At 48.1% G+C, this 141,135-nt stretch overlaps 4 protein-coding genes, 1 long non-coding RNA gene and 1 other non-coding gene across 9 annotated transcripts; 2 read left to right on the top strand and 4 right to left on the bottom strand.

Moving 5' to 3' along the window:
- Nucleotides 1-35,843: 35,843 nt before the first annotated feature.
- LOC128402831 (relaxin receptor 1-like) lies at nt 35,844-59,100 on the bottom strand. Its single transcript, XM_053367228.1, has 18 exons — nt 58,532-59,100; nt 50,922-51,068; nt 50,033-50,131; nt 49,671-49,776; nt 48,549-48,620; nt 48,005-48,076; nt 46,515-46,586; nt 46,249-46,320; nt 45,222-45,296; nt 44,437-44,508; nt 41,383-41,454; nt 40,189-40,260; nt 39,614-39,685; nt 39,448-39,519; nt 38,432-38,661; nt 37,871-38,281; nt 37,042-37,257; nt 35,844-36,397 (listed from the first exon to the last, which is right to left on the bottom strand). Exons 1-18 carry the CDS (start codon nt 58,584-58,586, stop codon nt 36,210-36,212), a joined length of 2,175 nt encoding a protein of 724 aa, XP_053223203.1. The 5' UTR covers nt 58,587-59,100; the 3' UTR covers nt 35,844-36,209.
- Nucleotides 59,101-67,698: 8,598 nt separating this feature from the next.
- Nucleotides 67,699-70,348, top strand: LOC128402812 (uncharacterized). The gene is made up of 5 exons (XR_008327778.1): nt 67,699-67,822; nt 68,488-68,579; nt 68,798-68,860; nt 69,451-69,562; nt 70,095-70,348. It is a non-coding gene; the product is annotated as an uncharacterized LOC128402812 (long non-coding RNA).
- On the top strand, nt 67,911-67,981 carry LOC128403269 (small nucleolar RNA SNORD49). The gene has a single exon (XR_008327915.1). It is a non-coding gene; the product is annotated as a small nucleolar RNA SNORD49 (small nucleolar RNA).
- Nucleotides 70,349-73,037: 2,689 nt separating the features above from the next.
- LRRC75A (leucine rich repeat containing 75A) lies at nt 73,038-100,483 on the bottom strand. Its single transcript, XM_053366706.1, has 4 exons — nt 100,185-100,483; nt 89,081-89,209; nt 81,919-82,031; nt 73,038-74,342 (listed from the first exon to the last, which is right to left on the bottom strand). Exons 1-4 carry the CDS (start codon nt 100,470-100,472, stop codon nt 73,730-73,732), a joined length of 1,143 nt encoding a protein of 380 aa, XP_053222681.1. The 5' UTR covers nt 100,473-100,483; the 3' UTR covers nt 73,038-73,729.
- Nucleotides 100,484-103,687: 3,204 nt separating this feature from the next.
- On the bottom strand, nt 103,688-113,756 carry TMEM248 (transmembrane protein 248). 4 transcript variants are annotated; one of them, XM_053366716.1, is made up of 8 exons: nt 113,581-113,752; nt 110,413-110,522; nt 109,481-109,657; nt 108,533-108,818; nt 107,929-108,079; nt 107,172-107,355; nt 106,820-106,963; nt 103,688-105,868 (listed from the first exon to the last, which is right to left on the bottom strand). In XM_053366716.1, the coding sequence occupies exons 3-8, from the start codon at nt 109,637-109,639 to the stop codon at nt 105,848-105,850; spliced, it is 945 nt and encodes a 314-aa protein (XP_053222691.1). In that variant the 5' UTR covers nt 109,640-109,657; nt 110,413-110,522; nt 113,581-113,752; the 3' UTR covers nt 103,688-105,847. The 4 variants fall into 4 exon arrangements, with proteins under 4 accessions (XP_053222691.1, XP_053222692.1, XP_053222690.1 ...); XM_053366717.1 differs by lacking the exon at nt 110,413-110,522 and having other exon boundaries at nt 109,481-109,653; XM_053366715.1 differs by lacking the exon at nt 110,413-110,522 and having other exon boundaries at nt 113,581-113,751.
- Nucleotides 113,757-117,792: 4,036 nt separating this feature from the next.
- On the bottom strand, nt 117,793-130,411 carry NCBP3 (nuclear cap binding subunit 3). The gene is made up of 13 exons (XM_053366733.1): nt 130,110-130,411; nt 129,454-129,519; nt 127,697-127,802; nt 126,794-126,919; nt 126,412-126,543; nt 125,077-125,150; nt 124,077-124,185; nt 123,640-123,739; nt 123,403-123,509; nt 121,444-121,735; nt 120,794-120,951; nt 119,947-120,114; nt 117,793-118,373 (listed from the first exon to the last, which is right to left on the bottom strand). The coding sequence occupies exons 1-13, from the start codon at nt 130,362-130,364 to the stop codon at nt 118,138-118,140; spliced, it is 1,929 nt and encodes a 642-aa protein (XP_053222708.1). The 5' UTR covers nt 130,365-130,411; the 3' UTR covers nt 117,793-118,137.
- Nucleotides 130,412-141,135: the final 10,724 nt, after the last annotated feature.

Genomic DNA, 141,135 nt, shown 5'->3' with positions numbered 1-141,135 from the left:
GGGTCTTGCCAATCCTGAAGGAACCCACCCTGCCTTGACCCCAGCCTACAAGCCCTCGATAGTTCCCAGATAGAAGCTATGCTTGTCTCCCAGTTCTGACACACACACAAGTCCCTCTGAAGGGAGGAAATTATATCATTTCTCAAGAATTGCTTGGCTAATGAATGAAATGAAGGTATGTGGCTGTCGGAATTGTCTTTGGCACCGATCCAGCGTCGCCGGGCATTTTATCAATTGTACTTCTGTCATCGTTTCTGCCTCTCGGTCTTATCGCTGCTCCAGAGGGCAGGACGTTATTCAGACCCCAAAGAGCGAGGCCCAGAAATATTGGCTCGATTGAGCTAGCCGCTCCGCGTGAGATGGGCTTTCCCAGCCAACACTATCATCATGCGCAGACATTGAAACGCTCTTGTCTTATGCAGATGGCCAAAAATAGCTGGTGGATGAGACATTATTCAGAGTCTATTTGTTACATCATAAGCATACAAGAGTCAGATGAAGAAACCGTGCAGTGTAGGAAGTATTACCAATATGGGGATCTCTCTCTCTTTCTGTGTGTGTGTGTGTGTGTGTGTGTGTGTGTGTGAATGAGAGAGAGAGAGAGAGAGAGAGAGAGAGAGAGAGAGAGAGAGAGAGAAGGTCAGTTGGCAGAGCTTGAGACGCTTAATCTCAGGGTTGTGGGTTCGAACCCCGCATTGGGCAAAAGATTCCTGCATTTCAGGTGGTTGGGCTTAATGAGAGCCAATGTGCTGTAGTGGTTAAGAGCAGTGGACTCGTAATCTGGTGAACCGGGTTCGATTCCCCGCTCCTCCACATGCAGCTGCTGGGTGACCTTGGGCCAGTCACACTTCTCTGGAGTCTCTCAGCCCCACTCACCTCACAGAGTGTTTGTGGTGAGGGAGGAAGGGAAAGGAGAATGTTAGCCGCTTTGAGACTCCTTAAGGGGAGTGAAGGCGGGATATCAAATCCAAACTCTTCTCTTCTTCTCTTCTTCTTCTCCTTGTTGTACCATCCAACTCTGCAATTCTACGATTCTATGATTCTATGAATGATCTGGATTTCATAGTGCGAATTTCAGAAATTGCCAGTGTTTAAAATACTTCACTGAGATGGCGAAATTGACGTTTAACCAGAGAAAAGTCATTGCTAACATTTGTTAAAGGCTGGAAACCTCTCGTAGACTTTTTGCGTGAAAAAGAAAATGAAACCATGACATCTGGATTTGAGGACTAAAGATAATGTTTGTGTATAGAATGTGGTTTTGTGGGGTGTTATACTGAATTGGACAAAGTGAATATGAAGAATCAGATGAAGAATCAGAAGTTCTTTACTTTCTGAATCTTATCTTTCTATTTTAACCTCTTTCCTATTTTAAAAAAAATATTTTTCCTCTATTTCTCCCGTCCCCACTTTCTGTGTTTTTATTGTATCTATTGAAAAGTCTTGGTTTGGTTTGAAAATGGGGAAATATATCAAGTTTTGTATTTTTCTCTATAAACCTGTCGGGGAACTGCCATCAGCTCAGAGGCGAGAGATGGAAGGGCAGTTGTGTTAAAGGGAGCCTCCAAAAATCTTGTGAAGCAGTTCCTCCTCTGGCAAGGAGGGAAGCCCCACCTCCAGTGAAGAAGAGGTGCAGGGAGCAGGGGATGCTAGGGAGAGCCTCGACACCGACCCTGCGCAAACCGGAGAGGCGGGAAATGCGCCCTTGCCAGCACCCATTCTGCGCAGTAGGCTTCGGTGCAGGGAGGGGCGGAAAAGGCTGGGGGGTCACGCAACTTTTATGCTGGGGAAGGTACAAAAAGAGCCAGTGTGGTGTAGTGGTTAAGAGCGGTGGACTCGTAATCTGGTGAACCGGGTTCGCATCCCTGCTCCTCCACATGCAGCTGCTGGTTGACCTTGGGCCAGTCACACTTCTCTGAAGTCTCTCAGCCTTACTCAACTCACAGAGTGCTTGTTGTGGGGGAGGAAGGGAAAGGAGAATGTTAGCCGCTTTGAGGCTCCTTAGGGTAGTGATAAAGCGGGATATCAAATCCAAATCTAAACAAAGACCGACCACTCCCAGATTCTGCTAGCGATTGAGCCAGACATGAAGTTATGACACTCTTCACTGTAAATATGTTGCACCAGGAATAAAGCCTGGAAAAGACAGTCTTGCCTGTTTACTCACGAGCAACCATACCACCTTCTGACAAACCTTAATAAAATTTATTTTTTTAAAAATATATCATTTAACACAGTCAACCAATAATTTAAAACAACAACAGCAACAGCAACACAGACACCATGCGGTGTGGTAGCAGTTAAAATGTTGAACTGATGCCAGGATCAGATACCTTATCAGCCACACAGCTTACTGGTGTCACATCCAAACTATACATTTAAAGCACTCCAGAGCTGGCCCACCCATGAGGCTGGGTGAAACGACTGCCTCAGGCGGCTCTCCTCCAGGGGTGGGGTGCCCATTCCATCGTCCATCTCTACCGCCAGTTTCCTCGGCCTCTAGGGGCAGAGAGGGATTCGTGACAAGGATCTGTGGATCACCTCTCCTCCTGGTGAGTCAGCACGAAGGGAGGAGCTCGGACAAAGCCCCTGCTGGGCCAAGCAGGAGGGGATCTGGAAAGGATCTCTTCCCTCCTGCCTGGCCCAGCAGGGGAAACACCTTGCAGAATTTGCACCCCCATCGTGGGGGCAGAAGCAAGGCGTTTTGCCTCTGGTGACAAAAAACTTTGGGTCACCCTAAAGCAATCTGACAGCCCTTTTTGTTGACTGTTTTGTGTTGTTGTTTTTAAAATCAATAAAGCATTAAAAGAAAAGAAAATGCTGACATTGAATATTCCTCAGATAAACTCAGGATGCTTGCCAGATTTTTGCTGAATGTTTGGCATCTTCATCATAGCCTGATAATATTTGCAAACTGGATTCCATACATTGAAGCCCAGCACTATTGTTCCCTGCCCCACCCTGTCTCTGAGTAAGCCAGGGGATCGAACACACAATCATTTCTTGCCCCTTCAGCAGTTGAGAAGGGAGATCCAGTAAAGGAAGCTGGCTTCGAGTGTTGCTTTCACCCATGAAAAGAGCTTCTCTTTCACTGCTTCATTTGCAGGGAAATTCCAGATTTACTTAGGATTTCAGGGCATGCAGGATTGAGCACATCTTAACAGAGAAGCGTGGCTGAGGGTTGCGTCTTTTTCTGGCAGTGTTGTGCAGTCTCCCTCGCTGCCCACATTTCTGGATCTGAAAAAGTTCCGCATGAGGAATTGCTAAATGACATCTTCTCCTTGGCTTAAATTGAAGTGTGGGGAGCCAGGGAGGCTGGAGATTGAGTGTCTGAGAACATTATGCTCAGGAGGGAGGGATCTGTCAATTTTTGGTTCTCTTGGTTTACCATTTTTCCAGTCTTAAATTCATTTCACCACATTTCAGCAGCAATTTGCAATTCTTAGAACAAAAACCCTCATGGACATTCATCAGCATCTCAGTGCAAATTTTTCTTATCACATTTTTGGATGCAGTTTTGGCTAATGTACTGTACATATTTGTGCAAGCAATTTCCCCTGTTCTAATGCATTTTTGTACATTCAGTTCACTAAAATATTCATTTTTAGGCGCATTTCCCTCTAAAATAGGCACTTTTACAAGCATTTTTTAGTTGGACAACTGCATTGCAGAATTCAGAGAAGTGCAAATTCTGGAGGGTGGTAGTGCTTTGGTTTGCAGAGTGTTTCAGAAAGTGCGAGTTAAATGCAAATGGAATCTAAATTCTCCCCCATCCCTCATGCACCCTGATTTTGTTTTTAAGGAGCATCCGTCCTCTTATCTTAAAATAAATATTTCTGCACTGATGGAGAGACTCCATCAGGCAAGGCCGCCTTCCACTTGCCTTGCTCTACCCTCTGGTTCTCAATGTGTATTGTATTGTTTTATGTACTGTGGCTTGCCGTTGTTTATTGATTATAGTTTAGATATTATTGTAACTGTTGAGTGGATTTCTGTTTAACTTTTCTATGTTGATATTATGATTTTATACTATTCTAATGATTGTTGAATGTTACTTTTTTGGTGGAGGTTGCCTATTTTAAAGTTATGTTTTATTATCACATTTTAGTATTGCCTTAGATTGTTATAAGATGTACATTTTTTGTTTCTTCAGCTTGTAAACCGCCTTGAGTATTGTAAGATAGAAAGGCGGTATAAAAATTAAATACGATGATGATGATAAAAAAGTAAAAGCACTTTAAAAAATATACAGTTGGCTGCCTGGACCATGTGGGGCAGTCTCTCACACTCTCAATGTATTAAGTCTATCGGGTGGTTGCTCGAGAGCAATCAGGCAAGATGCCTCACTAGTCTGTTCTAGAGCTTTATTATTGGTGCTAAAAACCTTTACAATGCAGAGCGCCTCTATTCCACGTCTTGCTTATTCACTAGCAGAATCTGAGAGTGGGTGGTCCTTAAATCTTCCCCAGCAGAGTAGTCTCTTGACCCCCAGCCTACGCCTCCCCTCTCTGCACAAAAGCCTTCTGCGCAAGGAAGGCCTGGGTAAAGGGGGCCCTCCCTCCTCCCCGCTTTGCTCAGGCAAGGTGTCCTGGCACCGCCTCACATCCTCCGAGCCCTGCACCTCCTCCCCACTAGAGGCATGGCTTCCTTCCTCCGTTGAGGAAGTGCTGCTTCCCACGATCTTTGGGGGCTCTCTGTAATCCGTCCGCCTTCCCCCCCCCCTCGCCCTTGAGCCAATGGCAGTTCCCTGACACCATGCTTGCAGGAAAGCCCAGACAAGGACATGTGAAGTCTTAGGAACCACAGGTACTCAAGAAAGTGGCAGAATGCTGTGTGCCAGAGGGATGGTTCATAGAATGGAAGGAAGGGCTCACGAAAGCCCTTGAGCACCTCAACAGGAAAATAAGTGCAACTAAGATCTCACCTCCTTCCTGCCCATGAGAATTTTGCCAAAGCTTTCCGTCCTCTTTGAAAATTTTGGAACACAATTTCTTTTCTCATTAACTGGTGGAGTCTGGCCGGAAGGGGGGAAATGCAGAAGAAATTATCGGCACGGCACTCATTGATTTCATAACTTCACGTGAATTCCATTAGACAGCTGGACTCCGCAAAGTCTGAGAAACTCCACTTTGTCCCCAGCCACTGCTTCCCTTTTCCGATTTTTTTCTTTCTTTCTAAGAGTAAATGTCTGCCGTTCTGGCTCATTTCCTGAGCCCAGTCTGCTCCAGCCAAAATAACATGAAGGTAAAACAATGCATTTAAAAATAATAATAATGCATGCACACGCACATACGCACACAGAACAGGCAAAATGCAACCCCAGCCTCCAAAATCACACACTATTGATTCTCCGGCTTAGCACAGACATTACAGCAGCTTTAGCAGGGGGAAAAAAATAAGTGCTGCGTTGATTTAACATAATTGAGTTAAGACAGCTCAGCACATGGCAGAGAGAATTTGAAGTCATGTGCCATGCACCGCCACATGTTACAAGAAGGGGCTGGTTTCCTGTCTCTTTGGGGAATCGGTTGTCTGTGCCAGAAGAAAAGAAAACTTGAGGGGATTATCGCATATGAGGATTCAAAGCCAGTTTTGAGTGCACAGAGATAAGGGCTGGAGATATCCCAGGCTGCAATGCATGTGCTTCTTCCTTTCTGTCCTGTAGAAGCGCACATTCTTGCCATCCCCATGTGCCAGCAACACTGTGTGGTTTCCTTCCCACAGTCCTGCAGTCAAAGAGCACCATCTCTTGGTCCTTATCATGAGCTACAGCCAGCCTCCTCCGAAGCTGCTCTGATGAGTCTCTGAGACACCCTCCTCCCCGTTTTATATGAGCCAGCTTCCTTGGTTATTCCTTGACATAATTTCCCCGTAGAGGTCATGTTTGGGGTATGATAATATACCTTCAGTCTGCAAAGCATTAAGGGGAGGATATTGTCAGATATATGATCCAGCCAGGAATACAGCCCAGATGCATCTGTCGCTGGCAGAAGAACCTCTTCTTGCCCTGGAACATTTTTAACCTGCTTGGTCTTTATTGGTATCTATCAGCACCTTCAGAATGGCTTGGTTAATTTGGCTCCTTCTGACCTCCTTGACTTCCTGCAGCAACACCAACCTCTAGGTGGTCATGTCTTCTGAGTCAAGAGGAAAGCTGGTGGGGTGGGTTTTTTACTTTATTATTTTTTTAAAATCCCCTTTCTGTTCATGTCTGTCTCCCACCCCCATCCCGCCACAGCAACCTGGTGAGTGATTCTGCCTATGAATAAAAAGTCTTCTCCATTTCCTGCCCTTTCACTATTTGAGAAAAGTATCTCCTGCTGATTAGATAAAAGCAAGTATAGCCCACCAGAGATGCAAGAAGATTCGTCAGGAATGCAACAGCGGGACTGCATTTAATAACTGTGGCATATAGTCCGAAAAGGCAAAGAGTAGCAAAAGTGCTATACCCTCCAACAATTCTCTGATCAACAGAGGGACGTCCTATTATTATTATTATTATTATTATTATTATTATTATTATACCCCACCCATCTGCCTAGGCTGCCCTAGCCACTCTGGGGAGCTTCCAACATACAATATATAAAAACATAATAAAACATTAAACATTAAGAAAACTTCCCTATGCAGGGCTGCCTTCATATGTCTGCTAAAGGTTGTACAGTAACTTATCTCCTTGGCTTGGGGGGGTCACATAACTCCATACCCTCCAACATTTCACTGATGAAAATAGGGACATCCTAAGGAAAAGCAGGACATCCTTGAATCTAATCAGACACTGGGATGGCTTCTGTAAATCCATGAATGTCCCTGGAAAATAGGGACACTTGGAAGGTCTGGAGTGGTGCATTTCTACATTACAAGCATCAATGAGTTGGGCATCATGGTCCAGCGCAGAGGTGGGGATGGTGGTCCTCTGCTCAAGGGATGAATCCGACCCCCAGGTCTCTTTCTGGCCCTTGAGACTCTCCCCAGGCCCATAGCTGTCAACTTTTCCCTTTTCTTGCAAGGAATCCTATTCGGAATAAGGGAATTTCCCTTTAAAAAAGGGAAATGACAGCTATGCCCAGGCCACACCTCTCATTGGTTCTGCTGGATACCCCAGGTAGCTTTTCCTGGCTGAGACGTGCCTTTGGACTTGAACATGGCCTCTTTCTTGAGTGTGGATGGAGGGTCGAGAGGGGTGGGTGTGTCAAAACAGCACCTGTCCACATTTCACCAGCCTTAGGCCGCTGCTTTGCATGCCACTACAATGCAACAAACTGGTTCTGAGAATCATAGAGGTGGAAGGGACCCCAAGGGTCATTTAGTCAAACACCCTGCAATCCAATAACCTTACCTCCTTATTTGCTGGGATATCACTGTATGCGTTTGGGCTGAAAACACTTTTGATGAGCCTTCTGAAGGCATGGTTTTTTTCCATTGCAAAAATGCAGTTTTATACGCCTTCTAACTTCAAAGAACCCTGGAACTTGTCGCTGGTTGAGAGCACTGCTTGTTTTCCCTAGGAAATAAGAACTACATTTATGAGAAGTCCCAGAGGGGGAAGGAATTGCCGTTAAAAGTGTTGGGGGAAATTTCTCAGCCTTTGCTTTCCTTCGACAATTTTTCTCTGTTTTCTTTCCACTCCCGACACCTCAGATTTCAAGCCTGAATCCTGGCAGCAGAATCAAAATTTAGATTATTGTTCAGAGCCCTCTTGGGATTTCTTTAAAAATGTTTTCCCCACCCCTTTCTTCTTTGCCTGTAACAAGATATGTGAGATGTCCTGGAATGCTCAAAAGAGCCAATCTGATCCAAATGCTTATGACACTTTTTCCTTCTCTCCAGAGCAGCAGTGAACAGCTATTTGCTCAATGGAAGTATGAGAGGAAGGAAGCAGCAGCAAGGCCTTCTGGGTAATGTAGTTGCTTACTGTGGCCAACTCCACTCTACCAGCCTGCAGTGCCACAGAGCATCCTTGATGTGTTGTGTTGCGGGGTGAGGGTGAATCTGCCAATTTTTGTCTCTCTCCGTTTCCAGTCTTAAACTTAGTTCGCTACATATCTGCACCAGTTTGTGATTTGTTTTTAAAGTCCTCATCAGCATTTTACTATGCGTCTTTCCTAATGTACATATTTTTGCAAGGAATGCCCCCTAATATAATATATTTTTGCACATTCTTTCCGCTATTCTATCCATTTGTATGCATACTTTCCTAAAAATATGCACTTTTTAATATATTTTGGTTGGAGCACGGCATTGCAAAATTCAGAGATGTGTTTATTAATTTTTGAGAATGTAATTGTAAAAAATCAATAAGATGTACAAATTAATCAAAGGGGGAGGGACATAGCCATAACTGTGACAGTGACTGAGTGAAGTGCATAGGTTGCTTACATCATCTTCATTTGCCATATTAAGAAATAAATAGGGAGTAGTAGGTCATAATGCACATTAGAATGAAATCAGATCAAACACCATCGTGGGGAAACCAATTGTTTGGGGAAGGGGGCAGTCCAGGCCAGGCAATAGGAGAATCTTGTGCTTTTCAAAAGGTCGCTAGTTCACATATTGTTTCAGGCAGCGCCAACACCTTTTTTTCTAGAAGAAAAGCACTGATTGTAGGAAGTGTGAATTACGTAGGTTTGCATTAAAATCGGACTCCAACTGAATATCTTTCCACTAGTGGTGTTACACAGTTGTAGTGTTTTCCATGTAAATTTGACACAGTCCTGCACAGTCTGGGACTCGCCAAGCCAATGCCAACTCTCAACTCCGTAGGGGACCCAACAGGGGCTCAATAAACCAAGGGTGTTGGTTAATATTTCTCTCCTTAAGATCACAAAGGCAGAGACTAAAAGGAATGGACACACCATAGCCCAATTGTGAAGGCCCAGTTTAATGCCTTCGTTGCGCAGAGCTTCATACGTAAACTGGGACCCAACTAGCTACAGTTCCCAGAATTCTGTGGTAGAAGCCATGACTGCTTACAGGGGTATCAGAGTGCTTTAAATGCAGGGTGTGAATGTGGCCATTGCCAAAGCAATTCAGTTTGATGAAACAGGCAGCTGTCCTAGTCAGGGCTGCCCTCTGAGGGAATCCACAAAATGGCCGCTGCTTCCCACACCAGGGGAAAAGGAATAAGTGAAGATCTGCATTAGGAACAAGAGTGGAATAAAGATCTACATCAGAAATAAGTTTAGGAAGAGACCAGCAGTGATTTATATTTGCCCAGAGGCTGCACTGGGGGGGTGGGCTGCCAAGGCAGTGAAGGATCCGGCCTCCAAGGAACACACCACAGCTGTTGCTGTCATCGTGGGAGCAGCAATGGGCAATGCATTCCTTGGAGGCCAGATCTGCTGCCCCTGTGAATCCTGCCGCCAGAGGCAGTCGCCTCACCTTGCCTCATGGGTGAGCCAGCCCTGGTCCTAGTTGCTGCCCCCTAGTGGTGAGACACGTGGGCTAGCAATTGGAGTGATTACCCTCTGAACCAGAAAGACAACAGTGGTACCTCGGGTTAAGAACTTAATTCGTTCCGGAGGTCCGTTCTTAACCTGAAACTGTTCTTAACCTGAAGCACCCCACCCCCATCCATCTTCCCTCCCTCCACCCCCTTTCTTTCCCCCTTTTTTTTTTTCTTCTCCCCCTAATGCCTCAACAAATGAAACGGATTTGTAAAAATGTTACATGGGGGGGGGGGAATACGAGGCATTACACTTCTGTAAAACAAGAAAATCCTAAATAAAATATTAAAAAAAACAAAAACCTGAAGCACCACTTTAGCTAATGGGGCCTCCTGCTGCTGCCGCGCCACTGGAGCACAATTTCTGTTCTCATCCTGAAGCAAAGTTCTTAACCCGAGGTACTATTTCTGGATTAGTGGAGTCTGTAACCTGAAGCGAATGTAACCTGAAGTGTATGTAACATGAGGTACCACTGTACAATGAATGAATTCCTAGGTGGAATCTAGGCACATATTTTTAAAAAACGCTGCAAAAATTCTTTTTTTTTTTATTTAAAGAAATATTTATTAAAGTTTTACAAAAGCATGAATACAAAAATACATGAAAGAAAAAATAGAAATAAAAAAATACAACATACAAAAGACAAAAAAAGTAAGAAAAATTTAAAAACAAATCCGTTTTTCATGACTTTAAACTCCTTTGCTTGTTTCTTTGACCTCCTCACACCTCCCCTTTTTGTATTCCCATTTACATAATCGAGTCAGCAAATCCTTACCCTCTTTCATTTATCTTAACTCTATATCTTAACATTTTTTAACTCTATATTTTCATCCATTATCAATTCATTTTTGCATATTCTTATAAACTTTGTTGCTAATACCACTTATTTTCAATCCAACATCATTTTAACATTCATTGATTTTACAATATTTCTGCAGATAGTCTTTAAATTTCTTCCAATCTTCTTCCACCAACTCTTCTCCCAGGTCTCGGATTCTGCCAGTCATTTCCACCAATTCCATATAGTCCATTACCTTCATCTGCCACTCTTCCAGGGTGGGTAAATCTTGTGTCTTCCAATACTTTGTAATAAGTATTCTTGCTGCTGTTGTTGCATACATGAAGAAAGTGCTATCCTTCTTTGGCACCAATTGGCCGACTATGCCCAGGAGAAAGGCCTCTGGTTTCTTCAGAAAGGTATATTTAAATACCTTTTTCATTTCATTATAGATCATCTCCCAGAAAGCCTTAATCTTTGGGCACGTCCACCAAAGGTGAAAGAATGTACCCTCATTTTCTTTACATTTCCAACATTTATTATCGGGCAGATGATAGATTTTTGCAAGCTTGACTGGTGTCATGTACCACCTGTATATCATTTTCATAATATTCTCTCTTAAGGCATTACATGCCGTAAATTTCATACCGGTGGTCCACAACTGTTCCCAGTCAGCAAACATAATGTTATGTCCAACATCTTGTGCCCATTTAATCATAGCAGATTTAACCGTTTCATCCTGCGTATTCCATTTTAACAGCAAGTTATACATTCTTGAAAGTATCTTAGTTTTGGGATCTAACAGTTCTGTTTCCAATTTTGATTTTTCCACCTGGAAGCCAATTTTTTAATCCAAATTATAGGCCTCTCTTATTTGATAATAATGTAGCCAGTCTCGCACCTTATCTTTTAATTTCTCAAAACTCTGCAATTTCAATTTGTCTCCATCTTGTTCCAATATTTCCCAATATTTCGGCCAATTGGCCTCCATATTGAGCTTTTTCTGAGCCTTTGCTTCCATTGGTGACAACCACCTTGGGGTTTTAATTTCCAGTAAGTCTTTGTATCTTATCCAGACATTAAACAATGCTTTCCTGACAATATGGTTTTTAAACGCTTTATGTGCTTTAACCTTGTCGTACCACAAATATGCATGCCACCCAAAAACATTATTGAAACCTTCTAAGTCCAAAATGTCTGTGTTCTTAAGAAGCAGCCAATCTTTCAACCAGCAGAATGCTGCTGATTCATAGTAAAGTTTAAGGTCCGGCAGGGCAAATCCACCTCTTTCCTTTGCGTCAGTTAGTATTTTAAATTTTATTCTGGGCTTCTTGCCCTGCCAGACAAATCTAGAAATATCTTTCTGCCACTTCTTGAAACAGTCCATCTTGTCCAAAATTTGCAATGACTGAAACAAAAATAACATTTTTGGCAATACGTTCATCTTTATAGCTGCAATTCGACCCAACAAGGAAAGCTTCAAATTTGACCATATTTCCAAATCTTTTTTCACTTCTATCCAACATTTCTCATAGTTTAAATAAATTTAAATTCTTAGCAGTCATATTAACCCCCAAATATTTTACTTTCTTAACTAATGTTAAACCTGTCTCCTTCTGAAACCTCTCTTTCTCAATTGGTGTAAAATTTTTCTCAAGCACTTTAGTTTTTGACTTGTTCAGCTTAAATCCTGCCACATGACCAAATTCTTGAATCAGTTCTAATACTCTTTTCATACTAGATTCTGGCTCCTGTAACGTTAAAACTAGGTCATCTGCAAAAGCTTTCAATTTGTATTGTTTGGCTCCGACCTGAATACCTTTAATCAGACGGTCCCTTCTAATCATATTCAGCAAAACCTCCAGAACCGAAATGAAAAGCAGTGGGGAAATTGGGCAGCCTTGTCGTGTCCCTTTCTCTATCTTAAATTCCTCTGTCATCACATTATTGACTATTAACTTAGCCTTTTGTTCTGAGTAAATTGCACTTATACCATTTTCAAACCCTTGGCCCACCTCCATTCCCTGAAGATTTTTCTTCATAAAATTCCAAGAAATATTATCAAAGGCTTTTTCCGCATCTATAAAAATTAAAACTGCTTTGGTATTGATGTTCACTTGCAGCTTCTCCAAAATGTTAATTATATTCCTCGTATTGTCAGACAGATGTCTACCTGGGAGAAAGCCAGCTTGGTTTTTATGTATCTCTTCGACTAATACCTTTTTTAATCTGTTAGCCAAGATATCAGCAAAAATTTTGTAATCCACATTAAGCAGGGATATGGGGCGGTAGTTCTTGAGTTGTGTCTTTTCAGACTCAGTTTTCGGTATAAGTGTAATGTAAGCTTCCTTCCACGACTCTGGCGCCTTTTTCCCCTCCAAAATTTCATTACAGACCTCCTTTAGTGGCTGAATTAACCAGTCTTTCAAAGATCTATAGTATTTGGAGGTTAGACCATCCGGCCCTGGAGATTTACCCAACTGCATGTTCTGAATGGCACCTTCTACCTCCTGTTCTGTAATTTTGTGGTTCAACATTATCTTATTTTCTTGAGAGATTTTTTGTAATCCATTTGTTCTTAAAAATTGGTCTAAATCAGTCTCTTTCTGTGGCCCTTGTGTATATAGTTGTTTAAAGTATCTCTGGAAGCACTTTCTAATGTCCAATGGATTCTGTATGTTCTTTCCTTCCACATCCAGATTTGTGATAGTGTTTAATTTTTGTCTTTTTTTCATCTGCCAAGCTAGCAGTTTCCCGCATTTATTAGCCGATTCAAATGTCTTTTGTCTCATCTGCTTAATTTTCCATTCTACTTCCTGATTTATCATTTTCATATATTGTACTTGATATAGCTTTATTTCTCTCAGAATCTCTTGCGACTTTGGTTTCGCTCTTAATTTCTTCTCTCCTTTTATTTTTTCCAAGATTTTATCTTTTTTCTCATTTTGAATTCTCTTCTTTATTGCGTTCTGTTGAATCAGAAACCCTCTCATGACCGCTTTGCTTGTGTCCCCGATTACTCTTTTTTCAACCGTGGTATTCAAATTTATCTCAAAATAGTCTCTCAAGATTTTTTGGGCCTTCTTGGTAACCTCTTGATCTCTAAATAAGGTGTCATTCATCCTCCATCTGAAGGAACCGATTGGTGTTAGTTTCATCTCCATCTTCACCACATTATGGTCGGAGCAAGTTTTTGGGCAAATTTCCACTTTTCGAGTCTTAGGTGCCAGTCCTCTAGTTATCCATATTTGGTCAATTCTTGTCCGTGTCATTTTGGCTTCAGAGAAGAATGTTCCCTCTCTTCCAAGGGGGTTCTTAGTTCTCCAGATGTCAATCAAGTCCATATTGTCAGTCAATTCAAAAAAGGTTTTTGGTAGTCTGCCATCTTTAGTTACAACCTGTCTCTGCGACTTGTCCATATTTGTAGATACCACTCCATTCATATCTCCCATCATAATAATGTTGTAGTCCATATAGTCTAGCAATGTCTCATGCAATTGCTTGAAAAATTCAGATTTCCCCTCATTTGGTGCATAAACTCCTACAATCAGAAATTTTTCTCCTTGTGATTGAATCTCAATTGCCACAAATCTTCCTTGTTCATCTTTAAAAACAAATTTCGGTGATAGGCTCTCTTTGGCATAGATAACAACTCCTCTCTTTTTAACCTTGTCCGATGAGATAAACTCTTGGCCCAATCTTTTATTAATCAGTATTTTCCTATGTAGCCTTATCACATGTGTTTCTTGTAAACAAATCAAGTCCAATTGTTCCTTTTTTAATAAATGAAAGACTTTCTTCCTCTTCTCCGAGGAGTTAAATCCATGAATGTTCCAACTTAATAATTGCAGAGACATGGTGTGGTTATTCTATTCTCCTCCAACTGCTCCCAAAAGTTCTTCTTGTTCTGACGTTGGTATCACTTTTTTTAGTTTGTCCAGTCCCAAAGGTGGTGGTACTATGTCTAGTACTCCTGATCTTAAAGCTCTTAGCTCTTCTAGAACTTCTTTTTGCAGGTCTTTTTCGTGGTCTCTCAAAAATTTTCCCTTGTCTTCCACTGATCTTATTTTGAACTTTTTCCCTTTAAAGGTAAAAGATAGTCCCTGGGGGAATTCCCACCTAAAAACAATTCTGTTTCTTCTCAGTAGGGCCACCAGATCTCCGTAGTTGGTTCTAAGATCCAATAGATGTTTCGGAATATCCTTAAAAATCTCCACTCTCGAATCGTTGATCTCCAAAGTCTTCTGGAAGTGCGCACTCAATATTTTGTCTCTCTCTTCTTTCATTCGGAGGGTAACCAAACAGTCTCTCACTGTTTTTTAAATAAAAAAATTCTTTTTTATTTAAAGTGTTTTGAAAAATGCATTGAATTTGCCATAAGCTCACCATCGCCATCTAGTGTCACATTTGTATAATGCACTTAAAGCACACTTAAAATGTCATATTTGCAGTTGTATAGCTGAGTCCCTACTTCCTGGCGCTGCAACTTACAGTGGCCTTGAGCATATCCCAGAATCCTTTGCAATACGCACAAGATTCATGACAGACAGAGCTACTTTGACAGATACACTGGTGTGGAAAGAGGTTTCTAGGGGTTGGAAATCTGAAACCACTGTTCCCTATGTCACCAAACGTTGCCACAACTAGCAGGATGTCTATGGGGCAGACTTGTTCCCCTTCAGTCCCCTCTCAGCCCCTGTGAAATGCAAGGGGCAGCCTTCCTCTTGGCTCCGAGCTAGAGCAGCATCGCCAACTATAAAACTCTCCCACACGCACACAAACACTCTTTGAAAACTAACTAGATGTGATCAGGGGCAAATGAGGAACATATTTTAATAATTCGAGACTGGGAGCGGGGGGGGCGCAGATTCTCCCACTCCCCATCTTTCCCTTCAGCAGAGAGCAGGAAATTTTCCTAGCAGCCGGCCTGAGGCACTTGGAATCAATTAGAGGCGAGGAAGCTTTGCCAAGTTCCAGGCACGGTTTGCGGTGGGAAAAGCCTCTGTGTGAGTGCCTGTGTGCGTGGAGGTCACTTCCTTCCACTTTCTATTTTGGACTCTTGGAAGCACGTCTGGAAGGCCTTGAGGTTTGCGCATTGGGAAGGGAAACAAATGCACAGGTTACAGCCAGGCATCTCGGGCACAGCAGCTGGAGCTGGAGGGGCGGGCAGGCGAGGAATTAGCTTTCCGTGGTGCTTACAATTTCTTGACTTGCTCATGAGTACAGTGGTTTCTGTTGGGAGCCCAGAAAGGGCTCCTTATTGGCTGGAGTCAGACCTGTGTTGACTCAGGAAGTTTCTCCTCCTTCTGCATCTCTCTCTCTCTTTCTCGTTCTCTTTCCCTCTCTCTCTCTGTGTGTGTGCAGCTGGCTTTTGCTTCCCATCTTGTGGCTTCCTGCATGTGAAAAATGAAGCTGGCAAGTAGATTTCCCCCCTCAGAGATCTCATTTCTGCTTCTCGTCACTGGAGGGTTTCAGAATAAAGCCAGAAAAGGCCAAAAGGCCTGCTACACGGACTCCTTGCCATGAGTTTTTTCATGTATGCTACAACAGCAGCAAGAATACTCATCGCAAAGTATTGGAAGACGCAAGATCTACCCACTCTGGAAGAATGGCAGATGAAACTGATTGACTGTATGGGATTGGCAGAAATGACGAGCAGAATCCGTGACCAGGGAGAAGAGTCGGCAGAAGAAGACTGAAAAAAAATTAAGGACTATTTACAGAAATATTGTAAAATTAAGGAATGCTGAATGATGTTGGATTGAAATTGAGTGGTTTCTAGCTGTAATGATATAAAGGAACATGGATGAAAAAAAGGGTTTGGATAGGAAATAAGGTGATATTATAAGCTGTAATGCTTTAAGTTAAGGATTTGCTGAACAAATAATCTGAAATGGAACACAAGAAGGGGAGGTATGAGGAGGTCAGAGAAATTTGTTATTGAAAAGTATGTTTTATGAACTATATGTTTTTTGTTTTTTTTAATCTCTTTGTTTGTTTTTTGTTTGTATAAAAAATTGGAAACTTTAATAAATATCTTTTTTAAAAGAAAAAAGAAAAATGAAGCTGGCAAGTAGATTTCCCCCCTCAGAGATCTCATTTCTGCTTCTCGTCACTGGAGGGTTTCAGAATAAAGCCAGAAAAGGCCAAAAGGCCTGCTACACGGACTCCTTGCCATGAGTGCGGGGGAACAGCCTCTGCTAGATGAAACTAGGTAACACAAACCCACCAGGATCTACCACCAGGGCACAGGTGCAATGAGCTAGGGCAGGGCGGATAAATCCGACCATTTCAACTTCTGTCTCTGTGTCATTTTTTCCAGTCTTTCAAGTTCCATTTGCCCATTTCTTCAAACATTTGCAGAGTCCTCACGAAATTTCATAAGCAAATTTCTTTGAATATACACTATTGCACTGTGCACACTCTTTTCAAGCCATTTCCCTCTAACATAATGCATTTTTGTATGCTGTTTCATTAATATATGCATTTTTATACATATTAATAGGTGCATATTCATAGATGCATTTTCGCTAATGCACACTTTTTTTTTTGTCCACATGTTTTGGTTAGAGAACTTCGTCGCAGTATTTGAAGAACTGCACATTCCTGAGGGTGACCGGGTCTCAGGTCACATATAGTTTCTGGAAGTGCGAGCTGGGTAGGTTTTCTCCCCCAGCTTTTCTACTGAAAAGCCATGTGCTGCAATGGCAATGGCTTTTGAGAACTATCTAATTTGTGGTCAAGCTGAAAGAATTTGGTCTGGAGGATACAGTTCTGCTGGTCCTAAGGGGTACCATGAGAATTTGGGGAAAGGGAGTGATCACCTATGTATGCATTTTGATTTCTGGTGAGTAGAACGGAGATGGCCACATCAAACCAGCCATCTGTTTTGCAACAAGTTCCCCACTGTGTAACTGTTGCATTGAGTCCCTCTGTTGCTCAACATTAAAATACCACCATCTGCTGACATCAGAGCCCTTGCACCAGCAGACCAAGAACTCTGGATACAATAAAGTGAAGATGATTTTGATAGGAATGGGGTGGATCTTCCACCACAAAATGGCTAATCAGAATTAACTTTGAGTAATTTGTTTAAACTGTTGCATGCCACCCTAACCTCTGAGCGGTGCAGGATTCCAGGGGATTCGGGAGTGCTTACTCAAGGTCTGTGTTTCCTTTTAGGAATGAGGCACAGCGGAGACTGCGGTGTCTTTATGATATATGGTTTATTTACACATATATCCAACCTGAATCTAGATCAGAGTTTCCCAACCTGGGTCTCCAGCTGCTTTTGGACTACAGTTCCCATCATCCCTGCTAGCCAGGGATGATGGGAGTTGAGGTCCAGCAACAGCTGGGGACCTATGTTTGGGAAACCCAGGTCTAGATGGAAGGGGTGCCCAGCATTATACTCCAAGAGGGTATATTGTTTCTCTCATAGGCAGAGCAACAGCTCTCTTGTCGTTCTCATGGCTGCCATGTTGGATCCAAAACAGGCACGCTGGGAGGGGGCTGAGGGCTCTTTAGTCCCCCCAAATTTTTCAAGGAGGGGGCTGGGCTCTCCCAAAATCCTGTGGCCCCACTCCACCTCCTCCTGCCCACCCGATGTCACGAAGGGAAGAGGAGGCTGAGCCCCATTCCCCACCCAACATGTGAGTGCCAGCATCGCGACGGCGGGACACCTGCAAGTACCAGCCCGACACACAATCACTCACACGCTAGGCGAGGATGGGACATGTGATGTGTAACATGATGTGTCATGTGATGCACCCCCGCAATGTGGGGGGCAAGTCGGCGCCCTTGATCCAAAAACTTCCAGCAATCTTTCTGCTCTGCCCTCCCCCAACCCTTCCCTGCTTGCAAAAAAATGCAACTATTTTTCCTTCCGCCTACCTTATCGGCCACTGCAATTCTGCCTCTCCCTTCTGAAACTCTGGCCTTTTCTCTCTGCTATAACTCGCCTCAGGGAGAAACTTTCCCCCTTTGCTGTCCAACCCAGAGAGTCTCTGTCAAGGGCCTTTTTCCTGGGTTGTCCCCCATTTGTTGGTGCCCTTTTAATGGTTCATCTCTCCAGGCAATTACTTTATCAAGATGCCAGCCCAGCTTGTTTCTTTTAAACATGGCTTATATTTTAACATGCTAAATTCAATATCTGGCACACTGGAATTAGAAAGGGGGGATCCAGAATTAGAAAGGGGAGCCCAGACACCTCACAAACTGGTAACAAGACATATATATTCTTTCTCCCAGTTCAAGGGGGCTAAAGGTTCCTTCTAAGGGCAGAGAATCCAAAACCTCATGTAGCAGCTGCATTTACTAGCCTGACAGTTAATACTTTTGACAGGAGAAAGGCCATCTGGGTTTAAAAAGCACAGAGAAGGGTTTTGAGGCAGATTGGAAGAAAATGATTTCGTATAGTGGCCTAGGTTTGTGTAAGAATCAAACTGAAAAATACTCAAAAGGTCAGGGCTTCAGTCCACCAGGGAATGCTTTTATGAATGAGCCCTGCTCTTAAAGCAACACAGCCAGAGCAATTTAGAATAACCCAAAGCATTCTGTGAGGAGAACTCAGTTGACCCAACAGGCAGAATTGCTATTAATAACGCGCCAGATGATAAACAGTGTCCAGGAGAACTGGAGCAGACACTCCCCAAGGAAAACATGAGAGATGTTATTACTACGCTGACAAAAGGAGAACACGTTTAAAAAGGAGAAATGGAAGGCACTGCTGTGAAAAACTATAGTGATGTATGGGATCTTCTCAAAGCACAGGCTGCTCTTGAAAAAGGAGGGTGGACCAGGAACAAGAGTTCCCTGGAAAGAGGGATTGATTCTTGAACCACTCTGGCAACTGTAACTCTGGGAGGGGAACCCTCAGCACCCTTCACAAACTACAGTTCCCAGGATTCTTTGGGGGGGGGAATCCATTATTGTTTGAAGTGGTATGATGCTAGTGAACCAGTGTGGTGTAGGGTATCATACTAGGATCTGGGAGACCAGGGTTTAAATCCCCACTTGGCCAGGAAGCGCAACCTACCTCGCAAGATTGTTGTAGGGATTGCATAAGGATTGGAAAAACCTTGTATGCCACCTTTGAGCTCCTTGGAGGAAAAAGTGGGATATTAATGCAGTAAATAAATAAATGTATAGCGCATGTACCGTATATATTGCACATTTTAAAGTGCTACGTCTTTCTTTATGTGTGAGCAATGCCAGGAACACATACATGGAAACATAAGCAGACCCAGTTGAACTGCCTGTCTAGTTCTGTTCATTTTGCAAAGGGGATTCACACACATACCAGAAATGTAGGTTTGGGCAACTGAAGCAGACTGTAGCATTATTTCACCCTGGCACAATAAATCCACTTTTTTGAGATTAGGAAAGGGAAAGGGAAACGCACGGAGGAGTGTTGGGTGAAGGGATGATTAATGGGAAGATGCTGAATCACAGCACAAGGGAATCAGGGCGAAAGCTTGTTGTCACGTCAGCTTCCCTGCAAACAAATCAGAACCAATGCTCAAGAAAGTCCAAGCATCGTCTAACTTCTGGAAGCTTTATGCAGGAGCAAGTCAGGGTGAATGTTCCATAAACAAGCCATCTAGAGACATCTTGTGCTCATGTGCAAAGCACTCAGGTTGGCAGCTGAGCACACTCCTGGCCCCTGCTTGGAGAATAGAGCAACTTCTGAGAATACAGAGACTTTGGTGGGTGCCTGTTATGTCTATTTTTGGAAGGCCTCTGCTTTGTGATTTCCATATGTAAAACAATTTTATTTAGATTGTGTCTTTATCTTATGCTTTCCCTCTGGGCTCACAGGCAATGGGGTTATGACCATGTAAAAAGAAAAGGGAGGGGAGGGAGGGACTCCACCTTTAATGCGAGATATTATATAATCCTTGCTCGAAGTCCACATCCTGTTGTCCTTTTAAAAGAAAAAATCATTCCACCCCCCCCCCACTTCTCAAGCTTTCTGTCTCTCTCTCCCCATCCCAGTTACTTGTAAAACTGTTCCAACCAATAACCCGCATCAGCAGGAATACACGGAGCAACATCTTGGATTAGTTAGGCACTTTTCGGATGAGCTCAAAGTCATATTTCACTTGCTTCTCCAAGTCATAAGGTTTTGAGCTTGTCACATTTCCTGCCATGAAAAGCAGCAACCACGTTTTATTCATTATCTGTCCTCCTCTACGAAAAGGAGCACCTGCAAAGCATCTCAGAGCCAGGCTGCCTCAGCCAGGCTTCATTCGCTTTGACACTTTCTCCCTTGCTTATATCAGGAAGTGGAACTCAGAACCTCAGACATGGCTGCTCTGAATTGCGGTGGGATCATCACCTTGTAAGCATTCGGCCTCCTAAGTCCTAACATGAGCTGGGAAGACAAACACACACACACACACACACACACACACAGCCTGCTGCCTCTCATTCTCTCTTCTCTACTAACCTTCAGCCTTCATCCTTGAAACCGCTCAGATTCTTCCCAGCTCTAGTCTTGGTGGTGATCAATTATTTCTCAGAATGAGTCAGCACAACTCAGCTCAAACTGTGCTCTGGGGAGTCCTCAAAGAGACCAGTAAACCCAGCAGCAGATGGCATGGTAAGGCAACTGTGCCAACCTGACCTCCCAACAGGTAAGTCACTGCTACCTACCTGAAGGAAGAGAGGCAGGGTGAGGCAACAGGGGGGCTTCTGCTAGTGTGTTTGCGCCATGCCAACCTCCCCACCGCCTTGCACCTCCCTCCCTCCCTCCTGGTAAGAAGCAGCAACTCAGCTTCTGGGAGGTCAGGTAAATGCTGCTTCTCCACCATGCCATGGGTAAACCATAAATGATTCAAACCAAAACTACCGGTAACTGAAGAATCACATTCTCCCATATATACCTGCCTGGACTTGAGGTCTTCTTTGGAGGTCCTTCTCTGAGTTGCCTCACCAATGAAGTGTGTTTGGTGGCTACCAGGGGATCTTTAAGGTGATGGTGACCCACTTACCTCAAGAGGCTCACCCAACCCCTAAATGGTGGTATTTTCACTCTAGGTGAAGAAATTATTGTTTGCCAAGCCCTATCATTGTGGCAAAAACTTTGCTCCAGCTGATCATGTTTTTTGCTTAAGAACACTCCAAAGGTTGTGTAGGGCAAAAGTGGCAAAATTCTGTGCACTAGCTTGCATTGCTAGGAACTGGGGACGTCCTTGACAACTGTACTCAGCAATCCAGTCTAAACAGGACAGTGAAAGTGTAGCAATGCACACACCTATAACCCTAGTCCTTTGCTGTTAATTCCTAAAAGTCTGCTGCTGCCTTGCTAATTGCAAACTCTGTTTGTTTGACTGTAATTTAGTGACTTAGTGATCATAATGAAGATTCCTTTTTAACCAAAATCTATTGGTTGCTTTAGATTTTGATTAAAAAGCAACCTTTACACGATTGCAGATGAGTCACTAAAGATTGCTTTTTAATCAAAATCTAAAGCAACAAATGTGAGCTTCATGGTCAAGTGTGGGGAGATATGAACGCTAGTCTCCCAGGTCCTAGTCCAACACTCTAACCGCTATACCACACTGACTCCTAAAGCTGAAAAGACAGGGTTTTAGAGACATGCTATATTCAACAGCAGAGGCAGAGAATAACTGTGATGAATAGCAGTTGATGACAATGTTTTTGCTAAAACTTGGAAAATTAATAAAAAACAATTTGGCCAAAAGAAGTAGTCAATGGCAGTGTTATCCTTCCTGAATTTGCCTAAACCTGTTTTATTGCCATCCAAGTTGCCCTTGTGGGAGCAAATACCAAGAAGAAGATGACTTCGTAAGAGTTGCAAGTTAGGCCAATCTCCTTCATTTAGCAAAGGCTAGCAGGCCAAGCGACCTTCAGCTTTTGGCTCCTCCCCTTGTTGCTCCTAACCTGCCCATCCGCCATGGGCTTCCTTTCCCCCTCCATCTTCAAAGAGAACTTCCAAACCAGAATGCTATGTGCCAACTCAGCAGCCGGCCTCTGATTAAAGATGTCTCTCAGGGACCATTACAAGCCTTCGCTCTTAACCCTTCTCCACCCTCAGATTCCAGGCCTCCCTGCCTTTTCCTGTTATTGTGAGGCCAGCACCAGATAAGATTACATCTGTCCCCCTTCAAAACTATGTATGTGTGTGCATTATAGATATATATTGGACTTTATTGTTCTTCAAAGGGATTTGCAAGACAAGAGCGTGATCTCAGCTCTTGCTGAGGAAAAGCTACAAATTACAGGAACAAATAAATAACCAAGGGCCTCCACACAGTGCCTGGAACTGGAAGGCCCATAACTGTGCCCCATAACTGAAAGGCACGGGGAGATAAACTTTGGGTCTTTCTGCAGCTTGGTCCACTCTCACACACCACCACATTGGACCAGAGATCTGCAGGCAGCCTGGTCCTTATTTGATCTACAACATCTTTTGATTCCAGTGAGGCCAAAAGTTTATGGCAACTCCTGGGGTTCCATTTTGTTGCATTTCCCTGTAAGGGGAAAGTATGTCTGAGTTTAGAAAACACTCACCTCCAAGAGGATGGAGGTGCTTTGGGTTTTCAATACAATATTGTTAATTTTCAGTGAGATGTTTCTAGAAAAGGAGGTGCCAGGACTCACCACGAACACCTCCCTCATTCTCTTAGGATGGCAATGGTGCTCACCTGAGAGGTGCCAGAACTGAGTTCCAGCAAGTTCCAGCTGAGGAAAAAATTCCCTATTTATTCCTTTGCTCTCCTGCCATTGCCCCCACCCAGAGGAGCCCAGGGTGGCAAACACATCACCATTAAAATGTGTTTAAAATAAACAAGCAAGCACATAAATAAATAAATATAAAAACAGTTGGAAACATTCTCTCGTCCCGTGATCTCAGGGTTGCTGGGAACAGTACTGCGGTTTAGCCACCAAATGCATGAGTAAATAGGAATGTTTTCACATTCTTCCTGAAAGTCAATAATGATGGAGACAGACACCTCTCACCAAGGAAGGGCATTCCACAAGCAGAGAACCACCACCACTGAAAAGGCCCTGTCATGGGTCAACATCAACCTGGCAGCCTCCAGGGATGGCATAACCTTACCTGCTGGTAGTGGAGTCTGAGATGGTTGATACTGGGGGATGTGTTCTTTTATATCCCTGGGTTCCAAGCTGTTTAGGACTTTATACACTGGTACTAAGACTTTGAATTGTCCCAATAGCTCACTGGCAGCCCATGCAGTGCTTTTAGGATCAATGACCCATGGTCCCACTGGACTGCCCCCTTACCACTCAAGCAGCTGCCTTCCGCACTAACTCCAACCCCCAAACTGTCTTCAAGGGTAGGCTTACTGACAGCACATTGCAGTAGTCCAGATAGGAGCTCACCAGCCCATGAAATCTGCCAGTCAGTGAGCACCTGGTACAGATACAAGAATGTACCCAACAATCTCACTGCGCAAGTGGGATTACTTTCGTTCATGTAACTGAACTTCCCCTCCAACTACTCATCCTGCAGGTCCTCAAATCTGAGCAGAAAGCATATTCCACTGGTGCAATGACTTTGTCGTATTCAACGCATAGCTTTTGAACTCCACAGACACATCCATGAACCACTTGACATGTCAACTGTTGTGTGCAAGGTCATTTTGGTTTAGAAATACTAATTCTTCCCTCTCAGGAAAAACTCCCCTTTAGTTCATTTCTACCCTGTCACTTCCTGGTCCCTTCCAACTCTTATTGTCCTAAGTGGATAGCATCAGTTGCCAAGTTGGGCACTTGCAATGTGGAATGGTAGCTTCAGTTGCACAATTGCATCAGTTGCGTAGACTCCATGTGTCAACAGACAACTCCGGGGCTTAGGCTTGCCCACGCCACTCTGCCATGGATGGTGGTGAAGCTGCAACTAACAGCACACTATACCTTATCCATCTGTTAAAGGATTGGCTCTCAGCAGCTGCAATTTTCTAGCATTTTGGAGCTTAAGTGAATATGGAAAGCCCTGGACACAACGAGGAAAGCCCTTGTTTTTATATATGTTTTTTATTGTTAATTCACTTCTGGGGGCCTCTGGGAAGCAATTCATACACAAAGTAAATCAGTCTCAAACTGAAAGGTACATCCTCTCCAGCAATTCTGATTCCAATTATATTTTCCATTATTTCCATGGACCTGATTTTAGTGGCCACTTCTTCCAAATTGCAGACTATTGGCAATCCTTCGTTTTCCCACCTGTATGCCTAAGGCCAAAGTAGAGCAGAGCTCGCCCAAGATTCTGAACCCCCCCCCTCAAAAAAAAGCCCACCTCCAAAGCCACAGTCCAGTTTGTCCCCCATTACCCACAATCCTAATTACTACACTGACTGAGAGGCTTCTTGGATGCTTCTGCCCATCTTCTCGGCTCAGCCAATCACAATAATCACAACCAACAGGTCCCGCCCCTGTCTCCAGCATCTCTCTCCCACAGAAATGGCTTGGGGGGGATTCTTTTGCTCATTCACACACCCACACACACCCCTTTTAACTCTGTAAGAAGCCATGGAGAGGGTGTGTTTACAAAGATTTATAATGAGGGGTGAGATACTCGTAACCTTCTGTGTCAATCAACCCATCCAAAGCCAATCAGAACCATGTGCTCTCCTGTGTGTGTTCCATTCTCATACTGTTTCAGAAAGTGTGAATTGGATAAATTCCACTATAGAAGAAAACTGAATTGAATCTCTGGACTTCTTTACCCTCCCTCCTCTCCAGCGATGGTGGAGCAAAAGGATGGAGGGGCAGAACCCCACTGAGCATTGTTGAACATGTAAGCACCCAAACAAATGGGAGAGTCCAAGCCAAATTAAGGTTTTTCAACTACCACTGGTGTATTTTAGTTGGATGAGGAAGGGTGGAGGGGTGTGTGCATTTCCCTTCTTATCATGTTGGTGGAGAAACACTTTTGTACAGTAGTACCTCGGGTTACATACGCTTCAGGTTACATACGCTTCAGGTTACAGACTCCCCTAACCCAGAAATATTACCTCAGGTTAAGAACTTTGCTTCAGGATGAGAACAGAAATCGCGCGACGGCGGCGCAGCAGCAGCGGGAGGCCCCATTAGCTAAAGTGGTGCATCAGGTTAAGAACGGACCTCCGGAACGAATTAAGTACATAACCAGAGGTACCACTGTAATCTTAGCCACAGCATTTAGCATTTACTTCTGCTGCGGGAGCTGGGACAAATCTCCCAGGGGCGAATGATGAACGAGAAAGGCTGAGCTGGGGAATTCAAGGATCCAGCACACAAAGCGACCGATGGGATATATATTTTGGTATTTCACTTGCCGTTTTGAAACGCAAGGAAGTCAGAGACCTGTGAGGAGCGAAACTCCCTTCCTAACAACCACCCAAAGCCAAATTTCCACCTCTGCTTGCCGTCCCTTTGGAGTGAGACGGCTGCTCAGCCAACATCTAATATCCCCCAGAGCCAGCTTCAAGCCCGATAGCCTTCAGTGGGCTAATTTTTCAAAGCGGTAAGCTGATATTTCTGTATAAAAAGCACATCTGCAGGGTAACTGCCATTAAGTGTTGGTGAATTATGGTCCCAGCTTATGGATCACTTGAGCTTTAATGCTACAAGCACCTTAATGCTTTCCCCCGCTTTTCTTTCTTAACAAAGTTCTGACTAATTGCTTCCATATGATTGGCTTTAAAAAAAAAAAAAATCCAAATGCTAGTGCTCCAGCCCACACAAGCCTGTGAATAATGAGCTATGAAATTGTAGCTTTTTGATTGGCCTTGACTTAGTGAACAAATGTTGGGTGCTCTTCGCGTTTCCTTTGCAACTAGGCAGCCTTTGGGTCACAACTCTGAAAGCACCACTTCCTCGTGAGAATGTGCTCCATGCTGCAGCAATCTGGCACAGGGCTATGGGGAAGGGGCTTGGCTAGCATTTAGCCCAAAGGAGCAGGATGCTTGCATTTACAAGATCTGGGCTTTTAAAAGGTAGAGGTAAAGGGACCCCTGACCATTAGGTCCAGTCGCGGCCGACTGTGGGGTTGCGGCGCTCATCTCGCTTTATTGGCCGAGGGAGCCTGCGTACAGCTTCCGGGTCATGTGGCCAGCATGACTAAGCCACTTCTGGCGAACCAGAGCAGTGCATGGAAACACCATTTACCTTCCTGCCGGAGCGGTACCTATTTATCTCCTTGCACTTTGTGCTTTCGAACTGCAGGGACCGAGGGACTTTGGTTGGCAGAAGCAGGGACCGAGCAACAGGAGCTCACCCTGTCACGGGGATTCAAACCGCTGACCTTCTGATCGGCAAGTCCTAGGCTCTGTGCTTTAACCCACAGCACCACCCGCGTCCCTTTCTGGGCTTTTTAGCTTACAGGAAAGGCAAGTAAGAGGGGATGTGATAGAAGTGCATAAAAGGATGCTGAGCATGGAGAAAGAAGGCAGAGGGTTGTTGTTGTTTTTCTCCCTTTCACATAACATTAGAACTCATGGGCATCCAAGAAAGCTGAATGTTGGAAGATTCAGGACAGACAAAATAATTCCTTCACGCAGCACATAGTTAAACTATGGAACTCTCTCCCACAGGGGGCAGTGGTGACTACCAACTTGGATGGCTTTAAAGGAGGATTGGGCAAATTCAAGGAGGAGGAGAGGGCTATTGATGGCTACTAGCCAAGATGGCTATGCTCTGCCTCTAGTCGGAGGCAGCAGTCCTGCTGAACGCCAGTTGTTGAAAAACTGCAGGAAGGGAAAGCGCTGTTGCACTCAGGTCCTGCTCGTGGGTTTCGCATTGGGGGCATCTGTTTGGCCCCTGTGAGAACAGGATGCTGGACTAGATGGGCCACTTGCCTGATCCAGCAGGCTCTGCTTGTGTTCTTACATATGTTGAGATCCACCCTCAGGTGGCATGAAAGGCAAGTACACCCTAGAAAGTGCAAATCACTTGACCACAGATGTATACCGCAGGGGAGGAACTGTAGGAATGAGGCGGTCTTTCCTTAATTCCTGATCTTCTCATTGAGGAATGCTTAATAATTGTGGAAGGAACTGCACGATATCCTGGAGCACATTTTCAAAAGCACTGCTTAGTCTTTGCTAATTCCTCCCCCTCGTTCCTGGCCCTGCAAAGTTGTAAAAATTCTTGTTCTTCTTAGCAGGCTTCCTTGACTGTATCCTGTTTTGGTTTCTTAGGCCAAGTGAGCCTAGTCAATCATTTTCACCTTCTTTGTACAGCAAAGGACGCCGTCATGAGGTATTAACTTTGGCCCTTAGGTGCACATATAATATTTTTATCAGATAGGTGTGCCACGGGAACCGAGAAAGTTAGGTAACAATATCCACCGATTCATATGGCTTCTGAGTGCAGGAATATCAGACCTCACAAGTGGAATGTGGTCTGAACGCAAAACAGGATCTGGGCTTTCCCCTAGCAGATAGTCTTACACTTCCACTGAATGTATGGCTGCCTGCATAATCTCCAGAGAAAATTCCAGGGTCTTAACAGCATATCTTGCTACTTATTTGTGTTGGCTCAACTTAGGGGTTCAACTCACAATGCAACTTAACAAGATAAGGGACATTTCACACATCCACTTGGGGGGGGGAGGTTCCTACCTTTCTAGTGACCTTTTCTCGTTTCTCACAGACATAAAATAGGTCACCATATACGTAGCTGAATCCTTCAACATGTGCCCCAAGGATCACACCACCTTAAAGCTATTTTTGTGAAGCACTGCTCAATGCACCCAACATGGATGCCAATGTAAATAAAATATGGAGGGAGAGGTAAGCCCCACACCGCATAATCCATCACAATACATGGCACACACACACACCATTTGAATGGCAATGCCTGTCAACTTTGGGGGCCCAGCCCCCTCTAAGATTTTATCGGGGAGCCGAAGGGACCTTGGCCCCTAGGAGTTGGCTCCTAAAGCACCCTAATACACCAGCTTCCATTGCCCTGGAGGATCCCACCCCAGAAATCTGGTGCCGTTGAGAGTAGATGTTAACAGGCCAGAGGTGGACAAAGAGTCTTGCCTGCTTTAAGTTAGCTTCTCATGTCCCTAAGCGACACATATCATGCATATGTGAGGTAGCCTTCCTGTCCCACTCTTCTTCATTTTGCTTATATATTCCATCAGAGTCCCATCTTTAAAAGAAGAAGTTCTGGGCCTGGTTCAAATTAAGCCCTACGTACAGAGAAATGCAAGTTCTTCGTCGCAGAGCTGAGGCATTGATCTTGAAGGACCTTAGCTGCTGACAGGCCACGGATGCAGAAGAATATGAGGTCGGGCGGCTGCAGACCTTGTTTTCTCAAACTCCCGAAGGACAGCGATGCATCAACATGCCGCTCGCATTACATCACGCTTTTCTCATGGCCGTGGAACTATAAGTTTCCTTCTTGAACATTTCTCCTCTGCCACCGTGAAACCCGATTCTCGTTTTGCAGCCCGATGTGGCCAGTTTGCCTCTTGTGCAAACACACTGAAACATTTAACAAGGACCTGGCTTGTGACCCGCTTTGACCCTCTGGGCTTTGACATGCGCCCTCCTGCCTGCTATAGCATACTCTGCCCCTGCTCCAAACCTCAGCACTAATGAGGGAGATATTTATGATAGAGAAAACAGCACAATAAATATTGCAGCTTATAATATGCCTGCAGCCAGTCGTATTCATTTTGGAGATATGAATGTGGCTGTACAGAAATAAATAAACAGTTGTTTCTTGTTTGATTTGTTAAGGAATATTGACAAGCTATAAGTTAAAAAGGGGGGGGGGGTACCAGCCTTCACATATACAGTGGTACCTTGGCTCCCAAACAAATCGGCTCCCGAATGCGACAACCCGGAAGTGCTCTGGTTTGCAAACTTTTTTGGAAGCCGGATGTCTGTTTCGGCTGTCGGCACTGTTTGCAGGGCCAATCAGAAGCCGTGCCTTGGTTTGTGAACGTTTTGGATGTCGGACTTCCAGATCAGATTGAGTTCGAGAACCAAGGTACCACTGTATTACAACAGATACAGTTTGTCAACAGTGTACATTGCTGAAATCTTCAGAGTAAGCAGTTTGATTTGTTGTGTGAAAATCCCAGGGCAGGAGGGTTGGCAGTGGGTGGCAGGCAGGTGGCAAGTGGTGGCAGGCAGGTTGTTGTTTTTAGTTTTGCGTTGTGCATACAAACTGTAGCAAGGCAACAAGTGCAACTGCAGATGTAACATTTCATTAGCAACAATGGTGCATCTTTGAACCATCTCATTCCCCCTAATTGTGAGTTCAGGACTGGGACAATCGAGAAAACAAAAGCGAGGTGTGTGAATGCTCAGATCAATCTTGAGGTATGCAGAAGCAAAAGGGGGGGAGTTCCAGCTCCCCCAAAAAAACACATAAGCAGAGTCCAGTAATAACTCAGCCTGTTCAGTTATTTCCAGAAGCTGTAATGTGCTGAGCGTCTGCTGCAAAATAAACAGAAAATGCAGGGTGGGGAGAAAGAGTAGATTAGTTTGTTTGAACCCCAACAACTCATGGTATCTTCACTCCTATTGGGGCAAGGAGAGGGAGATAATGCAACATGTTTTAACTGATAAAACTTTTTTAAGGCCCAGACCATAACCAGAGCTGAGCCAAAGGTGGAGCGTCTGCTTTGCACACAAAAAGTTCCAGTTTCAATCTCCAGTAGGACTGGGAATTATCACTTGCTTGAAACTCTGGAGAGCTGCTGCCAGTCAGTGTAGACAATATGGAACGAGAGGGACAAAGGGTGTGACTGGGTCAGCCTCCTATGCTCTTAAACTGGCCCCCAGTTTGCTGCCGCTCTTTCCGCACCTCTGCTCCTTCACCTTGAGCCCCGTCCTACGTTCCCCTTTCCTGAGAGCCAAACCCAAGCGCTGGCGTTATGTTTCAGAGCTGCTAATAGCCAGACTATGAAATCATCCAGAAAATAATCCCCGGGCCATTTGAACAGATCGTGACAAATTTCCTCCATATTTCTAACCCTGGAGTTGGGGTGAGACGGCCTGGGACTAATACCTGCCCAGGTCCCTTTCCCCTGAGCCTCCAGGCGACTGAAATCGAAGGGGCCCAGAACAGGTCAGGTTCGGGGCCTGAGCAAGGCCTACCTGGAAGGACAGGCCTCATGCGGGATTGATTAGGGGGCAGGAAGTAAAACTTGACATCGCTGACACTTAACACCCTCTCCACATCCTGTCTCCTAGACGATGAGAATAAAGATATTGTATTTTCAGTGGCACTGACATTTTTATACCTTTTAATGAAAGGAGGAAGCTGGCTGCACCCCCCCCTTCTCCTTTTCTTGGGAAACAGACCTGTGAGGTGGAGAGAATGTGAAGCATGCTTGCAGTGTTTCAGGAAGAAAGGGGTATTTGAGTCGGAAGTTGTATGAGGAAGGGGACTTATTTGTTTTAATAAAGTCAAGCAAATTCCCCCTTTCCCAATGCAGAAGAGGAGAGAGAGAAGAGAGAGAGAGAGAGAGAGAGAGAGAGAGAGAGAGAGAGAGAGAGAGAAATAACATGGCTGGGAAATGACATTCACAGAAAGGGAGCCCGATGTTTGCAGTTAATAATATTTTCAGGTGGAGAATGGTATCTCTGGAGGGTGGGGCAGGGAGAGATTTATAGTGGCTGTGGCTTGTAACACGGCGTTAAGAAATGACACGGTGTGTCTTCTGATGTGGTCGCACAAAACAGAAGAAATACAGCACAAAGAGTTCTCTGGGTTAGGTAGAATAGAAGCTAATGGAATAGTTTTGCTCTAAGTTAAGCCCCATTCCAAGATGGTCCCCTGCCTTCCTTTAAAACTGTGGTCTACTGACTAGTTAGATCTGGAAACAGGTCCTAATCTGGCCCAGGAGGCCATTTTCCACGGATCTCATCCAACTGCGCTGCACCTGGTGACACTGCTGCCACTGACCTGTTTTCTCGTTTTACCATTCTAATGAAATTCTCTGCGCTCCACCAAAGTGCACTGCAGAATTTGGGATAACTTTCATTGGGCCCTTATTGGAAGTGCACAAATCTCAGCCTTCCAGAGAGAGCAGGGTACTTAAAGTCAGTGCCTGTGATGGTGATAATAATAATTTTATTATTTGTACCACATCCATCTGACTGGGTTGTCCCAGCTACTCTGGGCAGCTTCCAGCATATACAACAACATAATAAAACATTAAACATTAAAAACTTTCCTATACAGGGCTGCCTTCAGTAATGGAGCTGGAATGCAGTAGGTATAAGCTGCAGTTCCACTGTGGAGGCAACAGGCAGGGATGATGGGAGTTGCAGATCAACAACTGGAAGGCTGAAGGCACCCATTGCTGGCACAGAGCAAGGGTGGGCAACCGGGGACAGGGTGTGTTAGAGGGGTCATTTGCTATCTGTGAGGGAGCTAGGCAGATCTGTCAATTTTGGTGCTCAAATTTTCTCATTTTTCCAATCTTAAATTGTTTCCCACATTTCTGGAGATATTTGCATTTTTAAAAAAAGAAATCATTAAAATTCATGAATTGATTTCTCCTCATAAACACATTTTTCTATTATATTTAATTTTATTGTATTATATTAATTTTGATTGATATACATTTTTGCAAACAATTTCCCCTAATATAGTGCATTTTTGTATGTTCTTTTTACTAATACACACATTTTTATGCATATTTCCCCCTAACAGATGGATTTTTGTATATATTGTTTGCTTAGAGACCTGCATCTTAAAACTTGTACAAGTGCAACTTTTAAAGATGTTTTTCTTTTGGTGTTGGTATATTGGCTTGAGAAATGCAAATTCAGAAGAGGTTTTTTTCATTACAATGCAAAGCAAAGCAAATTTGTCCTCCGTCTCCACTCATTGCCCAACAGCCTGTTGAAAAAAGGACAGAATGTAATTAGGCCAAACCCAGCTAACATGCAACTAATCTGCTGCCTGTGGCCCACAAATGATAGGGCTGGCTAGGAGTGCAAGATGTTGCTGCTTCAGTTGTGTTTTAAGATTCCGGTGACCCTTCGCCAGCTACATTTGGACAGTTGGATGCAGCTCTTCGTCAACTCACATTGGAGACAATCTGTTGGCCATTTAAGTGGCCTCTGGAATGGCTGGCTTGGAAGCAAACAACTCCCACCTGCTTGTGAGTGCAGGGGCAATGTGCTGAAATGTCACCCAGGTTCCCATCTGCTTTTCCACATTGTAATCTGCCCATGATTGATGCGTCGGGAAAGAAAAGAGAAGGTGCAAATGAGACCCAGAAGAACAAAAGCAGAGAAATGGTGAGGGGGAGAAAGAGAAGCAAGCTGGAGAGGGGAGAACACAGGTGTGGCAATAAATTCTGTGTCATAAGCACACATGTGGACATTGCATATGTGCAATGGTTTTCTTTCTGCCCCACTGGCATAATATTTTACAGAAGGGGACAATCTGGCTTATTGGGGGTCAATTGCTCTGCCTGCAATCCAAACGTCTCTCCTGTTGACTTTGACCTTGTGTGATGAGACTCTGCAATACTTAGGCCACCAACAGCCTGATCACCTTACAAATTTCCATTGGTGCAATCTGCCTGAAGGGTAACGTATCTGCAACTTGGGGTTTTGTGCTAGAACAGTCATTGGTACGACCAACCCTCAGGGAGCTATAATTTCTAAAGGAGGGAAAACAGGCCTTGAAATCTTACAAGATATAGGACATAGTCAATGCCTTAATATCCACAGGCATAAATTGTCTAGCCAGTAGAAAATGAAGGTTTTTCCTCCACCCTCAAAACTTGGAACCTTTTTACTTTTCCTGGGGATATTCTTTAGAAAAGCTTAGCTGCCATCTAGTGGAATATCTATGCAATGCAACAGTGTTCAACGCATACATTTTTTAAATGGAGTCTTAATGGCGCTGTGGTAAACCTCCTCGTTTGGTGTCATCTGGAAACGTGATGAGCATGCCCTCAATACCTTCATCCAAGTCATTTATAAAGACATTGAACAACTATGGACCCAGGACAAAACCCTGTGGCACCCCACTTGCCACTTTTTTCCCCCAGGATGATGAGGAACCCTTCGGGTTTGGTCAGTCAACTATATACAAATCCACCTAATAATAACATTGTGTAGCCCACATTTTACCAGCTTCTCTGCAAGAATATAATGGGGGGCATTTTCGACATCCTTACTGAAATCAAGAAACAGTACGCCCACAGCATTCCCCAGATCCACCAACCTTGTAACTTTTTTTAAAAAAGAAAAAAATAAATTGGTCTAGTTTGACTTGTTTTTGGGAAACCCATGCTGGCTCTTAGTACAGTGGTACCTCGGGTTAAGAACTGAATTCGTTCTGGAGGTCCGTTCTTAACCTGAAACTGTTCTTAACCTGAAGCACCACTTTAGCTAATGGGGCTTCCCGCTGCCGCCGTGTTGCTGCTGCACGATTTCTGTTCTCATCTCATTTCTTAACCCGAGGTACTATTTCTGGGTTACCGGAGTCTGTAACCTGAAGCGTCCGTAACCTGAAGCGTCTGTAACCCGAGGTACCACTGTAATCACAGCATCCTTTTCTAAGTGCTCATAAGATCACTGTTTAATGATCTGTTTTAGGACCTTCCCAGGCATCAACATCAAGCTGAATGGTAGGTCCTCCTTTTTCCCCTTTCTGAATATGGGGACATCGGCCTGCCTCCAGTGCAAGGACCTCAGCCCCAGGGGGGCAGGTTTTAGACCACTTAGAGGTCACCTCCCCCCGTCCTGAAGCGTGGGAGATTGTCAAGGAAGAAGGCCCCAAACAAGATGGCGGACGTGGGCAGTCGGCCAACCCTCATTTAGGATGTCGGCGCCGACTTCAGCATCAAGATAGCGGTACTTCCGCCCTTTCGGCTCCCCGCTTCCGGTCCCAGAGCCTCTCCAAAGATGACGCCCACGCCTTCAGCGTCAAGATGGCGCCGCTCCCACCCACTCCGAAGAAGCCCCTCGCGACTGGCACCTCATCCAGATGGCGCTGCTTCCGCCCTTCCTCCTAGTCCGGCCTCCTCTTCGCCCGCACAGCCTCTCTCAAGATGGTACTGCTTCCGCCCTTACATCTCCCCTATCTGCCTTTCGCCCCGCAGAGCCTCTCCCCAAGTGGCAGCTGCGGACGAGGGTACCGTAGAGCATGTGCAGAAGGCGCCACACACACACCGGGGAGCTCACAAGGACCTCAGAGAGGAAGGAAGAGTCCAGCTATGCCTTGTCTTCACGCACCCCCACCCCCACTTTCCCAGGCTGCTCAGATCGTGACACTTTACAGAACTGCTTTTGCAGCTTTTGGAATAAATGCACTTGTATCCAGTTCCTGACTGCTCTCTTCCCTGCCCTCCGTGTTTTAAGAACATAAAAATAGCTCTAGTATATGAAGCCCAAAGGAGCCCATGTAGTTCTGTATCCTGTTCTCATAGTGGCCAACCAGATTCCCCAATGGGAAGCACACAAGCAAGACCTGAGCACAAGAGCAACACTCTCACCTCCTGAGGCTTCCTGGAACTGGTATAAAGAAGCATTGCTGCCTCCAAAATAGTGGCTATTAGCCATCAATAGCCCTCTCCTCCATAAATTTGTCTAATCTTTTAAAGCCATCTAGGCTACCATTGCTTCCTGGTGGAGTGAGTGCCATGGTTTTAACTATGCTGCGTGAAGAACTTTGAGGTTCTGGGAAGATAACGGTGGTATATAATCTTTACATATTTATGTAAAGATGCATATTTACGTAAATATAAATGTTATAAATAATAATCATCAGCAAAACCAAATAAAAGTATTATGTTGCCTTAAAGTCTTAAGAAACATATTTTACAATAAGCGTTTGCGGATTATAGTTCACTTCATAGAATTAGAGTGTTGGAATAAGTTCAAAAAGTCATCTAATCCAACCCCCTGCAGTGCAGGAATCACTTTGTTGAGTGTGTGAAGCGCAGTTATGAGTCATGGTGGGATGGAATTGTCAAGTGAGGTCAAGTGGAAATGAAATGCAAAAAATAATAATACAAACTGAGAATTACCTTATTAACACCACCATTTTAGAAGTATGTTGACAAGATGGAATGTGTGCAGAGGAGGGACACCAAGATGATCAGGGGTCTGGAAACCAAGGCTTATGAGGAACGGTTGAGAGAATTGGGTATGTCTGCCCTGGCAAAGAGGAGACTGAGAAGAGAGATGATAGCCATATTCAAATATCCAAAGGGTTGTCACATGGAAGATGGGATTTCAGTGAGCTGACAAAGGATGGACAATTGCCTTTTTTGCAGTGATGGTGCTTTCTAAGCAGCAGGAAGGGTGCTTGCAGGAGATAAGAGGAAGGCTATAGTACCAGCCAAAGGTCTTTCACAGTCAAATACTCCTGAAACCTGCACACACAAAGTCCAAAGTAATTTGAATTTCCCCCCTCCATATGTGGAATTAAATCCAGAGGTGCTCCATCAATTCGCCCTGTCCTGACACTGAATGGTGAACAGGAAGATACTGACCTAAAGCGGATTCCTAATTTTTCTTTTTCCTTAAGGGCAAATACCTCCCCTTTCACAGAATCGTAAAGTTGGAAGGGACCCAAGGGTCATCTAGTCCAACCCCCTGCAATGCAGGGATCACTGCTAAAGAATCCCTGACAGATTATCATTCAACCTCCAACGGAGGAGAGTCCACCCACCACCATTTTGTCATATGACGAATGTGCTTTCCACTCTGGAGGGCAAAGGAATCCGCACAGAATCTGATCTCTTCAAGAAACTGGGCAGATGCTGTCCCATTCATCTGACTCCTGGAGCACTTTCTTCTGCATATCACCACTGGCAATCTTGACTGCAAACCCCCTGGCAAAATCAAGGAAAGCCTCCAAATTGTTCTAGGGCAAAAAAGAAGGGGGTGCAAGAGAGCATGAATGTGGACCCTTTTGCTTGCAGTCAAAGTTTCTAGTCGCTGCCACTTTGGACAAACGGGGAGCCTGCTCAAGTGTCCTTGTACATCTTTTAAGCACCCCCCAAGGCCTAAATGTCAGGTGCTGCTGTGGACGGTTAACAAGACAAAGCTCTTCCCTTGCGTGTCCTGCAGAGATGGCTTGTTCTTCTGAAGACACTGCTTGAGCTTCTCCTGGAAGGAGGTGGTGGTGATGGTGTAGAGGATCGGGTTCAGAGCGCTGTTGATGGGGAGGATGAAGATGACCACCCAAGAGGTCACAGTGCCTGTCCAGAAAGAGGAGTTTGTATTAATATAATCACCCCCTTGCACCCTGTGGTCCCAGGGAGTCTCACAACATTACAACCCAACATTAAAAACAGCTTACAAACAGAAGGTGGGTCTTAAAATGTGCGCCTCAACTGTCAAAGTCCAGGGTAAAGAGGTGTGTTTTCAGCATCCTCCAAAAGCTGTACAATGAGGGTGCCAGGTGCACCTCTGGGAGGAGGGAATTGCACAGCTTAGGGGCTGCCACAAAGAAGACTCTCTCCTGGACTGTCACCTCCTGAGCCTTTAAGGGTGGAGGAGCTAGCAAGAGAGCCTCCTCTACTGATCTCAGCACCAGAGAGGATCTGTAGGGAAGGATGTGGCCTTTCAGGTATTTGGGGCTTGAGTCGTTTAGGGCTTTGAACACTTAACTGTCCTCCGACTAAACATTAGGAAGACCTTCCAGACAGAGATGTGGAACAGACTCCCTTGGAAGGTGATGGACTCTTTCATTGGAAGTTTTTAAGCAGAGGCTGGGTGGCCATCTTTCGGAGATTCTATAGCTGCAGTTCTTGCATGGCAGAGGGCTGGACTAGATGACCCATGGGGTCCCTTCCTACTTATAACTCTATGCTTCTAAGATGAGTAAGGTCAAGGCATCTACCTGGAATGTCCAGGTCCAACAACGAAAGCAGCTTGAGGAGGAAGATGGGGATCCAGCAAAGAGCATTGGTGAAAACGATGAAGAAGAATCTCTTGGCTAGGGCCACCTCCACAGAGACAGCGCTGCGCTCGCCTGTCCTGGCTGCTGTGGTGTGGATGGAGTAGAACATGCTCGCGTAGGCCAGCACAATGATGGCAAAGGCAACCAGGTTCAGACCTGTTGGGCGGAAGGGATAAGAGAAGTCTTAATAGGCTCTGAATTCTGCAGACGCCACTCAGGGCTACTAAAGTTGAAACATGTTTTAAATCTGGAAGCACGTTGACTGACACCTGACTTGTAAAAAAAACAACCCTTTGCTTTCATAAACAAGTAACTGTGAAGAATATATTTACAATATTCTCATTCGTATTCACTTTGTTCCTTATAGAGAGCTCCTGCCAGGTTTTTCCCTGTTAACGTTTAGGGATCTTCCTCTGTCTGTTTCACATCAGACAACTCACACTTAAACACACATTGTCCTCAGCAGTATCCAGAGAAACTTCTCTCAGCAACCATTCTCCCTCACATACATAGAGAGAGAGAAGACAGTTAAATACGAGAGTTACTTGAATAACAGTCACAACAGAATGGAATGGCTCTCTCACATGACTCACAGCCAGCCAATCACATGAGAACTACTGCCAAAGGAAATTTAACATAAGTAAACATCCCCATTTCAGGAAATTCAACCATTATCCTTAACAAAACTGGCATCCAACACAGCAGCATAGGCACCCCCCACCCCCCCTCCAAATCCGTAAAGTTCTCCAGCTGAGTGAGGGGTGCTTACCCAGGAATATCCCTGTGGAATAAACCCGAGCCCCGTGGTGCTCTTTCCCGTCGGACTGGAGCGGAAAGCACACGCCGTTCCTCCCGTAATACGTCCCGAAGGACTCCGTGCACAAAAAGGGCACCAGAGTCAGGGAGAAGCCCAGGAGCCAGATGACCGCCAGGGTGGAGAGAGTCCACTTCTTGCTGGCCCTGTGGTGGCTGAAGGGGAAGACGACGGAGAAGGATTTCTCCAGGGTCATGTAGGTCAGCTGGAACACCGAGACTTCGGAGGAGAGCATGGCCAGGCTGCCCACCAGCTGGCACGCTGTGCTCGCCATCCAGGCTTGGGCGTGCTGGTTGTACTCTCCGGAGAACCTGAGGTCAAAAGCTCCGAGGAAGAAGAGGTAGATGCCCATCAGGCAGTCGGCACCTGCGGGAGAGGCAAGGAGGAGACGGTCGGGTCCCTGTCAAACTACCCCTGCCCTGCTCTTCTTCAGCCTGATCTTAGCTCACAGAGTTGCAGCCAGCTGGACTAGATGACACTTCCTGACTTGACTTCCCTTCTCCCTCCCAAGCTTACAGCAGAGAGATTTGATGGCCAAGGTGTGGTTGCTGTTTTCCGTGGTGATGAAGGACCTGGTGAGGATGACGAAGAGGTTCCCCAAGCAGGTGATGAAGGCGACGACCCAGACGAAGACTCGGAGGACGCCGCTGGCCAGGAGGTTCTCAAAGGAGGAGATGCCGTCCGTGTTGGGCTTGCAGCTGCGGACGTGGGGTGCAAAACTGCAATACTGGAACTTCTTGAAGTAGCTGCCGCAGAGGAGAAGATTTAGAGTCGAGGGGGTGGGAGGTAGTCTTCTCACACAATGCAAATATTATTATTGTTGTTGGTGTTGCTAATTGCATTTATTCTATGAGAAAACTTCCTGGTTTCTGATGAAGTTTGGGGTAACTAACCCCTGCCTCATTCCTCCCTATACACATTTCTTTCCTTCTCCTAATGATACGAGGGGTGGAGCAAAGTATTGCATGACTCAAGTTTCTTATATCTCTTGGTGCACAATGGAAGAAGACACACACACACACACTCCCTAAACCCTAGGATTAAGTTTGCGTGAAAAATAAGTGGCAACCCCCCCCTTGCCTAAGCTCCACCCACTAGGAATGCTTGCTGCTCCCTATGCTACAGGTGGCATGGCCACCGTGAACTGAAGCTCTTGATGACACCTTGTGTTTCTATGCATATAGGAAGATTGTCATGGAACTTCACAGGGAATTGCCATGGAGTCACTGTATGTTTTATTTTTTAGTTTACTTGTACGTCCAGGTCATTGGGCCCCAATGTTTACATTTTCACCCCTATAAATATTAGGGAGGGTGCCAGCAATAAATAACGAACAAAATGGGGGTGATGTGGAGGGCTCCCCTACTCTGAAGTGAAGTGAAATTGGGTAAGCCCTGCAGTTCTGCAGTCTGCCCTGCCCATGCCCCACTCAGAAAATTGCAGCTACTACTAGCTTGTTTTGTAGGGAGCGCCTGCCCTGTGTCAGGGGGCTGCCCCACACTGTGTTTTGAAGCTCTGAAAGGGTGACTTACATGTGATGCAGATTGGTGAGCTTCTCAAACATGCGGCTGTGAATGTTGGGGATCTCCAGTCCTTCCAAGCTCCTACAGAATGAACAGCAACAACGAGACTGAGCTGGCTCTTGCAAGGATTTAAGGAAAACCAACCAATCAGGGTTTTGCTGCTTGGGGCACTTACAGAGAGCGCAGGAGAGGGACATCGTCAAATTCATCTGGATAGATCTGGTGCAGAGGGTTATTTGAAATATTCCTGCAAGGAGGGGAAAGGCATAGGTTGGTGGGTGATGCCTTTGAAAGGAATCTCAGTTATCATCTGCTTAATAAACATAATTTCTAAAAACACAAATTTCAGAAGTTGCAATTGATATTTTGAAAACTTTGACGTTTCGTTTCTGTGCACCTTTAAGTTACTCTTGCTAATAAATTTGAAGGCAGTAACATTAAGCATCTGATGCCTTACAGACAGATGGTTTTGCAAACTGCTTTGAGGTTTTATTACAGTCAATTGAGCCCTACATTCCAAGGAGTTCAGCTAGATGACCCTTCCAGCTCTACTGTTCTATGATGCTACTGCCCTGTCTGTCATCAAAACCTTTGTTTTTTTACATTGTTTTCATATAGAAGCATTGCGCTGCAGAGCTGGAAGGGACCTCAAGGGTCATCTAGTCCAACCCGTTGCAATGCAGGAATCGCAGCTAAAGGATCCCTGGAGCAGCTCCCCAACCTCCACTTAAAAATCTTCAAGATACATACAGCTGCTGCAATTCATGCAAACCCTTGAAAGACGATGGCAGGAGATCCTTCAGCCTGTTGCAGGACAAGTCACTGTTGGAAGAGAAGAAAGGAAAGTTTGAGAAGAGCTGATTCAGGGAAAGCCGGTCAGCGTACCACATTTTTTACTGCTGCACTTGATACTAATATATAGGTCAGTATGGTGTAGTGGTTAGAGAGCAGGGCTACAGCTAGGGAGACCCAAGTTCCAATCCCCACTCAGACATGAAGCTCACTAGGTGACCTGGGGCCAGTCACACCGGGGCCTGTTGGTGGTGGCTCCAGGGAAACCAATAATTTTATCTCCATGGTAACCAGCATGCATCTTGGAGGTAAGGTCTGTTGCATTCAGTACTTTATTTCCTGAGAAGTGGAGCGGCCTGGAGGTTCCGGATTTGAAAGGATGGAAACTTTGGTTGCCGTCATTTCGGTTTTGGAAAAAGCAGCTCAGCAGAGGCTGACCGTTGCAGGAAGGGCAGATTCCCCACTCAGACATAAATGGTCATTGAGGGCAGCAGGGCTGGAGACAAAGGCCATGTTTACACCATCCATTTAAAGCGCTGCGATACCACTTTAAACAGTTATGGCTTCCCCCCAAAGAATTCTGGGAGCTGTAGTTTGTTAAGGGTGCTGGGAGTTGTAAAGAGTCCCACCCCATTCCCCTTCTAGAGAGGTTTAGCAAACTGATGGATGGATTGCATTTCTATCCCAGCTTTTTCTCTCCAAGGAGCTCAGGGTGGTGGCCTTGGTTGTCCTGCACATCATTTAATCTCCACAAAAACCTTGCGTAGGTCAGGTGAATATCAGCAAAAACCAGTCCACAAAGTCACACCCCATGAGCTTCATGGCCAAGCAGGCATTTGAACCCTGATCTCCCAGGACACTCTAAGCACTACACTGCCCTGCCTCTCTTCCCAGGGAACTCTGGGAACTGTAATTCTGTGATGGGACTAGGGAATCTCCTAACAACTCTCAGCCAGAAGATGTAAGTGGGCAGCAGAGAGAGGGCAATGTAGAAATGTCAAAATAAATGAATCCAGATCAACCTTTTCAGGTTAGGTAATGTGGAGCAGGTGCCAGTGGGAGGCACCAGTTGGATTTTCTCCCTCCAGCGACAAACCATCCTGGCCAGGCAGGCCTGGCCAGTTATCGTGAAGGCTTGCCAGATACACTTACAGTTCCACCAGGCTGTTGAGGTCGAAAAAAGTCCCTGCCTGGATCCACTCAATCTTATTCCTGTTCAGCACTCTGGAAGACAAAGGCAAGCAAAGATGAGCATAGGTTCATCATGTGTTATTCTCCCCCCACTTTCTTTTAAAAAAAACAAACACAACAACTTATATTATCCATTCTTTCTCATTTATATACCACCTTTCCTTCAAGTCGCTCCAAGTGTTGTTCTCTCCTTCTCCTCAGTTAACCCTCACAACAACCCTGTGAGGTAGGCTAGGCTGAGATGCAGTGGCCAAGTGGAGTTGTCCTGCCCAACACTCTAACCACTACACCACACTGCCTGCCTCAATCTCGCCACCCTCACAAGGACAACTGGCACACATGGTTCTTCCCCTCCTCATTTAATCCCCACAACAGCCACGTGAGGCAATGAGTGATCTTGTGCCCAGGTCTTGCTTGTGGGGTATCCCTGTTGGGTCATTTGGCTGGCCTCTGTGAGAGAAAAGGATGCTGGGCTAGATGGACCATTGACCTGATCCATCAGGGCTCTTCTGGTGCCTGCATGGAACCTCCAGACCCAGAGGCAGTCTATCTGGATTCCTAGAATGTTGGCTACCTTGAGAACAGGATGCTGGGTAAGTTGGGCCACTTGCCTGACCCAGCAGAGCTCTTCCTATGTGTGGCTCAGAGGAGCCTCTCACAGGGAGGAAAGCCTCTCTCTTGCATCCTGGCTCCTTTGGGATTTAGCCTTCAGCAGTGAAGACAATGAGGAGAATGGAGGGGGAAAGAGCCCCATCATTCCCTTGTTCACACAGAAGGTCTTCGTCTGCTTCATCTCCCCTATAAAACTGTCACTGGGGCAGGGTCAATGGCAGGGGGTGTTTATGCCTCCCATCTTCCCTGTGTTTATCTTTCCGTGATGTTGACATGAGAAGGTCTTGGGGATCACATTCCTGGGCAAAGCCACAGATGATGGAGACGTCACGCTGATGGGAAGGCTGATGGCGCAGACACTCTGGGTTCCATGAGCCCAGTTATACCTTGGGGAGCTCTTGCTGAAACCCTCACCTGAGGCAATGGGGGGGGGGAGGAATGGTGCTTTGTAAGAGATCTGGAGCAGGGTTGTTTTCTGCTGCTCCAGAGAGGAGGCGCCGAGCCAATGGATTCAAATGACAAGAAAGGAGAGTCCGACTAAGCCTTAGGAAGGACTCTCTGACAGTAAGAGCTGTTTGACAGTGGGACAGATTCCCTCTGAAGGTGGTGGACTCTCCTTCCTTGGAGGGTTTTAAACAGAGGTTGAATGGCCACCCATCAGAGATTCTTTAGCCACGATTCCCGCATAGCAGGAGATTGGACTAGATGACCCAAACTCTACAGTTCTATGATTCTGTTAATCCAGTGGTTCTCAAAGGATGTGGTGTACCATACTGGTGTGGCAGGAGAGGATGGTAAGTGTGGCAGGAAGATTCAAGGACAATCAATATTATATTTTGGGAATGATTCATGTTCTTATGTAGCTGCATTGTTTTATACTTCCTGGATGTCCCACGATCATATTATATGTGTTCTATTTTTGTTTTCCAATGTATTTCTTGTCAATAAAAAAAATAATTGGTGGGGCATGAGCAATTTTTTATTCTGAAAGTGTGGCCCGTGAAACAAAAACTTTGGGAACCACTGTATTAATCTGTCAGTTTGGGTCCTACACTCTGCAGCTGCAGAAAACAGGCTTGCTCCATCTTCCATGAGATATTTGAAGGTGGCTCTTATGTCACCTCTCCATCAACTCTTCTCCAAGCTAAACATATACAATTCCATCAACCATTCCTCATAAGGCTTGGTTCCCAGACCCTTGATCCCCTCAATCGCCCTCCTCATCTTGCTGATATCCCACACAAAAGTGGACAGAGCTCAGATTCAGAGCCAGAAGGCCTAATCCTGTCCCTGCCTACATGGATTTCACGTTCTCTGCACGGAACAAAAAGAGACTGGTTCAAGTGTGGCCAACGACTTGCTAAGGCTGGCTGACCCTCCTTGAATATCCATAGAAGCAAGTCAAGAGCTGCGTCCCTTTTGACTCTTGAGAGCTGGACATGTGGAACTGGACATTCCAAGGCTGCCTTTCGTTCCCCCGTCTTGCGGGGAATTTGACATGTGTACAGGGATGATATACACAATGCAGGGCAAGTGGATTGAATCCTCTCCAAGGGAGGCAACAAAACTGTCACACTTCAGAAAAGTGGAATGTGGGTCAGCCCTGCACGTTGTGCAGAAGAAACTCATGGCTTTGTCATGGATGAGGAAAAACGAGCTGAGCTTGAATCCTGGCAAGATGGAGATCCTGTGGTTGAGCTGTTCCCGTGTCTGAGAGACTGCTAAGTTGCCTGTCCGGCCTGAATTCAGTGGCACTCCCCCTGAAAGAGCAGGCTCGCAGTTTGGGGGTGCTTCTGTATCCAACTCTGTCACGGGAGGCTCAGGTAGCAAACCCTCCAAGTGTCCATATTTTCCAGGGACAGTCCCAGATTTACAGAAGCGGTCCCGATGTTATGTACTGAGTTGAATAGGATCCAAATTGCAGCAGTCTGATTGGTCCTAGAATAATAGGATTCAGAATGCAGCAGTCTGATTGGTCCGCAGGAGCCACCCAATCCAACTCCAGGTGGAAGTGAATCTGCAACCTGATTGGCCTACAGGAGAATCCCAGAATGAGCCAATCATGTGGGGCCCATTGTGTAAATAATGTATATAAAGCAGACATTTCGGGGGAACTTCCATTCCTCACTACTATGAGCTGAATAAAGAGCATGAAATTCACACTTGACTCCAAGTATATTTCATCCCAGAATGTCCTGCTTTTCTTTAGGATGCCTCTATTCTCATCAAAGAAATACTGGAGGGTATGACTGAATTACGTGACCCCTTCCAGCTCTACCATTCCTTGATTCTATTATTCTAATCGTTTGGGATCCCAACAGATTGCGATTTGTGCGGCTTAGGCTGTGTGCATGAAAAGCAAAGAGAAATACGATGGGAAGGAGGGAAGACAGTTACACTCACAGAACAGTGACCTCATTGCATCCTCGGAAGCTGGAACTTTGCAGAGTGTGAAGTTGGTTCCCCTCAAGATCCCTGGATGGTGAAGAAAGCAAGCAGTGAATATTTTTTAATCCTGGGAACTGTAGTTTGTTAAGGGCACTAGGAGACCCCTCAGAGAGCTGCAGGTGGTTTATCCATCGTGGAATCGTAGAACTGATCTAGTCCAACCCCCTGCATTGCAGGAAACACATCGATCCCTCTCACCTGGGAATTGTAGCTCCACAAGGGGAAGAGGGGTCTCTTAGTGACTCTCAGCAACATTAACAAACTACACTTCCCAGGATTCTTTGAGGGAATCCATGACCGAAGCAGTATCAGAGTGCTTTAAATATATAATGTAGATGGGGCCACCACCAGAAAGCCAGCCTTGCCTTTGTAAAAGGACTTGAACAATCCCAAGGCTTTCTATTTGATGTTGCCTATCCCAGCCCTTCTCTGCACCCAGCCGGGGTGCCAAGGCCTGACCCCTCCATACACAACAAGCCAAACCCTCCACAGTCTTCAAAAAGGAGGCTGAGACAGGTGACCCTCCTCTACGTGGGTGCAGGTAGACAACAGCAGCACGTCCCTCCGCCTGCCGTCTCTCCTTAAACAGAGCCCTGCTGCCCCCTTCTCCAATCCCACCCTCTAGCCAAAGCAGCTCTCCAGAGCAGAGCTGAACGCAGAGGATGGCTGAACCTTGCCCAAGTCAGATGGGCCCCTCCTGCTCTCTCTGTTCCCCAAATTCAAAGGCAGGAGGAACTCACAGCCAGTTCAGCTTCGGCATTTCTGAACAGATTGACGTGTTGGGGAGGCCTCTCAGGAGGTTGTTGTGCAGGTCCCTGGAATGGAAGGACAAAGGGATCAATGGTGATGGACAATGTGCACCCATGAAAATGGAAAGAAGTCCATGCCAGGGATCATAAGGAGAGGAACTGAAAACAGAATTGCCAAGGCCGTAATGCAGTTAGGGTTAGGGTTGGTGATGGGGTGTTCAGCAGCGAAACAGACTCTTTCAGGAGGTGGTGAGCTCTCCTTCATTGGAGGCTTTTAAACCAAGGCAAAATTATTATTATTATTATTAATAATAATAATAATAATAATAATAATACCCCGCCCATCTGGCGGGGTTTCCCCAGCCACTCTGGGCGGCTTCCAACGGAATATTAAAATACAGTAATCCATCAAACATTAAAAGCTTCCCTAAACAAGGCTGCCTTCAGATGTCTTCTAAAAGTCTGGTAGTTGTTCTCTTTGACATCTGGTGGGAGGGCATTCCACAGGGCGGGTGTCACCTCTGAGAAGGCCCTCTGCCTGGTTCCCTGTAACTTGGCTTCTCGCAGTGAGGGAACCGCCAGAAGGCCCTTGGCACTGGACCTCAGTGTCCGGGCAGAACGATGGGGGTGGAGACGCTCCTTCAGGTATACTGGACCGAAGCCATTTAGGGCTTTAAAGGTCAGCACCAACACTTTGAATTGTGCTCGGAAACATACTGGGAGCCAGTGTAGGTCCAGATGGCCACCTGTCAGGGATTCATTGTAGGGGGGTTGGAGGAGGAAGCCCAGCCAAAGCCAAGCTTTCAGCACCACAGTTCTATGGCTCTATAGTCCGAGTGTAACTTAATATTCCTCCTGTATTTGCTTGCTGTGAATTAAAGACTGTGAGTGCCCCTGACTGAAAACACATGCAGATTTCATTTAAGCATGACATCATTCCCAGGACAGAATCTGGAGCAGAGGATGTGGAAGCAAGACTCCAGTGCCCCCTTTCCCACCCCATAAACTCCATACTTACAGAAATAGAAGCGATTTCAGCCCCTCAAAAGCAGTTGCGAGGATTTCAGTTATGTTGTTGTTCTCCAGGATTCTAGGGTGGGGCGAAATGGAGATCATGGTATGGTGAGCTTACTGATATAGCTCCATCCAGTATGAGACATTTAATCTCAGGGTCGAGGGTTTGAGCCCCACATGGGGCAAAAGATTCCTGCATGGCGGGGGGTTGGACTAGATGACTCTTGTGGTCCCTTCCAACTCCACAGTTCTATGATTCTATGTACTTACAGCCATTTGAGACGAAGCAAGTTGTGGAAGATGCGAGGCTTCAGATGAGTGATGTTGTTGGAATTGAGATACCTGGAATGGCAAGAGAAGGGTTGGGTTTGTTCTGGATAATACAGTCAAGGTTCAGGCTTCCTAATTCCTATGGGGAATAGACAATGGAGGTCTCTTTCCGGCATTCTGGTTTTACAGGTCTATGCCTGATCTGGGGGGGGGTGTCATTATTTCTACCTAGAAAGCTGGAAAACAACAGCACCTGGTACCTGGAAGGAGCCTGGTGAGAGGAGCAGGTGGGGAAAGGGGCAGGGTCCGCTGAGGTGTGGGGCTGGGCTCCCAGTGGGGTGAGGGGTAAAGAAGCAGAGCTCTGAGAACGTTTTTTATGTATGCTACAACAGCAGCAAGAATACTCATCGCAAAGTATTGGAAGACGCAAGATTTACCCACTCTGGAAGAATGGCAGATGAAACTGATTGACTGTATGGGATTGGCAGAAATGACTGGCAGAATCCGTGACCAGGGAGAAGAGTCGACAGAAGAAGATTGGAAAAAATTTAAGGACTATTTACAGAAATATTGTAAAATTAAGGAATGTTGAATGATGCTGGATTGAAATTGAGTGGTTTCTAGCTGTAATGATATAAAGGAATATGAAAAAAAGGATTGGATAGAAAACAAGGTGTTATTATAAGCTGTAATGCTTTAAGTTAAGGATTTGCTGAACAAATAATTTGAATTGGAATACAAGAAGTGGAGGTATGAGGAGGTCAGAGAAATATGTTATTGAAAAGTATGTATTATGAACTATATGTTTTTTAAAAAAAATTTGTTTGTTTTTTGTTTGCATAAAAAATTGAAAACTTTAATAAATATCTTTTTTTAAAAAAAGAAGCAGAGCTCTGCATCCAACAAGGAAGGGGCTACACGAAGGCAAAGTTCTCTTTGCCCCAGACAAAGCATGTGTAGAGCCTGCTACCCATAGCTGTCAACTTTCAGATTTGAAAATAAGGGATCAGCAGCCTCACCTGTCCCGGGGACAGTCTACGGGATATCTAACAATCTGGGATAGCAGCAGGAAGCAGTGGGAAATGGCGCTGGGATAAGGGAATTTCCCGCAAAAAAGGGAAGGTTGACAGCTATGCTCCTACCTCCAAGCCATCCATAGACAACACAAAGTCATAGAATCATAGAGAATCATCTCTCTGTGTGTGTCCTCCTGCACCTGCTCTTCCCTCCAATCCTGCCTCTGCCTCTTGTCTCCTGGCTGTTACTGGATCCCCCAGATCACTGATTCTGCCTTCCACATCAGTCCCCAATGCCACTTTTCCCAGCCACCACTCCTCAGTATCCAGCCAGTCCCTGACACCCTGTTAACCTATTGGAATGTGTAAAGCTGGGGTAGGCAAGGTGGTTCCCCCCCCCCCCACAGAAGTCTTTCTTTCCTTTTTGCATGACCTGCCTGATCCCATGCAGCAAAACCAAAGCTCATCACTCACAGCTTCTTGAGCTTCACAAGTCCAGCAAATGCAGAGGCGGATATTGACTGGATCCTGTTATCTTGTAGGAAGCTGTTTGGGGAAAAAATTATACAAAAGTGAGATATCCTCAGGATTAATATTGTATCCATGGTATTCCTGCCCCCTCCCACCAGAACCTAGGAAATCAATCATGGATTCGTAGAATTGTGGCATTGGAAGGCACCCCAAGAATCTTGTAGTCCAACCCCCTGTGATGCAATGATCGCAAAGGCCAGCGCTCATTCTCGGATTAGTTGCATTTTACACCTGAGGGTTCCACATTGGCTCAGGAACATTTAATTCCAGGCTGGAGACATTTCATTGTTGTTGTTGTTTTAAAAAAGAACACTATGAAAACAGAGGGTTCTAAAATGCAGATTTTTAAAGGCTGGTATCAAATTTCCTGCATAGGCTGTGCAGCTCACACAATCGTCAGACTGCAGAGTTGTAAGGGTCCCGAGGGTCATCTAGTCCAACCCCCCCTGCAAGTTGCAGAAATGTAGGGATTGGGTATCATACTTACAGTAACTCCAGTTGCTCATAGGCAATGAACTGAAAGTCCAGCAGGGAAACGATCTCATTATTCTTCAGATCTCTAAGAAAAGTAGAACAAAAAGTGACTCCAGCAGCTGCGAAGGCGGTTTCACACATTACACAGCAACAAACCCAGGTTTGCAAATGAATGTATGTGCACCACAGAGGCATGGTCAATCCTGGCCCTCTGTATAAAACAGGTGTCTATAAACACCTGTTGGATTCATTCACACTTTAGGTGCAGACCTAGAGACAGAATAATCGGGAGATTTTGCTGAATGCCCAGAGTCGTCCCTAACAACTGAATGACCCAGAATGGTGGGGGGAAGGAATGAATCTTTGGACAAAAATCAGATGTGACTGCAAAAAAAAAAATCAAATTTATATATTTTTTAATTACCTTTTAATAACACTCCCAGTTAAATATACTGTTGAGATTAGCAAAATGACAGACAGAAACCTCAGGGCAAAATCCTGAGTGCAATGGTTAAATGGCTGCTGGTCAGATTCTTAACTGCTCTTTTGAAAAGATAGGAAGTTGGCCATGATTCCTGCATTATTGCAAGGGGTTGGACTAGATGACTCTTGTGTCCCCTTCCAACTCTACAACTCTGTAATTCTCCTACATCGCAGTATCAACCTTTCTCCCTGCAATTTAACCCCATTGCTCTCTGCCTGAATTTAAAATCACCACCCCACTTGTGAGCCCACCTGGCAGGAGGCTCTGGCAGGTGCCAGCATCACACCTGTGTACAGAATCATAGAATCTTGGAAGGGACCCCAAGGCTGGTCTAGTGCAACCGTTTGCAATGCAGGAGTGCCATTTCCTCTGCCCCACATATATTTTTTTTTCCAAGTGAATTTTCAGAGTCAAAGGGAATGTATGGTGCTATTACAATTTGTTGGAAAAGAATATGTAAGGAAAACAATAAAAATGCCCCACATATTTCCACCTGCCTTGGGGTGCGGAGAGTGGCTTTGGTCTGCATAGCCTTAGCTCCTTGCTGTTGAATGAAGCCACCTCCACACACCCCATGGCGTTCCTCCTCCACCCCTGTGCCAGCTGCCCAAAGACTAGGTTGGCAGGGACATCTCACCCGCCATTACTCACAGCTCTGTCACGCTGGGTGAGACCTGGGGTACGGCACGCAGGCCCTGATCCTGACAGTTCACGGCGGTCCCCGAACACCCGCATCCGACTGGGTACTGATTTAGGGCTGGAGGGAACAGAGCGGAGGCCAGCTAAGAGTCCAGAAATGGAATAATGATGATTTTGCACAAGGAACAGGGTGGTGGGGGCGAGGGCAGATTAGGCAGGAAAAGGGATGGCAGGAAAAGGGATGGCAGGGTGAAGATGGCTATGGATGGAAACAATCGCAGAATCAAAGAATTGCAGGGACTCCCCCAAGGGTCATCTAGCCCAACCCATGCTGTGGGTGGTATGAATGTGGCCGCACACAAAAATATACTCACTGCAGTTGGCCACTCTCGATCCATCACTTGTCCTGCTGCTGCTGCTGCCGTTGTTGCTGAGAAGTTCATTGAAAATCTTGGGCCACCCAACATCATTCACTGCAAGGAAGGATTCAGATTCTGTTATGGATGGAAGTTCAGGCACCTGAGCCTCATCCTCTCCCTCAGTACTTAGCATAGTTAGTTAGTTAGTTAGTTAGTTAGTTAGTTAGTTAGTTAGTGAGTTAGTTAGTTATAGAGCCCAATTTTCCTCCAGGGAGCTCAAGGTGACCTATGTACTTTCCCTCCCCAATTTAGTCTTACAACAACATCCCTGTGAGGTAGATTAAGCTGAGAGTCAGTGACTGGCCTCCAGGGTCATCCAGTGAGCTGCATGGCCAAGCAGGGATTTGAACCCTGGTCTCTCCCAGGTCTTCGTCTGGTGCTCTAACCACTACACCACACTGGCTCTCTTTGTCAGGGAGCCTTGGCCCATGTACCAAGACCACCAAGCTCCCTTCTTCCCATACATACACCTGCATTCCCAACTTGAGAAGTGGAAACCAAAGGTTACCCTAAAGTTTCTCCTTAACAGTTGCCACCAACTTTGGACTTCAGGAGACCTGAACTCTGGGGCCACCGAAAACCTGAATCTCACAGCTGAGCTTTATCTTCGTAATGCTACAATTCTGTGATTGGGGGTTTATAAGCAGAATCTGTCAGAGATTCTGGACCTGTGATTCCTGCACTACAGGGGGTTGAATTCGATGACTCGTGAGGATCCCTTCCAACTCTACGATCCTGTGATTCTAGGAATCTCTGAAGGCTCCCAGGGCCACCAAAGGTTAGAATGCTTTCTTTGGCCACCTCTTGAGGGGGGAAAGCCTCACAGAGTCTAAGAAGAAATTACCACAGTTCTCTTCGTCGGCTCCGTCGTCGCAGTTGATCACCCCATTGCAATGGAGAAGTTGAGGTAAGCAAACGGTCATGTTTTCGCATGGGAACATTCCGGAAGAACAGCCGCCATGATCTGGATGAGAGTCAGCCGGAAAAGCCTCTGTCAAAGGGGAATTTGAGACAAAACACCAGAAATATTATATCCCGCTTCTTCATGTTTAGACAGTAATAGTGACATGCTTTCCCTGAGCATATAAAGAGTGCCAGTCTTGCAAGTATAGGGAATGTCCCTAGGGAGGGAGTACCAGGAGTAAGGAAGACTAACTTCTGGGGGAGCAGGCTGGCCCTATTCAAAATGTTGATGTCCACTAGCCATGGGGGCTTCACAGTCATTTTGCTTGTTTGTTTACGTTTATTTATGCCTTGATAACCCACTTTTCCTCCAAGGAGCTCCAGGTGCCATACATGGCTCTCCCTCCTCTCATGTTGTATTCACAACAACCCTGACTCCCAACGTTACACTCAGTGAGCTTCATGGCTGAGTGGGGTATTTGAACCCGGATCTTCCACATCCTGGTCCTATACCTTAACCACTACACCACTCTCAAGGGGCTTGTGTTCTGCCCTTCAGAAATGTCAGTTTTGATCAAGGAGGTGTCTTCACAGGCAATTAAAACCGAAGTCTATTCTGTCACAAGGGCTGTGTTGTGTAGTGGTTAGAGTGTCAGATTAGGACCTGGGATTTGCAGGTGGGACTCACCTTCCCCAGTTGGACTGTGCCATGATTCCTACATTGCAGGGCGTTGGACTCTACAATTCTTTGAGTCTATGATTCACTGGATTCTTGAGCAGTGATTTCTGCATTGCGGAGGGGCTGGACTAGATGACCCCTGGGCTCCCTTCCAGCTCTACAGTTCTATGATCCTGTGATTCTAACCTAGCTTGCTCAAACGATGACCGACTGCAGTCCATTAGATGCCCCCAGGCAGACAGCAAGAAGCTAAAGGTTTGCTCTACTGGGCCAGAGTCATCCTGAGGATTCGAGACCAGGTCTACGTGCAAGAAAGATCATCACATTGGGACAGGGAGGGGGGAGAGGACCTGAAAAAATTCCCAAAGTTGACATCCCATGAGCTATTGTTCGCTTACAGGCAAGGCATTTTTTCCACATCAGCTCTGAATTATGGCCCACATTTCAACTGCCTTGTTGACTACTCTTCGCCAAAGTTAGAAATAGACGGCAAATATTTGGGAAGGCCTGAAGCTCTGCAAAAAAACCCTGTCCCTTTGAGGCCCAACAGCAGCTTACCCAAATTTACTATTGTTTGTATCTGAAATGTTTGCTCTTGGGGAGGATTCGGGGACAGGGGAAGGATCCTAAATCCCAACAAAACCTGCAGGAGTTAAATCAACCTTCTGCAAACTACTTAAAAGTCTTGGGCCTGGAGCAAAAGTTTCCCTGCAGCTTTGATTAATCGCTCTCCAAACATGAGAGCTGGTCCAGGAGTTGTTGGGAGTCTGGACCGTAAAGAATACCAGAAGTATGAGTCCAGCTGTCAACATCTGAGCACCTTCTAAAGCGGGGGGGGGGGGTGTTCCAATGCATGGCCCAAGTGTGACCGTTTCTGGTGATCGTCAGCAACGTTTGGACTCTGTCAGAAGGTGGTGCATGCTCCATCACTGGAGCTTTTCAAACAGAGGTTGGATAGCCATCTGCCTGGGATTCTTCAGCATGCAATTCCTGCAATGCAGTAGGATGGACTAAAGGACCCTTAGGGATCCCTTTCAACTGTGCAATTCTATGATTTTAAAATGTAACTGCATTTTGCTTCCTGCAGGGCAGGGCAAAATGGGGGCTCTTCCTTTTCCACCTACAGAACTTGACCAGACAGGCAGCTGAATTCCACGTCAAGCCCAGCAAGTGGTCCACACTCTTCATGGCATCTGAGGGCAGCCTCCTAGTTTAGCTGGCCACGGGATACACGTTATGTATTCAGTGGTCTGTGTTTGCCTGAGCTTGAGTCTGGACTAAGGATTCTGAGCTCCTGTGTTCTGATTCGATACGTGTTGTCTAATCACAGAACATTTCAGGATTTGGGCCTCTGCCATTGACCCTTGAACTCTGAGTCATGATTCGCAGTTTGGAAGTTTAGACAGCCAATCATTTTGGGAGTGGGAGTGGACCTCTGGATGCAAACGGGATCCGTTCCAGAGCCCCGTTCGCATCCTGAAGCGTATGTAAGACGCGACTGCACATGCGCAGGTCGCGTTTCGTCGCTTCCACACATGCGCGAGATGCCATTTTGAGCGTCTGCACATGCACAAGCGGCAAAACCCAGAAGTAACGCGCTCCGTTACTTCCAGGTCGCCGCGGAGCGCAACCCAAAAATATTTAAGCTGAAGCATATTCATCCCGAGGTATTACTGTACAGTGGTGACACAATTTCTGTTCTCATCCTGAAGCAAAGTTCTTAACCTGAGGTATTATTTCTAGGTTAGCCAAGTCTGTAACCTGAAGCGTCTGTAACCTGAAGCGTATGTAACCTGAGGTACCACTGTATAAGCAGTTGCTTTGCCTCTGTTTCCCAGTTATGTAGTTCAATAAAGGTTCTTGCTGTTATCACTGTGCCTTGCCCTATGGGAACCCACCTATACTTCAGTACACACAGAAGAAATCAGCCAGGGATCTGCCACCACTGCCCTCCCACTTCCCCCAGCATCCGCTACCTGAGGCAGGCAGCCCACTTTGCCCAATGCTAGGGCTGGGCCGATTTAACGAGCCAGTGCCATTTGTTTATTAGATTTCCATCCCACCTTTCCTCCATGGAGCTCAAGGTGGCGACACATGAGATTCCTTCCTCCTCCCATTTCATTTTCTCTCCACAACAACCCCGTGAGGTAGATTAGGCTAAGAGAGACTAATTGGCCCAAGGTTGACCAATGAGCTTCGTAACTGGGTGGGGATTTGAACCCTGGACTCTCCTAAGTCCTAGGCCAACATTCTGACCACACTACCACACTGGCTGCCTGGTGAAATCTCAGAAACCAGAGGGTGACTCAACAGGAAAGTTGCCTCTCCATGATTGTATGAGTGTACATCTCAACAGTTTGCACGCACAGGCAAGCAGGTGTCGTACACTCATTGAACAAAATGTGTGGATGCAACAGTGGAATATTGTAGAATATGATCACAGCGTGGTCATTGCTGTTTCTTGACTCCTAACAACTGTAGGAGCAGAAGATCATTTAATCCATTAGCAGTGGACCAACGTTCGCCGTAAATGTTGACGCAAGCAGACTTCGCAGGATCCGTGCTGAATGGCTGGTTCACTCAAGCATTTCCGAGCATTGGACATCACACATAAACAGACTCACTCATGCAAAGGAGGGACACGACATCCGCAGAGCTGAAGGAAGGGGGGGCAGCTGCCACGAATACCAAACGGATAAAGAAATGCTCGGGGTTACATTCTTTTGGGGGTGAAGATACTCAAAGGAATGAGTTCTCTCTGGGTTCACACAATGCTTCTGGTTGAGGAGATCCTGGGAGGAAGGGAGAAAGGCAGCACAAGCCTAGAGGGAGCCGCAGGGCATCACAACTATGACATAGTGAATTGAGCAGAACAGAAGGCAAGAGGGATGCTGAATTTTGGCCTCTCACAGGGCTCTGCTCCTGCTCTGGTCCTGCTTGTAGAGTCCCCTTTGGGGCATCTGTTTGGACACTGGGAGAAGAGGATGCTGAACTAGATGAGCCATTGGCCTAAACCAATGGTTTTCAATCAGTGGGCTGTGGCACCCTGGGGTGCCTTGAATGCTGGCCAGGGGTGCCACGAGCAACACTGGCCTCTGTCGCTCTTTCATTTCCTCCTTCCTCTGATGCCCTTTCATGTTTTTGCCTTCCAAAGGCTTCTACAGCTGTTTGTTGCAGCAGCCCTGGCTACAAGTTCTGCAAGCAAATGGTGCCTCTGGGGCTGATTGCCAGGAGCTGAGGAAGCTTTGGAGTAAGCAAGCAAGCGGGCGAGAGAGCCCAGCCAACCAGTCTGCCAGCCCTTGCTGTTGGGAAGGGATGGACAAGTGGGAGGCTGGGCAGACAGGCAGTGTGCTGGCCTATCTTGTCCTTGTTGTGTGCAAGGTCTACCTGGGAGCTCAGTGCCCAGGGCTGAAAGGGAGTCTTTCCAACATGTAGGCACAGCAGTGCCCACTGCTGCCTCCCAAGGTAAGGTGCTGGTCTCACATCCACCTTTGGCCAGTCTCTGTTGGGCTGCTAAGGCTGGGGGCATCTTCTTCCCAGGCCCCTGTGGGGCAATGCGAGGAGGCACCTCTCTTTGGGGCAGAGGGTACAGTTCAGAGACCAGGGGTGGCATCAGCGGCTGCTCAGAAGACTCCCAAGGCGAGAGGAGAGGAGGCTGAGGGAACACTCCACAAGGGAGGGTGTTCAAAAAAGGGTGAGAGGCTGCCAGCTCTGCGGACAAAGGGTGGCATAACCGGGCTCCTGAGCCCCACAGGGGTGCCACAGAAAAAAACGTAGTGGTCAAGGGAACCGTGGACTCAAAAAGGGTGGAAACCTCTGGCCTTAACCACCAGGCTCTTCTGAGGCTCTTGTGGAACCTCTGGGCCAAAAGGCAGGCTATCTATACAGCGGAAAGGAGCAGCCAAGCATACTAGGACTCAATTTCTCAACTTTAAGAAAGCCGACTTCATAAAACTTAGGGAAGTGCTGGGTGAGATCCCATGGACAGTAATACTAAAAGGAAAGGGAGTTCATGATGGCTGGGAGTTTGTTAAGAGGGAGATAGTAAAAGCACAACTTCAGGCAATACCATTGAGACGGAAACATGGAAGGTGCCTAAAGAAGCCAGGGTGGCTATCTAAAGAACTTTTAACTGAGTTAAGATTAAAAAAGGATGTGTACAAAAAATGGAAAAGGGGGGAAACCACCAAAGAGGAATTCAAACAAATAGCCAGCACGTGTAGACACAAAGTCAGAAAAGCTAAAGCACAGAATGAACTCAGGCTTGCTAGAGAGGTTAAAAGCAACAAAAAAGGCTTTTATGGGTATGTTCGTAGCAAAAGGAAGAACAAAGAAACAGTGGGGTCACTCAGAGGAGAAGATGGTGAAATGCAAACAGGGGACACAGAAAGGGCTGAACTCCTCAATGCCTTCTTTGCCTCAGTCTTCTCCGATAAAGAAAACAATGCCCGACCTGAAGAATTTGGAGCAAATGATTCAGCAGAGGAAACACAGCCCAGAATAACTAAGGAGATAGTACAAGAATACTTGGCTAGTCTAGATGTATTCAAGTCTCCAGGGCCAGATGAACTGCATCCAAGAGTATTAAAAGAACTGGCAGATGTGATTTCAGAACCACTGGCAGTCATCTTTGAGAATTCCTGGAGAACAGGCGAAGTCCCGGCAGACTGGAGGAGGGCAAATGTTGTCCCTATTTTCAAAAAGGGGAAAAGAGAGGACCCAAATAATTACCGCCCAGTCAGTCTGACATCAATACCAGGGAAGATTCTGGAGCAGATCATTAAGCAAACAGTCTGTGAGCACCTGGAAAGGAATGCTGTGATCACCAATAGTCAGCATGGATTTCTGAAAAATAAGTCATGTCAGACTAACCTGATCTCGTTTTTTGACAGAATTACAAGCCTGGTAGATGAAGGGAACGCAGTGGATGTAGCCTACCTTGATTTCAGCAAGGCATTTGACAAGGTGCCCCATGATATTCTTGTAAAGAAGCTGGTAAAATGCGGTCTTGACTATGCTACCACTCAGTGGATTTGTAACTGGCTGACTGACCGAACCCAAAGGGTGCTCATCAATGGTTCCTCTTCATCCTGGAGAAGAGTGACTAGTGGGGTGCCACAGGGTTCTGTCTTGGGCCCGGTCTTATTCAACATCTTTATCAACGACTTGGATGATGGACTCAAGGGCATCCTGATCAAATTTGCAGATGACACCAAACTGGGAGGGGTGGCTAACACCCCGGAGGACAGGAACACACTTCAAAACGACCTTGACAGATTAGAGAACTGGGCCAAAACAAACAAGATGAATTTTAACAGGGAGAAATGTAAAGTATTGCACTTGGGCAAAAAAAATGAGAGGCACAAATACAAGATGGGTGACACCTGGCTTGAGAGCACTACATGTGAAAAGGATCTAGGAGTCTTGGTTGACCACAAACTTGACATGAGCCAACAGTGTGACGCGGCAGCTAAAAAAGCCAATGCAATTCTGGGCTGCATCAATAGGAGTATAGCATCTAGATCAAGGGAAGTAATAGTGCCACTGTATTCTGCTCTGGTCAGACCTCACCTGGAGTACTGTGTCCAGTTCTGGGCACCACAGTTCAAGAAGGACATTGACAAACTGGAACGTGTCCAGAGGAGGGCAACCAAAATGGTCAAAGGCCTGGAAACGATGCCTTATGAGGAACGGCTAAGGGAGCTGGGCATGTTTAGCCTGGAGAAGAGGAGGTTAAGGGGTGATATGATAGCCATGTTCAAATATATAAAAGGATGTCACATAGAGGAGGGAGAAAGGTTGTTTTCTGCTGCTCCAGAGAAGCGGACACAGAGCAATGGATCCAAACTACAAGAAAGAAGATTCCACCTAAACATTAGGAAGAACTTCCTGACAGTAAGAGCTGTTCGACAGTGGAATTTGCTGCCAAGGAGTGTGGTGGAGTCTCCTTCTTTGGAGGTCTTTAAGCAGAGGCTTGACAACCATATGTCAGGAGTGCTCTGATGGTGTTTCCTGCTTGGCAGGGGGTTGGACTCGATGGCCCTTGTGGTCTCTTCCAACTCTATGATTCTATGATTCTATGATTCTATGATTCTATGATTCTAGATCTCCAAGTTGTTACATACCCTCCACCATTTTGGGAGGGCAAAGCGGGACACCCACCATCACCATCCAACCCTCCCAATCTCTGCTGTCCTTAGCCCCTCCTCCCACCTCCTGATCTCTGCTTGCCCTCACCCACCTGCTGAATGTTATGATGCCAAAAATATGGGGGAAATGTGCAAAAATGCATGATGGGGGAGGGGAGGAGATGTCCTGAGAGAAATTGAAACTGAGAGTCAATGACCAGTTTGCATGAAACTGATCAGATGCTGCCATTCCCCTGCCTGATGCTCTCCAAACTCCCATCGTTTCCAGCCAGGGTAGCCATTTGATGATGCAAACTGATCTAGAGTTGTGGTCCAAAGAGGGTTGAGAACCAGTGTGGCGTAGTGGTTAGAGTGTCAGACCAGGACCTGGGAGAGACGGGGGTTCAAATCCCCACGCAGCCATGAAGCTCACTGGGTGACCCTGGGCCAGCAGTCACTGCTTCTCAGCCTAACCAACCTCACAGGGTCATTGTGGGGATGAAATGAGGAGGGGGAGGAGAACCAAGCCACCTTGAGGAACCAAGCCTTTCTTGGAGGAAAAGATGGGCAAGAAAAAAATATAAATAAATAAATAAATATTCTGCCTTTTGCCAACCCATCAGCGCCAACCCATCGGGGCAACCCAGCACTTAACATTTCCCCTCCCATGACTGATATGTTGGGTTCTGTGCAAGAGGAGAAAAGGGTGGGGTTTTTTTAAAAAAAAAAGAAACAGCCACTTACTTGTAACCATCTGGAGGATCACCAGAAACAGCATCATGGTGAACTTGGAAATCATCACTCCAGGAAAGGAGGAATCTTTAGAGGCGCCCCCTCCCCAGGAAAGATGCTTCTGTCTCTTCTACTCTGCTAGGATCCCGCACAAGGTGACAGCTGCCTTCTCTGCAAATGTTTTGTCGCTTGCCGAACAATCCCAATGAGGTCTGTTGAACAGGAACTGCATCCTTGAGTCAAAGAATATCCCCAACCGCCAACCACTCTGGTGCTGTCAACAGCTTCTGCTGGGGAGCCCCAGATCCCCTTTCAAGGCTGTTTCGAAGGCTGACAACCACAAGCGCCTGGCTCCCCTTGTGATGTAATAAAAAGTGGAAAAGGAATAAAATACAGGCAGCTTGATGGTTACTTCTTTCTGCTTCTCCTGCTGCAGGTCATTTTGAAACGGAATAAATAAATGCCTTTGTGTGTGTGTCTAACTTTTTCTCTGTTGAATAGGGAGCCCGCTGGAAGGTTTCTCTTCAGACTGTCCAGATGGGGACTATAAGATATAGAAAAGAGGAGGAGGAGGAGGAGAGTCCACAGTCCACAGTTCTTCCCCATCAACCCTGGTGGCTCTCTCTGTAATACTTGACAGAAGGGCCCTCTGCTGGACTGGCCACTGAATGAAAACTTGCTACATAGAATCATAGACTTGTACAGTCAGAAGAGACCCCCAAGGGGCATCTAGTCAAACCCCCTGCAATGTGGGAATCACAGCTCAAGAATACCTGGCAGATGGCCAGTCAACCTCTGCTTGAAAACCTCCAAGGAAGGAGAGTCCACCATCTTCAGAGGGAGTCTGAGATGCCCACTTTGGAACAACTCTGGGCTGCTGTCGTTTTCCTAAGGAGGCAAAGCAGATCTTACTCTGTCTTTATTTCCAAGTTAAATACGCTCTCCAAGGCAAAGTGTCCTTTTTTCACCCTGGTTTGTGGGTTTTTTACTGGACCAGTCTTTTCAGCATAACTTTCCCAAAAGTCTAATGAAACCAGCTCCTGGAAGATTTTAAACAGCTTGTATTTTTAAGACACGCTGCTTATTTAAGGTTCCAAAACAGCTTGAAGGGAAATACTGCAGAACATCCAGATCAGCTATAGTGGTTTAATTTTCAAAGGTGAAGCCAGGCTGTTTGCATGTGGGGGCCCATGAAGATGAGAGAAGGAAGCAGACTAACAGAGATGCATGATTGGCAGTGGGGAGAGATTTGAAAGCCTGGCTTATAAGTTGGTCATGGGGACATCAGAAGTAAATTCTTGGAATGGCACTAAGAACATAAGAGCCTTCTGGATCAGGCAAGTGGCCCATCTACTCCAGCATCCTAGAATCCTAGAATTGGAGAACTGGAAGAGACCCTGAGGGTCATCTAATTCCAACCCCCTGCAATGTAAGAATCACAGCTAAGGAATCCCTGATGGGTGGCCACCCAATCTCTCTTTGAAAACCTCCAAGAAAAGAGAGTCTACCTTCTGGGTTCTCACAGTGGCTGACCATATGCTCCAAAGGGAAACCCACAAGCAGGATTCGAGTGCAGAGGCACTCTCCCCTCCTGTGGTCTCCAGAAACTGGTATTCAGAAGCATCATCAGCTTCTGAAACAACATGAGCAGCTCACATAAAGCGACAGTTCTTAACCGGACTTCAGCAGCCAGCAAAAGTGACACGTATCATTATCAACCGAAACTCCAGGGAGGAAATTCATGCTCTGTATTCAGAGCTGATCATGTTCCTTCTGGTCCTTAGCAATTCTCAGGCAGCTGGCTATTAGGGGTGCAATAAAAGCTACCCTGACTCAGAGAGGAATTACCATAAAATCTTCTGCAAAGGATGTTCACATGGAGCGACTGAAATTGCATCCGGCAAAGCTTGCTTCCCCAGAGGGCTTATCTCAAGTGGACAGAAAAATCTCACAGGCCTTACTCTAATGCCAGCCAAATAAAAAATAAAAATATCAGTTTTAGCTTGCAGCAGGAAATGCAGCCACCAGCCACCATTAAGGGTGGATAGATTGGTAACTGCTTGGAACAAATAGTTTTAAGGTATCAATTCACATCTGAAATTGGAGCCCGCTGGATCAGGCCAAAAGAGGCCCATCTAGTCCAGCCTCCTCTTCTCACAGCACTGTGCATAAGAACTGCAACAGGAGAACAGCTCCAGTCTCTGCAGTCACAAACAGAGCTGGTCCCTTTTAAATAAGTGCTCTGATGTGTTCAGCACCTGGCTGTTGGAGGTGCATTTTCTTATTGAGACAGGTGCTACTTCAGAATGGTGGGCACTCTGGGGTTGCAAGCAGAGAGCGCAAACAGCCCTGCCCCCCCCCCCCGAAAAACAGGGAGAGGGATACCAGGGGCCCATTTGAATCACAGAATCATAGTACTGTAGAGTTGGAAGGGACCCCAAGGGTCATCTAGTCCAACCCCCTGCAATGCAGGATTCACAACTCATTCCATGGAGTCTTTGAAGACCATAGATCTCTTCCTGAAGGAGCGTCTCCACCCCCATCGTTCTGCCCGGACGCTGAGGTCCAGCGCCGAGGACCTTCTGGCGGTTCCCTCATTACGAGAAGCAAAGCTACAGGGAACCAGGCAGAGGGCCTTCTCGGTAGTGGCACCCGCCCTGTGGAACGCCCTCCCATCAGATGTCAAAGAGATAAAGAACTACCTGACATTTAGAAGACATCTGAAGGCAGCCCTGTTCAGGGAAGTTTTTAATGTGTAACAATTTAATGTATTTTTCATCTTTGTTGGAAGCCGCCCAGAGTGGCTGGGGAGACCCAGCCAGATGGGTGGGGTACAAATAATAAGTTGTTGTTGTTGTTGTTGTTGTTGTTGTTGTTGTTATACCAGCAGGATGTTTTAAGCATCTAACTGACTTAGTCAAACACTGTTTAAGTGCTTAGCTGCACTTCTGGGACTTGAGGAACAAATCTGAGCCATTTAAAGAGGAGGTGGAGGGTCTTCTCTGCAATAGGACAAGATGCCCCAAACATTTTAACAACTCAGAGGGAATTTGTTAGGCATTTGATAAACAGCGCAAGGTACTTCTTGATTCAGTCATAATAAAACAAACTGAAAGCTTTATTGCCCTTTACACAATCAGTGTCTGTTGTAAAACTATTTTCTAGAATCCATGTCTGGAAGAGCATCTGTACTCTTGGCGAAGTTAATTTTTTTCCTACTGGCCTTAATGAAAGTGTTGTTCCTTGTGATCCTGGGGCAAATAAAGCAGGAAGCAAGCAGATGTGCAGCCTTCCCTCCAACCTCTGGAACCATTGAACTGTAGAGCTGGAAGGGACCCTCAAGGTCACACAATAAGGTAAAAAGGTAAAGGACCCCTGGACAGTTAAGTTCAGTCAAAGGCGACTATGGGGTATGGCGCCGTTTACCTTCCCGCTGCAGCGGTACCTATTTATCTACTCGCGCTGGTATGCTTTCAAACTGCTAGGTTGGCAGGAGCTGGGACAGAGCAATGGGAGCTCACTCCGTCAGGGGGATTTGAACCACTGACCTTCGGATCGGCAAGCCCAAGAGGCTCAGTGGTTTAGACCACAGCTCCACCTGCGTGCCTCATCCATTCCAACCCCCTGCAATGCAGGACTCATAAAGTCCCGTCGTGACTTTAGAGATTCCTTTGTACCAGTTCGAAGACGAGAAATAAAATAATCTCAGTGCAACCTTAATGAAAGGGGGTAAAAATGATCCCACTGGGGAAATGAAGGGGACGTTCACATTAACCACTTGAGACGCATTGAGATCATTTCCCCTCTGCTGCTGAGTTTCAAGCCACTTTTGCAAGGAGATGTTCACATCGGGATGGGGATGTCTTCACCCAACGCAAAGGACTTTTATCTGTTTCTCTGCCCCTGCAACTGACTCTAATGTTCATTTTTCATAGAATCCTATAATTGTAGACTGGGCATCTTCCTCCATCTCAAACCCATCCTTCCTTCCCCACCATCCCAACTTGCTCCTTTGCAGGGAGAAAAGCCAATGACTTACATTACTCAAGGGATGAGATCCCATGTCCTGCTAATGGTTCCTAATTCAAATTATAAGGAGGATTCTTTGTTGAGACAAATGCATTGCACACACACACACACACACACACACACGGGAGGGGGGAAATGCTGATTATCTGCTGAGGGTATTTTTCCACAGCACAAAGCGTTCTTCTTCTTATTTCTCAGAAGAAACTAAGCTATTCCGCTCCTAAACTGGAGAGAAGCGTTCCACAGAAAACTGAAAATTCTCCCAGGTGAATTACAATCCGGTAGCTGCACTTGAACCCTTGGTTTTGTCCAGAATCAAATTTGAGATAAAATAACAGTAGAGTTGCAAGGGACCCGAAGCGTCATCTAGTCCAACCCTCTGCAATACAGGAATCCCAGCTGATCCTGGGTTCTTACCAATGGAAGAGTGTTGCAAGCTACAAATCAAACCGAAACATAAACATGCCTGTTAATTTCTAGCCTTTAGTCCATGTAAGGTTTCCAAGCTCCACTTCCTCCCTCCAGCAATTTTTACTGCTGTGCTCGAGACATTAATGCAAGAGGTTCTGATAAATTTGCCAAGGTCACCTACAGCAAATAGATGGGTGCCGTTTATTGCAGCTGGCAGGGAGCAATAAATGGGTCTGAGGGAGTTGGCGCAAATAATCCAGATACTAGCGCTTTGTTGCAAAGAGGTGAAGGGAACCCTTTCATTTTTATTTTATTTTTAAAGTACCTAATATCTTACTATATAGAATGTGCTGCTGGGTGTGCCCAGGAACACCCCTGGGGTCCCTTCCAACTCTCCAACCCTGCAAGTCTATTTTCCCCCAGCTAGTGTGTTGTAGTGGTTAGAGTGTCAGACTAGGGACCTCCAAGAGACTAAGGTTTATTTTTTTAAATTTTTTTTAAATATTAATTTTTTATTATTAAAATAATTCAACATTAATACATACATGTTACGAATATACAAACAGACATACATTTCAAACAATCCTTAAAAATATTCATACATACCCACACTCGATCCCACAAATACTTCATTTTCCCACCACCTCACCCCTCACCCCACCCTTGTGATAAACTTCCAATCTACTCAATTGCAATTTCTTTCCACTTCTATCACTTTCTTTCACATACTTTTAAACCAATTTTCTGCTTCTTTTTCTGTTACACATTGTTATCCATCTTATTTAGTATTTCAGTATTTATAACGGAACTTGTTTATTCTAATAGGAGTTCTGATTTTTCAATATAATTTTGCAAGTATCCTTTAAACACCTTCCAGTCCTTGTCTATCTTCTCTTTTGAGATCCTTCCAATTTCTCCCATTGTTTTGGATATATTGTAATACTCCAGTAATTTGGAAAGCCACTCTGTTTTTGTCGGTATAATACCACTTTTCCAATTTTTCGCAATCAGTAGCTTTGCAGCTACTGTTGCGTATAAATATAATGTCTTCTTCCTTTAGACTTCCTGGTACTATTCCCAATAGAGAGTCCAGGGTTTATATATCCCCCCAACTTGGCCATGAAGCTCACTAGGTGACCTGTGGGGCCTCTCAGCCTGAGCTACCTCACAGGTTTGTTGTGGGGCTTAAATGAGGGAGAGGATCCCAAGGGTCATCTAGTCCAACCCCCTGCAATGCAGAAATCACAGCTAGCTGTGATACTAGACTTCCTTCAGCCATTAGGTACACCTTTTATGGGTCTGTTTGATACAAGGGAAGTAGCTTTCAATGTAAATATTTGCTCATCACTCTCCTCTTTGGGTAACTGTAGAAACAGAGATCTTATCAGTTGCTTTATGATCGAAAGCCTATGGTAGTGGGCAGGTGGTATCACTTAAGGGAGAAGCCCCCTGAATCAGCCTTATTATGCCGTCCCAGCAGCCATCTGGTACAAAGTTCTCTCTGTCCGTCTCCAGGAAAGGGGTAGAAAATAAAACTCTGCTAGTCTGGTAATCCCCTGTTGCAAATGGAGGAGGCCACCCATGGAATAATGTATTGCTGAGTGGCCATCTGCCAGGATTATTTAGCTGTGTGTCCTGCAACGGCTAGATGACTCTTGGGTTCCCTTCCAATTCTACAGTTCTAGGATTCAATCTCCAAGAGTTGGGAAACTCCAGGGGCATACCCTCCAACATTTCTCCAATGAAAATAGGGACGTCCTGTTTCATCATCAACATCATCATTTAACTGGGTTTCCCCAGCATTCTGTGCAGCTTCCAACATATATAAGAACATAATAAAACATTAAACAATGTCCCTATAAATTGGCAACCATCACGGTCTCCTGCAGGCATGAGTTCCATTGTTCGGCACCTTGCTGCTCAAATAAGTCCTTTGTTTTATCTATCTGCCAACATTCAGCTCCATTGGATGTCTATAAGCTTTGAGAGAGGGAGATAAACATTTCTCCGTCTGCTTTCTCCATGCCATGCATAGCTTTATAGGCCTTTATCATATCTCCTCTTACTCAACTATTTGCTAAACTAAAAAGTCCCAGATGCTGCAAATAGGGGTGTTGCCCTTCTCCAGGGGACCCCAAGAGTCATTTAGCCTAACCTCCTGAAATGCAGCAATCACTGCTATGCTATTCTCTCTGAGGTCAGGTGAACAGAACTATGCAGAATATGCCATACAGTGGTACCTCTGGTTACATACTTAATTCGTTCCGGAGGTCCGTTCTTAACCTGAAACTGTTCTTAGCCTGAGGTACCACTTTAGCTAATGGGGCCTCCCACTGTTGTTGCGCTGCCACCACGTGATTTCTGTTCTCATCCTGAAGCAAAGTTCTTAACCCGAGGTACTATTTCTGGGTTAGTGGAGTCTGTAACCTGAAGCATATTTTAACCCGAAGTACCACTGTATGCAACTGCACCATAAATTTGTATAATGGCATTATATTGCCTTTTTTATCACTTTATTGAGGCTGTGAATTTGCATTTTATACTTTGCATTTTGCCTTATTGTGCACTTCAACTCCTGACACAGGTACAGCGGTGCCTTGATAGTCGAACGACTTGGCTCCCAAACAAATTGGCTCCTGAACGCCACAAACGCAGAAGCGATCCAGTTTGCGAATGTTTTTCGGAAGCTGAACATCTGACACGCCTTCCGCAACTTCTGATTGAGTGCGGGATGCTCCTGCAGCCAATCAGAAGCAGCGCCTTGGTTTTCCAACCATTTTGGGGGTCGAATGGACTCCCGGAAAGGATTAAAATTGAGAACTAAGGTACCACTGTATTCTGCCGTAAGTGGGGAAATGGGCCCACATCTCCCCAATGGCTGCTTGATGAACAGCCATCGTCACATTTCTGGCAGCACCACATGATGTAATAAGAACAAGAATGTGATTTCTAATAATATTAGAAAGGCAAAACTGTATTGTATTGTTTGATCTTCAGGAAGCTGAAGAATTTTCAAGGAGCAAATTCAATTTCATTGCATCATATATACACCTACACTCAGTTATTTCCAAGTCAGGGTTTGTAAATTGGCATATGATCATTTCCAGTTGGAATTATATGATCTGTAAACTGGTATAGGACGACTTATTTTGGATGGTTGAGAAATTTGATTCCATTCAGTTGCAGGCCAACCTCCCTGATTTGCAATTCCCGCAACTGAAAAGCACCACCCATCCTTTTATTATTATAGTAGTTATTTTTAAATTTATTATTTATTACATTTCTCTAGCGCCCTTCATCAGAGGATCACAGGGCAGCTTACAATATAAACACTCAAAAATGCATAACATCCATAAACAAAAACAATAACCCCCCCAAGAGTTTATTGTGCCTTATTGGGCAAAATTGCATGCAAAAATGTGTATATTAGTGTAGCCTTATGAGGCTTTGCCCTCGGGTGGGAAAAATATTGCGCCTGGGGAAGGGAAGTGGGAGTCAACAGATACTCAAGGAATAGTTTCGGAGAAAAGGCTTTTATTTCTACCATCCATGAACTGGTAGAAGGAGCAAGTGTGATAGTTCACAAAAAGCATGCACAGGTTCACAGTCATGTGCACAGAGTTTATATACCCATTCCAGTTCCCTACCCCTTTCTCCTCCCTCAGGAGTCCTGCCCCATGAGTTCCTCTGAGCATGAACAGAAAGCTGTCTTGGGACTGTTGCAACAAGAATGAGAATGGGACTATTGGACTCTTCCCAGGAAAGGGGAATGAGAACAGTTCAGCATGTCCAAGAAGTTGCAACTAGAATGAGATACTCAGGCCTGAGTATTCTTGGCAATGACAGAGCCTATTCATTAGCCTTTAAAAGTAACATTTTATTGTGAGAAAAGGAGAGACAAGCAAAGAAAAGCTGTTTTGGATTTTTAGAAGACAAAAGGAGTTTTTGATGCCTGGGGCGATTATTGAAGCCTGGGGTAATTTCAGGCAGGATTTGGGTATCCTGCCCCTACATTAGAAGACATTTGCAGTAGAATACTGATTAATTTTCATTATACTGTATATTTTTTGGAAATGTGGAGAACTGAAATGAAACTTGGAAAGATGAAACTTGAGAGAAACCAAAACAGAGAGATTTGCCCAAATCAGCGATGCAGATACAGAAATTGACTCAAATCAGGGTCCATTTATTCCAAAATGAGGTGGAAAATCGTGAAAAGTGCCGCATTAGGATTCAGTGGCTGAAATGCCGAAAGAGGAATGAATCAATGAATAAGTCAAGCAGATGCACCTAACGAGATGCCCTCCAGATGTTGGTGGGGCTGAACTCCCATATAGGCAGCGGCGCTTAAGGAGGGCGGAGTTGCAGCCCGCCCGCAACATCTTGATACGCCCTCTCTGAAATACGGACTAGATGCAGCTCAGAAACGCAAGCCGCCGCCCCCCCCCCCCCCGCCGCTGGTGCACAGTGGTCTCCTCCTCCCTCTTCGCCCGCCTGCCGAATGACGAGCCGAGCGATTTTCGCGGGCTGCCGCGGTGCTTGCTGGGAGCCGTACTCCTCCCTTGGTTTCCCGCCTTGCAAGGGAAGCCGGGGACGGGCTTCCCGCCGCGCACGAAATGGAGTCCTCGGCTCCTCCCAGAAGCCACCGCCCTCCACCTCCCCCAAGATTCCGAGATGGTACGTTCGAGCCAATCAGCCGCCAGTTCCTTTTTGCCGCCACCTCCTGCCCGTCTACATGGTACGTCCCGAGCGCTTAAAGGGAGCCGCACGTGGTTTGTTCGTTCTTTCGCTCGCGCCGCTGCTCGTCTTGCACTTTGTCTACGGAGGGGAGGAAGGAGACGATGAGGCCTTGCAGGCGCCGAGGTTTGTCCGCGGGGCGGGGAGTGAGGCCGAGCCTCGGGGTTCCTTCAGCACTGGGCCTTTTTCTTGGGAGGGGGGGCTTCCCTCTCCGCGGGATGATGATGCCGTGATAGGAAGTGCCGTCAGATGCGAGAACTGACGAGAGATTCCCACCGGCTGACCTCGGAGCAGAGCCACGCGGGCCGCCTTTAACCCCCGTCCCAATAGGGGCCCGTGAAGAAGAAGCCGCCCCCCCCATAACCCCCGCGTGGGGATGGAGGAGGCCGTGGGTGCGTTTGAGTCCCCCCTTGAAAGCACGTGGTGGCGAGATCTGGCCTTCCCTAGGGTTGGGCGCTCGTGAAGAGGCTGGATCTGCAGATCCAAACGGAAGTTCTGCCCACGCGGTTAGCAGGGGGGACCATATCGGAAATTATTTTGTCTACCCCATTTGAAATAACGCCCACGGGGGGGGGGCAATAGGTTTCCGAAGTGCAGGGTTGTTGCTTTCCAGCTTACACCATAGGCTCATAGAATAATAATGGGGTTTTTTTTGTTGCTCAGTCAGTTGACATCACAGCTGGGCTCCTGCAGAACTGGATTCTTCCAACCTCTTCCTTGAGCCACTTACTTTTGAGGCGGAGGGAGCCCTTCACTTAACTGCCTCCCTGACATTGGCTCTCTTGTTGCAGGTTTGTTTCATTTGCCACGTGGGGCCAGACCTGGAGTGGCAGGAGGGAGCATGGATCCTGACCCGCCTGCTTAGAAGCTAGCTGCCCTAAAGGTAAGCCTACAAGTCTCTGATACAGAGTAGTATTCCCTAGGGAAAGCCTCACAGTGATGAAACAAAACCTCAACTAAGCTGGAATTACCATCAGACTTTTGCTGTTGAGAAGGTTCTTTCTGAGCAATCCACAGCCCAGTGGGGAGGACGTGCAGCTGCTTCTGTTCCCTCCACAAAAAAATAGCTCTGGTTAACAGGGTTGTCCTTTTTCTCTGCAGGGAGCTGAAGCTGTCCTCTTCCCAAGAGGAGCATTCCTGATTCCTGTAGCCCTGGCTTCAAAGGTATGATGAGGCATTTTTTATTTCAGAAATGGGAGAGGAGGTCTTTCTGTGTCCTGGCTGGTGAGAGCAAGAACATTAGTTTTGCTGCTTGAGGATAGCCCAGTTCACATCTAAAGCTAGGTTAATGCTTCCTGTGAATGAAAATGTTGCAGCCAGAAGATTGCAAGCCACCTGGGCCAAGCCAGTTTGGATTAAGGTAGCACAGTAGAGCATGAGACTCCTCATCTCAGGGTCATGGGATCGAGCCCCATGTTGAATTTTTAGATGGCCCTTGTGGTCCCTTCCAACTATGATTTTATATATCATTGATGTTTAATAATGCCTCTATAATCCACCTGGATCAGGGCTCATTTGTCCAAATGGATTTAGCACCAGGACTTGGGTTGGAGCAGCTGCAGCCTTCAGTCTGGGAACTAAACTGGCTTGGGGAACATTTTTTCCGTCCGAGAGCCACAATAGGTTGTCGGGGGAGTTCTCACCCTTGTTTAGTGTTACATGTTGAGCAGTCTGCTAAGTAGCAAATGTTGAAGGGGAAATAAATTGGACCTGCAATCCTCTACTGAAAACCATTTGTACTTTCTTGTTCATAGAGGGTGAGAAGAAGCAACTGTTTGTTTTCTCCTCTGGGTGGCAGCAGGGTCAAGAACAGAGGGCAATGGATTTCCAAGAGCCTGGAAAAACCAAATGCTTCCCAACCAAGAGGTATGTGTGTTCCCTTGCCTACACTTGGTCTCTGAGGCCTGGCACATTAGCAGGGCAAATACGTAATGACTGCCTTCAAAGCACTGCACTCTGGTTTCGTAGCATCTCCTGAATTGCTGTGACTGGGTGTAATTAAGTGTGGTACCACTTGGCCCTTAGGCAATCTCTGCTGTAGATTCCTTGTGCCTGCTTCTTCACAGTAGAGTGGAGAGGGGTGAAGATTAAATCATAAGGGCCTATGGTAGGGCTGGGCGATACTTGGTTTTGAACATCACAATATATCACAATGTCTGAGATAAGGGTGGAACTATGTAGGAGCATCGACTGGCTTCAGGTTTTCCCCACATCGTGATTTTTGCATATGATATGGACTGGTTAGGGGCAATATGTTGATATATTGCCCAGCCCTAGTCTGTGGTAGGTGGTGCAGTTAACTTAAGCAGTGCTGGTCATGTTATTTCTACTGAAATGAATTTGTCAGAAGGAGTGCCAGTTACTGTATTTACATGTGAATTTTCATGATGTCTTTCAGGTTAGTGGCTGATGGCCAAGACCTTCCCAGGTGCACCCCACCACCTCTATCTCTTTGCATATGGCATACCTGGCAGTGTGGCTGTGACTCCTAGAAAACAAGTAGAGGCTCATTCCAATCCAACTTCATCTTTGCAAAGTTTTGGGAACAGGGCAGAAGACAGAAACCTGTTTTGAAATGTCTCTTCTGTCTGTATGTGGCCACAAATATTTATAAGCTGTGAGAGTAAATAAAACTTATTTTTGAATGTACAACTGCACTGGTTTTTTATGTGTGCCTGAGGGAAAACGTGCAAACAGGCTAGTCTGCAGGTGGTGGGTTTCAGTTATCACCCTCTGCTAGCACATACCTGTGTGCGCACAAAATAGGTTTAGACTTGGTGGTTCTCGCTATCCTGTTGGTGATAGACCAACCAGGCCCATCATATCCTATGAGCAAGCAGGAGTGACAACCTGCCCACTGCTTCTCGGGCTCTTTCAGAACTTTAAATGGCTTTTGCCTTTCCTCTGCTGTATAGCACCATGCAACATGGTAGCTGTCAGCTATAACACCCTCACAGGGCTAGTGGGAGTTAAATACCATGTGTCAGGCACCAGGCCCTGTGGTGTAGCCATTGTCTTGGGGTTTTTTTCAGGGAGTGTTGCCACATGGAGACATTTTGCCCATCAACAAAGAGTGTGGCCACAGGGATTTATTATCCTTTCCTGTGAGTTTAAGTGGGAGGGGGGCAACTTATTTAAACATTGCAGTCCTTTGTGTTGCGCCAAAGCCACTTCTATTGAGCTTATTTGCTCAGGCACCTGTAAGTGTAGCAGCTCACAGGAGAGAAACTTGAAAAATGTGCTTTTGTGTGAATTGATGCCTTGGCAGATACTTTAAAAACACTTAAGATTCCCTGATGGAAGTTCAGTTAGCCAGAGAGATTTGGCACCAGCAATTTGAGTTAATAGTGTGAGAGAGGCTCATTCTATTTGCCGTAGAAGCTTCATGCACAAGGTATGCATAGTTTTGGCACTCAGCCCCCCCCCTTTTGTTTTTTTAAACTATGCTTTTTATTAGGTTTTCATTTCATATACCCCTTGTCCACTCTCAAAAGGGGCAGTGTGCTCATTCCCTGTACAGTGAATGGTGGGTAGCTGATTGTTCTGAGACGCTTGGTGAGTCTATCACAGACTTGGCCCTCCCTGAGACTGGCATGGTTAGTAATAATAGTATTAAGCACTGCAGGCTGTGAGGCAGTAAACACTTTATCTCGCAGGCAGCAGGATGTTGCCTTCATTAATGTGCCTGCCTGCATTTCCCAAGCAGGCAGGTGCATGGATGATTACAAATTGAAGGCTGAAGCTGCACAGGAAGCGAAAATGGAAGGGATAATGTCACATCTCAGGCATGCTTGTGCCATGCAGCTTTCCCTTATTGCCTCCCCCAACTGATTCCATCCAAAGGGAGAAGCCCAATAGATGGCTAAATGTTAGCTGCTGGCATGTAAGCAGTACTGTTGGGCGCTCTTTTGAAACAGCCAGGGCTTGTGAGCAACAGCCAGTTGATTTGCTCATTCTGTTCACGTGCCTGGGAGTATCTGGCTCAATCCAGCATGCAGAGCATTCAGCCTTTTTGTCGCGGCAACACTCATTCTGAAGGTGTCGCAGATAAGCCCAGATGCACAAGGGCAAAATCTCAAACTGGAGCAGAGCTTGGACTGCTGTTTGAACACATGAAGGTGATCAGCACAAAGTCTCGCTCTTGGGCTCAAAATCCTGCATTCGCTCTTCCAACCAGCTTCAGGTAGTGGGAGAAGAGCCTTGTGGTCCTGCTGCTGCCTCCTGGGCTGTTACACCCCTACTCTGCCACAGCACCTCCTGTCTCTCCCCCTCCTCCTGTGCTTGCCACCCTGGCTAGTAGGCAGAGGAAAGGGTACATTCTTTGGTTCAGTGTCTCCTTGCTTCAGCTGCAGCCTTTGCCTCTTAAGAGCACTATTGCAGGATTAGCTCCCAACACACGAGACTGAGGCTGTCGCTCAAGCTGACAGCTGACAAACCCTTCTATTTAAATAAAATACTTTTATTGTTACGCCTGCTTGACAAAGCATATAAAAACAGTTTCAGCTACATGCAAACTATGACAACATTTGGAGCCACCGATGGGGGTGGGGGGCAGGGTTAGGTTGGTCCCTCTGGAGTGTAAAAGTGGGCACTCCAGTCAACTGAAAATGTGGAGTTGCATTTGTGCCACGGGGAAAACCTCAGCTGAAATAAGCCTGGTCACGTTCCCACCCCCGGGTGGGGAAGAGAGGTGTTGGAAGCTGAAATAGGCTTTCCTCTATGAAGATACTGGCAGACTTGTGCAGGGCCTCTGTTTCAAATTGGGTGTTTACCCAAATTAAAGCACTTAATGCATATGGGGTTACTGACTTAATCCTGGGTGGGTAGAGTGGGGAGTGGTGGCTTACCATGTCCACAGGCAGACTGGAAAACGACAAGAGCTAATATGCTCGCATGGAGCTGAAGTTCAGCAAGGCCTTAGCTGGCAAACGGTCCACTAGTGGAGGCCCCAGGGCTGCGTTTTGTAAACTAGTAACTCCCCTCTACGGTCTCCTCCTCTGTCACAGTGATGGGAAATCCAAAAGAACCGAAGACACCACTTGGAGAGACTGTTGACACACGACAGCTATTTCACACCACAATTGCGACATGAACATCTGGAAGCATTGGCTTGATTCCCTCTGGTATTGTCACCAGAAGCCACATGTTGGTGACCCCTGAAGCAAAGCAGGCCACACTTAAGCCCCAGCAGCTTTGGAGGGGAGAGTGAAGCAAAGGGAGTTTGGCTTTTCCTGCTTTGCTGGATCAACCGACCTAGAATCTGAGGCTTAGGGCTGCAACTTTTGCACCTGCCTTCATTGCACTGAAACTCAGCATGTTAAATTGTGAGACTCAGCGGCAGGGGAGGGGAGAGGCAAAATCCACTTATTTCTTGCATTGTTGGTGCTAGTGAACAGTGTCTGTTCCTCTGCTGCTTGTGGGAAGGGGGAGAGAAAGGCAATTTCCCAGTTCTTCTGGATCAGGCTGATGATATGCACTCCTAACATTTGAAAAATCAGCATTTCCCTCAGTTCTGTGGGATAACTGGCCCCCTGCCATTGACGCAAGGATGAAAATCCTTTCCTGAAACTTCTACCACGAAAATACTTGGGAACTTTTTTTTTAAAAGCAATCAATCTGTAACCACTATAAGGAACAGAAAATGAGCAAACGTGAAAGTCCTGGTGAAGAGTTCTGCGTAACTGGGAACCTACACCGGACAAAGACTGGCTCAGTAGTGGTGTTGCCTTCTCAGTCTGTCTTGCGTTCTCTGGAACTAAAGAGGCTGCAGCAGTAGAGATCTCCTCTCTGTGTTTGTCACAAGATCTTGGGAGCTGAAGGGCCAAGAGTATCACTAATGTGCTGAAGGGTGCAGCCTGCCTCCCTGACACCACTTCTTTCTGTCCACTCGTTTATTATCCTCACAAGAGAACCCTCCTCAGTATCCATGGAGTCTGGGGCCAAGATCCTTGCTGCTGATGCTGCTGTCATCGGGGTGGGAAATGGGTGGGTGTCTGCCAAGAGCATTCTGGCCAAGTGAGAGGTGCCTGCACCTCATGTCTGAAGCAGCCCCGGGGGAGACGCCTCCTCGTCTGCCACCTGACTCTCCAGCAGTCTGACCTCAATCTCCTCGCCTGTCTGCAGCTCTCCGGGACTGGCGGTGCCCACGCTGCTGCTGCCGCCACCGCCGCTTGCGTCCTCATCCACGGAAGGCAGACCCTCCTGACTCTCCAAGTCACTCACCTGGCCCTCCCCGAACTCCAGGATGGTGGGGAGGTTCCCCTGGGTGGGGCAGCGTTTCTTGAGGCTGACCAGGAAAGGCTGCGGCAGGGAAAAGATGTCAACGTTGTTGCCCAGATCGATCCACGTCATGCTGGGGAAGTTCCTGGGGTCCTTCAGCGCCTCTGTCAGGTCCCGCAGGATAGCCTTGGTCAGCCTGTTGCCGTTGAGGGAGAGGGTGGACAGGTGGGGCAGGGCGCTCAGGACGGGCAGCAGCTGCAGGAACACCTCGTCCGTCAGGTCCGTGAAGCAGAGCTCCACGTTCTCGATGTACTCCGAGGTCTGCTGGAGGTAGGGGATGACCCGGTCCAGCTCCTTCAGGGTCAGGGGGATGCCCGACAGGTCGACGGTGTTGTCCCGGGGATTCCCCACCAGGATCATTTTCAAGCTGAAAGAGAAGAGGAAGAGGAAGGGGCTTCATGAATTGTCTCTGGCCAGTCCCTAACCCACACTGCTGGAAGGTGGAGGCACCATGGAAAACCTCCCGTTAAGGACACAAAGAGGAGGAAATGGAAAGAAACCAGGCAGATAATTTCAGGGCCAGGTGTAAGAGAGGCTCAAGCAGCCATCGGTTTTGATCGTGGCTACGAAATTCCTATGTGTGCTCAGAATTCAGCCCAGGGTTCCCCAAATGGCTAAAGCAGTCCGCCTACATTTTTAGGTGAGTAAGCTGTCCTGTAAGGTCAGCAAGTGACGGAGAGGGAGAGAAAACAGGTTCATCTCAGCTTCCATATATATATAGGAAAAAATTAGTTAATCCTTGACTAGATAACCGTTAGGATCCTTGTCAACTAGGATTCAATCCTACAGAAACACATTTTATTTTTAAAGTTTTTTGGGGGGAATGCACCCCACAGGGCAAAGAACCTGGGAGCCCCTCAACTCTATAATGCTCCTCAAGAGCATGGTAAGGGGCTCAGGCAGCGGCAGCATCTCCCCCTCAAACGTCATCTGCCGTCCAGCAAAAGGGCTGCAGAGGTTGTGGCTGCCAGATGCTTTCGAGGTGCAAATCTGCTGCCTACGAAATCCCTTCCTCTGGGCTTTGTAAGCACCGCCTTACCCCACCAAGCTGCAGAACCTGACGTTGCAGTGGAGAGTCTCTGCCAAGCTCAGAGTCGGCTGCCAGGGCCAGCTGCTCTTCCTCACCCTGCAGAGCCACCTGTGGGTGGCCACTGAGCACCCGCCTTCCCTGCTTGGGGGAAAGGGCTCGCTGACTCACACGAGGACCCTTCTGAACACAAGAGCAGGCAGGCACAGACCCGCAGGCGGAAGCTGGCCAAATGCAAGGCATTCATCACACGGCTCGTGGCTGGAGCAGAAGGCAGCCCAGATGCACTGTTGTCGGCAGCCCACGCAGGCGCCTCAAGAAGCTTCCTTCTGGGGCCTCAGATGCGGGGGGGGGGGGGGGGAGCTAAAGTCAGTGGCCTCGGCAAGGATGCAGAGTCACAGCCACAGTGGCGCCTGGAGAGCATCCAGCCACGCTTTGACCACTCAAAAGCAGAACAAGTCACGTCGCTCCCTGAATCAAGTGAGGGGGGCAGAAGCACAGGCACAGCCAGACTCCACCAGTCGCTGCTGGGCTGACTTCTCCTGCTCCAAATCCAATTGTACGACGCAGCACTGCTGAAAAGCAAGGCAGCGGGCAGCTGTACACCCTGTACACCGTCACCTTGCACCACGGGGCCCTCTGCTCTTGCTCAGAGGCACATGCGTCGCTGGTTTGCTGTTTTTTAATCCGGTGTTTCTCCCATCCAGCCCAGCCCTTCTGCTCCCGACTGAACTACTGTCCGTCTGAGATTCATGGGGGAGGGAATAAAACAGATTATCGGGCATCGTGGTGGCTTTTCTCTCTCTTAATGGAAGACCATCCAATGAAGAGTTGGCCGCACAGAGAACCAGAGAGGGTCTGTGCCAGAGCCAAGCCCTACAAGGAAGGGGTATTCCTGCCTGCTCCTGCTGCAACCCCAGCCAGTCCATGCCCCCCACTCCACCCCAACGGAGGAGCAGCTGCAGCCAGGAGAGGGTTCTCCTGCCGGGTGCGGAGCCCTTCTGGTGAACATGAGAGAAGCATCCGCTTTAAGACGTAAATAATTTGTCCCCTGTGATGCTAAGCAGCAAGGGAAGCCAATTCAGATGCTTGCCTGCCTGCTCTGACCTTCCCGCTGGCTGGCCAGGAGTCAGCCTTGCCAGAAAGGGCAGCAGAGAATCTGAAGTGACAAGTGCCGTTTGTGCCGCTAAAGCGAAGGCAGCAGCTGGCTGGGAGCTGCAGCCTGGAGGACACAGCCGAGGAAGCAACAGGAGGTGAAGGAGTTTGCCAGGGAGGCTGGGGTGCGGTGGGGGGGAAGGCCACCCCCTGGTGCTCGGTGGCTGAGAACACAACTTAAGGATGAGGCTCAAGATGTCCGCAGGATCTGGAGCCCCGCTCAAGACCCCAGGAACCGTTCCAGTCCAGCTGCTACCCAGAACGGTTCAAGTTTGGCAAAAAGCAGGGAAGAGGAGGGGGCTCCCTTTGAAGAGTCACCCTGTAAAACATTCGCCCACGTGGGGAGGACGGGCTTATCAAATTTCCGTCCTAAAGTTGTTCCCCACCACCGAGAAACAGAGAACGGAGGCAACTCCTGCGAGAGACGAGTGCTGTCTCTGCTTTTTCCAGAGGAGCGATTCCACCCACCTGGGAGCTCGCCTGCCTCCCATCGCAGGACCGGCCAGCCTGCGTTGCATCGAAACTGCAAATTACTGCATTTAGAGAGAGAGAGAACTGCTCTGTAAACAATCCCGTTGCACATTCCTTCCTTGCAAAATGGAATCCGCTGCCTTGCTGGCTCTACAGGCTGGCTGTAGTTATGTCCACATGTAAAAAGAAACTGCCAGAAAACAGTGGCAGATGGGACAAGAACCCTCATTTTGGGTGGCGTGGAGACTTGCAGGTGCAGGTGTCGAAGACTTTTCAAGAGCCTGCTGAGCAGAGGGTAGATATCAAGGCGGCAGCTGCTGGGAACAGACCCTTTTCCTCTTGTTTTTTTTTTATAAGATATTTATTAGCTTTTCACGCATTATAAAGACACAAATCACAACAAAAAACAAAAACATAAACACACACAAAACACAAAAAACACCTTTTCCTCTTGGGCAGCCCTTGTGGTTCGCTACCTGCAGCCTCTGTCTGGGGCATTAAAATGCATGCGTTGCTCTGGGAAGTAAATGCAAGTATTCCCTTTCTGACTTTAGCATGATACACAGACAGAGAGCCTACCAATTTGTTAGAGACAGCTGAGGGGGAAATGTCTCCTCCTGCCAGAGTCACGCAGCCAGTAAAAAAAGTGTGTTTATTCTGTTGGAAAATGTTTTACTTTTTATCAAATAAAATATTTCTGCTTCCAATTGTTCTGAAACTATATAAAAAGTAGGGTGAGGGAACTTAAAAGCCAGTGAAAAGGAGACGGACGGAAGGAAGGAAGGAAGGAAGGAAGGAAGGAAGGAAGGAAGGAAGAACTCTAATGGAATGGGAGAATAAGGTGGCTGCAAGGGGCATCAGGGGCCACATGCAAAGGGGTCAAGGGCCACATGTGACCATATAAATAGACGTTAACCAACCATTAACAGCTAAGAGTAATCTATGTAGAGATGCAAGTATTTTCTTCTGAAATTTTAGCCAGAATTATCTAAAAAACAAGGGCAGAGTATTAAATTTTAACAACGCAACAAAAAGCATACATTTTTATTCTCTCTCTTTTACTGCCTTCAATAATAACCCCTCAAAATAGTTCTTTCCAAGAGGGTTCATGGCTTAATCACATCATCTGCTGCTACAAAAACCCACTTCAATTCGTAGGATGAAAATCACAAAGGGGAAGCGGAGGGGATCCAGGTCACTGTGTGTCACGATGAAAAAGAGGCTCTCCGTTAAAGAAATAACTCCTAAATAAATTAACATTCTGCCTGAAGACAAGAACACAGGGAGGCAGGAGGCATCTTCTTGCCCCTCCAAGATCAGCAGGGATTTCCCCCTGGAGGGAAACTTCAAAGTGCTTCCAATTTCTCTGACAGCAGGTTGGCAGATGAAGCCAAACAGAAATTAATCTCCAATTAATCTGAACAAAGATTAGAAGGAAGGCTGGTGCCCAGCCAGGATCACTCAGGGTGAGATGTTTTTTTTCTTTTAGCGGGGGTGGGGGGTGGAGTAAGGAAGCCAGGAAAGAACCCCTACCAATCCCTGTCTTACTTTACCCAGCAACAGAGCATCTCCACCCTAGGCACATCCTACAACCTGCAAGCTCACTCCCTCCTCTGGCTCCTGAGCTCACAAGAGGCTTCAGTCCGCATTTCCCCTGTCAGAGGGAGGGGAAGCCACGCCTTTATGAGCAGTGCACAGTAGGTACAAAATAAAATAGGCAATAACAATACGCTTAAATGTAATATAGCACCGTGTATTGCAAGCACTACAGCAGGCAGAAAAAACATTACGTGCACCCCCCAAGGCCCTCTGAAATTGTCAAGCACTTCTCGGGGGGCAGGGTGTGGATAGGAAACTTGCTTTATTGTATTTTTACATCATGTTTTAAGGCACCTTGATATCCTGTGTGAGTGGGCAGCATACAAATATTTTTTTTATAAATCAGCAACGTCAGCACAGAGAAGCAACAAACAGCCAAACCCATCCACATTTTGCACGGAGAGGCTGCTCTAACTCTGCACTGTTCTTTCTGCAAGAGTGGAGATTTACGGGGTCTCCAGGTGCTTATGAAGCCAACCCTGGAGGGGGTGGGGGGGAATCCCTCCACACAAGAGAGACAATAACAGCCCTACTGCGCCAGGCCTCCTCCTCCTCCTCCTCCTTTACATGCTCCAGCTTATCTGCATGCCCAGCGAGGCCTCTGAAATGGCAGGAAGGGATTGGCGCAGCAGAGAAAGAGGGGGCTGGAAGAGATAGGAGGAAGCTCCCATGGAGCCAGGCCAGACCCTACAGAAATGGGAACATCCCTAACCAAAGCTGAGCTCATTTGCTTTGCAAACTGTGAGCTGTGTGTGTGTGTTGTGCTTGCAGAAAAGAGAGAGCAAAGGAGGTCACTCACTTAGGTCAGCCAAATCTGCTCAGTCTCCAGAGACCGTTCTTGCTGGGAACACAGAAGGATTCCTGGTGGCAGCGAAAGGCTCCCTTCTCCTCCAAGCAAGGAAAGACAGGGGCTCAACCGCTATTCATCTTTTAATACAGTGGTACCTCAGGTTAAGTACTTAATTCATTCCGGAGGTCCATTCTTAACCCGAAACTGTTCTTAACCTGAAGCACCACTTTAGCTAATGGGGCCTCCTGCTGCTGCCGCCCCACCGGAGCACAATTTCTGTTCTCATCCTGAAGCAAAGTTCTTAACCTGAGGTACTATTTCTGGGTTAGCGAAGTCTGTAACCTGAAGCGTATGTAACCTGAGGTACCACTGTAATAGTATCATCATCCTCGTTGGCTCGTAATTACAATTGGAAAGGTGGATGTTCTCTGTTTTTCTTGGCAGCTTCCGACAGCCGCCTTTGCCCACCTGACTCAATTCCACAAAATGTGGAATGCAACATCTCTTTTGTTTTAAAACCCGGGCATTTCTAACTCTACCATTTTGTCTGTTTAACCCTTTGCCCCCCAATATTCCCCCAAATCCCGCCCCTGCCAGCCCTAGCTGCTAATTGGTGGGGTGTTGGGGGAGGAAGGGGCCCACAGTTACTTCTGGGAAAGATGAGAGACTTGGCTAGTCTTAAGAGGAAGACTGGAAATGTTGGAAACGGCTGAAAAACAACAGCTCCCTATGAAATATTCTGTTTTCGAAGGATTGACAATTCTTCTAAAGACAAGGTTTTGCTCAGTGACACACTGTAATGTGAAGTTTTCTTTCAGGCCAGACAAAATCTACAGCATTAGAGAAGGTTTTCCTTGAAGTTTCTACCCACTGGGCCTACTTGAGGCGGCTGAAAATGGGTGGTGGTGCAGTGGCAGAGCCAGTCCTAAGGGATAGCATAATCAGCTGGCAATTAGCAAAATCACTTTCGGCCTGCTATCCAATCCACCTTTCTAAACTGCTAAATGGTTCGCCATAGCAGTTGCCTTGCGGCACAGAGTTCCACAGGCTCAAGAAAACTGCGGGCTGCCAACGTCTGGAGGGCACGAGATGGGGAAAGGCCACCCTAAATGGAGAAGGCTTGTTCTTTTATATTTTCCTGCCACAAAGTACTTTTATCTACCACCTGTAATGTCTTCTCCCATACCTCAGATTACATACGCTTCAGGCTACAGACGCCTCAGGTTACAGACTCCGCTAACCCAGAAATAGTATCTCAGGTTAAGAACTTTGCTTCAGGATTAGAACAGAAATCGTGCTCCGGCGGCGCAGCAGCAGCGGGAGGCCCCATTAGCTAAAGTGGTGCTTCAGGTTAAGAACAGTTTCAGGTTAAGAACGGACCTCCGGAATGAATTAAGTTCTTAACCCGAGGTACCACTGTATCTGATAAGAAAAGTCCCACTTCTGCCAAAAGGACTCATTCGTATGCAGATTGCTTGGGGGCAAGAACTTGGCTTATATGGCTTCTGCCCAAATTAAACCCCGTGCTGGCCTAAGAAGGCTCCTCTGGCTTCAGGGCCAGCCCTACCAAGCCACAGACTCAAGAAGCAAAAATGCCACTGCTAGGAATTTATGTGGAAGGCTTCTGCCATCCCTCTCCAAAGCTCCAAGTGGGTTGCAAAGGTAGAGCTCTCCCTGGGGCCTGCTGTCCTCCACGTTCCCCCCTCCCCTGCAAAAAAAAACCCCTCCCACCCACAATGGCCTTTGCATACACAAACTGGTCCCAGAGAGACTGCACCGCCTGGGAGGTTTTCTCTGCCCCAGAATAGGCCTTTTGCACTCCAACTACCGACTTGCATCTCTTGACAGGAAATAATGCAATCAAATCTGTTAGAAGTCAGGAACACACACACTGAGCAAACTGCTAATTAAAAATGGGGCTGGTAATTAGAAACATCCAACCAAATCCTTTAATTTATGCTTCAGAGAGTTCCTCGGGTCCCTTGTCTTCCCAAAGGGTCCGCACGGCCACATCAAGAGTAACCAGGATTATATCCAACTTAAGTGGACATCAGCGCAGGGGGTGGGCTGCAGGCCATGTCCCCCCCCCTCCCCGCCCCCATCATCTCCAAGACAGACCAGGCTTTGCTGGGCATACAAAGAAGTAGTTGCTTATTCAGGCCATGCTTCAAAGCCACTCCAAGCCTCTTTTCTGATTTGGTGGGGGACATAAAGGGTCTGAAGGATGCCCCAACCAGCTGGTTGCAGCCCCCAGTAGAAAACTCCTAGCCTGGAGAGGGCAGGGCAGGCGGCAGCAGCAGGAAGAGAGGCTTCAGTGAGAATGGAGAAGAGAGAAAAGGACCACAGTGTGAGGGTGGCAGCCCACAGAAAGCGCTAGCTGGGCAGCTGAACTGGGCACTCCACCAGCCTCATCTGCTTTCCAAGTACCAGGCCCCGATCCAACAGCCCTCCTGACTTTTTGACATTTTGCCATTCAAGCCACGCAGGGGACAGACAGTGCCTCCAAGCAGGGCTTGGCTCACCCCATGTGCTCCAACATCAGAGTCTTTTCACCAAATGCTGCCACCCACTGAAGGCAAGATTTCCTGTCTTTTTTTTTCTTCCTTGGCTGAACAGACAGACGTTAAATGACTGGGACAGCTCTGCTGGTAGAGCAGGAGACTTTTCATCTCAGGGTTCGAGCCCCACAATGGGCAGAGGATTCCTGCATTGCAGGGGGCGGGACTAGATGTGACCCTTAGGGTCCTTCCAACTCTGTGGTCAGGAGGAGACACAAATCATTTTGCAGTGACTTGGGATGGAGGCTCCTTTGCACTGCTGGTGGCTCCACCTCTGCCCCGAGCCCACCCTCAACTCCCCCAAGAACGCCCCTCTGCCAGCCCGCAGTCCCACCTCACTCACCAGGCCTGCGGCTTCCTCTTCACAATGCCCTGGCGTCGCCACTGAGAGTGGGGGCTCAGGTGGTAAGTCAGCTGCCTGCAGAGCTTCTCCATGGTTCCCAGAGAGTCACCTTCCTGCAAGAGGAATTGGGAAGGGGGTCAGTTGCACAGTCACCAGTCAAGAGGAGAAGTGAAATATACTCTGAGTCCTGCAGTGATTTCATGCTCTTTATTGCAGCTGGTAAAACAGTGATTGAATTTCCCCCCAAACTTCAGGCCTTTATATACATTATTTACAAAGTGAGTCCTGTCTGATTGGCTGATTCTGCTTCCCTCCTGAAGCCTGATTGGTCTTCTCCTGCAGGCCAATCAGTTATTGCAATCTACAACCCTACCAGCCTAATAGGCTGATTAACTTCCTCCTGGAGCCTGATTGGTCTTCTCCTGCAAGCCAATCAGTTGTTGCATTCTAGGATCCTACCTGCCTATTGTTCTAGGATCCAAGCTTAGTACATAACAAGGAGGAAGAGCAGGCAGAACAGCCTCTGTGCCTCCGCCAGCTCCTGGGGTGGGGGGAGGCTTTGAAACTCCCACCCCCATTCAGCTTACCCAGGCCAGCTAGAAAACAAAATATCAGCAGGGCATTTCTCCTTACGATGCAACATCACTGGGAGGTTCAGCTAAGCTAGGCCTGGTTGGATGGCTGCCTCTCAAGGATCCTTCAGCTGAGATTCCCATATTGGAGGGACCTGGGTTGGTTACCCTTGGGGTCCCTTCAAAGCTTATGGTTCCATTACTCAATAAGCTCTTTGCCATCCCATCGAGAGCATGAGGCATCCTAAGGCAACTTCAAATAGCGCATCTAATTAAAAAGGGCCCATGCATGCTTTTCCAGCTCAATCCCACCACTCCAAACCTTACTGGAAGACCAACCTCCACCCCCACCCCCAAGCATTTGCTGGCTTAAGCAGGCAGGGCGGTTGATGCCGCCAGCTTCACATGGTCCATTTGGCATCTTCGTATGACAACGGCAGAGAAAGCCCCAAATCAGAACCATGGCAAAGGAGGAAGAGATGGCAGGTGGAGCCCCATCTGACTCCCAGGGCCGTAAAAGTATGTTTATCTGAGTCAACTGAGGGTTCCCTGCTCAGCCTTCACCAAGCCAAACCAAGATGGATGAGCCTCGGTTCCGAAGATAATGCGGACAGGGAGCTCAGCAGATCCACCTGCCTCTGGCTGCAGGAGGCGACCCTCCTGCAAACACTCGCGTTCCTAGCACAAAGGCAGCCAGAGGAAGGAGGCAAAGTCCAGGAAGACACCCTGGTTAGCTTCCCTGAGAGCATCGCTCCCAACAGGACAAAGAAAACACATGGGATGGAGTTGGGAACAGCCTGCTAAATGAGTAGAGCAGAGCTATGGCTTGGCCTTTTGTGCTGGCAAAGGCAGCTCGCTGACCAGCCCAAAGCAAGCAGCCTGCTCTCACCCACCAAATTTACAGCTCCTTGAGCACCTGCTCTGGTTCTTGTCCCCTTGTCAGTCATGTGGGGCCAAACGCCACTGCTTCCCAAGGGCAAATAGGGGAGCGGAGCACACTTGTCTCCTTCTACAGTCGTTGAAAGGAGGGCAGAGAGGAGGCCAATGGGCTCTCAGCACCAACGCACATACTTGGAGATTAAAAGGTGGCTTACAACATGAAAACAATACAAACCTATGACAAAAGTGGTCATAAACAATAAAGAAAACATTTTTTAAAAATACAAAACCAAACCAAACAATTGCCACATACTGTACTTGGAGATTAAAAGGTGGCTTACAACATGAAAACAATACAAACCTATGACAAAAGTGGTCATAAACAATAAAGGAAACATTTTTTAAAATTACAAAACCAAACCGAACAATTGCCACATACAGTGGTACCTCTAGTTATGAACTTAATTCGTTCCGGAGGTCCGTTCTTAACCTGAAACTGTTCTTAACTAGAGGCATGCTTTCGCTAATGGGGCCTCTTGCTGCTGTGCCGCCGGGACACGATTTCTGTTCTCATCCTGGGGCAAAGTTCTCAACTCAAGGTAACTCTTCCAGGTTAGCGGAGTTTGTAACCTGAAGTGTTTGTAACCTGAGGCGTTTGTAACTCAAGGTACCACTGTAAATAGCAACAAAATCTAAAATAAAGATGCAAGAAACCAACGGCACCAATCCCTCCTCTCCCATAAACAACACACATCTCAGCAAAGAAACAGAGAGCTGACACTGGAAATAATCCATAGGTGGTCTTTAACCACTCGCAGACTGGCTTATGCAGCTCCTTCTTCCTTGCCGAGATGCTGGAGTGGTTGCCAAGAAACTGCTACACGTATATACATGTGTGGTGGTCCTGTGCCAAAGTACAGCTCTTCTGGAACTCACTTTTTCAATAAATAGGTAAAATTGTTGACCGTGAGATCGTTGCCTCCCTGCAGATAGCACTCCTAAATCTATTTGAAACGGGAAATGTCCCTACACACTGCAGAGAGAGGGTGTTGCATTTATTATTGGCCACCAGGGCTATTCTTGCCAGGCACTGGAAAGACTTAAATGGGGCTGCCCTCTTAGCATAGTACAACAAAGTGGGTGAGGTAGCGCTGTTGGAAAAACTTACTTGCAAATTAAAAGTAGCAAGAGGGCAAAATAAAACTAATGAATTCTCTGCAATACGGCATGCTTTTATTAAGCATGTAAAGGATGGTTTGCACAATTTGAACCTGCATCCAGCATTCAGAAGTCTATGGTTGCTTTAAGAAAATATAGGCCACAACTTTCCCTCTCCCTATATGCTCATGTTACTGTTAAGAAATGTACAAATAAGCTCCTAATTGATACCGATCCCCTCCCCATCCTGACCGTTTCGTTGCTTATTGCATAATTCTGTAATGTATATCTTTTAAACTAAGTGCCTTTCATATTTCGCAAACTATATTTATGACTATTTTGAAACACTGCATCTTTCTTTTTCTTTAAACAAAACAAAAAGCCACTTCCCTGTCCCCATCTTGCTCCAAGAGAATTAAGACATAGTGTCAGTCATGCATGAGTATGATCCAGGTCTCTGCCGCTGCCCCCCCCCCAAACTGAGCACCTTCCTCTGTGGGTGCCAGAACTAAAGACAGCTGGTGTGGTCTGGCTGGCTGCCGTTCTTGGGGGAAGAAAAGGCAAACTGCCACCCCTGTTCTGCATCCCCTGCCGCAGAGTTTGCTGGTCTCTGGGATTCGCCCTAGGCTAGGCCATAAGGGCTCCCTATTCTCACAGGTTGCAGAGGGACGAGAGCTCCCTTTACTGGTTGGGGTATGTGTTGCGTTTGTGGGACTCTGCACAGAAGCAAAACTTGGATTCTCAGGGAAGGATTCTCAGGTCAGCAGGCAGGGTTGGGTGGGGGTGGAGCTCCTAGCAGGGACTGGTGACTCAGCCAGGTGCCCTGTGCCCCCCCCCACACCCCTCCCCACAACAGGAAAGCAACTAATTGCTCCATCCAAGCCAGCCCCCTGCTGAATTACTGCATGAATTCTTTATCAAGCCGCGTGAAATATTCATGGCGACCTATTTTACAAAGCAAGATATGGACCATGGAGGGCAGGTAGCAGCGCACTGTGGATCATTCCTCCTGCTTCGGAGGGGTTGGAGGAAGGAAGGAGAGCTTTGGGAGGCCTTGGCATGGGACGGGCAGGGCATTCCTTGAAGTGGGAATCTAACTGGTCCTATCAGTTAGGCAACCGCCCAGAGGCCATGTCACCATGTGCAAAAACAAGGCCATGTGCAGCAGCCCTGCTCCGTGGGTGGACACAGGCTGGATGGTGACATTTGGGAAGACTGTGGGTCTTTGTAGACAGGCAAAGAGAGAGAGAGAGAAATATATTTGTGCAACAAAAGCAAAGACAGCGGATTGCTAACTGAAAGCAGGTTTTTGTTCTACCAGGAGAACAAACCTTTTATTCAAAGTCCTCCAGCATAAGGCGAAAGCACCTTTGCTCAGTTGTGTCACTCTGCGCCCTTGTGACTTCACAGCAGTGACGCTCCCAGCCCTTCCCAGAGGCCAAACATGCAGCACCTTCCCAGAGAAGACCAGAATGCCAAAGACTCCTGTTGGGGGAAGTAGCAATCTGCTCCAGACTAATTCCAGGCTTGGCAACCGGCTGCAATCCGACTCGGAGAACCTGCGGGGAGAGACTCCGTGTTCCCTTCCCTGCAACATCCTTTTGGGGACACAGAGGATGCGCTGGCCCAGTTTGTCACCAGCAGACGCCAGACCGCCATCACGTCCCACAGCAAGAGCACCGGCACGAACATCTCGCAGCCAAGGAGGCCGAAGGAGAGACGCTAAGCCAGAGAAGTGCTAACTGACAATGCAGAGCTGAGAGATGATGTAGGGTGGGTGTGGGTGTGGGTGTGTACGTACGCAGGAGCAGACGGGGAGGGTGTATAGCAAGCAGGTTTCTGGATTTGCTGTCCTGGAGACCAAACAGAGGGTCTCAGGAGAAGTACCAGCAGAAGGGGTGGTGTTCTAAGAAGTGCTGGAGCTGCATTGGCCACAGCCCCAGTAAAAACATGAGTGTCATTCTGTGCAACAAAAGAGAAGGAAAGAGCAACTGGAAGAATTTACAATGGCAATGGGAACCCAGGGACTGAGACTTCCTTTTTCTTGCTCACACATCTCCAGGCTTGCTTTAACCATCATAACTGAGAGGCGCTTTGTTTAGAAAGGGAAAAAAATGGCAAATGAATAACATTCAGAAACGTGGTTGCTCCACCCGCCCCCCCCCTCCGGCCACCACTACTGACCAGGTCCATCCCCAAACCCCAGGTGGGGGGAAAGTAGGTGCCACCTAAGATGGCCCCCTCTTTGCACACAAAGCTACACCCACACCCAGCTCCATGAATCCATTCCTTTAAAATAAAATAAAATGCCCAACTCCAGCAAGCCTCTCTTCTGTAAACCTTGCCCCGGAGACCTCTGAAACCTCACTAACTCAGCCTGCAGGTTAAGGAGCCTTGCTCAGGGCAACTGCACTCACACAGGAGCCCAAATGCTGAAATGGAAAACAGAGTGTTCCTTTTCGCTCCTAGCGACTATCGAAATGCAGCTGGAGTAAACAACGCATCATACGCCATTTTATAAAAAACAAAAATACTGTTAACTTTAAGGAATTCTCTTTGTTGTTTATTCAGTTGTCAACAAGCATGTTTTAATGACGACAGTGAGGGAGGAGCCTGTTTCAAGGAAATGAGGGTTTATTAGCGGTCAAAGCTGCATCATTTGGCTGCAGCCACCAATGTGCCCCTGCTTTCCAAACAACACGCCCTCTGCATGTATGCCTGTTCCCCCTGCAAGTCTTTCTTCCTCTGCTGCCGCCCATCTCCTTGATTAAGTCGTTCATCTCACCCACATTAAGTCTGTTCGACCCACTTGCTGCACAGCAGGGGGTTTTTTGGGTGGGGGAGAAGAAAAATATCCTGAGCCTTCACTCTGCATATCCCAGCCCCCCACTCTCAATTAAAGGGAAGATTCTCATCGCAGTTCCTCACCTGTAGAAAAACAAGATTTGCCTGAGGGGGGAAAGAATCAATACACTTCCTACCTGTTTAGTAACTCACATCCCTCAATTACATTATTAAATGAACTGAACTCAAACGGCAATTACTCTCGCAAAGCATCAATAAAACATTGCAGCACCAGTCGCTCAGAGCTGGCCCATCGCCTCTTTCTGGAGAAGCACCACTTTCGAGGGATGGGATTGCTAGTCCAGGATCCCTGCTTGGATAGGAAGCATTGGCTTGGTTTAAACCCTGAAAACATTATTGTTGGGGTTTTTTTAAGGATCATCAGCTTATCTGGAAGGCTGTGGGTGCCTGTGTAGAGAGATGTCTTACTGGCAATGAGCTCACCCTGGAACACACAACCAACCCTGCAAGGTTGGCTCCCAAGGGCAGCGGCTGGTTGACCAAAGATTCACCCACAACCTTCAGAGGCTGGAGTCAGAGGGATCAACCCTTGGAAATTCCAGTCCATCTGCAGCAGCTTTCCCCAACCTGGACCTCCCATCTTCCCCAGCCAGCATGGCCAATGATCAGGGATGGTGGAAGCTGGAGGCCAAGGCTGGGGAAGGCTGACCAATGGTCAGGACCAAGAACTTTTGGGGGGAAACCTGGAAATGGTATTAGCATAGGTTTTGGGTGTGTGTCGGTCAGCGCTGAGTGGCTACAGTAACAAAGGGAGGTGTGGAAGGCTGTGGCTTATGGACAGGCAAGAAATGGAGGCATGTCTCCCCCAGGAGAGGAGCCAAGCCAAGAATGAGCCCAGCCCTGAACAAGCAGGAAGAGCAAAGCCAAGGAGAAGAAAGTCGTAGACTCTTCTGAACTTCCCTCCCCCACATCAGAAGAGCAAAAAAGCATCTCCCCTCCCATCAGATGCAGCTGCAGAGAGTAACCCAGAAATCTCAAGAGACTGCCATCGTCAGCTGAAGACTTGTCTGTGAAAATCTCCCAGGAGAAATCTAATCCCATTATAGGGAGTGATAAGCAAAGGCTGCCTGGAGGGAGAGGAAGGCGAGACAAGGAGGAGGGGGCAGCTGGGAGGCAGGTGCGTCGTCACCTTGAGGAGTGCATGGGGGACACTGGGCCGAGTTCACGGAAATGAATGGACCCCACTTGGTCATGCTCCTTCATTTCAGTAGGGCTAGTCTGAGCATAACTTAGTGCAAAACCACTAATGAAGTTTATCATGGCAGAAAATTGTCGGCTTCTGCCAATCATGTTAACATGCCGCACTCTGCTGCTGAGGAGACTTGGACTTTGAGAGATGGGGAGGGGTGTAGTTGGGTGTCAGTTCCCCAGCCCCAAACAGGCTGCTTAGCTGGCAGCCTCTTCTGCATGTTTCACTCTTTTAAAGGGGAGTGTAATAAAATGTAGGAATGACTGCAAGAGAAGGAGAGGGGCCAGCAATGCCTGACTCTGGACTGGGCATGTAACCCTCCCTCCCACCCCACCCCAGCCAACATGGCCAGACTTTGGAATATCAAAGTCCAGAGCTTATGAACACACCCACAACATGCCTCCTCTTGAGAAGGAGGAAGGAGCAGCTATCGCCCCCCTGCTCCCAGCTTCTCACTCTTCCTTTCAACAGCCCAAAGCAAACCCCACCAAGCACTCACCGGTTTGGGGCAGTGGATGTACCTGGCCAGGCTGATGATCAGGTCATGGGTAATTGGATCAACCAGGTTCCTGAAGCTGGCGTAGCGATACAGGACGTCATCCAGCGAAGTTGACTCCATGCCCAGGTCCTGCAAAGGAGCAAAGCCAGTCAGGTGGGAGGGCACCTTGGAGTGCCCGTGCAAACCAGGCAAACTTCAGCAACTGGGCGATGCCAGCAGCCACAGCCCTGCAATCATATCCAGAGCCTACACCCAAACATTCAGGAAGGCTGCACTACAATGCCAATACCCCAATATTTGAGGATTGGGACCCAAGAAGCTCCATAAGTCTGGACGGGCACCAGTAAGTAGGTAAGAGGTGCCAGCCAAAGGCCTGTCTTCAGTGGCCACCCAGATGCCCCCAATGAGAAGGCTGCATTCTGCACATGAGTGTAAGACAGGGGTCAGCAACCCTTTTCAGCCATGGGCTGGTCCACTGTCCCTCAGAGCATGTGGTGGCCCAGACTATATTTTTTTGGGGGGGGGAATGAAAGAATTCCTATGCCCCACAAATAACCCAGAGATGCATTTTAAATAAAAGCACACATTCTACTCATGTAAAAACACGCTGATTCCCGGACCGTCCGCGGGCCGAATTGAGAAAGCGATTGGGCCGCATTCGGCCCCCGGGCCTTAGGTTGTCTACCCCTGGTGTAAGAGCACCCCTGAAGTGGGAGAAGGAGCAGAGGTCATTTGACTTACTTCCTCACGCGCCAACTGTTTGCTGAGGCACCTGATGGGTCGAGTGGACTTGTAGGGCTGTGTGGGTCAAGGAGGGAAGGGTGAGTTTTCCCTCCCACTCATCCACATTGCTCAACCAGCCAGGTGGGTCACATTGATGTCCCCATGGCCCTGGACCAACTTCTGCTCCCTCACTCCTTGGCAGCTCCCCTTGCAAGAGGAGATTTGATCAGGCCCCTCTGAAAGGGAAAGGTCCCTAGGTGGGCAGAACCCCAGGCACAGGCAGCAATGGGGAGCAGCCCCACACAGGTGCAGGCCAATTGCTCAACTGCATCTCCACTCTAACTTTTGAAAACAGGGGGAGGAGGGCGGGTGGCTGCTCCTTCCCACAGAAGGGGTCTTGGTGGGTGGGTGGGAGACAGCAATATGAAACCTCATCAGCGCAATCCAAAAGGTTTCTTTCTGCCTGGGATCCCTTATGCTGCTCTGGGGAACCTGCTGCTTCCCCAATTTTCATTCATTCCAAAGTGTGACCTGAGCAGTGGTTGGATGGAACAGGGTGATAGAAACTGAACTCCTGCCAGCCCTGTCAGCTGGAGAAGGAAGGTGAGCCATCAAGTCTGGCAAAGCCACCCATTGACATTTGAAAACCAGCCAGGGTCAAGTGGAAGTTGCTGGGGGAGCAATTGCATCACGTCTCTGTGAGCACTTCTGGATCCTGTAAGGGGTGTTCTGAAACACAGAGCCCATAAAATTCTGCCCCTCTCCCATCTTGAAATGAGCATTCAGCGCACGCACACACAAGACCCAAATTGCTGCAGCACAGTGATGCTTCCCCTCCCCACCCTATAGTTGAAACCTCCCCAAGTGAGAGCAGCATCCAAGCCAGATGAGCTCATCCCTGGCACAGTCTGTCACTGAGAGTCTGACTTGACTGGGCAAATTGCCTCCCAGCTGAGCACACTGGGCTATCTATCAACCAAGACGGCTGTTAACAAACCTCCCCAGTAAATAGGGGGAAGTAGGGGAGGAAGGAAGGTGGTTTAGGACCTGTGCCAATGGGCTCCTGTATCTGTTCTGTACACTGAGGAGTGAAACCCTGCTCTGTGCAAGGACTTTCAGCAGCCCCCCTTTTATTGCATTTCCTGCAAAGAATTTTGTGCAAATACCCCCATGGCAAGAGCACCATGCACCTGCACAGCTTCTCTGTGCATAAACTCCACCTCGTGATTTGCAGAAATACCCACTCTGTGTGCAAGAGGAGTTCAGGGAGTTCCTGAGGTGGGGAGAGATAGAGCTTGAAATTCAGAGGGGTCTCTTCCCACTCCTGAGATCATCAACTTGTTAAAATGCTGGTGGGGGTGATAACATGCCCCCCCTTTTTTTTGCTCTTCAGCAAAAAGACTCAACAAGCCATTTCAAATAGCATAAGAGAGAGATGCCAGTTTGCTTGGTGGTTGGGCCCTTTCGTGGGCTAGTCCACAGGTATCATCAGTCTACCACCCCACCACAGAATTTGTCACTGGAATGGGCTTCAGTGGCTGGGAAGCCGGGACCACTTCACCTGAACCACCTTCAGCTGCACGAGGGACCAAGGCCACAGGGGCAGCTTCAAGCAAGTCATTTGCAACCACAACAGAAAGTCACAACAAGAAGAGAGAGAAACGAGGACACTCTTGTTCCAAAGCAGAGATGAAACGTGCAACACACAGAGCATCTTTTGGGCAGAATATGCAAAGAAAGAGAAGGAACTGCCAGACACAGACATCAGTTGAGCAACAGCGACTGACCGTGTCTGTCGAATTTGGCAACAGCAAATAATGTAGCAACAGAGCTGACACACTGCCTTTGTTCCATGAACAGGAAGCAAATCTTTAAGTGACCCGACAACTTGGATAAGGGCTCCAGAAACCCGGGTTTCTCTACAAGTCAATGGACCTTGGGGTGGGGGGGAACAGAATGCAAGGCCTTTCCCATCCCCATCCAAAATAAAAAATGCCCATCAAGAAGGATAGATGACACCAAGTGAGCGCCAAGCCTTGCCAAAGCCATCACCCAGAAGACAGCACTGATGCAGGTAATTCTCTCGAGGCCCAACTGCAAGCCTTTCCAAAATAGTGTCAGCTTCTTCTGAGCTGTCACATCAAGGATCCCCACACACACACACCCCGAGATGAATGCCGACTGTCTGGGCATATGACTCAAGTGGCCGTGAGTCCTTGGTGCCTCTGGGCCTGAAGAGAGACAGAGCAAGAGCAGCAGGACTCAAAGATATGGATCCTAGGAGCTCTCCTGCTCAGAAGTCCCATAGGACAAGAAAGTCCTACCTTAAGAAACATTGGGCTCACTAAGAAACTGGCCTGGACACTTTCCCCATTATCTCAGACATTATCTCAGACATTAAAATAACCCTTGCCTGCCTCTCAAGGGATTCACATTTTAAGGGTCTGAGCACCTGACCTCGAAGGGAGGTGATCATGGTGGAACCATGATTAAAGATGGTAGCAGTCGTGGGGTCAGATGACCTTGAGTCATGACGGGCAGGATTTTAAGGATTCCTGTCCTAGAGACTCTTTAGCTTGTGAAGACATCCTGGGAGCTGCACCCACTATTTTGGGGAGCTAGAGACGAGGAATTTACATTCCCACATCCTTTTAACAGCCCAGCCCTCCCAGTTCTCCACTTCTTCCACCTTTCTCCACACCCAAATGACCACCCGTGAGGCTACCACAACCTGATTACAGGAAGGCTGTTATTTTACTCCATATCGTCCCCATAAACTTTTCCAATTCCCATTAACACACTCAGTATGCAAATACTGTATAGGGCTGCCATACAACTGGGATTTCTCAAACGATACGGGGTTTGCCCATTGAAAATAGCATCCGGGCAGAATTTCTGAAAATTGGTAGAAAATGTCCAGGAAAACCTGGACATATAGCAACCCGTGTCGGAAGTGTTGATTTTTTGGCGAATTTCCTTAAAAATAGTTCAAAAACTTCAATTATGTGGCAACCCTAGGAATTATAACAGCTATCAAACTTCCTTCTGTCTCCCCACCTCCAGCCACCACTGAAACTCTATCCTTTTCTGTCTCTTTTAACTACTTTACTTCCTCTTCCTCCTCCTCATACTGTAGCAAAGTTTGTTTCTCCAAATGGGCAGCTGCTGTTCCCACTAGAAGTGCCATGCTCCCACCGTTAATCCCTTGCCTCCCCAACATTTACCCACTTTAACAGACTCCTCACTCCTATATCCCTTTTCCAAACTCCCGGCTGTTCTCTGGGCCCATCCAGCACAACTGAGGACTCCGGAAGGGGGAGCTAGTAGCTGCCAGCCGGTTCCCAAGCCCTGGGTCCTTGCCCTCTGACTCCTAGGGCAGCCCTTTCCTTGGAAGAGGATCCAGAGCATCTTGAACTCCTTTGGGGCTCCTTATGTGAGGCAGCAGCAACCTTCCAGTCCAGGGCTCCGAGGCAGCTGGAAACACTCACTGCCCGACCCCTCTTTTGCTTAAGGCACCCAACTCCCACCTGCCCCATGATGGAAATTGCCCCCAGCAACAGCAGCTGCTGCTCCAGCAGCAGCAGATAATTCTATTAAATGCTGCTACAGGAGGTCTCTCCAGGGACTGCATGCCTGCTCCTTGTACCCATCCCTAACTGGGACTACTGGATCACAGGGTGCCTAGGTGGGCCCGTCTCCCCCCCCCCAAACTAAGCCTCCAAATGACCCACGCATCACAGTCACTCGTTCGTTGTCAGTGCCAACCCAGTTTAGAAATCCCTCCCTTTGGGAGAAGCTGGAGGCTAAAGCAGAAAAAAGCTGCCACAAGAGCAGATTTGGGAGTGAGCTACAGTCACACTCGCAACCGGCACATGGTACAGCCCCCTCCTGGGTCCAGGTGGGGAAGTCAGAAAGAGATCTACAGTGGTACCTTGGGTTAAGAACTTAATTCGTTCCGGAGGTCTGTTCTTAACCTGAAACTGTTCTTAACCTGAGAACCACTTTAGCTAATGGGGCCTCCTGCTGCTGCCGCACGATTTCTGTTCTCATCCTGAAGCAAAGTTCTTAAACCGAGGTACTATTTCTGGGTTAGCGGAGTCTGTAACCTGAAGCGTCTGTAACCTGAGGTACCACTGTACACGGAAAGTGGAAGGCAGTAAGGGAGGGTCAGGGAAAAGAGCTGTCTCCCTCTTTCTCTTAAGAGCAGGGAGGACAAGGTTCGCTGCTTTCAATGCTCAGATCCTTTTATTTCTCACACCACACCCCCTGAAATCTTCCTCCTCTCTCTGCAGAAACAGCTCCCGGGGTCATTATTCTGTTCCTCCCACAGCCAAGGAGAGCCAAGGAAGAGGCACAGGGAAGCAGATGCAGAGGGGCTCCTGCCCAATGGTTCACACAGACTCATCAGAGAGAAAACAAAGCAGGGGGAGAATCAGCGCTGCCCCTCCCCCAGCATCAGCGGAGAGAAACTGGCTGGGAAGCCGGAGCAGGAAGCAGAAGACTGCCAAGAGGATCCCTCCATCCGGCAGCGCAGCGGGTGGGAGGGCAACAGAGGCAGCTGTGCCGCTTCCGGCCAGGGGTGTGTGTGTGTGTAGAGGGAGCAAGATGGGACTCTGTGCTGTGGCAGAGGCAGCAGCAAAGTTCTCCTTTCCACTGAGGCTGCTGCTGCCACCAACCTTCCCCCCTCCAACCCACCATCCAGAAAAAGCCACTCTGCATTTGATGGGGAGTTCTCTTCTCACCTGCGGGGGTTGGGCATTTGCCCCTAGAAATACAGTGGCACCTCAGGTTAAGAACTTAATTCGTTCTGGATGTCCGTTCTGAACCTGAAACTGTTCTTAACCTGAGGTATCACTTTAGCTAATGGGGCCTCCCGCTGCCACCACGCAACTTCTGTTCTCATCCTGAAGCAAAGCTCTTAACCTGAGGTAATATTTCTGGGTTAGCGGAGTCTGTAACCTGAAGCGTATGTAACCTGAAGCGTATGTAACCCAAGGTACCACTGTACTGTATTGTCCTGCAGGTTGGTACTGGCCATGCTGCACTTTCCCATCCATCCAAAAGGAAGCCCAAGCGTTGAAGTGTGTGGGGTGTGCCTGTGTGAAATTATAGAAATGAGAATCCCCCCACAAGGGAGGAAGACCAGAACCCTCACACCTGCCCAGGCCGGCTCGCTGGGCTTCCCTCGCTGGATGAGCCCCAGCATGGGGAAAAGCAGTTCTGGAGCTCAGCCATGGCTGGCTGGCGGAAAGCCCAAGGCACCCCCACCATGCCCAGGTAGCACAACTCCCCCTCCTTGAGCAGCTGATAAGCTGCCACACACAGAGCCAAAGGGTTAGCTGCTCCCTGGCCCATCAGCAGCAAGCTTGCCCTGTCTGGGGAGCTCCAGCTGACTCTCTGGGCACAAGCCTTTCCTTCTGCTTCCCCTTGCAGGATTTGACCTCCCGTCTCCACCACTGGATGTGCACCAGACCTCCCCGTCCCTGAGCTTTCCATTATCCTCGCCGCTCACACATGGCTGCCCTTGGCTTTCGCTCTTCCCTCATCGCCTCTTCTCTCCCACGCAGCCCCCTGCTCCAAATGCAATTTCGCATCATTTAAGCCAAGATGGATTACGGGCGGGGTGGGGGAGGCAGTCCGCCCAAGTGCAGGCAAAGAGGCAGGCAGGGCCTCTCCTACACTCCCTGCCCTCCCCAAAAGCTTGCTTCTCCAAAAGGGACAAATATATTTGCAAGGTATTATTTGGAAGAGCACAGAAAATGAGGAGCCTGTTCCCGTCCCCCTGCACCTCACACTATGGAGAACGCCAAATGAAAGATCTCCTCCTCTTCCTCTAGGTTCAATAAGCCCAGATTCTTAGTGAGCTTGTTTTCATTCCTTGGCAAAGAGGGATAAGCCGGTTTACATACTGGCATGCAGGGTGTGTACAACACACATATCATGTATGCACGAACAAGCGTGTGCACACACACTGCCTAGCTGAGAGCAGGAAAGGTGCATCAAGACCCCATGAAATGCCCTGGAAAGGCAGCTTTTCCACCTGCTCTTAGTTAAGCCTCTCTCCCCAGGTGCCAGCAGAGCTCAGCCAGAACTGGAGATTCCTGCCAGAGCCAGGAATCTAGAATATGCTCCCAGACCTGCTTACAACTCCAGGGCACTATCCCTTCTCCCTGACTAGATGCACAAGGACACACGTACACTCCCCCACACAGAGAGAAAGCTTCCAAGCCCAAAGCGAATGGTGAGGCAAGGCTTTTCAGTCAATTGACTTAGAAGTGGGGGTTGTCACACACAACGCCCAGAAATCAGCAATGATAGAATACAAGCGCAGCAGGTATGGAACAGCTTGGAGTTAATGACAGACTCTCGCACCAAACTCACCTCTCAAGCAGCCACAAGACAGCTCCACGGACAGACCCAGGAAGAGGTGCGCTCTGTCCACTGCCCTGGCAAAAGGCTGGCATGTTAGCCATGGGGAAGGCAATTGTGCAAGGTGGGGGGGGGGAGGGACTTGCCTGCTACTGGGAGCTTGGAAAACAGAAAGAAACTTTAAGAGACAGCTTCCCACTCCCCAGCAAATCTCTTTTCTACACAATCCAGGCGGCAGCTGCTGCTGCCTTAAAGCACCCCAAAGACTGGGCTACCCATTTCTGAGGCTGTCCTTGGGAAAAGATTTCCATTGGATCCACCAGCTAAGCCTAAGAGAGCTTAAGCCGTCACACAGAAGGATCAATATATGGACTGTTTGCAGGTGGGGGAAATCGTGCCCTGAATACGAAAGGAAGAATATAGCAGCCAACAGGCCCAGCACCACCCTTCTGGGAGGCTGGTGGCGGAAGACTCTGCTTGGCAAGGAAGCCACTGGGGTGTCTCCTGCCAAAGGGATTTTCTATGGACTTTAATACTTTTTTATTGGTTGGGGTCTTATTATAGCTCTGCATGTGTTTATGTGGAAAGGTTTAATGAAGGTCAGGATAGAAACCCACAAGAAGAAACCAACAGAGAGAAACAAGGCAGAGTCTGGTCCTCCGAAGGAGCGACCAGGAGGCGGCAGCCCATGCCAGCCATTTCTGAGCTGAGCTCACTTCTGGAAAACGAAGACTTTGGCGGCGCGGTGACCAGGAAATGTAGATGACCCCTTTGCCTCCCCTCATCCACCCGCTGTCACCTTCTCACCAGAATGGGGCACCCCACACACACACACACTCCAACTGTCTCCATTCACTTTCTGGCTGAGTTTCCTTCAGAGCTGAGCAGTCTCCATCTGGGTACGTGATGACACCCAGGAAGCAAAGCCGCTTAAGAGCTATTCCTCCTCCTGGAGAAAACGGGGGGGGGGCAGGGGGGATCAGACTCTGCCGTTCCCAGGATTCTTTCAGGGACAAGGAGCCATGCAAGTTAACTAGCATAAAATTAGCATAAACACGCTGCGTTCCCATAAGGCAACTTGCACGATAGCTGCGCACAAAGCTGGAGGCTGTTCCCCTTCCCCCTCCTGGGCGCACGTGCCTTTCTTCCTCTGGCAACGAAACACGCCAAGTCCTCCGCAAGGCTCCCGAGGCCGGCCCAGTCTCCCTCCCTGCCTTTAATTAATTTTCAACAAATGTAACTCAATTACTAGAAAGCCTTTGCGCACCACCGCTGAAATGCGCTGGCTGGCCAGCCTTTGCAACCAAACATGCAGGCAGCTTGCCTCCGACCTCAGCAAACTCAGCCAATAGGGCTGGAGTTCCCTTCCCCAACCCTGCAGCCCAAACACACACTGTCCATCCAGCCTCTCTGGAATCCGCATCTTGCATGCATGGATCACAAACTGTGAAGGTGCAGTGGCCATTGGGAGGGAGAGGGCTCTGTGCCCCTAGCCAGAAAGGACCACATCTCCCACGAGTGGCCAGTTCCACTGCCACAGCCACACACATCTCCTTTTCTTTAAAAGAGTGGGTCAGATGTGGGCCGGGGGGGCGTGTTAGATGCTCACCACCATCCAGCCGACAAGCAGCCACAGGAAGACACCTGTTCATCATAAGCCACTGGCACAGCTGTGCTGCCTACCTGCCTCTTTGGTGGGAGAGAGTCTGTTGCTTTTTCTCTGGCTCTAACAGGGCCAGAAAGATGCTCACATGTTCCACAAGCCCATTTCAAGCACCACAGTCATAAGTTCAAAGAGCCCATCTCCTCCATAGTAGTGTCACCCAAGCCCACAGAGGCCCAAACTCTTCACGGTCCTCATGGCAAGGAACATGAGGCTCCCTCCCCGCTTTGGCCACCAGGATGGTCTGCAAAGGTTGCAGGTTCAATCCATGTAAGGGATAGCTGCATATTCTTGCACTGGAGGAGGTTGGACTAGAGGATCCTCAGGGTCCCTTCCAACTCTATGATTCTCTATGACTCTATGATCTTGCAAGGCTTCGTCCTTGGTCTTTTAAGACTGGAGAAGTCAACTGAAGGAAGGAAGTTTGAGTAGCAGAACTGGCTCAGGCTACAGTTGTGTCAGTCAGGCCACACTTACCGTATTTTTTGCTCTATAAGACTCACTTTTTACCTCCTGAAAAGTAAGGGGAAATGTGAGTGCGTCTTATGGAGCGAATGCAGGCTGCGCAGCTATCCCAGAAGCCAGAACAGCAAGAGGGATTGCTGCTTTCACTGCGCAGCGATCCCTCTTACTGTTCTGGCTTCTGAGATTCAGAATATTTTTTTTTTCTTGTTTTCCTCCTCCAAAAACTAGGTGCGTCTTGTGGCCTGGTGCGTCTTATAGAGCAAAAAATACGGTATGTTCTTGAATTAAGAAGCCTCCTCTGCTGCTTATCAAAACTCTACATCCTGCCCCTATCTCAACGGAAGAGCCAGAAGGGAAGCTCCCAACTTCATTCAGATAATTCCCCCTTGGAGCCCCCATTCCCAGCAAGAGGAATGGGGGCTCCAAGGGGTGGCGAAAGACTCTCCCCTTCAGGATTCAGCATGGTTCTGCTCGGGCTTCAGCTTCTGTGAAATGGCTCCTCAGAGAGGAAGAGAGAAGAGGAGAATCCCACTCAGATCTCTCTGTGGAAAAGAAGATGAAATCTCACGCAGCAGAAACTGGAGCCTGGCTGTGAATCTGAGGCTGCAGCAGCAGCAGCTTCCCTTGGCAGAGCCTGTCAACAAGGGCCTGGTGCGGACTCGCTTGCCATGGCACTTCGCCCACTTTCAGTCTCACACCGGTTTTCACACCACTTGGCAGTTTTGTTTCCTCAAACCAGGAAGGAAACGTAAACAAGTCCAATTCAGGAGAGAGTGGGACAACCATCTCTGTCCACAATTTGCAGAAGTGGAAATCACTAAACAGGAAGTCATTAAACAAGCTCAAGGCCACCCTCCAAGTCAGGTGTCAGGCACAGACGGCCTTGGTGCACAAATTCTCCTTGTTTACAACATGCTTTGTGTTGGGGGGAGGGAGAAAAACACAGGCCAAATCATTATATTCAGGGACCAAATTTGACAGGTGGGTGGAGTTGCTCGTGTGACAGCACAATGATGTCAGGTGACCTTTTTGTCTGCAGGGGTCTTGCAGAGTGCTTTGCAAAGGGTTTCCATCTGGAAGCTACCTCCAAACACCTTTTCAGCTGAGCCAAGTTTTTACCTGCGTGTCCTACAAGATGTCAGATGTGAGAAATGAGTTGGCTGAAGTGGCCTGGCAGCCATAAATTTCCCCCTTGCTGGAGCAGAGCCTATAGGAGGAGCCTCCCATCCCAGAGCTCATTTAAGGGGGATGGAGGCTTCCAAGGCATAATTCAAGGGAGCACCAAAGCCCTTAACCAGAAGTGCAGGTTAAGGGACAAGAGTCCACAAGCCCAAGAAAGGCTGGTAACTGGGGCCAAGACACAAGCCAATCCCAACCCTCTGTTGTATGACACCTGCCAGGAGCAGCATCGCCCCTTTTGTCCAGATCAGATCATATGCTAAGCCTTAGGATATACTATGCTTAAAAGCATCTGTGGGTCTTGGAAAGGCCCCCAAGGAGAGCCAAGACGTTCCTCCTGGGGTAACCCCCTTCTTCCTCATTCGTGGTCAGGCAACCCCCCCCCAGGAAGGCTCTGCCCTGAGGAGGCTCCAGAGGAATCACCAAACCCATCAGAGCAACAATTTCCCTTCCAAGACCAGCGAACCTTCCACGAACCAGGCGAAACTCGCCCGCTTGCCCTCGGCTCTGATCGCGACCCTCCTGGACAGACAAGTGGGGTGGGAGGTGGGGGGAGGTTGGCTTCCATTCCATTAAGGGGCAGGGAGAGGGAGAAGCGGAGCTTCTATGTGCCCCCCAGTTCCGCCTCCCCGGGCACGTGGGGGCTGCGAAGCCGAAGCTTCCCGGAGGAGGGCGCTTCGGTCGCCCGACCCCCATCCCTCTTACCTGGCGCAGGTGCTTGAGCAGGTCGGTGGCCTCCTCCTGCTTGCCTTGCTTGACCATCCCCAGCATGTCCTGGATAAGGCCGATCCGGCGGTGATACGGGGGGAGGCCGCCGCCGCCGCCCCCTCCGCCACCGCCCCCCTTGCCAAACTTTTCTCCGGATCGCACGACGAGGGAGGCCAGGAAGTCGCCGCGCTCCCGGGGCGACGGCAGCATCCTCCGGCGGGCGGCCGAGGCGGCGGCCTGGGGGCTGCCGGGCAGCGGGCAACCCTTGGTCTGCTTGGCGCCCATGCTGGATGGTGCCCAGCCGCCGGCCGGCCGGCCTTCAATGGGACATCGCAGGCTCCGGCCCACGAGGAGCAGGCGCTGCTGTCGAAGCGCGGGGCAGCCGCCGGCCCAGGAAACACCGCGGAGGCGAAGAGGAGGAGGGGGAAGCGGCAGCTACGACGGCAGAGCCTTCTCCGGGCATCTCCTGCGCGCCCAGCAAGTGCCCCCTCCGGCTCCCGCAACTGCCTCCCTTCCCCGCCCTCTGGCAACTTCGGGAAAACTGTTGCACGGCAGACCGAAGAGGGAGGGAGGGAAGGAGGAGCCGCCAGCGACGGAGGAGGAGACCGAGACGTGCCCGCCGAGTGTCCCCGGCGAGCGAGCGAGGCTCTGGCTGCTGCTGCTGTTGCCGCCGCCGCCTCCCTCCGTCTGGAGCTGCTCAGGCGGGGCGGAGCCCGCCTCTCCCCGACCGGCGGCGGCCTTGTGTCTGCCTGAGAGAGAGAGAGAGAGAGAGAGGGACCGCCCGGCCTCCTCCTGGCTCCTCCTGCCGGCGGCGGGGGGGAAGAGGCACAGCCGCCGCCGCCTCGCCCTGCTCGACCGGGCTGCACGTGACGAGCGCGCATCTGAGGACGTGCAGAGCGCGCGCGCCACGGAGAAGCAGCTCCTCGGGCTCCCCCGCCCGTCCTCTTCACGAACAGTTCAATGGAGGCCTCGCCACGACTGGAGCCGGGTGCTTCAGTGGCAACACACACACACACGGGCGTGGAAGATGCCTCCCCATGCAAGACCCAGGCACGCCCCAACTCAGGTGAGGCGGCGCCTCCCGGGGCTCCCCCTTGACACTGGCCCCCGAAGAGCCGCGGGACCGGAGCTGGCCAAGGAGCCCGCCTTCGCGACACCTGGCCAGGGGGAGGGGGCTGCTGTGAGGCCCGGGGTCCCGAGCGCCTCTCCTCTCCTGCCCGGAGCACCTCAGAGACGAGGAGCCACGTCTCCTCTCCCCACATCCCGCGTGTGGCTTCCCGCGCCGGGGTGGTTTGCTTCCCGCGAAGCGTTTGGGACTGAGGAGCGCGGCTCAGCCCCGGACTGCGACCTGGCGACCTCGGGGCGCTGTTAAAACTACAGTTCCCATCCCGCTGTGCTGGCCCGCGCTGATGGGATCTGGAGCCGTCAGCAAAGCGGCACTGCAGAGCCGCCTTCGAAATGCTCAACCCATCCAAGCCACGCCCCCCCCAAACCAGACACCACAAGCCAGCTGGATCGTTCCGTGTGGAAATTCATTTGGTGGCAATTCATTTGCTAAGTTGGTGCAGTGGATGGATTCATACATCGGAGGAACATAGGAAGCTGCCTTTTACTGCCTCAGGCCATTGACTGGCAGCAGGAGTTCTCCACAGGCTGGCGTTTAAGGTATGGCCCCAAATGCTGCTCTTCTGCCACAGAATATACCCAGCTGTAACTCAGCTCTGCATCTCCTTCAACATAACTGTGAAAGAAAGAGGCAAGTGTGGCATTAAGAAGCAAGGGGTTGAGCCTGGAGCAGCAGCCTGTGTGGTGTGGAAGATGCAGCCCTTCTTCAGAAACAGACAAAAACTCTCTCACACCAGTAAAGTTTCCTCCCTGAATACATTTGGGCTTCAGAAAGTCTGGCTCAAGAGCACTTTAAGTAAGTAGGTTCCCTCTATTTTTATTTTTTATTTGCCAGGAAAGATGTTTTGCAAAGCCGCCGTAGCACTATTTTTAGCGAGCATAAAAGCAGGCAACTCCCTGAGGTTCTATTTATTGTAGATTTTGGCCTCTGAATATCAACTTTAAAAATACCAGATGGGTTGTAGGAAGCCCTCTCTGCTTTCTGTCCCTTGGGTATTAAGTCTTTTAGGAGGGGGGGTATTTATTTTCAGGTGCCTGTTATGTAGCAAGAACTGCAACTGCATCAACTGGCAAGCCAAAGTGTTGTCACAGGAAACATAGGCATGAATATTCCTGCTTGCTCTTGGACCAAACACACCCATTCCAGTTACCTCAAAGGGGATCCTGTCGCCATCTAGTGACGGCTTCCTGACACATAAACGGTGAGGTCCAAGGTCAATTTCACAGAAGCCAGTTTGGGCTCTCTCCACATTGCCCCAGCATCTGGATTGGCAACTTGGGGTGGTAAAAACAGGGTGAGATGGTGCTACCTCAGGACCAAAATGCTAGGCAGTGGAAGCCCTCAAGGTGGCTTTGTGACTCAACCAGGAACTCCCTTCCAGAATCACCGACCTGGTTCTCTGGGTACTACCCACTGGACTGTTGCCTCTTGGCTGCTGGCAACTGAAAAGCCCATATGGTTTGGATCTCATTGGTGATTTTTTCTTATCGTCCATTTGAAGCTCAGATGCTGGTACACAGCTCCAGATCCTGGCCCCATAGAAGACAGAAGTTCCACATAGGAGAGTTGCCCTGTGATCATTCTAGCTGCCCTTTTCCAACTCTCTACAATATCCTTTTTGAGGTAAGGTGACCACAACTGTATTCAGCATTCCAAACACTATCACACCATAGTTTTGAATACAGTGGTATCTTGGTTTACGAACAGAATGCATTCTGAGAGTCTGAACCATTCAAAAACCAAAGCGTGGCTTCCGATTGGCTGCAGTAGCGTCCTGCAGCCAACCAGAAGCCACGTTGGACATTCAGCTTCCAAAAATCATCCAAAAATTGGAACACTCATTTCCAGGTTTGAGTGTTCAGGAGTGCTGTTTGTTCAGGAGCCAAGGAGTTCGGCTTCCAAGGTACGACTGTAATGGCGTTGAGATATTGACAGTTTTACTTCCCTTTCCATTCCTAATGATGCCTAGTAAGGAATCTGCCTCTTTTTAAAAAAACAAAAACAAAAAACAGTTGCTCCATATGGGGTTGACATTTTCATTGAGCTAGCTGCTACAAACCCAAAGTCTTCTCCTTGGCCAGGTCAGACCCCATGAGAATATATGTGAAATGAGATTTTTGTGCCCCAACATGCATCACTTTAACTTGTTTATACTGAATTGCATTTGCCATTTTACTGCCCATTCCCTGGGTTTAGAGAGGCCCTTTTTGTTTAACGACCCTGAACAATTTGGTATTGTTGGCCACCTTCACTGCTCAACCCTAACTAGATAGTTTGCGGTGGCTTTAAAAGAGGACGAGACAAATTCATGGAGGAAAGTCTCACACTGGGTGTAAGGTGCTTCCAGAAACAAAACACTCTCAAGGGAACTGAATGATAGTAATAAACTTTTATTTTGCAAAGCAATATCCACATCTTACAAACACAAAAAATTAACCTAGGAGAGAAATGTCATTAACAAATCAGTTACTGACCACCAAGCCCAAAGGTAAGTCAAATGCCACCTTAACTCTACAACATCTCCTGCAGAGGAAGCTGTAGGTAGGTGGGGGGAGAATAGGGAAATTACAAACCTTCATATCATGCCAGAGAAGCAAATTGGAATGGCAGGTTTCTAACGAGGAAACAAACAGAATCAAAACTGATTCAAGTAATAGTGAAAATGAAAAAGAAAAGAGGCAAGATCAATATGATCCGAACAGCCACTGTCACATTCCACTTGTACCCTCCTGCCTGGAAGTGTCTGACTTCTACATGCCCACCACCAGCCCTTCCTCCTCCTCCTTGCAGATCAGCTCTGAACCACTAACTACAATGGTCTAGAACGGACCATAAAAGCAAAAGTTAAGAGAAACAACATTCTTCTTCTGAAGCCCACCATCTATTTTCCATTTAAAACTTCTGTTTGGTTGGGATTTTAATTTGAAGATGCATTTTTATTTTTTTGAATCCACTACCAGACTCCTTGCCCAATCCTAGACCCCGAAGGTCTCTGGAGATCATCCCCATATCTTGGAGACGTGACAAGACACCAAGCAAGCAAATAAACAGACGAAGGAACTCTTCCCAACGAAAACAAAGCCATACATCGCGTCCTTCTGTGCAAACGCTAAAAAGCCATTCTCAAAACTATCGTGGGGGAAGAAACAGGGTTGCTTTGATATGGAAAGATGCCGCGGCTGCCACGTGAGAGGGAAGCTGAAGGGGGGGCCGTTAAGGCAACCAGCAATGTCTTCAGAGCAGGGGGAGGGTGCGATGTCCTAGAACTCTCTACGTTCTTAAAGAGTGAAACTGGAAGTGCAAACTAGGAATCCACTCCAACGAGTGAGTCCGGAGTTGTACCCGCCTGGACAGCATCCCTTCGCAGCACAAACTGGCCTTCAGCATCTCTCCCCGCAGACAAAATGCATGGCAAACACCAGGCCTGGACCCAGGGGGCAGCTTGCCCCAATGCTGGCTGCCACTTCCTTTCACCATCGGGGACCCCCCCCAAACAAACCCCAGCAGAAGTTCCCAGTCTGAAGAGCAAGAGCTGACCTACACATGAAGATAATAAAACTGCATCATTCCAGACAAGGCGCTCAGATACCTTCCCACATTAAGAAGATAAAAAATACCTGCACCTAAAAAAGCAAGCATGTCAGAGAGGCAGCCAGCCTTGAATCTTGCCTCAAAATTCTAGTTTTCTACAGACTGGAAGGTGGTGACACAGGTTCAGCAAACTAATCTTTCTCTCATACACCCTGACCATACTGTCTGGAATGGTGCAATCCCAGGAATTCTGTAGCATGTCACTTATCTGCATTAAAGGGGGTGCACTGCAGCAGCAGCAGAAGCCTGATTTGAGGTCCAGCATGGCACCAATGGAGGTTCTGCCTGTGTTGGCTTAAAAAATTAGCAACACTTAAACAAACAAACCCAGAGTGCAAAGTGGAAGATGCTTCTCTTGCTTTCCTTAAACTAAAATTACAAGTACGCCATCTTTCCTAACTACAGCCAGTATTAAAATATGAATATGCCAGGTGGGGTTTTTTTTGTCTTGTTTTTAAAGAATTCTAGAAATGTTGGTATCTTTCTGCAAGCAGGGAAGAATTGGGAAGAAAGAGGAACAAACACATTGACTCAGTGGCTTTAGAGCTGCAGTACAGTAGCAGAGAGGTGTGCCCTGCCTCAAACACACTGGACAGACCATGGGGGAAAATAAGGTGCTTTTTCTGAGACACTTGCAAAAGGCATCCGGACTGTCCCACTGCAGCAAGACAGACACACACAGAAATGTCTCTGGCTCCTTCACAAAACAGCCTGCCACGAACAGGCAAAGAGGCTCCCCACAGCCCAGGGCTGTATCGGCTTAACTTATTCCAAGTAGACTCCGCCTCCTATAAATAACCGTTACAGGCACTTAAAACGTCTTTGGTTGGAATAACCCAACGTCAGAAGATAATTAATTCATAACGAACCAGGGTCTAGTTCTGGGTTCGGCAGGCAATGGTTGCAGCAGACACTGTCACTTTTGGAGAAAGGAGGCAGGGGGTCACGCTTCTGAGAAAGCAACCTGGAGGAGGAGAAGTCAAGAAAGAAAGGGGGGGGGTTGGAAGCTGGTACAGTGTCAGGGCAGAACTAGGAAGTGGGGCCTGGGTGGGAATTAGAAACTGCACACAAGTCCAACTTGCATTGAGCTCTTCACTGAGCTCCACCCAGGAAAGTGAGCAGGATGGTGCAGCAGGGGCTGGTCACACTTTGCTCCTGCCTCTACAAACCTGCTTGGTTTCTGTACTGGCTGTGGAGGAAAAGAAGCCCCTTTCTTTCCTTCCTTCCCTGAGTGTGGGGGCTGGGCGAAGTCATAGCAATCCAGCCCACTGCGTTTCGGTGCTGGACATGCAGGGTGCAAAGGCCAGCAAAGACAGCAAGCGGGCTGATAGTCGAGAGACAAGTCATTCTCCTCCTCTGCTGGGCTTTCACACAGGATTTGCAGGAGTTAAAAATCCTCTTCCTGAAGGCTACACATCAGTACCAAGTGGGCAGAAAGAGAGGAGCGCTCTTGGCTTCCACTCTGCCAGCCCACAGCCTGCTTTGTACTCTGAAGGCAAAGGAGGGATGGAGCACTCTGCCTATCCTCCTCCACCAGAACCTTCTATGAAGGAGGAGGTGGAGGTGGCTGGTAGAACATTATGTACACTAATACTCTTGGGGCTAATTTACCAGGCTGGCATGAGTAACGTGGAGTGGCTGGGGCAGAGGGAGCAGCCTGTCAGGCCAGGAGTCTACCCAGCTCAGTGCTGTCTCTTAAGCAGATGGGCTCTCCAGGGTTTCAGGCAAGGTTCTGTCTCGCAGCCCATGTCACAAAGGAGACCGTCTCGGAGACTCCCTCCCCGTCTGAGCCATTGACCAGAAGAGCAGCCGCACATGCCTGCCTGACTCTGGGGCGGCTGCACACAAGCCGCCCAGTCAATTGAGGCAACGAGATCCCATTACGTGGGCACTCAAGGGCTCCTTGCCCACCTACCTTTTCAGGACAGAACTCTGAGTTGCTTTGCCGCAGTTTGCTGGGTCTGCCTTTGATGACTGCATAGCAGAACATAGTGATGACCATCACAAAGAGGAAGTAGCTAGTGTGCATTAAATGCAGGTTGATGAGGGAGCGGTCGTCCTGCACAAAGGGAAGAAGAGGGGGAGGGCTGAGATTTTTCTGAGGCTGCAGGAACTCTACATGCAGTTTCCACCAAGGATAGGGGCAGGGAGGGAAGCATCCCCGAGGCTGTGTTTTGTACACAGTGGATCCCACCCCAGCTCCCCGCCACATGTACAGTTGCAGAATCTGAGCACATTGATCCATTCACTGTAACCGCATCACTTACATCCGGGACAATAACCGTCAGTTTGGGATTCAACGCATGGTAGACTTTGCCAACAGCTCCTTTGTAACACCAGAAAGGGTTGTAGTCTTGGGCATATTTGGTGTTTGAATCCCTCGCAGTGGTGAAGATCTTGTACCAGAAGGTTGCGTTGATGTATGTCTCTGGCACACAGTGCGGCGGCTGGCTGAGGAGCGAAGAGACACGGGTGAGCTGGGTTGGTCAAAGCACAGCACAAAGCTGGCCTGAGACGCAACTCTGCCACACTAAGGTAGCTAAGCATTCCACACCCCTCTAAGACCTTGATGGATTGATTCCCCATGCTGCCCGTTCTCAAGCCCCTCTCTTTGAGCTCCTGCCCCACTTTGTAAACTGGCTCTGCCTCCACCCCACCCCAACTCCGGCACCAGCAACCCATTTACCATGCAAGGGTGTGGGGCAGCCCTTCCATGCAGCTGTGCGCGCCCAAAGGCACTCAATCAACCATGGGCAAATTGAAGAGAAAAATATTCTGTGGGTTGTTTAGCAAGATTGCTCCCCTCAGCTCAAGTCCCACTCATTCATTTTTGGGAAGGGGGCCCAATCTGTATGTGGATAAACTACAGCCTCTGCTTGCTGCTTCTCGAAATATATGTATCAAAAAGCTAATTAAAAGTTTTTAAAATATGAAGAAGCATATGAATAACCCTCAAGGAAAGCCACCTCTTGAACTGTCTCAGGGTCTCAGAGGCAAACCCGAAGGAATTAAGCAGCAGCTTACACTGTGACAGGGAAGACCCCAGCGGCAGCCGTGACGGTCATGCAGGTTGTGAAGACAGCCTGGTCACAGTGGCCGTGCAAGACGCAGTCATCCGAATTCCAGGCAGCCGGCAGCGTGAAGGTGATGTTGATCTCCTCATGTGCTTCTCTGCCTTTGGGGGGAGGGGGGATGAGAAAAGAAAAACATTGAATTGGGTTCAAAGTAGAAGCAGGTTATGCTCAATAAGCAATAATCAAGGGGAAAGCTGCAGCTGCAAAGAACTGCAAAGAAGCTTTGCTCCGGCCAGCTCAGGGTTCATTTGAAGCAGAGCGCAATACTCAAGAGCAGACCCACTGAAATTAGTCATGTCTAAGCTGAAGTACACATAACTGAAATAACTGCAAATACTTCCCCCTTCCCTCCCAGCTTAATTCTCCAACATTTCCCTGTGTCTGTTTTTGGAATGCATGCCCCACCCCCCACCCTGGGCATTCCCTTGTAAAGTGCCACAGACACACATGGTGCTGTATTAGCAGAGGGGCATGTGGACTATGTTTCTGCTCCTTTGGCAATCTCCCACAGGGCTCAGCATGAATCCAGCTGTGAGTCCTGTTATATGTTGTACCTGAGAGTCCAATTTGGTGTCCGAAAATGGTGGAGCTCAAGTGCGTGACATTCCGTGAGAAGCCCCCAAAGGGCTTAAGGGGGTCCAGTGTCAGGGTGATGGCAACCGAGGTGTTGATTGGACCAGAATCCTCGAGCGTCTGTGGCGACGGTGTGGAAGGACGGGCCTGACTGCTGGTCATGGCACTTTCTGGGGTCGTGGTGTCATTTATGAGGTGCTTTAGCGTTTCATTCTCCGAAATGCAGAAGTCGAGGTCGTTGAACCGCAGAAGGAAAGTATTCCAGTCCTTAAAGACAAACGGGTCTTGAGTGCCCCTCCGGCTCTCACCCTCACATCAGCGCCAAACACTCTTTGTTAAGACCAGCTCCAGGGAGCCAAACCCAACACAAAACTAACCTCTGAATGTGATCAAGTCAGTTAAATCACAGTGAAATCCTGCATTTCTGATTCAGCTGGTTAGGGAATCAAAAGGGGGCTCAAATTTCACAAGTATCCTATCATCTTTTATGAGGCAGAATGTCCCAGAAGAAAACAGAAGAGATCTAACCTCCCTCCCACAATTCTACAGCAGACAGACATGCAATGAAACAACAACTGTCACGTTTGTGGGCCTTCCCCATTCTTATCATTTCAAACCTCAATGGTCAATGCCCATTTGTGGTCCCAGGAGGGTGGCTGCAGAACGGAAGCACCTGAATTGTCTTCTCAAAATGAAATCTGCCTTAAGCCTTTGGACCCCTCACTCCTCTGACCCAGGCAGCCCAGAGTCTTTGGGCAGAGACAAGCCATCTTTTGGCTCCATCCCCCCAGAAACCAAGCTCCTGTCTCATAAGGCAGTAAATTCATTCCTGTCCATGTGGTGGTATTTCTCTCCGGCCCAAAAGGCCAAACCTCCGGAGCACATCCACCCTTGGGGTGTGAAAATTCAGACAATGCTTTGTGATCTACCTCTGTCATTTCAGGCGACTTGATCTCCTTGATTTTGAAGAAATAGCCCAGAGTCAGGAAGGCGATGGCCATGGCACTGACACTGATCATGAACACCACCAGGGGTGGGCGGCTGCTGATGTAGACCTTGAGGTTCTCCAGAGGGTTTATGTTGAACATTATTCTGGTCAGGCCTACCTGGAAAACAGGGAAACCGCAAACTGGAGAGAGGGCACCACACTCACTGCCAGGAACCCCAAAGGCCTGATTACTCTGAATGGCCCAGAACTCGTCCCGCGGATTAATCCAATGATAACAAAGCACACAATTGCAAATGCTTCAGGATAAACGGAGAAGCAGTGAGACTCTGCCAGAGCAAAGGCTTTTTGTCAGTACCTTGTCTGCAAGGGACGCAAACAGAAGGAGAAGTAGCACCCCGTGACCCCCTCGCATTCACCCCATTTCATTTATGCAGATAGAGGGATAGGTTATTCTTCCCCACCATGAAGCTGCAATTATTCTGGAAGGTCCTTGGGGAGAAGAATTCCAAGAGGCTTCTGCCTGTTCTTTTTGATCACACCCCCTGCGCGCACACACACACACACACACACACAGCCTCAAGAAAGGCGCTGGATGGCTTGCTAGTTCCCCAAGCCATCACGAAATTCAAATTCAGGGGCTCTAGTTTCAAGAGCAAAAGTCCCATTTCAAGAACACAGGATGGGCAACCTGTTTTGTTTTATTTCCACCTCTGCTGAGAAACACTGGATTGTATTATTTTGTGGCATCCGGATACCACCATGTCTTCACCTCGAACCCACCACCCCCAGGCCCAAGCACTGGCTGGCTCATGCACTTCCTAGGCAAGTGAGGCCTTGGGCCTCCCTGCTTCCGCATTGCCTGAGTCAGGTGCTTTTGTTCTCCAGGTGGCCCTGCGAGCTCAGCCCCCTCACCTCTGCCTCATGCCCTTCTCTTGCACTTGGGTGTGGCCAGAGAGAGACACTCAGCAGCCTCCCAGGGTCTTGTTACCAGGTCAGCAGTTCATGGTGACTGATGAGAAGGCCTAGGAGAGACGTCAAGGAGCCCCTTGTTTGCAAGAGTGGGAATCAAAACAAGCAGAACCAGAAGAAAGCCATCTTATTAACTGTCATTATTTGCTTCACAAATGCCAGGTCTCCTAAAACTTGGATTTGAATTCTGTTTCCTCATAAACAAGTCTTTCCCCTGTATCAAGACTGACATTCAGGAAGTTTGTTTTTAAAAAAACAAAAACCAAAAACCAAAAGCAGACAGCAGAAAGAAGTTGTCCCTCCATGCCGTCAGAGCTGGGACTCTGGTGTAGGAGCTGCAGTTACCTATACTTCATCAAAATTAAAGGTAATTTCAGGGAAGTTTTCCATAGCTAATGAATAGCAATATGGTCCAAGGTGACAGCTCCCTACCCCAGCAAGCTATTTGCAGCTCAAGCCTAAATTAAAAAGGGGGGAGCCCCCCAAGTGAACCAGCAACCCAACCAGAGAGAGAAATGGTGTTTATGTTCTGTAGACCATTCAAAGGCAGGAGGCAAACACCACTTTGAAAAATCTTTGTGCTCTCAGAGCAACACGTAACCTCACCAATGATATATGCATGTAAATGAGCAACACGCATTTGTGAGTTTGTGGTGAGAAGTCTCTTCCTCTGCTGCTTTTCCTCTTCACACACACACACTGGATAGTCCCTGGTTAAAATGCAGAGCCACTTGCCCAGGTGTACCAATTTAACTTGCAGGGAACACTTTGTGTCCTTCGGTTGAAAAATGAGAGAAAAACACCACCACCCCACACTGTCAAACATTACCCAAAGGTAAACAGCACAGGATGAAGATCCAAGCCTTGTAGAACAGGAAAGATCAGTTCAAGAGCCCGGCTGTCTCTGAAGCACGGAAGCAAACTTGGCGGGGTCTGCTGCCACTTGGAATACATCCAGGCGTTTAAGGTGATGCCCAGACAGATGTTTCCTCCATCAGTGGGGGATTCTTAACTTGTTTTAGAAAAAAATTATCCAACTTTCCTGCAAAAGTTGAAGGTGGCTCACAAAGGAGGAATAGTCGTACCTCAGAAGTCCAATGGAATCTGTTCCAGAAGTCCGTTCAACTTCCAAAACCAAATTGCGGCTTCTCATTGGCTGCGGAAGCCCCGTCGGACGTTCAGGTTCCAAAATAATGTTTGCAAACCGGAACCATCAGTTCTGGGTTTGCGGTATTTGGGAGCCAAAACGTCCGAGTTCCAGGGCATTCAACAACCAAGGTATGACTGTACATAAATGCAATTAAAAATCCCTAAAGGTAGCAGCTGACAAAGACATTAAGAGCAGCAGATGAAGAGCTACTAAAGGCCGGGTGGCTTTCTGGGAAAGGGATGTATTTGCACAGTGGCCGAAAACCATCATGGGGGAAGGTGGACCTCCCTGGGCAGGTGGGAGCACCAGAGCTCAACCATGGCTGCCACAGGCCCTTTTCCTTTTTAAAAAAATATGCTTTATTGTTCATACTTGCATCTGTACATCAAATACATATCTTCCCTATTTTACGTAAGTCAGTTTTGTCAAAACGAAAATCCAAAGAAAGAATATAAGTCCTCCTACAATATATTTAGTACATAAGTTTGACTTCCCATCCTTTCCCAATTTTTCCACGCTAATAAACCTATTGCCTCATGAAATAATAATTTTCATACATATATAAATCTGTTTTCTCCCTTTGAACCTATATTACTTGCAGAGATTACTCACAGGCCCTTTCCCTGGCAAAACAGGAGCAGGCCAGTGTTGATCATCTCAATACTTGGAGAGTTCTCTGTCAGCCTCCTCAGAACTCTGTCCTCCTGGGCCTGACTCTGGCAACAGATTCAGCTGACCGAGCATTTGCTTCCCAAGCAAGAAGGCTGAGGTCAGGGCAAGCAGGTTGCAGAGAGACTGTGCAAGGGGAGCACTTACCTTGCCCTTATTAGGCTTCCTGCTCTCTCCCTTCAATTGCTTACCACCTGTGTCTTATGTCAGAAGCACTTCAACAAGTCCACCTGAGGACTGGAAGGCACCTGCCTTGCCCACCAGCCTTCCTCGAGGGAATACGCTGTGAATGCCAGAGAGGTTCTGCCACTGTTCCCGAGCTCCCAGACATTCTGTCAGTCACAGGCACCGTGCATGGAGTCCCTGCAGGGCACCGGACTCAGCTGCAAGTTGCCAATTCCTTCCCCCTCCCTGCTTTTGAGATTGGCAACAGGCATTGCACAGGAGCAGTCTCTGCTCCCGCTGCTGACCCAAATCCCAACAGCAACTGTGGGGAGCAAGGAAAGCAGTGCAAAAAGGGTGGCCGGCGTCCTCTCACAATACCTGCAACTGCTTCACCCACCCTGCTTTCCTTGGGCAAAAAGCAAGCATGACGGCAGAAGAAGGGAGACAGAAGCCCCCCCCCCAAGTTCCGTCCACCTGGGACAGGAATAGCCACCTGCGGACGGAGCCTCTCTGCTACTGCTGGTCCCCCAGGTGCGGTTGCCTTCCAGCCCCAAGAGCAAGGATAAGAAGGATGGGGGCTGGAGACCAGCAGCATCCGGAGGGGCGCCGGCCGCCGGCCACAGGTGCTCCCCTCACCTGGGATGGAGATGCTCCTGCTTCTAGCCTCTAGTGAAGTAGCAGAAGCCGAAGCCTGCCCTGTCCTAGCCCCTCCCCTTCCGCGCGAAGGCACACTGAGCAAAGGCAGAGAGGCTCCAGGGCGGCGGCGGCGGCGGCCGGACCCAAAGGGCTGCTCCTCCCCTCCTGTTGCCGGAAGTTTCCCTCCTCCTGACCAGAAGCTACCGTCAAGCAGGGAGGGAGGGGGGAGGCCCAAATCCGAGGAGGGGGAAGGGGCATGGAGGGGAGATCATGGGCGCCCCCCGAAGGTGTGCTGGCTGGGGGGGGGGGAAGACACTCCCTCATTCCCTCCTTTTAGGGCCCCCCCCGGTTCCCCGCCCGCCTGAAGGCAGCGGCAGCGTCCCCCTTCCTCGGGACCTGGGGGGGGCTTATCCCCCACCCCGCCCAAGGAGACGCACTAGCCGCGGTGGGGGGGCACTCTGCACATGCGCAGGGGCCCGCCCAGAGCTTACCGGCGGCAGGCTCAGCGCCGGGGCTGCAGCATCTTCCTCTTCCTCCTCCCTCCGGCTGCTTCCCGGCCGCGGCCGCCGCGCGAAGACCCTCCTCGGCTGCCCCGCCCGGGAGGAGAAGCAGCGCGACGGCGGCGCAGCGGGGACAGACTTCCTCCGCCGCCCGCGAACGGGAAGATCCGGGTGACGTCAGCGCAGCGTCGGCCAAGCCCCGCCCTTCCCGAGTGCAAACGGAGTTCCGAAGCGCCTGCTAAGAATGCGCGGAGGGCCGGAGGGAAGCAGAGAAGGGAAAGGAGCCGGCTGGGGCTCTGGGCAAGGGGGGACCCCGCTGCGCTCTGCAAAGATTGAGCCGGGGGGGGGGCAGTCGCATAAAAGACCTCTTCCACAGCAAGGGCGGCTCTTGCCTCGTGGCTCCACCTGGTCAGACTCAGGTCAGGTAACCCGTCACTGGCTTAGAAGTGCGTTGCACTTAAAAGACAAGATGCGCCCAAGAACTCGCGGGGGGGGGGGGAGGTGGTGATGGATGAGCTCCCTCGGTTTCTTTCTCTGCCTCGCCCCCCTCCCCCCAGCTCCGGGAGGGATGGGGCCCCCCTCCCCGGTCATCTCACTTCAACTCCCATCATCAGTGAGCATACATGACCCATGATCAGCCACGATGGGGCTTGCACTCGAGGGTCTGCAGGTTCCTCACGCCTGGAATATTTCTATGCACTACTTCCAACTGAGAGGTGCTGGCTCAAGCCCTCCTGCACACACTACACCCATCCTTCCCTCGGAAGCAGCATCTTCATCACCACTCATGTGCAACTCGGACCACAGCACAACGGAACAAGGCAGCCCCCAACAGCCTACTGCTAAATCAAGCCTTTGCAGCCTTTCCCCCCCCCCAGCTCCCCGAAGTCAAAGTGGCCTCCAGAGGTCCCTGATGCTGGAACTCTGCCATAGTAGGGCCGAGGGGATGCTTGAGAAGTTGATGGGCTCCATATGAGGGAAAGGCAGCCTAGAAATGTAATCATTGCATAAAAATTTCCCACTGGTTCCTCCCTCCTCAGCCCCAATCCACAGCAGGTTTCTTTCCCCTCCATAACAACAGAGCTAATGGACATCCAAAGAAGGTGAAAGTTGAAAGCCCCCGGACAGATAAAAGGACATTTTCACACAGTAAAATTATGGAACTCCCTCCCACAGGAGGTAGTAGTGGCCACTAATCTAAATGGCTTTAAAATAAGATTGGATAAATTCATGGAGCATGTCCACTAGCCATGATGACTATGCTCTGCCTCCACTCTTCTTGAATACCAATTGCTGGAAACGACAGGAGGCAGGCCTCTTGTGCTCAGGTCCCACTAGTGCAGGGGTCAGCAAACCTTTTCAGCAGGGAGCAGTCCACTGTCCCTCAGACCTTGTGGGGGGCCGGTCTATTTTTTTTTGGGGGGGAATGAATTCCTATGCCCCACAAATAACCCAGAGATGCATTTTAAATAAAAGCACACATTCTACTCATGTAAAAACACACTGATTCCCGGACTGTCCACGGGCTGGATTTAGAAAGTGATTGGGGCCTGAGTTTGCCTACCCATGCACTAGTGTGTTTCCCATTAAGGGCATCTGGTTGGCCACTGTGAGAACAGGAAGCTAGACTAGATGGTGCGCTGGCCTGATCCGGCAGGCTCTTTTGATGTTCTTGTGTTTGTATGAAAGAAGCCCTGCTGGCTGGAAGGGGATTCTCTTCTGAGTGAAGACACCAACAACTGCAGCCCTGCCAGGCTGAAGACCACCAGCAAGCAAGAACTCCAGATGCCACACAGCTGCTCTGCCAGCAACATTCCAAAGTAGGAATACAAGGAATGTATACATTAGATGCTTCCCTCCAAAGGAATGAAGCCCACTTCTATCTGAAAACCACCAAGCAACTACTGCCTGTGGTCTGTTCATCTAGCCTCACAGCTTGCTCCATCTTGAAGGCTGGGAAAGAGCACCCAATGAAATTTGCACCTGAAACATGCAAGTGAAACAGCAAATCCGAGCTACAAGCTTCACTCCTGCCACCAACATCCAACCTGTGCAAAGAAGCAGCATTCTAGTATTTCTGCTCCCTTGAAAAGGTTGAGCTATTTGTTCCAAGGCCTGCCACAACTTCCTGCTGCCCAGTCAACTCTTGTGCCTATGAAGCCATCCACTTGTTCACTCTGCTTGAGCTGCCACAGAGTTCTTCTGCAGAATACATGGCAGTCAGAACTAAGGCTCCAGGCTCCACAGACAGTGAAAATGCTGAGATCTGCCAAGTCCAGGGTAGGAACTTTACTTGCAACATGAATCTTTGATAAAGTATTAATTGTATTGATAGGTAGCTACATATCAGGCTTTAGAGGGGGGACACACACACTTGAACAGTCTTTTACAATGATAAAACACTGCATTTACTTACTTTTGTCAGGTATGATCTTGAGAAGCCATATTTAAACACATGAGGTTCAGTTAAATTTTTTTAAAAGGAAGCTTTAGAGACCAAATGCTGTTAAGTTTATCCTCCCTGCTTCCTAGGCTCCAGGCTGCTCTTCTCTGAAATAAAAGCTCACAGCTCATGATCCCTCAATTTCCCAAAGCCCAAAACGTTTGTCTATGGATAAAAGTGGGAAGGGGGAGGGCTCCCACTTTGCCAAGGGGAAGAGGCAGAAAACCCAAAGATGGAAGACTCGTGGAAAACTTCAGGAGGGCAAGGCAGTAACTTTTTCTGCTACAGGCAAAAAATATTCTGGGTGCTTCACAACTTCCTGCAGAAGAAAGGGGAAGGGTGTTGGAGGGAGAGCCACACAGAGAAGAGCTTCCCGAGGAAGAAGGAAGAAACCACCTTTGGCATTGGGAGACATCTGTGGCAAGGGAGAATGAATCAACCAAAGACATTCATGTCATGAGAACAGAAATTGTGACAGAATGTAGGCACTCTTCCTATGCTGGGGGCAGTGATCCACCAGAAACCGGCCCTTGCAGCTGCTCCCACCAGTTCCACTCTGGCTTCAGGCCTGAGTACCACACCCAGCCAGCCTTGGTCACCCTGTGATTTGTTTTAGCAGAGAGATGCAGGGGACAGAGTGCTATCCCCTGCTTAAACCCTCTGAGGCTTTCAATATGATTGATTTTAGTATCTTCTTTGAGCAGCTCTGGGAGCTGGCATTTATTGCTGTGGTTCCACTCCTACTTGCAGGGCCACTACCAGAGACCAGCACTGGCAGACAGATACTCAGCCGCCTGGCAGCCTTATTGTGTAGCCTGCAAGGTTCTAGATTTTGTCCCACATGCTGCTGGGGTGTGTAGTACGGTTTTGTGGTGCAGCATCATCAATATGCAGATGACACCTTACTTGCTCCTCTCTGTTCCATCAGAATCAGGAGAGGCTGTGCAGGTGCTGGACTAGTTGACAGCCTACAAACAGAAGCTCTGTCCCTCTCTCCACCTGTGGCGACATGGCTATCCCTTATTTTGCATGCATTCAAGCAGCAATTTAAAACTTATTTGTTCCTGCAGGCCTCTAGTAGGTAACGTAATTGATGTAATTGTCAACTGTACTTTATTGCCAATTGTGATTTTGCTTTGTTTTTAGATGTTGGTTTTGTGGATTGTTGCAAGCTGCCCTGGGCTCTTGTGGAAGGAAGGGCAGGGCAATAAGTGCAATAAATACTTCTAAGGCTACTACTACTATTACTAAGAACAATGATAATTTCAAAAGGGCCTGCACAGGAGAAGCTCTCATCAGGCACACTATGGGGCGGAGCTTCCATTCAATCCTATGCACACACACAACCATATTCTTCATATATATATATATATAATTTGAACTGCACATATGAAACCACCATGGTAGCTTTCACACTGTAGCCAACAGCAAAAAATAAAAATCACAAATATATATATATATATAAAAGTTAGTATTTCCAATGCTGGATTCCTTTGAACGTTACAGATGGAAATAATTTTAAAGTTACTTTCAAAGACAAAGAAAAAGCACCTTTCGGGATTTCGTGTACCCTTTTCAGAGGCTTCCAACTGTTCAATCTTCATTTTAAGTAGGAAAGGATCCTGGAAACAGAAAGCCAGTTCTGGTGGGTTCTATCCAGCATTGCTGGCGTGGACTGTTGCCGCCTTCACTTGGGATTTGCAGCCAATATCATTCCGGAGGAGGAAGAGCAGGCAGCAGCCTGCCCCAGCTGGCTGGCAGGCAACCCGGAGAAGGACCAAGGAGGTCATCAAGGAAAGTCCCAAGTCCTTTGAGGGAACTGCTGGAACCATTTCCCCCTCTTAAAAGAAACCAGTACGTGGAAAGCCTAAAAGAACATACAAGTCTCCTACAAAACCCCCAACTGCTTTCTAGGGGAACAAACACACAGACATTCACTCACGCACTCTCAGCCAAGGTCACCTCTCTCTGCCCCGCAGGGCCACCTTGCACCGCAGGGATCGGACATTCAGCAGGGCAAGAGGCTCCTGGGTCGCGCCGGGCCCGGCTCCCACTTTGGGGTCGAGGGCAACAGTCACCTGGGAGCAGCAGCGCCCCAAAGGCCGTCACGATTCTGTGTCTGAGCCTGAGCTGCTCTCCCGGCTGATTTCGATCTGCAGTGAGGGCAAGTTGTCAAGGCGGCTCTTCTTCTGGCGAGACTGCTCCTTCTCTTTGATGAGGGCCCCCCAGGCCCGCTGGAGCTCAGAGTCCTCTTCTTCGGGTGAGGCCGACGACTTCTCTGCTTTCTCGGGGACCTTCTCCTGCACCTTTGCTGCGGATCCTAAACGGGTCCATAAGTTTGCTAATAATATACAGAAAGAGAAAGAGATTGGAAGAAGAATTGTTAGCAGCAAGGAAAAGGGGCACTCCCAGATAAGCACCAACTCCTGAGTGACACATTACCCAAACTGGGGTTTTAATGGGCCATGACATTCTCTGCACACCGAGGGTGAAGGCGAGGCTCAAAGTGTGGTTCCACTTTACCAAAGCATCCCCCTCATTCATAAGAACTTCAGAACAGCCCAGCTGGATCAGGCCAAAGGAGGCTCATTGAGTCCAGCATCTTGTCCTCACACCAACCAACCACATGCTGCTTCTGAGAAGCCTGCAAGCTGCCTTGCTTCCCCAGCATTTAGACAAAGGCATCAGTGATTCAGCCTTTCTTTCTCATTTTAGGTATTCTGCTGAGAGCTGTGAGGCCAGAGGTGTAAGAAGAGCCTGCTGAATCAGGCCAATGGCCCATCTGGTCCACATTCCTGTTCTCACAGTGGCTCATTCCACTCTGCAACTGGAACCAAATAAAAATAAAAACCCAAAAACATTGTTGCTGTTTCCTTGACTAGGCAAGCACATCTCTCTCTTGAGGGTAATGATGAATATGGGAGGGCAGGTGGACATTAACAGCTGGTTTGGCGGGGGGGGGGGGAGAGAGACAACAAAGAGCCAAATGTTGGCATATGAAATATTTTTGACTGAATCTCGTCAATAGCTCCACCTGGGACCTGTGTTTCCTTGACTGTAGTTCCACCAAGCCACTCTTTTCAGGGCTGGTGCAGATGCAAACAATTCTTGATACAAAGCAAAACGTTTTCAAATGGCTCTTTCTGAAGCCAGACTAATTCAATACATTGCATTGTTTGAGTATATTACACCAATCCTGGCCCAACTGCACTGGCTGCCAATTAGTTTCCAGGCGCAATTCAAGGTGCTGGGTTTGACTTATAAAGCCTAAAACACCTCAGGACTGCGATACCTCAAGGACCGCCTCTCTCCATATGAACCTACCCAGACTTTGCAGTCATAATCTGAGGCCCTTCTTCACATGCCGCCTCCAGGAGAGATCCAGAGGGTGGCAACACAAGAACGGGGCTTTTCAGCAGTGGCTCCCCATTTGTGATCTCTCCAGGGCGGTTCGGTTGGCACCTTCATTATACACCAAGCCTTTGGCTGATTAATATTCTTTGGCCTTTTAAATGTGTTGTGGGAGGGGGAATTATTGGTTTGTTTTTGTTCTTATTATGTATTTTCTGTTTTTATATTGTAATTTTATTTTTTGAACTGCCCTGAGATCTACAGATAAAGAGCAGTACACAAATTTAATAATAACAGTTTCATCTACATCTTACTCATCTTCCAAGAAGTACAAAGCAGAATTCCTTGCAACAAGGAGTGAAAGTTAGGCCAAGAGATTGATTCACCCAGTCAGCACCACCATGCTGAAATCCCTGCTCAATCTGCTTTTGCCACACCATCATTTCTGCCCAATGGTTGAGCCTCAGCGTACTTGGCGATTCTGTGGTCCTCTCTGGGCCACCATTGTTTCTATAGGCAAGGTCGGTTGACATTATGTAGCACCTTCTCCCCCAGGGACTGACCTGACTTCTTCTCTCTGGTATCAGAGTAGAGGCCTTTCCCGTCCTGCTTGGGGATGCCCAGTCGACTGTGCACATCGGAGAGAGGCTCACGGTGGGACGTGGAGGGGCTTCCAGGTGGGGTGTGGGCTTCTGGGGAGTGCGGCCTCTTGCCAAGCCTCTGCCGAACATCTGGAAATAAGGGAAGGAACAGTCACCCACTGGACTTAATTCTGCTTGCTATTATTCCCACATTCCTCAACCTGCTGCAAAGCATCCATACAAAGCTGTGTGTATGGCAAGAAGCCTTTGATCCAGAAGTCAGATCAGACGGAAGGGTAGCAGTGACAGAAGGGTGGGAGAGGATAAAGGTGGAGCAGAGGAGGAAGACAATCCTGGGAAGGCAGGGGGAAAGCTGGCCCAGGATGAGATCACGAAGCGCCCCCTTCTGAAATGGATTCTGAGAGGTAGCAATGAGCCTCGTTGGCTTTCCAGCTCCAGGGTGGCATGTAGGATCATGGTAGGTGCTGAAGCTGAGGACCTTCCCAGCAGGCAACTTTTAAAGATCAAAAGGGCCAATCAGAAGGCAAAACAGCAATCTGCGGCTTCACCAGATATTTGCTTCAAAGCAAGGGAAAATGGGAGAAGGAAACTGGAGGGTTGGGGGATCTCAGAGCTGACTTTGCTGAACATACAAAAGACATGAATCTCCTTCCTCTTTGGGCAAATAATTTTCTTATTTATGTACAATGCACTGTACTGTGTATATTCATAGTGCTTCCAGGGCATTGTATATCAATAATACAAAAACACTAACAAACACTAGCAAAAGCAGACTGGAGCAGCCCCCTTACAGAGAGGACCCCCGTACCTGATCTCACGGAGTTCAGTGGCTGGCGTGGGCTGGGGTTTCCCTGCCGCTTTTCCTCCAAGAGGAGCCGCACATCAGCCACTTTCTCTGAAGTCCCTTTGCTTCCAATTCGGTTCTTGATGTTGCTGGCTGCAACACTATCTGCTCTCATCGAGTTCCTGAGATGTTTAAGGGGGAAAAAACAATCCCTAATTAGCCCAAGGCTGTCCAAAAGGCCTTTCTGCATGGGGGAGGGTTTTTTTGTGGTGCAGGTGTGCCTGTTGGCGGTGGGGTCAATATTGCACCCTGGAAAGAAAAGGCTGAGGCACGTTGCTTTTGTTTCTCCTCTTTTTCCCTCAGTGTGCTCCCAAAAAGTGGTGGAGAGGCTAGCAGATCAGGCCTTATACCAAAATAAAGATGCAAATTCCCCCTGCGTAGCTGGAAGACCGTCTCACACTCTGCCCCACTCAGCCAATGGGGATGTGCCTCCCAGGGAAACTAAAGGCCTTGAATGCAGAAGGCCCAGCTAGCCCTGGCCATCCGTGAAAGGGCAGAGCTCACACACTGGCACTCTGGCCACCACCTCCCCCTCCTGGCCCTAATGGGATGGCTCAGGCCACTGCTGCTTCACTAGGATGCCTTTCTGAGAATCAGAGGCCTAGTGGTCATACCTGATGCTCTTCAGCTGAGACTCCACCTCGTCGGCATACATGGTCATCTTCATGCTCTTCTTGGGGGAGGGAGTGGAGATCATCTTCAGCTCCAGGTCATAATCCATTTCATCCGAGTCAGACTCGCTGGCTGCGCTGGACCGCCGGGAGGCACTCCGCTCCCGCGACTGCTTGAAAGCCTGCAGTTCATCCCTGTACTCCACGACCACCCGGTCGTCTTCATCCATGTCCTGATCATCATCTTCCTCCTCCTCTTCCTCCTCAATAGGTTCCTCAGGAACATTTACTAAACCTGCAAGGCAAGAAAGTCATTTTAAGAGACCGCATCAGAACTGCAGAGTTGGGAGGGAGCGACCTCAAAGTCATCCAGCCCAACTGTCTTGGGAAGGAAACCCTTCACCACAGAAACACCCTTGAAGGGAGATGACCTCTCCTGGTCTCTGCTGGAAAACTTCTAAAAAAGGATAACTCGCCACCTTCCCAAGTATCCCAGAAATGGCTGGAAAGTCCATAGTGGGGCAGAACCTGCCCTACCAAGGTGTAGCAAGGGGGACATGGGGAAATAAAGTAGGCAAAAGCCAAGGGCAAAATAAATGAATCCATTAGCATCCCAACACAAGCCTTGCTGCTCTGCAATCACTATCATTAATTGTACAGTGGTACCTCGGGTTACAGACGCTTCAGATTACAGACTCCGCTAACCCATAAATATTACCTCGGGTTAAGAGCTTTGCTTCAGGATGAGAACAGAAATTGTGCTCTGGCAGCGCGGCGGCAGCGGGAGGCCCTATTAGCTAAAGTGGTGCTTCAGTTTAAGAACGGACATCCGGAACAAATTAAGTATGTAACCAGAGGTACCACTGTACTCAATAGCAGAAATAATATGAAATGGATTTTAACAGTTTTTAAAAGAAGCCCTATAAATGGGCTAGCTGCTAATTCTAGTACAAGATCACAACTTCCAGAATATTGTTGGAAAGTTCTTATGTTGGTTTTTAAATTAACTGTATAAGAATAAAATGGTTTTTCCTTGTATTCTTGTCAATCTTGTATGGATTTTTTTAATTAAAAAAATCATTTCTGGTTTTCATAAGGAGTAATTTTTGTGCCTTCAAATGGCACTCAGCCAGAATTAGCCTGACTCAGCTTACTAGAACTATTTTTGTTCTCACAAGACTCTTCTGTACTTCCTTGAAATATGCATCCCTCACCCTGCCTGCTTTTCAGGGTGTTTCATTACCAGGCGTCTCTCTCTTTAGAGGCTGTTGGGTTAGTATACAGTATTCTAATGCCACATTTCAGAGCCAAAGCTGCACGACACATGCAGGCTTTCTACGTGACCTAAAACAGGGAACAGCAACAATGAAAAATCCAGCCCAACATCTTTTAATGACCAGGCATTGGGCAACAAGAGGGTCTTTTCCCCTTGGCTGTGCAGAGACCGGCTGCCTTTGCAGCTTAACAACTGATGCCTGAGTTTGCATCTTTCCTTCTTCCTGCCTCCATTTTTTCCTTTCAGGCCATATCTCTTAGACTGTAAGTTTGAAAGCAGGAACAGTCATGTATTTTACTGATTTGTAAGCCACTCTGGGAACAAACTAACCATGTTTTGAATAAGCAAAGCAAATTAAAACAAAAAGGCCTTTGCCCCACATGTCCTTGGGGTTCCCAGAGCAAATTTCATGACCCCTCAAGCAGCCACACACCTTCAAGCAACCAGAGGTGTTGGCTTGAAGCCTCTGAAGGCAAGCAAGGTCACTCTCTTCCCCAGAATGCCAATTCCACAAGGCCCCTCTGCAAGCCAATAGCTTCTTCTGCCAAAGGGTTTTGCCTGCATGCAGAATCCAGCCGCTGCCTTTGTTTGGGAAGAGGAACCCTAAAGGAAGGCTTTGCTGTTCTCTGCTTTTGCAAGGCCCACAAACCACATGGGGACACATTACACCTGTAGCTCTCAGGTACCTGAGTGGCGATGTTTGTAAGGAGGTGTGAGGCCAACATCATCCCCAATGAGAGTCCTTTTCTTAATCACGTCGCGGTGGAGCCTGCGTGAATGGTATCTCCGCTTCCTGGAAAGCCACACAGAGAGGACACAGCTGTCACATACACCACCACCAAGAACAGAAGGAAATACCTGTCTGTTCCCTTCCCCAGCAGGGTGGGTCACAGAGCTATAGGCTGCCTCCCTTCCTCACTCACCAGGAGTTGCTCAATATGCCTTTCATGCCTCCATAATTGGGATTCCCATATTTCATGTAATACTGGCTCCTCCTGGCAGCCCCAAGCTCCTTTTTGTCATCTGCAGGAGCAAAGCACAAGCTCAGGGACTACCGTCGGATACTTGCTTTAAAAGTGCCCATCCTATCAAGAACCCTCAATCGAAAACAATTCAAAAAACAGGATGCAATTTTAATCAGCAAGGCAGCAGCACAGGCAAGACACACACAGCCCAACAACTGAAAAGGCCAAGGGAAGACTCAATTGCCATTCCACCCACCTACCCTCAGAAAATGTGTTTTCATAGAGCATCTAAGACCAAGCCAGGAGGGAGTGGGAGAGTCCTGCTGGAGGAGGAACTGCCCGTCCTGTTTATTTTTACACTAGAACAAACCATCCCTGCAGGAGAAGCACTTTACCTCTGGTAGCAAACCTCATGAAGAGCTTGTTGCCTTTGGCCAGTTTACTGGCTGGACGCAAGTCATTCCGCAAGAGGGAGTCTTCCTCCGCCTGGGAGAGAGTGTCCAGCTGTGGAAAGAACACCTGTCAGGCTCAATCTCTCTGCAGGGGCGGAAACTACTGCAAAGGCCTGATTGTTTAAAAGGGTCAGCAATTTCAGCTTCGCCTGAAGACACAATGTGGGTGCAGAGAAGCCCAGAGGTCCTGTACCCCAGGGTTCAGAGAACGATCCCAGTAAGGAGTGGGAGAGGGCTTCTTGGAAGCATATGGATGCCCTCTGAGGGGAGGAAGCAGGAGGTTTAACCAGATAGGCCACTTTGGTGTGCTCCAGCAAGACGCTGCTTGCCTTCTCATGACATTCCATGGGAGCAGGGAGGAGAAAGAAAGAAGAGTTCTTATATGGATAAATAGCCAAGTATTTGATGGCTGAAAGATGCTCTTCCTGACAGCCTTAACATTACCAGTTTTTTATTACAGCTTGAAAAACAAGGAAAACATGATACAGAATACCCTGCGGGTATAGGGTGGTATACAAATGTAATAAATAACAACATCATCAAGTACCAAGCACTTTTTAAACAAAAAAACTAAGAGAGAGAAAAGAAGGGAGGAAGCAAAATACTTCTGATTCTTTGTCTATCAGCTATATAAACTTATGCAAAATACTTGCTCTTCTACTTTCCATAAACCATCCTTTTTTCAGTCCTCAAACCCAGATAGCAGTAAAAAATATTCCTAGGCAAATGGGAAAATGAGTAAGTCTGCATCAGAAAATGTTCAGATGCCCAAGTGAAACATGCCTAGTTTAGCACATTTATTCTACTTTTATTCTTTATTCTTTTGAAACTGCCAGGTTCACCTAACGTTTATCTGAAGCTAGCACTCATTCACTGTTACTAGTGAATTTTCCACGGAACTATAAAGCAGTGAAAATTTCCTGCCCCAGCCTCCTGCACTGACCTCGGTCTCATTTGGATGGTCGTCTTCCACCTCGCCCTCCTCCGTCTCGTCATCAGAGCTCTCTTCCTGTTTCTCTGAAATGAAGTGCACACAAAAATGAATGTCAAAAGGTGGTGTGTGCCATTGGATGATGTACTGCTTCACCACCTCCAACTGCCACAACTCCATAGAAACCACCCCACAAAGTGGGATCCCTCCACAGGAAGGAGGGGAGAGGAGCAGGCAGCTTGTGCAACAACACACCAGCACCCCGAGCCACGTGAGGTTGAGAAGCAGAAGTCCATCTACAAGAGGGAACCCAACTGAGCACGTTCTCAAGGCAGAGCTTTGCTTTCTCACTGAACAGCGAGGGATAGTGATATTCGAAAGGGCACACAGCTGAAGGGCAGGGAACCTGCTCTGCATGCATATGGCCCCAGGCAGCAGCAGTGGGGCTGGGAAAGGCATGGAGCCCTGAAGGAACAGAGGATGCTGCCCTATGAGACCAAGACAGGCCTCTGGTCTCTCCAGCTCAGTACTGCCTACACTGACTGGTAATGCTCTCCAGGGCTTCGGGCGGAGGTGTGTAACCAATGTCAGTCTCGCTGAAATTTAAGGGCATAAGTGAAGTTACATCCATTAATTTGAATGGCTTTGCTCTGAGCAGCACTAACAGTTGCCATCCTGGGGTTTTTCAGTGATACCAGGGATCTGCATACCAGGAGGCTGCTCTGCCAGTGAGCTCAGGCCCTTTCTGTAAAACATTCAACGTTGTCTCAGTGATGTAACTCAGTGCCAAGCAAGCAGTTTCATAAGCACATCCAACCTGGGCTGCAGCCTATTCATGACCATCGGTAGCCACCTTGAGGGTCCCATGTGCCAGGATGAAAATAACACCAAAAACATCAATTTTTAATATATGACCGTGCAAAGCTGCCTGACGCTGCCAGATTCTGCTGGCAGCTATGGCAGCTTTCAGAGGTCCTTCCCAGCCCTGCTATCCAAAAGCCTTTTCTCCCTGGGGACAGAGACAAAGCACACTGAACTTTGACCCCAGGCTTTTGCCACCCTGCTTGTAGCCTGCCTTTTCTTGAAGGAGCTCCAGGAAGCAGTGACTTTACAATGGGATTTCTCTTTTCCAAGGCTGAGAAACAGTGAGGCCTTGAACCAGTACTTCACATAGCCGAAGGCAATACTCCAACCAGTGTGCCACCCTGGTTGGTCCCAAGGGTGGCACTCCAGACATGCATTGAGCAGCTCTGAGTGCAGGTGCCCAGGTGAGCCATGCCTCAAAGGCCAGAGCTCAGGGACCCCTCCCCAGGGAACAAGGAAAGGTCAGCTTCCAGAAGCATCTACCTTTCTTGCTTGCCTCCACCACCGCCACCTTCTTGCTGTTTTCTTGGGGTTTCATCTTCTCCTCCTCAGGCATAGAGCTCATGTTGATGAGCGCTCGAGTGGCTGTTACCTCGTCAAGCCAGACAACGTTGCCTTCAAGCAAAGGAGAGCCAGTCGGTGGCACAGCCAGACAAAATGGCAGTGCTGCAATGTCCCAATGCACAGGGCAAGCATGAAGCTTTGTTACGGTTTGTCTTGTGCATGAGGTGAACAATCCTGCACTGTTAGCATCTAAACACAGAATGCTAATGACATGACATGACAGACAGACAGACAGACCTGGGCCCAATTCATCCCACATCAGCCAAGAGAGCCGAGGGATTACACACCCTCAGCAACTTACATGAAGTGTCATCCAGCCACTCGATGTGAGCAGGAGGATACTCCTTGAAATAGGCAAAGATGTCCTGGGTGCTCATTTCATCAACACCACAAACGTAGATGGTGTCCAGCCGGACTTTCGGGATGGCTGCAAAGAAACCCATTATCTCCTTTAGCTGCCAGCAACAGGAGGGAGAAACACACAATGCGGAAAGGGAAAGGAAGAGCACGAGAGGCCTCGCTAGGAGGCAATGATGAAAAAGTCATTGCAATTTACAGAGAGGCAAAGAACTGCAAGAGAGGAAGATGGTGGGGAGAATAACAACCCACTTCATGAGACATTTTTAGGGGCAGGGTTTGAGAAAAACTATTAGACTATTTTATTTTAGAATGAGTCAGTTATGTTTTAAAGAGAGGGTTTAAAACTATTTGCATTGTAGCAGCACTTTCTCCAGTTTATTGATAGAGCTGACTCTTCTTTCCAATTTTTAAAAATCCTTTAGTTTACTACAATGCTGATGTTTTCTGTATTCAGTATCATTTCTCTCGCCCTCTCCCTATATATTCTCAACAGGTGAAAGCCAAGCTCTGTTGGGCTCAATCTCCAACATGGGGGCATATTTATGTAGAAAAAAATTATAAACCACTTAATAATAACAAGTCTAAGCAGTGTACATACATTAATTCTCAATAACAAAATAGGCATACATAACTAGATTATGCCTGGACGTTTTCCACCAACAGCCTTTTCTCCCAAGTAAATAGATTTTATTGCTTTATAAAACAAGAAAACTCACGAGGAGGAAAAGCCCCTCCTTCACAAAGGCCAGCTCTGGAATCCCCTGATACAGAAAGGAGACTGAAGCTCCAGAAGAACAAGATTTCTCGTTGCTTAAGCCACCAAGCCACACACAGCTCCAAATACCTTTCTTCACCATGTCTCGGTCCAACGCCACGTTTCTTTGTGCGAGATTCACCTCTGCACGGAAATGAAAACGCTTTGCTCTTTGCTCCTTCTTCTCGATGGCTTCCTACAAAAAGCAAAGGCATCAAAAGGAGAAAGAGCCAGCTAGTCAGGCATCATAGGCAAACCAGGAGTCATAGAGCAGCTGGCTCCTGATACATGAGGAACAGAGAAAGTTCATCACAAAACCCTACAGCTAAATCCCTCGTCTGACGAAGGATTGCCTCATTACCTGACACAGAACAGCAACAAAACTTATGGTCTGGTACTTCAGGAATGACAGGCCTGTTCCCTTACAACAAGCCTCCGTGCAGCTTGGACATTTCTGCCTCTCCCGAACTGGGTGACGAAATCCAAAGTAAGTATGGTGGGTGAAGTAAAACCTAGAGCCAAGTTAGCATTGCAGCAAAAAGTGCCCAAAGGAGTGGCTTAAAACAGGGATGCAAACATCTGAGGGAGAATGCTGGAGGCTGGCTGTTGAGGTAGTTACAACAGTTTGGTGACACAAACTCTCTTTGGGTTTGATGGCTGGAACCTTCCTCTCAGAAGACAGGCATCAACTGGCATAAAAGGCTGTTTGGAAGCAAGTCCTAGCTCTACTGCTAGTACCAGCAGACCCCCCCCCCCCAACAAAAAAGGGAACAGTTTCCTTTCTGAAGTAAAACTCTTATAAAACAGGGCAGTAGAGGGGCTTTGCAGCCTCAATGCCATGACACTCGGATACTTCGTGTAGCTGTGACACAACCATCCACAGCTGCCAAGAACTGCTTTCCAGCTGCCTAGGGAGGTCTCCCCTGCTGAGAGCCTGCCTCTCTCCACCTGGCCTAGGGCAGGGCCTGGCTGGCCTCATAAGGACTGCTGCTGCGGTTGCTGTCCAACAAGGACTGCGGTATTTTGGGGAAAGTTTTGTTGGGAGTTTTTGCTGTTGTTACTGATATTAACTTTTTGTATATTTTTATGTGGAAATTGTTCAGTTTGGTTATGTAGATTTTAATGTGTTATTTTTATGACTATTTTGCTATGTTTGTAATTACGTAAATCTTTTCACATTGTAAGTCGCCTTGAGCATTGTTTTAACTGTGAAAAGGCGGCATACAAATAAAATGATGATGATGGATTCCCAGCAGCTGCCACCTTACGAGCCTCCTATGCTTCCAGAGGTGGCATTCTCAGCCATTCAAAATAATACCTACATAGGCTACCAAACTACAGAAAGAGCCATTTGGCTCAATCCCCATAACAAACCCAGCCTCTTCAATAAAGTGTTACAGCACAGAAATACCTTGTGCAACAGCCAAAGATAGCTTGTGTCGCAAACATAAAGGTGCCTATTATCAACTGAATGCGTAAAAAACTAGCAACATAACAAATGATATATCAGCTGTAGAAAAATAGACAAACTGAGTCTGAAACCCGCCATTTGCTATAGCAAGCATGTCCAACCTGTCAATCGCAATCTACCATTCGACCGCAGGACGTCCCTTGTTGATTCTGGCCGATTGTGTGATACTGAAAGCTCCCTCACCCCCCCCCAAAAAAATAGCTCAACAACTTTGGTGCAGCCTCCCCCAAAAAAGCTTGACATCTTTGGTCAATCCAATGGGAAAATCACTGCCAGTATTTTTATGGTGGGAGTAGACTGCAGTCTCTTGGGAGTTGGACATGCCTCTGCTATAGTTTCAGGTTTAGTGTAAAACCTCCAAGCACGCATGGAATACCTTTGAAGTGACATCAATCCCAGTGATGAAGCTCCCGGCTTTGTTTTCGTATCTTCTGCTGGTGTCCTGAAATGAAAACAAAATCATAAGTAAAGCAGATAAGCAAGCTACAATTCTACATCGGATCATACATAGGTGCTGCTTTTGAGGCCTCAGAATGCCAAAGGACACCAGACGAGAAACCATTTACTGATAAAAGGGGGGAGCCCACCACTGCTGCCCACCTTCCGTCGAGAGCTCCAAACCAGGTGACCTTCTTCGTAGGGCCAATTCACAAGGCCGCTTCCACCTGCTGCAGCTTTTCCCTCGGCCAGGGCAAAGGGCAAGTGCAGCCAGCCGGCTCCCTCTGCCAAGCGACAGTAGCCCACTTAAAAAACAAAAGCGGGGCCTTCTTGAAAGCTGACCCCGCCACCCCCGTGTTACGTGGGGCTTGAGAGTGCCACGGGCGACCCTTTGTCTTCCGAGCTCTCGCCGGCCCTGAGTGAGGAGGCGAGTGCGGAGGGGTTGGAGGCCCCACCCATCGCCATGAGGGGATGGGGGCACGAGTCCCCTCTACCTGTGGTGAAAATGCACTCTGCCCATGCCCAAGGGAACTCTCTCCTCTCCCGACTTTGCAGGCCCGAGGCCTTCCCGCCTCAGCCCCCCGTCTCCGTTACCGGCAGCAGTTCCCTCAGCGAGCGCCGCACCGGCACCTCCAGCTCCTCCTCTTCCCCGTCGTCGTCGTCGTCCTCCTCGTCTTCGTCGTCTTCTTCTTCTCCTCCGGCGGGGGCGGCCTCGGGCGGAGGAGGCGCGGCGTCTGGGCCCGGCGGGGACGGCCTGGCCTGCACCACCAGCAGCTCGCCCTCCTCCACCTCCATGGGCTCCGGCTCGGCCGCCTTCACGGAGATGCGGAGGCCCCGCACCGCCGCCATCGCCTCACGAAAAAGCCGCCGCCGCCGCCGAGGGAGGGAGGGCGGGACCGGAAGCAGGAAGGGCCCACAGAGGGAAAGGGTGTCCGGATGTCCGGAGAGAGCGTCGCCGGAAAACGGCAGGGGGCGTCGGTGCAGAAGAGAGAAGAGGCACAGAACGGGCCCAGGACGGACGCCGTCTCGTCATCGCCCCCTTCAGGCGCGTCTCGGAACAAAACGTACCAACAGCCACCAGCAGGGTTTAGGCAGGGCTAAGCTGGCGGACTCTGACCGGCAGCCTCTTCGGGGCGGGCAGGGAGCACGTTCTTCTCACTGCAGCTGCTGCCGCCTTCGTCATCTCGGGTCTGTTTGTCCCCTCCCTCCATAAATCGGTCCAATCCCTCTCTGAACCCATCCAGGTTGGCAGCCACCACTGCCTCTTCTTGTGGCAGAGAGTTCCACAGTTTAATTCTGCGCTGCTGCGTAAAGAAGGTCCTTTCTCTCTTTTGCTTGTGAATCGCCTTCCCTTCAGCTCCAAGTCCATTTGAACTCGGGCTAGGAGAAGTTTTCTCCCAATCCACTTTTCCTGCATGATGCATCATCTCTTATTATTCTATCAATTGGGACCCAATTCATGGGGCCGAGGTACCTTTGGCCCCCCAGTAAAATCTTTGAGGGCGCTGGCCCCCCCAAAGTTGATGGGCATTGCCATTCAGATGGTGTGCATGCACCACATCTTGTGATTGATTATGTGGGTTAGGGCTTAGCTGGGCCTCCCAATATTTTATTCAAGTTGGCACCCCTGAATTAGAGCAAATAATAAAGATGATAATGGGCAACCTTGTTTTGTCCTGCAGCTAAATTGACATTTTTTGTGAATCCATATTATGCTAATTGTAGGAGATGCACTATCATGCATATTTTCTAATATTCTGAAAACTTTAGGGCCAAATGCATTCTTTTCATCACTCTGATTAAATACTTTGGTTCCATGCCGTCAAATGCTTTAAATTTACCTAGTGATAAACAGGCTAGTGGTGAGGTAGTCTATTTACTATGGTATATTTAATAATTGCCTAACTGAGTCTGTGATTTTACACACCAATACAAACCCAGCTTGATCCAGATGAATCATTCCATCAATTTTTATGGGAGTTTGGTGGGTGATCGTTCACTATTTTCTTGTTTCACGTAGTCAGCCAATAAACGGTTGCCAGGTACTTTAAAAAGAAAAAGTTCTGGCATGCCTTGATCGGTCCAGACTTGATTAGTCAATGCATTCTTTTTTCTTAAAAGGCCAAACATCTCCACATTTTTATCATGCTTTAGCCTGTCCTGCCTTTTCCTGTGAGCTCAGGGAGGGAAAGAAAGAGCAGCGAAGAATCCAAACAAACCCATCTGGTGCAGAAAAAGCGGCCAAGTCAACAGATACTCCGTCCTACTTGATCCTGGCCCTGGAATGCAAGCCCAAAGTGGGAGCTCTTTGCCCCAGGCCCCCCAAAATTGAGGGGCAACAGCTTAAGGTTCTCAGAAAGCTCCCTGGCTTAGGAAACTGAGACAGCCTTTCTTATATACAGATGGACATCTGCCTGTCTGTCTGATGCAGCCTGGCTGAGCCCTGCAGAAAGCAGATGCAATCCCACCAGCAAACCTGGTGCAAGGCCTGATCCTGCAGCTTGCCTGTCACCTTTGAATGTGAAATGCCTCCTTGCCGCAGAGACACATTTTTGATTTTTAAAAGTGAAACCAGGGCCAGCTAGGCTGGTTTTCTTCCTACTACTGAACCTCCAGCCTGGCAAGGCAGTCCCAGCCGACAAGTGCAGATGGAAGCCCCCTCCGGCAGCCTGGCCTGCCGAGGAGGAACTGTTCCGTTCCCATATTTTACAGACTGATTTACAGTTGGGCTATGGCTGTAAATCCGTCCTCTCCTGGACAGCCAAGATTCCAGAAGGGCTGCAGCCATCCTGGCAATAAAACAAGCCAGGTCCGGACACATCTTGGGAGAAGAGCCACCTGGGGTGGGGCTGGGACTGGAAATCCTGTGAGGAAACTGCCAGATAGCGGAAGTTGGGATTGGAGTAGGAGAGGGAGGGCAAGGGAGGCTTTAGGGGGGCCCCCAGTTTGGCTCCTGAGGGAGACAGGCAGCCAACGGAGCTGGGCGGTGGTGAGGAGAAGTTGGCAGGGATAGAGGGGACAGGGGTTAGGATAGAGGCAGTATGGTGTAATGGTTAGAGTGCTGGACTAGGACCTGGGAGAGCAAGGTTCGAATCCCCACTCAACCCTGAAGCTCACTGGATGGCCTTGGGCCAATCACTCACTCTTCGCCTAAGCTCCCTCACAGGGTGGTTGTGGGAAAGAAATGAGGAGGAGAACCAGGCACATCACCTTGAGATCCTGGGAATATAAAAGTGGTATATAAATGTAAAAAATAAATAAATAGGATGTGGGAGCCAGGGAGAGCAGGGGCTCCTGGCTTGTGGTTTTCCTCAGTCTTGAGTGACCCAAATGTTTTAGGCCAGGTGAATTTGACCTGTGCTTAATTCATTTCTAAACTGGGCAACTTTAGAAGAGAAGGAAAAGGAGCATTTCAGTGTTTCCCTCCTCCTCCTGGCTGCCTTCCTTGACCTCCCCAACCCCCAGGCCTAAATCGTAGCCTTGCCAAAGGAGCTACCCTAAGCAAGGAGCCTCTTTCGCACCCAGATCTCCCCCTGACAATGTTGGCTGGCTTTCCACACCTGCTTGCCTTGGCGGTTCCAAGTCACATTGAGAAAGAGAGAAGGGGCCACGCCAGGAACAGCTGCCCTTTCCCACTGGTGGGCTGGATTAGGGGGACATAATAGGCCTCTCCTCCAGAGCAGGGCAAGGGAAGCCAAATGGAGGCTAAGGGCCAGCTCCCCCAGGACCAGGGCAAGGAGCAAGGACACCTCCTTTGCAGGAGCAGGTTACGAACCCCTTCTGGAAGCAGGGTTTGTCCCTAGAGCCCCCAAGCAAGGCTCAGCCCTGGCACTTGGGAAATCAATGTCAGAGAAGTCTGCCCCTGAGCATGTGCAGAATGCCTTTCACTCATCACAGATCCCCGTCAAATATGAAGGAATAATAACAAAACCATTTCTCCTTGGCAAGGTTGCCAACTCCCCACACAGCCCCTGTGTTTTTAAAACCTCCTGGGCTTAGAAAATGTGAGCCAACATAGAATCATAGAGCTGAAAGAGACCCTGAGGATCATCTAATCCAACCGGCTGCAATATGCTGTTGTCCCATAAGGGGATCGAACCTGCAACCTTGGCATAACCAGCACCAAGCTCTAACCAACTGAGCTGTTGGTTGGATGCCTCTTGTTTGACTGCAGGAGGCAGGGGCACTTGAGAGCAGCAGCCCGCCATTCTACACATCAACAGGCAAATGGCTCTGGGAGTAGGCAGGGGACAGCAAACTTTTTCAGCAGGGGGCTGGTCCACTGTCCCTCAGACCTTGTGGGGGGCCAGACCATATTTTGAAAAAAATAATGAACGAATTCCTATTCCCCACAAATAACCCAGAGATGCATCTTAAATAAAAGGACACATTCTACTCATGTAAAAACACGTTGATTCCTGGACCATCTGCAGGCCAGATTTAGAAGGCGATTGGGCCGGATCTGGCCCCTGGGCCTTAGTTTGCCTACTCATGTAGTAGAGCTAGTGAAGGCAAGGAGCGCTTGGGGGAAGGAGCAAAACAAACTTAGCAGGCGGTTGGGGGGGGGGGAGTAAAGGGACCCTCCAGGGTGGTGCAGCCAAGCATTTGTTATCATCCCCCAGGAATGTGTGGGGAGGATTGGCCAGAACTCCTGGAGAAGTGTGGCTGTCAGCGTGAAACCGGTTCTCCAGCGTTGGCCTGGCAACTCAAGAGCCCCCAAGAGTGTCCTTTAAGGGGAGCTGCAGGGGATAAGAATCATACAATTGTAGAGTTAGAAGGCACCACAAGGGTCATCTAGTCCAACCCCCTGCAATGCAATGATGATATTATTATTATTATTATTATTATTATTATTATTATTATTATTAGTCCAACATGGGGCTCAAACCCACGACCCTGAGATTAAGAGTCCCGTGCTCTACCAACTGAGCTGTTGGGGCTCCGGAACACCCAGGGGGTTGCCATATAGAATCCAGGGAGGAGGAGAACAAAGAAGACAAAGAAGAGCACACAAGCAGGATTTAGGCAGAAGAGCCCTTTCCCTTCCTGTGGTGCTCAGCAACTTGTATTCAGAAGTATTATCACCTCTGGCTATGGAGGAAGAGCCTAGCCATTGTGGCTAGTAGCCATCAATACGCTTCTCCTCCATGAGTTTGTCTGGGCTTCTGAAGTCACCCAAGCTGGTGGCCATCGCTGTCTCTTGTGGGGGGAGTTCCACAGGTTAACTCACTGCTGCATGAATCTTCCAACAGTAGGGGAATTGCTTCAGCATCCTGGTGCAATCCCACACTGCAGGGAGGACAGTGTGCAAATGGATAGGGTAGCAATGAAGGGGGGGCAGTCTCTTGGGTTTTTCCCACCAGACAGCCGCCTGCGTCCCCTTGCTCTGCGGAGTGACACTCCCATGCCAATGTAGCTCCACGGGTCTTGCAAGTAAAATGCTCTGCAGTGGTTCTCAACCCATGGATCCCCAGATGTTCTTGGACTACAGCTCCCATCATCCCTGAGCTCTGGTCTTGCTAGCTAGGGGTGATGGGAGTTGTAGTCCAACAACATCTGGGGACCCACAGGTTGAGAACCACTGCTCCAGAGGATGCCGGCCGGCCTGCCTGCCTGCCTGGGGTTTTCCATGCAGCCAAGAGATTCCCTCCACCTTCCGATACTGTGAGCAAGTTGGCCGCTGTGCAAACATTTGATCCTGTCCTTACGGCTGCAGCTGCCGGATTCCTGTGCCTGGAGGAGAATGGAGGAGGAGGAGATAGAATAATAGATTCTTAGAGTTGGAAGGGACCCAAGGGTCATCCAGCTCAACCCCCGGCAATGCAGGAATCTCAGACAAAAGTTTATGAAATAATACATGGCATGGAGAAAGTAGATAGAGAAAAATTCTTCTCCTTCTCACCTAACGCTAGAACTGGTGGACATAAAATGAAGCTGAATGTTGGAAGATTCGGGTGGATAAAAGGAAGGACTTCTTCATGCAGAAATGAGTTAAACTGTGGAACTCCCTCCCACAGGAGGCAGTGATGGCCACCAACTTGGATGGCTTTAAAGCAGGCATAGGCAAACTCCAGCCCTCCAGATGTTTGGGACTACAATTCCCATCATCCCTAGCTAACAGGACCAGTGGTCAGGGATGATGGGAATTGTAGTCCCAAACATCTGGAGGGCTGGAGTTTGTCTATGCCTGCTTTAAAGGAAGATTGGGCAAATTCAGGGAGTCGGAGAGGGCTATCAGTGGCTGCTAGCCAGGGTGGAAACGTCCTACCTCCACAATTGGAGGGAGCGATGCTTGTGAACACAAGTTGCAGGAAAACACAAATGGGGAGAGTTGCTCTTGCACTCAAATCCTGCTTGCAAGTTTCCCCCAGCCAGCCACTGTGAGAGCAGCATACTGGACTAGATGGGCCATTGGCCTGATCCAGCAGGCTCTTCTTCTTACATTGTTAGGGAGGAAAGCCTCTGGGAAAAGCGGAAAGCAAAAGAAGAGAAATTCCCCCCCATTTGGGCTGCTCAGGAGGGGAAACAACTGCACTTGAATTCCACCTCTGCAAACACCCAGAGTGTGACTCCAAAAGGCTCATTTGGCTGTCCGTTTAATTTGGTTAAAGCGCATTAAAAGTGTGTGGCGGTTTCTGGCACATGGGAGGTGTGCAAGTGTCCCCAGCTCAGTCATGCCTGCCCTCCTCCCAGGAGGGGAGACAGTCCAGGGGGATGGCTTAGCCCTGTGTGCAAAAGAGTCCTTGTGGTCTGTCTCTTCTCTGCAAATAAACCACGAGTGGAAATTGAGGCTTCTTTGTAGTTTAACACTTGTGGTTTTCTGGAGGAAACAAACCTCCAGCCTGGGATCATGCGCAAAACTCCAAGCCAGACTCTGGTTTCATTCATTCATATATATATATTAGTTTTTTTAACATATCATTTTCAACAGTAATTCAACATACTTTTACATCTTATTAAAGTTTTTTGACTTCTATCAGTCCTGTCTGAAAATTTTCCAATCTAATCTCTTAGTATGCATTTCTTATTTTCCCTATTACATTTCAGACTCATAACCAATATCTCTATCTTTTTCTACTTTGTTACACTTTGTATATTTCTCCTTACAAAACTTCTTGTAGTCCTACTAGCGTAATTTGTTGATTACAGTTGCTCTTCAATAATTCATATACTTCTTCCAATCTTCTGTAAACCTCTGGTCCCGCAGGTTTCGAATCCTTCCTGTCATTTTGTCCAATTCTGCATAGTCCATTAATTTCATCTGCCATTCTTCTTTCGTCGGAATTTATTCTTGCTTCCATTTCTGGGCTAACAATACTCTGTTGTTGCATATAAGAACAGTTTGTCATCTTATCTATTAATGTCTTGGCCTTAATACCAAGTAAAAGTGCTTCTGGTTTTTTTAAGAATCTTTTTCATTTCATTTTTAAGAATCTTTTTCAACATCTTTTTCATCTCATTATATATCATTTCCCAGAAGTTCTTTACTTTCTTACATTCCCACCACAAGCCAGACTCTGGTTTCTTTCCTCTGGGAAGACATAGGAACATGAGTCAGGTTTTTGCTCTATCTAACTCAGTATTGCCTACACTGACTGACAGCGGTGGCTGCCCAGGTTTTCAGGCAGGGGGCATTCCCAGCCCTGCCCCGAGATGCTGCCAGTGGGGACTGAACCTGCCGCCTTCCGCATGCAGGTCATATGCTCTAACCACTGAGCTACAGCCTATTAGAGAGGGGGCAAGCACAGTTAAGCCCCATACACCATTGTTTATTTTTAACTATGGTTTAACCCTACATGCAAACCTGGCTCTTGTATGAGCATTTAGATGTAGTGTTCGTTCATTCATGGGTATCCAGCACTATTCATGCTCCCTTCCTGCCAAGGAGCGTACAGTCTAAAATTTCACATGGGAGATATTGGGGGGCACAGGAAAAAGCGCTTAGTCGTTTCAGTCCCACATAGTGATGCTCAGGATGGCAGAAGGACCGGGAGGCAGAAAACAGGATTCTGGATAGGGAACGTCCAGGAAGTGAGGGATGCAACTCCTCCCAGAGACATCCGGGGTGGGAGTCTAGCAGGTATAAGGAGCATCGAGCGAGAAAAGGGGGTCTTAAGGAGCCCCAGAGCTTTGCCCACCTGATTCTGGGCCCAGAGGGGGCAGGGCAAGGAGCTTCCCTATGCACAGAACCCAGCCTCCGCTCAGCCCCTGCTTCTTCTGAGGTCCTCCTTCCCCTGCCTTGCTTGACCCATCTGGCCAGCAGGACTAGCAACTCACTTTTTAAAAAGAACAGCTCTGAATCCCCTCCTTCCCCCTGCCCCACGTGTTCACACTCCCACATATTTGCTGTCAGGGAAAGTGGGAGGTGGCATTTGTGTGTGTGTGTGTGTTTGCATGCATGCGTGCCTCCTGCAGTCACTGGTGAGGCAAAAGGAAGGCTCAGGTGCCTCTGGAGGATGGGGGGGGATGCTTATCTCAAATGCCAGGGGTGGGTCTCTGGTGCCACCTCCATGGCACATCAGGCCAGACATGGCTTTCCACCTGGACTTTTGCTCCTGCTGCTCATCCTCCTGGGCTCCCTGCCTTAGAATAACCCTTCCTGGGTCCACCCATCACAGCTGGGTTATTTTGGGGGCAACTGAGCTGTCCCAAGGGAAGGGAAAGTAGGACATAGACGCTGCTCTCAGCTTTTCATCTCCATGCTCCTGCTGAACATGGGGCAGCCCCACTTGTGTGTTCTGGGCGACTGGGGTGTTTACTACTTTGGGATTTTGTGGAAGGAAGCCCTTATGTGAGGAAAGGTAGAGAGATACATTTAGGAAACAAGATGTGGTCTAGTAGCCATCATTAGCCCTCTCCATGACAGACCCTCCAAGTGTCCCTCTTTTCCAGAGATAGTCTTGGATTTACAGCAGCCACCTCAGTTTCTGATTTAATCCCAGAATATCCCGCTTTTCTTTAGGACGTACCTATTTTCATCGGAGAAATGTTGGAGGGTATGCGGCCTGGAAAGTTATGCAACCCCTGAGCCAAGGAGATAAGTAACTATACAGTGCAAGCTTTAGAAGACATCTGAAGGCAGGCAGGCCTGTACAGGGAAGTTTTTTGTTTTTTAAAAAGTTTTATTATGTGTTTATATATGCTGGAAGCCGCCCAAGAGGCTGGGGCAACCCAGTCAGATGGGCAGGGTATAAATAATAAAATTGTTGTTGTTGTTGTTGTTGTTGTTGTTGTTGTTGTTGTTGTTGTTGTTGAATAGGACATCCCTATTTTCATCAGAGAAACATTGGAGGGTATGCAAATTTGTCTAATGGTTGTTTTAAGCCATCCAGGTTTGTGGTCATCACAGCCTTGGTTAGGGCATGGCGTAGTCAGGATTTGGGGGGGGGGCAGAACCTAAGACCAGTCCTAGAGCCAGCTGCGTGCCTCCCCCGGCCCCCCCCCATCTTCCCATCTTGCCTCTCTCTGCCAGGGTATATCATGTTGCCTTGCCCTCACACAGCTAGAGCTTTGCTCTGGAAAGAATGGGAGCCAGCCCAGGAATGAAAGAGATGGGCTGCTCAGATAACGCTGGGCGGCTGCCGCTGCTCCTCCTGAGGGAGGTGGGGAGCTGTCCAGCCGGGCCCAGCCCTGGCCGGGAGTCAACACACACAGGGAGAAAACAAAGTTTGCAGCCATAGCAGCAGCAAATGGGTGCAGAGATGGGATTCTGCCTCCCGGCTCTCCAGGGCTCCGGTTTCTGCAGACGGAGGGAAGAGGCCTCCTTTGGGATCCTCAGCGGGGTGGGAGGCAAGGAAGGGAGCCAGTGGCTGTTGGCAGGATCCGGGCACAGAGCAGAGCCAGCTACCTAGTTGGCCGAAGAGCTGGATTCATGGTGGAGTGTTGGCATGAAGAATGGAAGGGTCAGCTCAATCCCTTTCCTTCACCAGAAGACTTGGAGCCCAAGGGGAGTTCTCTGGGTCTTCTGAGGCAACTGTGGGTCCCCGTCCCCCCCGCTGAGAACATCTTGAATGGCTTTGAGAGAGGATTAGGCCAATTCATGGAGGAGGGCTATGGATGTCTGCTGGCCACAATGGCTGCACTCTGCCCCCAGGGCTGAAGGCAGCAATGCTTCTGAATACCAGCTGCTGGAAACTTGCGGGAAGGGAGAGTGTTGCTGTTGCGCTCAAATCCTGATTGAGGGTTTCCCAAAATGGGCATCTGGTTGGCCATTGTGGCAACAGGATGCTGGACTGTACGGGCCACTGGCCTGATCCAGCAGAGCTCTTAGGGAAGCAGGCAAGCCTCTCTCCATATGCCCCCAGTTCCCCCTCCCTTCCAAAGGAAACAGGGCTTTCCTTGGGGGGATCAGAAATGGTGGTTGTGCCCTGTTCAGAAACAGCCCACCGATGAAGAAGGGTGAATAGAATCATAGAATAAAGAATTGCAGAGTTGGAAGGCACACTAACCTCCTGCAATGCAGAAATCTGAACTAGATCATACATGACAGATGCCATCCAACCTCTGCTTAGAAACCTCCAAGGAAGGAGAGTCCACCACCTCTCATGCGAGTCTGTTCTGCCATCAAACAGCCCTTACTGTCAGAAAGTTATTCCTGATGTTTAGTAGTAATCCCCTTTCTTGTAGCTTGAAGCCATTGATTCAGGTTGGGCCCTCCGGAGCACGAGAAAACATACCCAATTCCTTCAACCGTTCCTCATCAGACTTGGTTTCCAGACCCTTGATAATCTTGGTTGCCCTCCTCTGCACATGCTTCAGCTTGTCAATATCCTTCTTAGGTTGGGGTGCCCAGAGCTGGACACGGAAGTCCAAGTGTGGTCTGACCTAGGCAGAATAGAGTGGTAGTATTACTTCCCTTGATCTAGACTTCTGTTGACGCAGCCTAGAATTGCGTTGCCTTTTTTTGCTGCTGCATCACACTGCTGACTCCACTTTGAGGTTGTTTTGCTTTACAATCAAGCAGTATTTACGTTTTCTGAAATAAATAAGTAATAAATAATTGCACAACTTGAATTTGTGAAATGTTATCGAGGCCCAAGGAAACTGAGCAACATTCTGAAAGTGCCCTGCGATGGGTCCATGTGCCACTTACATCACCTGTGAAATTACCCTGGGGAGGAAATCCAAAAATGGGGTAGGGTGGGTTGATTGGGTGGGCAAATAAGATAATAATGTTGCACACCACCCCAATCTTTGAGCGGTGAGATATTCCAGGGGTTCCAGGTGCTTACCTGGGGTTCGGTTTCCATGGAATGAGGGGCAGAGACTGTGGTGTCTTTATGATATATGGTTTATTTACACATATCAACACAACTTGAGCCTAAGATGGAGGAGCTCACAGCATAAACACCCCAAAAGGTATTGCTTCTCCCATAGCCACGGCCTTGGTTTCCATCAGAAATAAAACACAGCTCTCTTTCTCCTGCTTCTACTTCTCAGTCCCTGCACCCCACAACTCCAGCTCTGGCTTTTGTTTTCCAATACTACTAGCCAGGTGAGGCTGGTATACCTTTTGTTCTCTGGCACAGAGCAACTTCCTCTGTGGTACTGAGGAAGGTTCTTAGGGCCATTAACTCACCAAGAAACTTGCCTGACTAGTTCAACAATGGAATCCGCCATT

The sequence above is a fragment of the Podarcis raffonei genome, chromosome 15 (assembly GCF_027172205.1).
Source record: "Podarcis raffonei isolate rPodRaf1 chromosome 15, rPodRaf1.pri, whole genome shotgun sequence".
NCBI classification, from domain to species: Eukaryota; Metazoa; Chordata; class Lepidosauria; order Squamata; family Lacertidae; genus Podarcis; species Podarcis raffonei.
The sequence above is the reverse complement of the archived record's forward strand: the minus strand, read 5'-3'. Positions and strand labels throughout refer to the sequence as shown.

Excerpts from the sequence above, each read along its gene's own strand:
- LRRC75A (XM_053366706.1), bottom strand. The coding sequence starts at position 100,472 with ATGGGCGCCAAGCAGACCAAGGGTTGCCCGCTGCCCGGCAGCCCCCAG. Across the intron at positions 89,210-100,184 it reads TGCTCAAGCACCTGCGCCAG|GACCTGGGCATGGAGTCAAC; the intron begins GTAAGAGGGATG and ends GCTCCTTTGCAG. Across the intron at positions 82,032-89,080 it reads ACATCCACTGCCCCAAACCG|GAAGGTGACTCTCTGGGAAC; the intron begins GTGAGTGCTTGG and ends TTCCTCTTGCAG.
- LOC128402831 (XM_053367228.1), bottom strand. The coding sequence starts at position 58,586 with ATGATTTCCAAGTTCACCATGATGCTGTTTCTGGTGATCCTCCAGATG. Across the intron at positions 46,587-48,004 it reads CTTGTGAAGCTCAAGAAGCT|GTATCTCAATTCCAACAACA; the intron begins GTGAGTGATGAG and ends TTGCCATTCCAG. Across the intron at positions 45,297-46,248 it reads CTGAAATCGCTTCTATTTCT|GGACCTGCACAACAACCTCC; the intron begins GTAAGTATGGAG and ends CTTCCATTCCAG.
- TMEM248 (XM_053366716.1), bottom strand. The coding sequence starts at position 109,639 with ATGTTCAACATAAACCCTCTGGAGAACCTCAAGGTCTACATCAGCAGC. Across the intron at positions 107,356-107,928 it reads GGGGTCTTCCCTGTCACAGT|CCAGCCGCCGCACTGTGTGC; the intron begins GTAAGCTGCTGC and ends TTCGCTCCTCAG. Across the intron at positions 105,869-106,819 it reads CAGAGTTCTGTCCTGAAAAG|GTTGCTTTCTCAGAAGCGTG; the intron begins GTAGGTGGGCAA and ends CTCCTCCTCCAG.
- NCBP3 (XM_053366733.1), bottom strand. The coding sequence starts at position 130,364 with ATGGCGGCGGTGCGGGGCCTCCGCATCTCCGTGAAGGCGGCCGAGCCG. Across the intron at positions 124,186-125,076 it reads ACCATCCAAATGAGACCGAG|CTGGACACTCTCTCCCAGGC; the intron begins GTCAGTGCAGGA and ends TTCTTTCCACAG. Across the intron at positions 120,952-121,443 it reads TCTCAGCTGAAGAGCATCAG|GAACTCGATGAGAGCAGATA; the intron begins GTATGACCACTA and ends TAAACATCTCAG.